This window comes from Apodemus sylvaticus, chromosome 8, assembly GCF_947179515.1.
Source record: "Apodemus sylvaticus chromosome 8, mApoSyl1.1, whole genome shotgun sequence".
NCBI lineage: Eukaryota > Metazoa > Chordata > Mammalia > Rodentia > Muridae > Apodemus > Apodemus sylvaticus.
Genome location: NC_067479.1, coordinates 28,829,451 through 28,973,629, shown reverse-complemented (window position 1 = coordinate 28,973,629; position 144,179 = coordinate 28,829,451).

Below are 144,179 nucleotides of genomic sequence, written 5' to 3'. Positions count from 1 at the left end.
ATGGGGATGCAAACCCCTTCACATCCTTCAGTCTTTCCCCTAACTCTTCCACTGAGGTCCCCCTGCTACTCCAGAGAACCAAATAACCCTATTAAAAATGGAGTACAGAGTTAAATTGTTTTAACTGAAAACAGATTGTTTTCATATAAAATATATTCTGATTATAGTTACCTCCCACACCTTCTGAGTCCCTTCTCATCTTCTTTTCAAATCTACTATATGTGATTCATGTTAGAAGAGAACAGACTTTTAAAAGATAACCAAAGAAGATCAAATAAAATAAAATAGCCCTTGACCAAAAACCCAATTGAATGCAACCCAGGCCCTCTACTAGAATCCTTGCCTATAATAAGAGATAGCTAATTGAAACTGTTTCCTGCATTACTAAAAGTCCTCATAAGAATCACCTTCATAGACTCCAGTAAGTTTCCACTGCAGTAATTTCCCTCACTCCCATATGCCCCTCAATTCTAGCTGTTCCTCCTGACTTCTCCCATCCTATATAACCCCCATTATAAACTTATCCTTCCTGCTCCAATTCTTCCTGATCTCAAATGCATCTTAAAATATTTTTTTATTTCCCAATCTCAGGGAGATCTATAGGTCTCACTTGTACATCTCTTCTTTATCTAACATCTCTGGATCTATAGATTGTAGCTTGGTTATCATTTACTTAATGGCTAATATCTACTTATAAGTGAATACATACCCTATTTGTCTTCTGGGTATGTGGACTTTCACTCAGGATGATTGTATTCTATTTCCATTCTTTTACTTGAAAATATCTTAATGTCTTTGTTCTTTTGCTTGTTTTAGTTTTTTATTTTGATTGTTTGAGACAGAGTTTCCCTCTGTAAGAGAGCCTTGTCTGTCTGGCTGTTCTGGAATTCTCTTTGTACACCAGGCTGGACTCAAAATCAAAGAGATTATGCTGGATATACCTCCCAAGTGCTGTAATTAATTTTTTGCCACCATGCCCAGCTGTTTTTTTAGACAGTTGAGTAAAAAACTCCATTGTGTAAATGTAAAACAACTGCTTTATCCATTCTTTTGTTGAGAGACATCTAGGTTATGGCTAGTTTTGGGCTATTATGAATAAACTTTCAGTTCACATGGTTGAGCATGTTCCCTTGTGTTAGAAAGGAACATCCTTAGGGTATATGCTCAAAAGTGGACAAGGTGGGATTATTTAATATTTTTGAGGCAAGGCTCTCCAATGATATCTCTTTATTGGAGAACTTCTATTGAAAGTAGGTACTAAGAGAGCAAACCTTTCCCTATCACACACTCACAAATGAATTTTGAAAAAGCAAGCTTTTAAATCAATCATAATGACAGGCCATGCCTTAGATAACAATGAAAGCAATGGGACTTCAGCTGTAAAGAGCCTATTGGTTGAAATATTAAGTAATCCCACCTTCTCCTAATATTTTATATAACAGCCATTAAAAATAATTTATAAGCAGTTTTCTCAATTCATAATTTATCATTATATAAATGATATCTTATGGGCTGATTCAAATATAAATAACTTTAAAATTGTTTGATGAAATAAAGATAATTTTGCCTCTTTGGGGTTTGCAAATAATTCCTGGAAAACACAAAGAGGAAATTTTATTAATGATCTAGGATATAAAATAGGTAACAAAGATTTGATCACAGTAGGTCCACATCAGGAGTGATCTCTTAATGAATTTCAAAAGCTGTTAATTGGCTAAGGCCCATAATTAGATTAACCATTCAAGAAATAAATAATTTATTCCAAAGTTGTAAGATGATAAACATTTTACTAGTCCAAGAGAATTATTAGCTAAGGTAGAAAAAGCATTGACTGTGGTAGTGCACATATAGATCATTAGGATCCAAATATAGCTTGTATTTTAGTTATTTTGCCTTCTGCCGATTTCCCCAAAGGAATTCATATGCAGAGAAAAGATAATATATTAGAATTTATATTTTTATCATACAAGCAGAGTGAAAGAAATAAAAGTCTATATAGAAAAAGTTTCTAAATTCATTCTGAAAGGAAAAGTGCGACTTCATTCAGTTATTAGGAATAGATCCGTCAGAAATGATGGTACCTTTTACTAATACAAAATGTGACTTATTATGGGCAGAAAATTAACCTTCATAAAGGACTTATGATAGTTTTGGAGGAAGTTAAGAAGAAATGCCCCCAAAAGAAGTGACTTCAGTTTATAAGCATAATAAATTGGATTCTACCATACAGAACGAGGGACACTGATTTCTGGAGCTCCTGAAAATTAGTGCATTCTGTAGTAATGAAAATAAGTCAATAAAGGAATGTTGTAAGTCAATAAATGTACTGGCTAGTTTTGTGTGTCAACTTGACACAGGCTGAAGTTATCACAGAAAAAGGAGCTTCAGTTGGGGAAGTGCCTCCATGAGATCCAGCTGTGGGGCATTTTCTCAATTAGTGATCAAGTGGTGAGGGCCCCTTGTGGGTGGTTCCACCTTTGGGCTGGTGCTCTTGGGTTCTATAAGAGAGCAGGCTGAGCAAGCCAGGGGAAGCAAGCCAGTAAGAAACATCCCTCCATGGCCTCTGCATCAGCTCCTGCTTCCTGACCTGCTTGAGTTCCAGTCCTGACTTCCTTTAGTGATGAACTGCAACATGGAAGTGTAAGCTCAATAAACCCTTTCCTCCCCAACTTGCTTCTTGGTCATGATGTTTGTGCAGGAATAGAAACCCTGACTAAGACACAATAAATAAATAAATAAATAAATAAATAAATAAATAAATAAATAAATAAATAAATAAAATGTCCCAAAGCCCTTTTAATTAAATTTTAAAAAATCAGGACTATATGCCATTCTTATGGTTTTATTAGATTTTAAAGATTTTTGTAATAGAGTTACTGACTCTCAATGTGCAAAAAGAGTTGTTTTGTAAATCAAAACTGCTGAACCCATTCTGAATGGTTCAGAATTACTTTTACTGTTTATTCAATAACAGCTAGAACTCATCTAATGTATATAACAGATCAGATGCCACAGGGGTGGAACAGATTCTGCAACACAAAGTAATGATGAAATTGATAGGAAATGTTCTTAGATCTTCAGTATTTCATAAGAAAAACTGTTAATTGCAAAGCCTTAAAAAGGGATTTTTCTAATATTTTACAATAAGCCAAAGAAATAAGAAGATACTGTCCTACTTGTTTTTCATATAACCAGTCTCCATTACCTGAAGGGAATAACTGAAAAGGCACCCAAAGATATGAAATTTCTTTAATGTATGTATTTTATTTTGCAAAGTTTGGAAAATTTAAATATACCATACCATACATACTACTCAGTATTTTAATGAAACATTGCTTTAAGTTCTGAAAATGTTGTTTCTTTAATTACAGATTTATAAGAAATTATGGCAATACAAATAAAAAAAAGAAATTACGGCTATTAGGGGAATACCTACACAAATAAATTCTTTAGTAAAATTAAACAATTTTTGCATATTATAATATAAAGCATATTGCAGGGGCACAATACAATTTTACAAAACAAGCAATTTTAGAGAGCTGTAATTGCACTTTAAAGAAGATGCTTAACAAAGAAACTGGGGTAACAAAAAAATGCAAGAGATAGATTATACAGTGTTTCATTAACTTTAAGCTTTTGAATGCCAATGAACAAAAAAATATCTGCAGAGAGACAATGGTTTATGGAAAAAAATGCTGAACAAAATTAGGCTATTTATGTTTCTGATGTGATGACTTCAAAATTGAGAGAGAGAAATGTGTTATGCTGGTGGAGGTGTAAGCCTCTGACCCTTGGTCAGTGATACTTACTTTGAGATGCTCCTGAGTGAGACACTGAGATGCAGAGCAGATCGATGCAAAAGCAAGACGTTTATTTTCCAGTGCATTCGATCGACCTTCAATTAGTACCACAATGTGAGTAACGAAGAAGCCAACCGTGGATGGCTATTACAAACAGTTTTTATACATTTTAGGGGCACAAGTTGCATCATTAATCTTACAGTTCAAAATTATTGGTCCACTCCATATACAGTTACAAAACCCAGACACTATTATCAATGGCCACAAGTGCTTGCTGACTGTAGCCAGATATAACTGTCACCTGGGAAGCTCTGCTGGTGCCTGACAAATACAGAGGGGTACACTCTCAGCCAGTCATTGAACTGAGCACAGGAGCTAGAGAAATGACCAAAGGAGCTGAAGGGGTTTGCAGCGCCATAAAAGGAACATCAATATGAGCTACCCAGTATTCCCAGAACTCCCAGTATCAAAACCATCAACCAGAGAGTACACATGGAGTTACACATGGCTCTAGACACAAAGGTAGCAGAGGATGGCCTTGTCGGGCATCAAAGGGAGGAGAGGCCCTTGGTCCTAGAAAGGCTCAATGCTGCAGTATAGGGGAATACCAGGACAGGGAAGCAGGAGAGGGTTGCTTGGGGATCATGGGGATGAGAGATGGCTTATGTGATTTTTGTTCGGGGGGGGGGGCAGGAAATGGGACAATTATTGCAAATGTAAATAAAGAATATATCTAATTAAAAAAACATACTAACCTTTAAATCTTTTGGCTAGCAAGCATGACACACATTAGAACTTTACCTGAACTTTCCAAAGAATCAGGTAACCTTCAGTCTGTACATTCTGAGAATTTTTTATTCAAGAATGTTCCTGTGGGTAGAGAATTAAACTTGGCCTGGCCTTGACTCCAGGTAGGAGAGGGAATCTGTAAGGAGGGTGTGGGACTGGAAAACCCTTTAGGATCCCTCAGAGAGATTTTGTATTTGTTTCTACAGGAAAATAAAAGTTGTAGATTCCTTTCACACTGACAAAAATCAATTTTGACATGGGGAGAACCCCTGACGATCTTGACTGCAAACAGAAAGAAATCACAAAAATCAACAAAAGAGCTAACTTGTATAGTTAGCTAACCCTAGTACCTAGTACCTGAGACATGAAAATGACTCCAGAGATAACTTCACTTATGCATAACCAATAAGTCTGGCTGGCTACAGAATTCTGGAGATTTATCATACCATCCTTTCAACTGGAATACAAAGAAATTTATATTATGGTTTCATTATATAATCCAGAATAATTTATAAGGAAATCCAGATACCTTACCCACTTGAGCAGAGAGCAGATAATCATCTTTAACTGAACTGTACACAATGTACATTCTGTATATATGTTATTACAGAAATGGGTATTATCTGTGAGTTTATGTGTTTATAGATACCAATGAAGTCAATCAGTGAAATCCTGAAAAGATTCACCCTGGAGAATGCTGAGACATATTTATGTCAGCATCCTGCTTGATCATACCTCAGATGGCCTCAATGCTATTTCTGCAAAAATCTGCATCTGGGAGCTGGAGAGAAGGCTCAGCAGTTAAGAGCACTGACTGCTCTTCTGAAGATCCTGAGTTCAAATTTCAGCACCCACATGGTAGCTCACAACCATCTGCAGTGAGATATGGTACCTCTTCTGGGGTCTAAAAATAGCTACAGTGTACTCACATATAATAAATAAATAAATCTTTTTTTTTTAAAAAAAAAGCTGCATCTGGGACAATTTCAAAACACCTAGTCCAGCATCACAGCTATTCCAGCGAGGGCTTTAGTTAAGCCGTGCATTTTTCAACATGTGGAAACTGGACAGCAAATGCTATAGCTACCATTTCTTCTTTCTTTCTTTCTTTCTTTCTTTCTTTCTTTCTTTCTTTCTTTCTTTCTTTCTTTCTTTCTTTCTTTCTTTCTTTCTTTCTTTCTTTTTCTTTCTCTCTTTCTTTCTTGATATTTTCTTTATTTAAATTTCAAATGCTATCTTCTTTCCTGGTTCCCCCCACCCTGAAACCCCTATGACATCACCTCTCCTACTGCTTCTCTGAGGGTATTCCCACTCCCACATCCCTGCTCTTGCATTCCCCTACACTGGGGTATGAAGCCTTCACAGAACCAAGGGCCTCTTCTCCCATTGATGCCCAACAAGGCCATCCTCTGCTACATGTGTTGCTGGAGTCATAGTTCCCCACATGAGTACTCTTTGGTTGGTGGCTTAGTCTCTGGGAGGTCTGGGGTTCTGTTTGGCTGATAATGTTCTTCTACAGGGTTGCAAACCCTTAGCTCCTTCAGATCCTTCTCTAACTCCTCCATTCGAGACTCTGTGATCATTCTAGTTGTTGGCTGCAAGCATCTACCTCTATATTTGTCAGGTTCTGGCAGAGCCAATCAGGAGACAGTTATACCTGGCGCCTGTCAGCATGTACTTTTCAGCATTCACCATAGTGCCTGAATATGGGATGAATCCCCAGTGGGTCAGTCTCTGGATGGCCTTTCCTTCATTCTCTGCTCCACGCTTTCTCCATAATTTCTTTCTTGAGTATGTAGCCCTTCTAAGAAGGACTGAAACATCCACACTTTGGTCTTCCTTCTTTGTGAGCTTCCAGTAGTCTGTGAATTGCATCTTGGATGTTGTGAGTTTTGGGACTAATATCCACTTATCAGTGAGTACATATCATTTGTGTTCTTTTGTGACTGGGTTATATCACTCAGGATGGTATTTTCTAGTTCTACCCATTTGCTTAAGAATTTCTTGAATTCATTGTTTTTAATTGAGTAGTACTCTCCATTGTATAAATGTATCACATTTTCTGTATCCTCCATTCCTTTTTTTCTCTCTTTCCCTTTTTTAATTTCCTCACTCCAGCACATCTCACTCCTACACAAAGATTTATTTGTTTATTTATTTATTTATTTATTTATATTTACTTCTGTCATTTTTTTATTTTATATTTTTATTTTTATTCAATATATTCTTTATTTACATTTCAAATGACTTCCCATTGTAAGTACATTGTAGCTGTCTTCAGACACTCCAGAAGGAGGGCACCAGATCTCATTACATATGGTTGAGAACCACCAAGCTGGTTGCTGGGATTTGAAATCAGGATCTCCTGAAGAACAGTCAGGCTCTTAACTGCTGAGCCATCTCTCCAGCCCCTCCAATCCTCTTTCTTTAGAATGACCAATACCACAATATTTTGGAATGTGTGTGAAAAAATTGACACCCCAAATCATCTGAAAGCATCTTTAAGAGAGCAGTTCCTCCATTCTCCAAAGGCAAAATGGATGGTTTGGGGGTGGCTGGATATGTTTGTGGTCATTAACAGGTATTGTTTGTAAGTTTTTCATGGTCTTGATTAGGGAAGAAACAAAATGTAAGAGGTTAGTCTCAGGGATTTCTCTTTCTTTTTCTTTCTTCTATTTTTATTTCTTATGCTAAGGAGAAAAGGGGATATAGGAATAATATAAGAAAATAGGAATAAAGGGTAGATTATTTAATCTACTACTAAACTGTATAAGCTACTACTAGCCAAAAACCTAGTATTGGTATAATCTTTGTGTATTGATGCAAAGTTGAGGTTATATTTAGTTACATTAGTATGAATTTTTATATATTGATACAAAATTAAGGTTGCATTTGGCTACAACATACTATATATCAACAATTTTTTAGGTATTTTACCAATGTAAGTCTTAAAAATGTCAACTTAACTTCCAGTTGTTTTTAAAGCAGCTATTGAAAACTGCTAAGGATAATTAGAAATACATGTTAGAATCTCCAGGTCTTGCAAGAGGCAAGAGGGGCTTCCTGGTGGCCAGCGGGGAGAAGTCGGTGTGCTCCTGTGAATCCTGCTCCGGTGAATCCAGCAGGCCCCAGCAGGAGCCTTCAGGTGCCTGCTTTGGGATCTGAACAGCCTGGGCCACAGCACTCAGTCTCCAGGAAGTGCGGGAGACCTGGTATGTACCCAGAGGCAGTCTGGGAGCTCACAGCACAGCTTGCTCCTGTGGCACAGAGCTTAGGCTCCAGTCCGGAGGCCTCTGGCAGTAGCCATCATACCTCTTCGCTTCTGGATCCAGATCAGCCTGGGCAGCAACACGACATCTCCAGGTCCTGCAAGAGGCAAGAGGGGCTTCCAGGCGGCCAGCTGGGAGAAGTCAGTATGCTCCGGTGAATCCAGCGGACCCCAGCAGGAGCCTTCAGGTGCCTGCTTTGGGATCTGAACAGCCTGGGCCACAGCATCCTGTCTCCAGGCAGTGCAGGAGGTAAGCTGTGCCCCAGAGGTAACCTGGGAAGGGGCAGCTTGCACTGGTGAGTCCAGCATTGACAAAACCAACTAACACCAGTGAGAACTAGATGGCAAAAGGCAAACGCAGCAACGTCACTAACAGAAATCAAGGCAATATGGCAACATCTGAACCCAATTCTCCTTTACCAGCATGTCCTGGATACCCCATCACACCAGTAAAACAAGATTTGGATTTAAAATCACTGGTCATGATGCTGGTACAGGAAAACATGAAGGACATACTTAAAGAAATTCAGGAGAAAATGGATCAAAAGTTAGAAGCCCTTTCAAAGGAAACACAAAAATCATTGAAAGAAATCCAGGAGAATACAAAAGCCAATAATGAGGAAACGCAAAAAACACTTAAAGAAATACAGGAGAACTTTGGTCAACAGGCTGAGGTCATGAAAGAGGAAACACAAAAAATCTCTTAAAGAATTACAGGAAAGCACAAACAAGCAAGTGAAGGAGCTAAGCAAAACCATCCAGGATCTAAAATCAGAAGTAGAAACAACTAAGAAAACTCAAAGGGAGATAACTTTGGAGATAGAAAGCCTTGGGAAGAAATCAGGGGACATAGATGCAAATATCAACAACAGAATACAAGAGATAGAAGAAAGAATCTCAGATGCTGAAGATACCATAGAAACCATGGACTCAACAGTTAAAGAAAATGTAAAATGAAAAAAGCTTGTAACCCAAAATATCCAGGAAATCCAGGACACAATGAGAAGACCAAACCTAAGGTTTATAGGCATAGATGAGAGTGAAGATTTACAACTTAAAGGGGCAGCAAATATCTTCAATAAAATTATGGAAGAAAACTTCCCTAACCTAAAGAGAGAGATGCCCATGAATATACAAGAAGCCTACAGAACTCCAAACAGACTGAACCAGAACAGAAATACTTCCCGTCACATAATAATCAAAACACCAAATGTACTAAACAAAGAAAGAATATTAAAGGCAGTAAGAGAAAAAGGCCAAGTAACATATAAAGGAAGACCTATCAGAATCACAGCAGACTTTTCACCTGAGACTATGAAGGCTAGAAGATCCTGGGCAGATCTCATGCAGACTCTAAGAGAACACAATCACCGTAGAAGGAGAAACTAAGATATTCCATGACAAAACCAAGTTTACCCAATATCTATCCACAAACCCAGCCCTACAAAGGATAATAGGAGGAAAACACCAATACAAGGAGGGAAACTTCACCCTGGAAAAAGCAAGATAGTAACCTTTCATCAAACCCAAAAGAAGTTAACCAATCAAATCTAAAAAATAACGTCAAAAATGACAGGAAGTAACAATCACTATTCCTTAATATCTCTTAACATCAATGGACTCAATGCCCCAATAAAAAGACATAGACTAACTAACTGGATATGTAAACAGGACCCTACATTTTGCTGCTTACAGGAAACACACCTAAGGGTCAAAGACAAACAGTACCTTAGAGAAAAAGGCTGGAAGACAATTTTACAAGCAAATGGTCTCAGGAAACAAGCTGGAGTAGCCATTTTAATATCAGATAAAATTTACTTTCAACCCAAAGTCATCAAAAGAGACTCTGAGGGACACTTCTTGCTGGTCAAAGGATTAATACAACAAGAAGAACTCTCAATCCTGAACATCTCTGCTCCAAATGCAAGGGCACCCTCTTTCGTAAAAGAAACTTTATTAAAGCTCAAAGCACACATTGCACCTAACACAATAATGGTGGGGGATTTCAACACTGCACTTTCCTCAATGGACCGATCAGGAAAACAGAAACTAAACAACAGGGACACAATGAAACTAATTGAAGCTTTGGACCAATTAGATTTAACATATATATATATATATATATATATATATATATATATATATATATATATATATATATATATATAACAATCTCTCCTAAAGCAAAAGAATATACCTTTTTCTCAGCACCTCTTGGTACCTTCTCCAAAATCGACCATATAATTGGTCACAAGACAGACCTCAACAAATATAAGAAGATCGAACTAATCCCATGCCTCCTATCAGATCACTATGGAGTAAAAGTGGTCTTCAATAGCAACAAAAACAACAGAAAACCCACATACACATGAAAACTGAACAATATTCTACTCAATGATACATTGGTCAAGGAAGAAATAAAGAAAGAAATTAAAGACTTTTTAGAACACAATGAAAATGAAGATACAACATACCCAAATCTATGAGACACTATGAAAGCAGTGCTAAGAGGAAAAATTATAGCCCTGAGTGCCTCCAAAAAGAAAATGGAGAGAGCATGCATTACCAGCTTAATGACACACCTGAAAGCCCTGGAACAAAAAAGCTATTTCACCCAGGAGGAGTAGAAGGCAGGAAATCATCAAACTCAGGGACGAAATCAATCAAGTAGAAACAAAGAGAACCATACAAAGAATCCACAAAACCAGGAGCTGGTTCTTTGAGAAAATCAACAAGATAGATAAACCCTTAGCCAGACTGACCAAAGGGCACAGAGAAAGTATCCAAATTAACAAACTTAGAAATGAAAAGGGAGATATAACCACGGAAACTGAGGAAATCCAAAGAATCATCAGAGCCTACTACAAGAGCCTGTACTCAACACAACTGGAGAATCTGGAGGAAATGGACAATTTCCTTGACAGATACCAAATACCAAATTTAAATCAGGACCAAATAGATCATCTAAGCAGTCCCATAATGCCTAAAGAAATAGAAGGAGTCATAGAAAGTCTTCCAACCAAAAAAAGCACAGGACCAGATGGCTTCAGTGCAGAATTCTATCAGACCTTCAAAGAAGAGTTAACACCAATACTCTTCAGACTATTCCACAAAATAGAAACAGAAGGAACACTACCCAATTCCTTCTACGAAGCCACAATTACACTTATGTGAAAACCACTCAATGATCCAACAAAGAAAGAGAACTTCAGACCAATTTCCCTTATGAACATCGATGCAAAAATACTCAATAAAATTCTTGCCAACCGAATCCAAGAACACATCAAAACGATCATCCACCATGTTCAAATAGGCTTTATCCCGGGAATGCAGGGTTGGTTCAATATACGGAAATCCATCAATGCAATCCACTACATAAACAAACTCAAAGATAGAAACCACATGGTCATTTCATTGGATGCTGAAAAAGCATTTGACAAAATTCAGCATCCTTTCATGCTTAAAGTCTTGGAAAGAACAGGAATTCAAGGCCCATACCTAAACATAGTAAAAGCAATATATAGCAAACCAGTAGCCAGCATCAAACTAAATGGAGAGAAACTTGAAGCAATCCCACTAAAATCAGGGATTAGACAGGGCTGCCCCCTTTCTCCTTATCTTTTCAATATTGTACTTGAGATACTAGCTCAGGCAATTCGACAACATAAGGAGGTCAAAGGGATACAAATTGGAAAGGAAGAAGTCAAACTATCATTATTTGCAGATGACATGATAGTCTATCTAAGTGACCCAAAAAACTCCACTAGAGAACTCCTACAGCTGATAAACAACTTCAGCAAAGTGGCAGATTATAAAATCAACTCAAGCAAATCAGTGGCCTTCCTATACTCAAAGGATAAGCAGGCTGAGAAAGAAATTAGGGAAATGACCCCCTTCACAATAGCCGCAAACAGTATGAAGTATCTTGGGGTGACTCTTACCAAACAGTGTAAGATCTGTATGACAAGAACTTCAAGACTCTGAAGAAGGAAATGGAAGAAGACCGCAAAAAATGGGAAAACCTCCCATGCTCATGGATTGGTAGAATTGACATAGTTAAATGGCCATTTTGCCAAAAGCAATATACAGATTCAATGCAATACCCATCAAAATCCCAACTCAATTCTTCACAGAGTTAGAAAGAGCAATTATCAAATTCATCTGGAATAACAAAAAACCCAGGATAGCTAAAATTATTCTCAGCAACAAAAGAAAATCTGGGGGAATCAGTATCCCTGACCTCAAGCAATACTACAGAGCAATAGTGTTAAAAACTGCATGGTATTGGTACAGTGACAGGCAGGAGGATCAATGGAACAGGATTGAAGATCCAGAAATGAACCCACACACCTTTGGCCACTTGATCCTCGACAAAGAGGCTGAAAACATCCAATGGAAAAAAGATAGCCTTTTCAACAAATGGTGCTGGTTCAACTGGAGGTCAGCAAGCAGAAGAATGCGAATTGATCCATCCTTGTCTCCTTGTACTAAGCTCAAATCCAAATGGATCAAGGACCTCCACATAAAGCCAGACACTCTGAAGCTAATAGAAAAGAAACTGGGGAAGACCCTTGAGGACATCGGTACAGGGAGAAAATTTCTGAACAGAACACCAATAGCGTATGCTCTAAGAGCAAGAATTGACAAATGGGACCTCATAAAATTACAAAGTTTCTGTAAGGCAAAGGATACCATCAAGAGGACAAATCGGCAACCAACAAATTGGGAAAAGATCTTCACCAATCCTACATCAGATAGAGGGCTAATATCCAATATATATAAAGAACTCAAGAAGTTAGACTCCAGAAAACCAAACAACCCTATTAAAAAATGGGGTACAGGGCAGCAGCAGCAACAGCAGCAGCAGCGGCTGGTCCAGAGGAAGGGCCATCAGCAGTAGAACCAAGCGGACATGGTCCAGGCAGACCCAGCGCCCACGACCACTGGCCATCGCTGGCTAGCCAGGCTGTAAGCAGCGGCGGATTTACGGTGCCTTTCACCACATAGAAGCCACATCAGAACTCTGCCTCCCGCCAGTCAGTTACCAGGGCTCCATATTGGTTCTCGGTCGCCAGAGAAATCAGACTGAGGTACGCAAATATAACCCGAGACCATCGCGGGGGTCTAAGCCTGACGGGCGTTGGCCTGCACCCAGGCCCTGGGCTGATCGGGGGTCCACCTGGGTGCAAACCCCGCCAGGAGGTTTTTTTCCTCCAGGGCCAGCACGCGCACCACCACCATTTTGCCTAAGGGAAGCCAGGGAGACCTAGCAGGCAAAACCAAACTGGCTAACAGGCATAGCCCTAGGCAGACATAGCAGGGGTCTCAGACGGTCAGGCCCTGGACTGCCCCCAGGTCCTGGGCTGCTCGGTGGGCCATCTGTGTGCCGACCCAGCCAGGAACTTGTTTGCCTGGGCCGGTGCGCACCGCCACCATTTTGCCTACGGGAAGCCAGAGAGACCTAGCAGGCAAAACCAAACCAGCTAACAGGCATAGCCCAAGGCGGACATAGCGGGGGTCTCAGACGGTCAGGCCCTGGACTGCCCCCAGGCCCAGGACTACTCGGTGGGCCATCTGTGTGCCGACCCGGCCAGGAAGTTGTTTATCAGGGCCGTTTGCGCACCACAGCCATTTTGCCTAAGGGAAGCCAGAAAGACCTAGCAGGCAAAACCAAACCGGCTAACAGGCATAGCCCGAGGCGGACATAGCAGGGGTCTCAGACGGTCAGGCCCTGGACTGCCCCCAGGTCCTGGGCTGCTCGGTGGGCCATCTGTGTGCCGACCCAGCCAGGAGCTTGTTTGCCCTGGCCTGCGCACACCGCCGCCATTTTGCCTACGGGAAGCCAGAGAGACTGGCAGACAAAACCAAACCAGCTATCAGGCATAGCCCAAGGCGGACAAAGCAGGGGTCTCAGACGGTCAGGCCCTGGACTGCCCCCAGGCCCTGGGCTGCTCGGTGGGCCATCTGTGTGCCGACCCAGCCAGGAGGTTGTTTATCCAGGCCAGTTTGCGCACCACCGCCATTTTGCCTACGGGAAGCCAGAGAGACCTAGCAGGCAAAACCAAACCAGCTAAAAGGCATAGCCCGAGGCGGACATAGCAGGGGTCTCAGACGGTCAGGCCCTGGACTGCCCCCAGGCCCTGGGCTACTCCTTGGGCCATCTGTGTGCTGACCCAGCCAGGAGGTTGTTAGCCCAGCAGACTCTCCCAGCACTCTCAGGGAACTCGCGCACGCCACCATCCTAGCCACCTGACACACCCAATTAACACCCACAGCTGAGGGGAACTTTGCACCGACATTGGCCTGCCAGGCTTTTGCCTAGACTCAGGGCCTGAGCAGCTAGGCTAGCCTTGTGTGCACCAACCCGGTTGGGAGTTCTGCTGCCCAGATCAGCCTGGGCGGCAGCACCACATCTCCAAGTCCTGCAAGTGGCTAGCTGGGTTTCCGGGCAGCCAGCTGGGAGAAGTCAGTGTGCTCCAGTGAATCCAGCGGGCCCCAGCGGGAGCCTTTGGGTGCCTGCTTTGGGATCTGAATAGCCTGGGCAGCAGCACCCTGTCTACAAGCAGTGCAGGAGGTAAGAAGTGCACCAGAGGCCAACTGGGAAGGGGCAGCTTGCACTGGTGAGTCCAGCACTGACAAGACAAACTAACACCAGTGAGAACTAGATGGCAAAAGGCAAACGCAGGAACGTCACTAACAGAAATCAAGGCAATATGGCAACATCTGAACCCAATTCTCCTCTACCAACATGTCCTGGATACCCCATCACACCAGTAAAACAAGATTTGGATTTAAAATCACTGGTCATGATGCTGGTACAGGAACACATGAAGGACATACTTAAAGAAATTCAGGAGAAAATGGATCAAAAGTTAGAAGCCCTTGCAAGGGAAACACAAAAATCATTGAAAGAAATCCAGGAGAATACAAAAGTCAACAAGGAGGAAATGCAAAAAACACTTAAAGAAATACAGGAGAACTTTGGTCAACAGGCTGAGATCATGAAAGAGGAAACACAAAAATCTCTTAAAGAAATACAGGAGAACTTTGGTCAACAGGCTGAGCTCATGAAAGAGGAAACACAAAAATCTCTTAAAAAATTACAGGAAAACACAAACATGCAAGTGAAGGAGCTAAGCAAAACCATCCAGGATCTAAAATCAGAAGTAGAAACAACTAAGAAAACTCAAAGGGAGACAACTTTAGAGATAGAAAGCCTTGGGAAGAAATCATGGGACAGAGATGCAAATATCAACAACAGAATACAAGAGATAGAAGAAAGAATCTCAGATGCTGAAGATTCCATAGAAACCATGGACTCAACAGTTAAAGAAAATGCAAAATGCAAAAAGCTTGTAACCCAAAATATCCAGGAAATCCAGGACACAATGAGAAGACCAAACCTAAGGATTATAGGCATAGATGAGAGTGAAGATCTACAACTTAAAGGGCCAGCAAATATCTTCAATAAAATTATGGAAGAAAACTTCCCTAACCTAAAGAGAGAGATGCACATGAATATACAAGAAGCCTACAGAACTCCAAAAAGACTGGACCAGAACAGAAATACTTCCCGTCACATAATAATCAAAACACCAAATGTTCTAAACAAAGAAAGAATACTAAAGGCAGTAAGAGAAAAAGGCCAAGTAACATATAAAGGAAGACCTATCAGAATTACAGCAGACTTTTCACCGGAGACTATGAAGGCTAGAAGGTCCTGGGCAGATCTCATGCAGACTCTATGAGAACACAAATGCCAACCAAAACTACTATATCCAGCAAAACTCTCAATCACCATAGATGGAGAAACTAAGATATTTCATGACAAAACCAAGTTTACCCAATATCTATCCACAAACCCGGCCCTAAAAAGGATAATAGGAGGACAACACCAATACAAGGAGGGAAACTTCACCCTGGAAAAAGCAAGATAGTAACCTTTCCTCAAACCCAAAAGAAGTTAAGCAATCAAATTTAAAAAACAACGTCAAAAATGATAGGAAGTAACAATCACTATTCCTTAATATCTCTTAACATCAATGGACTTAATGCCCCAATAAAAAGACACAGACTAACTGAATGGATACGTAAACAGGACCCTACATTTTTCTGCTTACAGGAAACACACCTCAGGGTCAAAGACAAACACTACCTTAGAGTAAAAGGCTGGAAGACAATTTTACAAGCAAATGGTCTCAGGAAACAAGCTGGAGTAGCCATTTTAATATCAGATAAAATTGACTTTCAACCCAAAGTCATCAAAAGAGACCCTGAGGGACACTTCTTGCTGGTCAAAGGAAAAATACAAAAAGAAGAACTGTCAATCCTGAACATCTATGCCCCAAATGCAAGGGCACCCTCTTTCGTAAAAGAAACTTTATTAAAACTAAAAGCACACATTGCACCTAACACAATAATTGTGGGTGATTTCAACACTGCACTTTCCTCAATGGACCGATCAGGAAAACAGAAACTAAACAGGGACACAATGAAACTAATTGAAGCTTTGGACCAATTAGATTTAACAGACATATATAGAACATTCTATCCTAAAACAAAAGAATATACCTTTTTCTCAGCACCTCATGGTACCTTCTCCAAAATCGACCATATAATTGGTCACAAGACAGACCTCAACAAATATAAGAAGATGGAACTAATCCCATGCTTCCTATCTGATCACTATGGAGTAAAAGTGGTCTTCAATAGCAATAGAAACAACAGAAAACCCACATACACGTGGAAACTGAACAATACTCTACTCAATGATACCTTGGTCAAGGAAGAAATAAAGAAAGAAATTAAAGACTTTTTAGAACACAATGAAAATGAAAACACAACATACCCAAATCTATGGGACACAATGAAAGCAGTGCTAAGAGGAAAACTCATAGCCCTGAGTGCCTCCAAAAAGAAAATGGAGAGAGCATACATTACCAGCTTAATGACACACCTGAAAGCCCTAGAACAAAAAGAAGCTATTTCGCCCAGGAGGAGTAGAAGGCAGGAAATCTTCAAACTCAGGGCCGAAATCAATCAAGTAGAAACAAAGAGAACCATACAAAAAATCAACAAAACCAGGAGCTGGTTCTTTGAGAAAATCAACAAGATAGATAAACCCTTAGCCAGACTGACCAAAGGGCACAGAGAAAGTATCCAAATTAACAAACTTAGAAATGAAAGGGGAGATATAACAACGGAAACTGAGGAAATCCAAAAAATCATCAGATCCTACTACAAGAGCCTGTACTCAACACAACTGGAGAATCTGGGGGAAATGGACAATTTCCTTGACAGATACCAAATACCAAAATTAAATCAGGACCAACTAGACCATCTAAACAGTCCCATAATGCCTAAAGAAATAGAAGGAGTCATAGAAAGTCTTCCAACCAAAAAAAGCACAGGGCCAGATGGCTTCAGTGCAGAATTCTACCAGACCTTCAAAGAAGAGTTAACACCAATACTCTTCAAACTATTCCACAAAATAGAAACAGAAGGAACACTACCCAATTCCTTCTACGAAGCCACAATTACGCTGACACCAAAGCCACAAAAAGATCCAACAAAGAAAGAGAACTTCAGACCAATTTCCCTTATGAACATCGATGCAAAAATACTCAATAAAATTCTTGCCAACCGAATCCAAGAACACATCAAAACGATCATCCACCATGATCAAGTAGGCTTTATCCCCAGAATGCAGGGTTGGTTCAATATACGGAAATCCATCAATACAATCCACTACATAAACAAACTCAAAGAACAAAACCACATGGTCATTTCATTGGATGCTGAAAAAGCATTTGACAAAATTCAGCATCCCTTCATGCTTAAAGTCTTGGAGAGAACAGGAATTCAAGTCCCATACCTAAACATAGTAAAAGCAATATATAGCAAACCAGTAGCCAGCATCAAACTAAATGGAGAGAAACTTGAAGCAATCCCAGTGAAATCAGGGACCAGGCAAGGCTGCCCCCTTTCTCCTTATCTTTTCAATATTGTACTTGAGGTACTAGCTCGGGCAATTCGACAACATAAGGAGGTCAAAGGAATACAAATTGGAAAGGAAGAAGTCAAACTATCATTATTTGCAGACGACATGATCGTCTACCTAAGTGACCCAAAGAACTCCACTAGAGAGCTCCTACAGCTGATAAACAACTTCAGCAAAGTGGCAGGTTATAAAATCAACTCAAGCAAATCAGTGGCCTTCCTATACTCAAAAGATAAGCAGGCTGAGAAAGAAATTAGGGAAATGACCCCCTTCACAATAGCCTCAAACAGTATAAAGTATCTTGGGGTGACTCTTACCAAACATGTGAAAGATCTGTATGACAAGAACTTCAAGACTCTGAAGAAGGAAATGGAAGAAGACCTCAAAAAATGGGAAAACCTCCCATGCTCATGGATCGGTAGAATCAATATAGTTAAAATGGCCATTCTGCCTAAAGTACTATACAGATTCAATGCAATACCCATCAAAATCCCAACTCAATTCTTCACAGAGTTAGAAAGAGCAATTATCAAATTCATCTGGAACAACAAAAAACCCAGGATAGCTAAAACTATTCTCAGCAACAAAAGGAAATCTGGGGGAATCAGTATCCCTGACCTCAAGCAATACTACAGAGCAATAGTGTTAAAAACTGCATGGTATTGGTACAGTGACAGACAGGAGGATCAATGGAACAGGATTGAAGATCCAGAAATGAACCCACACACCTATGGCCACTTGATCCTCGACAAAGAGGCTGAAAACATCCAATGGAAAAAAGATAGCCTTTTCAACAAATGGTGCTGGTTCAACTGGAGGTCAGTATGCAGAAGAATGCGAATTGATCCATCCTTGTCTCCTTGTACTAAGCTCAAATCCAAATGGATCAAGGACCTCCACATAAAGCCAGACACTCTGAAGCTAATAGAAAAGAAACTGGGGAAGACCCTTGAGGACATCGGTGCAGGGAGAAAATTTCTGAACAGAACACCAATAGCGTATGCTCTAAGAGCAAGAATTGACAAATGGGACCTCATAAAATTACAAAGTTTCTGTAAGGCAAAAGACACCATCAAGAGGACAAATAGGCAACCAACAAATTGGGAAAAGATCTTCACCAATCCTACATCAGATAGAGGGCTAATATCCAATATATATAAAGAACTCAAGAAGTTAGACTCCAGAAAACCAAACAACCCTATTAAAAAATGGGGTACAGAGTTAAACAAAGAATTCTCACCTGAAGAACTTCGGATGGCTGAGAAGCATCTTAAAAAATGCTCAACTTCATTAGTCATTAGGGAAATGCAAATCAAAACAACCCTAAGATTTCATCTTACACCAGTCAGAATGGCTAAGATTAAAAATTCAGGAGACAACAGGTGTTGGAGAGGGTGTGGAGAAAGAGGAACACTCCTCCACTGCTGGTGGGCTTGCAAATTGGTACAACCACTCTGGAAATCAGTCTGGCGGTTCCTCCTTAAACTGGGCACCTCACTTCCAGAAGATCCTGCTATACCACTCCTGGGCATATACCCAGAAGACTCCCCACCATGTAATAAGGATACATGTTCTACTATGTTCATAGCAGCCCTATTTATAATTGCCAGATGCTGGAAAGAACCCAGGTATCCCTCAACAGAAGAGTGGATGCAAAAAATGTGGTATATCTACACAATGGAGTACTATTCAGCCATTAGAAACAATGAATTCATGAAATTCTTAGGCAAATGGATGGAGCTAGAGAATATCATACTAAGTGAGGTAACCCAGACTCAAAAGGTGAATCATGGTATGCACTCACTAATAAGTGGATATTAACCTAGAAAACTGGAATACCCAAAACATAATCCACACATCAAATGAGGTACAAGAAGATAGGAGGAGTGGCCCCTGGTTCTGGAAAGACTCAGTGAAACAGTATTCAGCAAAACCAGAACGGGGAAGTGGGAAGGGGTGGATAGGAGGACAGGGGAAGAGAAGGGGGCTTACGGGACTTTCGGGGAGTGGGGGGGGCTAGAAAAGGGGAAATCATTTGAAATGTAAATAAATTATATCGAATAAAAAAAATACACTAAAAAATAATGGGGTACAGAGTTAAACAAAGAATTCTCACCTGAAGAACTTCAAATGGTGGAGAAGCATCTTAAAAAATGCTCAACTTCATTAGTCATTAGGGAAATGCAAATCTAAACAACCCTGAGATTTCACCTTACACCAGTCAGAATGGCTAAGATTAAAAATTCAGGAGACAGCAGTTGTTGGAGAGGGTGTGGAGAAAGAGGAACACTCCTCCCCTGCTGGTGGGGTTGCAAATTGGTACAACCACTCTGGAAATCAGTCTGGCGGTTCCTCCGAAAACTGGGCACCTCACTTCCAGAAGATCCTGCTATACCACTCCTGGGCATATACCCAGAGGATTCCCCACCATGTAATAAGGATACATGCTCTACTATGTTCATAGCAGCCCTATTTATAATTGCCAGATGCTGGAAAGAACCCAGGTATCCCTCAACAGAAGAGTGGATGCAAAAAATGTGGTATATCTACACAATGTTGTACTATTTAGCCATTAGAAACAATGAATTCATGAAATTCTTAGGCAAATGGATGGAGCTAGAGAACATCATACTAAGTAAGGTAACCCTGACTCAAAAGGTGAATCATGGTATGCACTCACTAATAGTGGATATTAACCTGGAAAACTGGAATAGCCAAAACATAATCCACACATCAAATGAGGTACAAGAAGAAAGGAAGAGTGGCCCCCTGTTGTGGAAAGTGAAGCAGTATTTGGCAAAACCAGAACGGGGAAGTGGGAAGGTGGGTGGGAGGACAGAGGAAGAGATGGGGGCTTGCAGGACTTTTGGGGAGTGGGGGGCTAGAAAAGGGGTAATCATTAGAAATGTAAATAAAAAATATATTGAATAAAAAAATTAAAAAAAAAAGAAATACATGTTGGTACTTAATCCAGCATATGGTGATGTTATATACTAGTCTAGTTATGTTTCCAAGATGGAACAGATAATAAATAGCTATATTTGCTTGTTCAGCTATACTATAGATAGAAAGATAGTCTTCAAAAACTTCAGAGATCTACAGAATATGACATTTAATGATAGTTTATTATGAAAGACCTTTTTAAAGAAAACCAGACTATCAATTGGTGTGTCTGCCCAAAGTCAGCTGTTGTGTCCCCAGGAGACCCAAGTAAGATGGCAGGTTCTACTCCTACCAGCAAAGGAACATTTCTTGACTCATCCGGCCTGCAGCAACAGCTTTGCCTTTCTTTCTTTTTACAGATAACCCTGTGGAATTGTCACAACATGGGTGCAGAACCCTGGCAGGTGTGTCTATACAGGGAGTTATTAGTTTTTCTTTACATCAGAAGAGATAATGCACAAGTTAAGTCAGTAACAGTTTAATTAACAGTACATCTGTGGTCCCTTAGTATTAGCCTAGGGAAAAGGCAAGGTGGTAGAGGAAGAGGAATTTCCGATATATTTTTTATTTACATTTCAAATGATTTCCCCTTTCCTGCCTCTCCATTCCACAAAAGTCCCATAAGTCCTCTTCCCTCCCCCTGTTTCCCCATCCGCCCTTCCCACTTCCCTGTTCTGGTATTGCCCTATACTGCTATACTGAGCCTTTCTAGAACCAGGGGCCACTCCTCCGTTCTTCTTGGACATCATTTGATATGTGGATTATGACTTGGATAATCCAAGTTTCTAGGCTAATATCTGCTTATCAGTGATTGCATACCATGACTGATCTTTTGAGACTGGGTTACCTCACTTAGTAAGATGTTCTCCAGCTCCATCCATTTGTCTAAGAATTTCATGAATTCATTGTTTCTGATGGCTGAATGGTACTCCATTGTGTATATAAAATACATTTTTTGTATCGATCCAGCTTCTGGTTATTATAAATAGGGCTGCTAGGAACATAGTGGAGCATGTATCCTTATTATATGCTGGGGAATCCTCTGGGTATATGCCCAGGAGTGGTATAGCAGAGTCCTCCGGAAGAGACATGCCCAGTTTTCTGAGGAACCGCCAGACTGATTTCCAGAGTGGTTGTACCAATTTGCATCCCCACCAGCAGTGGAGGAGTGTTCCTCTTTCTGCACATCTTCGCCAACACCTGTTTTCTCCTGAGTTTTTGATCTTGGCCATTCTGACTGGTGTGAGGTGAAATATCAGGGTTATTTTGATTTGCATTTTCGTAATGACTAATGACTTTGAACATTTTTTAAGATGCTTCTCAGCCATCCAAGGTTTTTCAAGTGAAAATTCTTTGTTTAGCTCTGTTCCCCATTTTTAATAGGGCTATTTGGTTTTTTGGGGTCTAACTTCTTGAGTTCTTTGCATATATTGGATATTAGCCCTCTATCAGATGTAGGTTTGGTGAAGATCTTTTCCCAATTTGTTGGTTGCTGATTTGTCCTTTTGATGCTGTCCTTTGCCTTACAGAAACTTTGTAATTTTATGAGGTCCCAATTGTCAATTCTTGATCTTAGAGCATAAGCTGTTGGTGTTCTGTTCAGGAACTTTTCCCCTGTGCCCATGTCCTCAAGGGTCTTTCCCAGTTTCTTCTCTATTAGTTTCAGTGTGTCTAGTTTTATGTGGAGGTCCTTGATCTACTTGGAGTTGAACTTAGTACAAGGAGATAAAGATGGATCAATTCGCATTCTTCTGCATGCTGACCTCCAGTTGACCAGTACCGTTTGTTGAAAAGGCTATCATTTTTCCACTGGATGTTTTCAGCTTCTTTGTCAAAGATCAAGTGACTATAATGTGTGTGGGTTCATTTCTGGATCTTCAATCCTATTCCATTGATCTGCCTGCCTGTCACTGTACCAATACCATGCAGTTTTTAACACTAAAATGGATACAAATTGGAAAGGAAGAAGTCAAACTATCACTATTTGCAGATGATATGATAGTCTACTTAAGTGACCCAAAACTCCACCAGAGAACTCCTACATCTGATAAACAACTTCAGCAAAGTGGCAGGTTATAAAATCAACTCAAGCAAATCAGTAGCCTTCCTATACTCAAAGGATAAGCATGCTCAGAAAGAAATTAGGGAAATGACATCCTTCACAATAGCCACAAACAATATAAAGTACCTTGGTGTGACTCTGACCAAACAAGTGAAAGATATGTATGACAAGAGCTTCAAGTCTCTGAAGAAAGAAATTGAAGAAGACCTCAGAAAATGGAAAAATCTGCCATGCTCATGGATTGGCAGGATTAATATAGTTAAAGTGGCCATCTTGCCAAAAGCAATTCAACACAATTGATTGTGCAATACCCATTGATTGTGCAATATTGATTCAACGCAATACCCATCAAAATCCCAACTCAATTCTTCATAGAGTTAGGAAGAGCAATTCTCAAATTTATCTGGAATAACAAAAAACCCAGGATAGCTAAAGCTATTATCAGCAACAAAAGAAATTCTGGGGGAATAAGTATCCAGGAAGAGGAATCCTAATCCTGTTCTGGCACCCTTTAAATGGGAAGTCACCTGTGATACAATAAGCAAAGTGAAATTCCAGATCATGGGTTCAGACTCCATCTTAGAAAACCTGACCTAAGGTTTTACTCAAGTAAACCTAAGGTTGAACTCAAGTTAAGCAACAAGCTGGGACCTATCACCAGTTAGTTTCCAGGTAACAACCTAACAAACCTGCACCTAGCACGAGTTACCATGTTAGAAGCCTGCCCCTGCCACTTCACTTCCTAACAACCACGGATCAGGAGGAATGCAAAATTTAAGTTTATCGTTTGGCTCCCAACTCCAACCAAGTTATTTTAAAGGGCAACAGCGTTCTATAGTAGCCTAAAAGTCAGATGTGTGCCAGGCTAGAATTCCCCCTTGGTCATTTGCTTACCTCTACAAATGCTTATGTGAAACTGGCCTAGGGGCTTCACTTTTCAATCCTGCTATGACAGGGTTTGTGGTGAGCCCATGTTAAAGCTTGAATAAAGAGATCCTAGAGTGATTTCACTGGAGTTAGCTCCTTGGTGATCTTTTGGGCTCTCGAACAGACATGACAAAAGCAAAAAGAAAGGCTAGGTATTATTTATCTAATCTCTGTAAGGTAGCTGAGAAAGGAAATTCCATGTCAATTATACATCTGGAATGGGCAGTAACAGCTTGTCTGTGAAAAATAAACTGGATTAAGTAGATACTCTTATTTTTACAAAATCAAAGATTAAATAATAGTTGTTGATATAGTCCATTTGAGCTGTGATGGGTGGATCAAAGATGATTCTCTGAAGCATAAAATAATTTTAATTACAATAATTATAATAATATACATTTTTATTAAAATAATTTTTAGTAGAGGTTTAGGGAATGGTTGTGTGTTAAAAGGATAAACATTCTCCGAGTTATTGTTGCTATTAGGGAAAAACAACATTTAAACAAAATTTAGATAAAGAAAGAACAGGTTTCTAAGTTTTTAGTGTGCTGCATCCCCACGAAACTCCACCCATCATTTAGGTCTTTTTTGGTCAGCATGTGCATTCTGCTCTTCAACTTGAAGGTGTGTATTTGGTGTGTCTAGTTCTTTTTTGATTAGACACCTGACTTGGGGGGTTCATTTTCACTGCAACCAGCAATCTACTCCAGATATCCACAGGTCTGTGTCTACAGGGCAGGTCCTTCCTCCATGTCCAGTGAATTGCTTCCTAGCCATGCACAGCCATAGTGTGCCTGGTGACAGCAAGAGGGATCAAGCTCTCTGTCTGTTTAATCCCTAGAATGTAAAAGGTGAGAGGGAGACAGGTACAGATACCAGGTGGGGTGAGGATGACCTGTGTGTGAGGCAGAGGGTGAAGTAACTGTCCCTCAAGTCTGAATCTTGAGAGGAGTGATCAGCTGTACAATCTTGCAATCTGGACAGTAGATTAATTGGCATTTTCTCCAGTTTGGGTTATGGGAAAGGAGCTAATAGATTACTAGCTATCGCTCCTAATCTGAGGGTTTTTTTTTTTTTTTTTTTTTGTGGTGAGACAGACATTTGCCACAATGACAAGGAAAGAAAACTGTAGAAACAGAGAGCAAAGTAGAGAAAGATTAAGAGTGCCCACTCTCAGGGTGTCTAGGCTTGGAACTTTTGTCTGGCTCTGGCGGGTGCAGGCTCTGTACTGGGGCTACTCACAGGTTTTTTGTTGTTGCAGTTTGTTTTTTTGTTTTTTGTTTTCCCTAAACCAGATGAAATGTTGGCTCCTAGTGAGTGTCAACTGTGTTATGCATGTTGGGTCCAGATGTGGTTTTGTGTCCTCTGTTTTCTCCTTCTCTGGGTGTCCAGATGTTGCTACACATCAGGCTGGAAAGATGAAGGAAGTCAAAAACCGGTGAGATCTTTGGAGAAGGGGTGGGGGCTCCTCCAAAGAGTTTAGTGCTACAGCTCTTTCAGATGAAGGCCTTCACCAATGATCCTTCAAAACCTCGATGAGATTATCTTAGCTTGTGCACATTCCTTTATTCGGTGCAGGCTTTAGGCATATACATTTTCGAGTTGTACTAGTTATATACATATGATGCTTGGTGAATCATTTTGAGAAGGGGTGTACATCCTCTTAAGGTGTAATTTCATTGACTGAGGCTTAAGGTATTGCAGATACCTCATTTGCATGGAGAGGCATTCCAGGAAGCTGAATCTGTGATTTCACAAGGAAATAGCTGACATTTCTCAGGTAGAGTGTGGGTTGGGCTCCCTAGAGCAAGCTAAGAGGAGAAGCCCCGCTGAAATAAAGAAGTCCTCCATTTTATGCTGAGTTCTGGAAAATTGTACAGACATGGTAGACTTCAACCTTACTGTATAAACGAAGACAGGACAAAAATGAGGTAAAAAAAATAACTTTCAGGAAAATATGACAAAAAGACTGAAGATCGGAATTAACATATATAGATATAGATAGTCACATTTTATGCTTTTGCTTGTAGCTTCCCGAATGACATTTACAATAAAGAACTTAACACATTATAAACTTTAAACCAACGATGGACCAAGACTCAGTCTGTAAGTAACTTGGCTTTCAGAAAACACAGAGTCCTGTTTGTTCAATAGATTCAGTTCAGCTACTGTACACCGGAACTTTCAACAAAATGGTATGGTGCCCATCATCAGCTAAATTTGACAGATGGAAAACTGCAAATGTACCCAGCATTCAAAATGCAACCCAAATTATCTAGTTGGCAGCAGAGAGCCCTAAAATGCAAATACAGGAAAATTATGCCAACTCTTAATTAATTTTACTCTACAAGTTATTTCCACAATATTCTATCCACCTGTGGATGGGCTTAAAGAAGCCTCAAGGCTATAATGCCATTATACATTTGTTTACATTCAGTTTATAATAAAATAGGGGATTAGTTCCTAGCAGGACTAAATTATTAGAACATGATAATCAAAGACTGCAATGGAAAACTCAATTATTGTATGTCAGATTGTTTAAAATATTTTGATACTATACACTTATTTGAGAAGTTTTATAAAACTGCTCAACAAACTACAAAACAAACTGCAAAAAAATTTTATTTTCAATTGAATTTCCAATTGTTCATTAATGAATTGCTTCTGTTTCCTTATAACATTGAATAATAAGAAAATCTTTTAGCTCAATATTCAAACACTTTAGTTAAATTGACAACTTGAGGCTGCAAGATTATTGCTGATCAGGTTAATAATTTGTGAACTAAGAAGGATTAATAGGATTTAATGCTCTTTTGAGAAACATGGATCACACGCTATTCTAATTATATTTTCATTAACCTTTGAAGCTAGATCATGTTCCAACAATTTAGTCCTGTTAGAGACTAATCCTTTATTTTATTGTAAACTGAATATAAACAAAAAATAATGCTAAATTATGTAATCATGTACTAGAAAACAAAACTGTTACCATGATTATAACAATTTACTTCTAAGTAATGAATAAATTGTATTTAAATTTAATATATAGACTATCAAAAAATAAAACAAAACTATCTCTTATGCTCTCTGACAGTTATGAATATACATATACACATCATAGGCAGAGATGTGATGACTGTAGATTCTGATTTAAACAAGCAACATATTTCCATTTTTTCATAAATCTATGATAATATGGATGCAATAAAGACCTTGATGTATATATTTTAGCCTAACTCTGAATTTGGTACAGCAATGTTACATATATACTTTACCCAATGCCATTAAAGCTATTAGGACTAAGCTAAGCAGATAGATTAAATACCTTTGCAAATTGCATGACTTATTTAAGCATCTAACAATATATCCAGCATTGCTTGTAAGCTAAGTTAATATAGATTAACTTAGTTAATATAGATATTTATTTTGGTCTTTTTCTAACTACCTCATTTTTAATCCATTTATAACACTTATTCCTGGAGTATTACAATTTTGGTGTAAGTCTAACATATGTATTCTTTGTCACTATAAGAATGATGAAAGATAACAGGCAGTGGTGGTGTACACCTTTATTCCCAGCACTTGGGAGGCAGAGGCAGGCAGATTTCTGAGTTCGAGGCCAGCCTGGTCTAGAGAAAGAGTTCTAGGACTACCAGGGCTACATAGAGAAACCCTGACTCGAAAAACAGACAAAAAAAAAAAAAAAAAAAAAAGAATGAAGGAGTTATACAGTTGTCATCATCACTGTTGTGGTTTGAATGTAAAGTGTCCCCCATATGATCATGTGGTTGAATACTTGGTTCCCAGCTGGCAGTAATGTTCAGGGATGTTGTGGAGCAAGTGGTAGGTAGGCCCTCACTGGGGCGTGCCTGTGAATGGTAAGAGCAAATGAGGTTTCATAGCTCCAAACAATTTTTTTTGTTCAGTGTTTCTCGCCTATGGAGTCAATATAACCAACCAATCAATATCTTGCTGTTGACATTTCGTCTCTTCTATCATAATGGCCTTCCTCATCATGATGGAATTAGATCCTCAATCTAACCTCCAGAAGAAACTCTTCTTCCCTTAAGTTTTTTTTTTTTTTCTGATCTGATAGTTGATCATTAAAGAAAGTGACCAGAAAAACACCATAAAAATTTTTACTGAAATGATGGATGAAATTCTGTTTGAATTTGGTTCATTCACTCACTGCATCAAATATTTTATTTCTCCAAATGTTTTAACTTATTATTTTTATTAAATTTTTGGAGAATTTTGCTTATAAATACTATATTTTTATTATTTCTACCTCTATGCTCCAAATTTTCATGTGCCCCCCTCTCAAATTCATAGTATCTCAAATTTATATATGGTCTGTGGTATTACTCATATGTATATGTACTTAGACCTTAGAAATTAGGATTAGACTACCTATCAGGGCACTAGTGAATGGAAAAATTATCAGTTTCTTTGCATCTAGGATTAGGACATAATGAAATTGCCTATATCCATGTTGGCATGTAAAGATATGAGTGCAGTCTTTAAATTCTGTATAAATGAGATTTTACCTTCCTGGTATACATGGCTGAAACTATTTCACAGTAGAATCTTCTCATAACCTCTTCTCATTCTTTTATCTTCTATTTCTTGGCCCTTAGGAGTAATGGTTGTTTGTAGATGAATCAGGCTACCTACCTTACAATCTGTATTTACTCAAGTTAATCAACAATGGAATCCTGTCATTATCTTTTGCAAAAGGAAGTTTCTTTGATGAGTATTGAGAACTGTGATTTATTTGTGCCTAAATGTACTTCTAATAGAGTTAGGAAAAATTTAGGTAAATGGCAGTAGATTCTCTTCTAGGGTCTGTGACCTCAAGAGACATGTGTAGTAGCCCAGTGTGATAGCTATTTTTTGTTGTCATCTTAACTACATCTGGAATAGGCTGTTAAAATGGTGGGACACACCTGGGAGGGATTCTTGCTTAATTTGAAATGGGAAGATACACTTATAACCTAAATTTTGAGGTGGAAAGACATTCCATTAATTGAGATCTTATGATATAGGAAGACCCACTTCTATTCTGAGCCACAATTTCTGATGGAAGCCTATGTAAAGAAACGGAAGAAAGAGGCAAAACCCTTTGCTTGGTTTCTCTCACTGCCTTAGCAAGTCCATTTCTTCATTGGCATTAGAGCCTATGTCTTTAGAATTTCTGTATAAACTGAAGACCATCAGAGACAGCCAGCCTTGTTGACTGAACTAGTACTTGATTATTGACCCAGTAGTCAGCCATTGTTGAATTATCTAAATGAGTCTGTTAGAAATTTAATAAATCCATATGTATATATGTATGTATGTATGCATGTGCACATATATAAAGAGAGATTTATTATGCAAGTTTTGGTACTCTAGAGAACTCTGATTAATACTGCTACCTTTATGAATGAAACATGAATTCTCTTATATAAGATGTACTTAAGTTGAATTTTGGTTTCTCCAAAGATATAAGTATCACTATTGCACCCTTAGTGGATACTTGCCATTTTAGTAATTGGTGTGGTTCACATATCTTGCTAAGACTATTGATTGCCTTTTTCCTTTGGCACCTGGCTTAGCAAGATCAGATACTATACAACATAGTACTTAATACATTATGTCCAAAATATACTTTCTTATAGATTTTCTAATCTCTGTTAATGTGCATCAAGCTACATTTGCATAACATATACCTGCAATTTTTTAGGATTCACTTATCTTACTAAATATATTATTTGTGTTTTGTCTTCATACAAGATGGTTCTCAGTGTGAGAGTCATCTCACAGAATTCTGAAGAAGGCAATGGATTCCCTGAAACTGTAGTTACAGACAGTTTTGGGGTACAATAAGTCTCCTTGGAATGGAACTTGTGTCCTCTGACATAGCTAATGCTCTTAACCAGTGATTCATCTCTCAAGCTCCAAGTGGTGTGGCTTTTACTCGTATAAATTTCCACTGGCAAGTGTCTCATTTCCTATTCATCTCTGGTACAGAGTTATTCCTCAAATGCACTAGTACCAGATATGTAATTGTCTCATCTCTTACACTTTAATTGCTAGCCTTCACTGCCTACTAGTTCAGCTAGAACGCAGTGTACTTCTGGTAAATTCTAAAATCCAATATTTCACACTGTACAGGACTATTGTTCTAGACCTTTGATATAAGTGGATATTGAGACAGTTGATAATGTAGATTTTCAGAATTAAATTTTAAGACCTATATATTAAGAGTAGACTACTGGCCTTTGACTAGAGTTATATAACATGTGTAATCTAAATGTTAAAATAGAGCAGGAGAGCAGAAAGAATGACTAAGTTATTCTGACAAAGTATAAATCAAACAACAGCTTAAATTCCATTCTCACTCTTTTAAACTTGGAGAAATAGTGTTTAATAGTCACTCTTTGCTAATATCAAGTTAATATAAGTAGATATTCAGTGAAATCTATATTTGAGACTCTTAATACCTATATTTTAGTATATGTTTATCCCAAATATTATGTGGATTATTACTAAAACACTGCTTGGTGTTAAAGTGAAATGTGAATGTAATTGTATGCTACATTTTTTCTTATTTGTTAAATTTGAACATTATGTGTCACTATTCTTAAATTTTGCAAAGAAACAAAGAGAACAAAAAACAAATTTTAGAGGTTTTCTCACCTACAAAGCCAGTCAGCACATGTGGTATCATTGCAATGATCATAAGATTTACAAACCAATTTTAAGTCAATTGGAGATAATACAATACATGTGAAATTATTTTAATATGAATGTTTATATAGTTACTATATAGAAAGGAAAGAAAGCAAATGATTATATTTATCATTTTGCTGCCAATTTTATAAATTCAAATAAAATACACATATATTGAAAAAGCTTCTTGTATATTTTAAAAAGGATATGTCGAATTATGTGAGGTTTATATAGTACAATTTATATAAAATATGAGTATAGGACTCAAACTCTGTAGAGAAAAGAGGTTTTGTGAAAATCTTCCTTAATCCATATAGTTCAAGAAATCAAACAGTTGCAAAATTATCCTATTTTTCTGCCTCAAGTAACTTCCCATTTTAAGAAAAAAAATCAATAAACACAAAGCCTACTTTAACCAATGACTTCACTGCCAATTTTAAAAGGTATCAGAAACCATGTATCTTATTTTTTAACGTATTGTTAACTTCTTGTGTAAAACATTAAAGAATTTACTCATAGAATAGCATATACTGCCTTCCAAAATATTGCCATTTACATAAGAGTTTTAAGAACAATTAATGTTCATGGCTATTATATGTCGATCTTTGAAAAATATAGTTAAATATATATTCAGTCAAATTTCCTGTATACACACAAATAATGTCTCCAAAAAATGCATTACCTTTGACATTTTCTCTATTTGTACCAGAATAAAAACCTGAGGAAGAAAACACATTTATTCTCTTCAGTTGACACTCTGAAGCTTTAGATAATGTCTTTGTTACTCAGTACTGTATATTCTAATCAAGTCTAAAGAAGAAAGTGAGCACTATCAAAGGACCCATAAAAAGAGTTTATGATGTTTCAGAATCAGACAACATAAAACAGGACATATTCAAATTAGAAACACTATTATAAAGTGTGATTCTATAAGGAATCTCCATAACACTCTTAATAATGTGATTAAGGAGACAAAGTAATAGCAATATACACAAGTACTAATTAGAGCATCGAAACTATTACGCCTCATGTGGGAGACAAGTCATAAAATTCAAAGAATATTTGTAAGAAGCTCTATCAGACTAGCTTTTAAGTTTTTCAGTGCCTCGGGCCGATTTAGTGAACTTGTGGTATGAGTTGGAAATGTTTAACAGAGTTCAATTGCCCTAATAATGTAAACTAGCCTCTGATTGTATAATAATATAAAAGAATAATTTAGAGAAAAATACTTTTCTTCTCCTTGGCTCAATTGTCTAGTTTATATGAAATCAGAAACCAAACCAATTTATACAGTTTTCTAGTATTATTGTTCATTTCAAAGTGATAAGAAATGGTCCTATTGTATAATTAAAATAAGATTAGTAACCTAATATTAATTATCAAGGCATTTTATATAAAATGAATTTGAGTACTTAAAAAGAAAATATGAGTTAAATATTTTTAGTGAGCATGTATATGAAATTTATTGTTTTGTTTTGTTTTTGCTTATTATTTTTAGTTTCTTGCATTGGCTTTTGTTGTATTAATAGAGAGAAGTGACATCAACTTGGATAGGTAAAGAGGCATGGAGGAAGTGGGAAAATTGGAAAAGGGGAAAGAACATTATCAGTATATGCTGTGTGGAATAAAAATTAATAAAATATCATTTAATATAATAACTTCACATGAATAGAACAATAAAAATAGGAAGGTAAAATTGCCATGCAGATTTTGCACATTGGCACATGATCATAACACTCCTTCTCCATTTTAGACATTAGTCTAAAGAAAATATGGATAGTGAAATCAGTTTTGTAAATACTGCTTATGCACTAGAAAAGACATATTTGACCAGGTAAAGATTTGTTTAAATTGTTTTTTACTCTTTACCAATTAAAATTCTACATGGGGAAAAACATGGGGAAGGGTTATATATCCTGTATTAAGTTTGCTTCTTGGATGAGCCAATATGCTTATTAGTGAAACAAATATATTTTTCTCTGGTTAATTTTATTTTTTATTGTTTTATTTATTTACATTCCAAATGTTGACCCCTTTCCTGGATCCCCCATACAAGAGGTCTTCACCCCACCCCAACCCTTTCCATTGCCTCTGAGAGGTTGTTCCCCTAACCCCTATACTCTTCTCCCTGAGCAAGGAAATATACCAGCTTAATTGTATACTTATCAGCTAGTCTAGGCGATTCCTTACATACTTGAAAAGATGCATAGAATAAAGTTCATCTGGGGACAGTGGAATAAACTTTAAAAGTTAAAATTAAAAATATTCTCATGTTATGACAGACTATGGGCATTCATGCTGCACTTACTCCATTATCTGTGCTGGTTTCTTTTTCTGTGGACTAGAAATATTAATCTTACCAACTACATGGCTTTACAGCCAGTGCTGGTAGACTAATGGATATTAGAAGGAAACCTAAAACCACTACTTTTTTTTAACACAGCTTGCTCACAAACAATAACCTTAACATTTGTTTTTATATCCACAAATAAGTATTATCTGCTCTCCTCATCAAGGAGACTTGTTTTTAGAAGTGGTCCACTACAGAAAACTAGAAGAAAAAACATGCAGCATTGTAGATCCCATTTATATTGGATACATCTACAAACCAGTTCAGCATTTAAGGCTCAGGGAACCCTGAAAATTTGGGGTTGAAATGATTGTAGGAGACAGACAATCTGTGAGTTTGTTGTAAGATTGTTTCTCTTAGCATCATTATTATCTATACCCTTAGATTATCAACAACATGACAAACATGAACTGAATAAGGGTAAGTTTAATAGTTATGTTAACGTGGACATGGGAAGGGGTCAGGAAGAGAGACCAAGTGGTCTCAACACTACACAAAAAATTCAAGGCAACTAAGGTACTCGGAGAGCAGAATGAATAGTCTTCCTCAGGATTGAGCACACCAATTGCTTATCTAGTGCCAAAAACTCAACCCTGAAAACATACATACAAGTATCACTAGAAAGACTGACCCAGATATAGTTAGGAAATCATATGTATCCATTTACAAGTATGCATTTAATGACAAATAATGAAAGAAGAGGCTATACATTTTGAACAGAGCAAAGACATTTATGGGCATGATTAGAAGGAGGCTGTAATGACACCAAGGACAATAAAGATAAAATAACCTAGAACATGTGTGTGAATTCAACAGAAATAATTTCACATATGAGAAAATAAATTATGTGTAGACATTTGTGAGAATGTGGCGTGTGGCATGGAGTTCCATACGGCCTGTACAGGCAAAACTTAGCTAAATTGACTATTGAGCTCCTTGGCAGGAACTTGTTAAGTCCAGTAGTTTTCCTGAAGCAATCATTACATAATTTCTCATCTACTTTGAGGAGACTCACTCTTTTCCATGGTAGCAATACCACGGGTGATTACTCACTCACATTACTGTGCTAGTGAAGCGTACTTTCAGGAGGGAGTGGGGGAAACCATCTCCAAGATAAACTTAGCATCATGCTGTAGTCTACAGCATTATTCAATTAACATTCCAACTCACTACTTGCAACACAAAACAAGTTCCTCTAGATGGAATATCTTGCTGTTACAGCAGAGGGTTTGTTAATGCTGCTGGAATAAGTAATAAACACCTGCAAAACTTTGAGCATGTTGTTTTCCTAACAACTATGTATATATAAAATTATGTCAACCCACAAAGCAACTGCATTACTCATAGCTTATTTCTACAACCAAGTTTCCCATCTCAGTTTAGAGATATCTAATACAAATAAGTTCCTGGTATTCTAAACAGTAAGGAAACACAGAGTGTGTATGCTGAGGTGTTATATATTCAAAAGATATTTGAAATTAATAGAATACTAGTATCCCTAGACGGGAAATGGAAAGATGTATTTAAAGAACATTTCTGATGGAAAGGGGGAATAAGCTCAAAATATAAACATGTTCACTACAGTTAGTGACAGTGCATTACATGCTTGAAAATAACCAGGAGAAATAAGCATAACACAGAAATATATAAAAAAAACAAATACATATTAATTGGTTGACAACTGTATTATTAAACTATTTCAAAATAACATATTATAAATGATAAATATACATAAAATCATTGTTAGAAAACTTTATCCACATAAATACTTTAAATCATACTGAAAATAACTGATATTGTAAAATGTATTAAATAATGACTAAGATAATAATAATTAATGAAGTAGAAAATTCATACTGCTAAGTTCTAAGTATGTATTATTTTATTAACCACAATATATTGTAAGGAGACATTATAAAATAACATTGAACAAAAACCAGGGTCAAATAATTCATGACTGAATGTTACAAGGTATCTGATATTACTCTCCACAGAACTAAACAATATATCTAATCATTCTTTGACAGTCACTAATAGAGAAATTTTATTAGAAATTATATTTGTTGAAAACTTTGCTGAAGTAAGAAAATTATGATCCACTGAAAGAGTTAAAAGCTAAAATATGTGTGTTGGTATCATATTAATTAAAATATTTAAGTGAAAATATTAAATGATCTTCACTAAATACAGACAGATATGTACCATATGTCATCATTTATAATTCATTATAGCATATACTCTAATCTACCATTTAAAAAAGCATATGCCATAGCTAACTAGAAAGGACTAAGCCAAGCTTTTCAGTCTTTACTTAAATTATAACATTGGTGTACTGCCAAAGGACCATCTGCCTACTGTACTAATTAGACCAGGTCCATAAAATATACAACTTAAAGACATAATTTTCAATGTGGATTTATAGTTTGAAATTTGATCATTACATTGCTTTTCTAAATTTGAGTAATTTCATTTTTATTCTAATACTTAGTTTAAATATTATTATAAAAGCATAGTAAATCTATTGTTTAATATAATAAAATACTAGAAGAAAATTAGTTTTATTTTTAATTTTTAAGTTTTATTTAAAAGAAAGTATTTAGAACACATTCATCTGAGAGTCAGGTTTCTATGTAGGAAAATAATCTACTGTTATTCCATGTTCAATTAAATCCCATTTTTTTTAAGCCCACAATGACTTCGTTTTAAGCCTTGACTATTACAGAATTTGATGAGTTATTACAATCTAACCATAAGTCTAATTCTACTAATGACTTTTTCTTGATTAGAGTTTGGTATTTTCACAATGTTTTTATTAATTCTTTGAAAATTTCATATGAAGTGTTTTATCTTATCAACTCCACCCATTTGCCTAGCTACTTCCAGATCTCTACTCCCCACCTCTCGACCCATACAACTTCATGTTTGTTTTTAAAACCTGAGTCCAGTACAAGTTGGCTGACAAAACTTGGGCATCACCTTCCCTCGGGGTATGGTCAATATACCAGATGCAATATTGACAAAAATATCATAGGAGTGATCAAGTATTTTATGACTGAATTGAAAGCCCACTCCATCAGATGTAACCCATACTGACAATATCAATTTGGTCAAGAATCTGTGGCTAGTTAAATAATGGGCCCTAGGGAAAAACACACTATTTTATTTAGCTAAATTAACATAGCAATATAAAAACTATTAATAACTTTTGCTATACCCATAGATCAGCACATTCCTCAGCTTTCATTACAGAAGCTTTTGGGTTATTTTTTTAAATTATTCGGTATATTCTTTATTTACATTTCAAGTGATTTTCACTTTCCTGGATCCCCCCTCCCCTAAAGTCCCATAAGCCCACTTCCCTCCCCCTGTTCCCCAATCCACCCCTTCCTACTTCCTTGTTCTGGTATTCCCTTACACTGCTACACTGAGCTTTTCCATGAACAGGGGCCACTCCTTCCTTCTTCTTGGGCATCATTTGATATGTGCATTGTGTCTTAGGTATTCCAAGCTTCTAGGCTAATATACATTTATCAGTGAGTGCATACCGTGAGTGTTCTTTTGAGACTGGGTTACCTCACTTAGGATGATATTCTCCAGTTCCATCCATTTGTCTAAGAATTTCATGAATTCATTGTTTCTAATGACTGAATAATACTCCATTGTGTGTGTGTGTGTGTGTGTGTGTGTGTGTGTATCACATTTTCTGTATCCATTCCTCCATTGAAGGACATCTGGGTTCTTTCCAGCTTCTGGCTATTATAAATAGGGCTGCTATGAACATAGTGGAGCTTGTATCCTTATTACATGTTGGGGAATCCTCTGGGTATATGCCCAGGAGTGGTATTGCGGGTTCCTCTGGAAGTATCATTCCCAGTTTTCTGAGGAACCTCCAGACTGATTTCCAGAGTGGTAGTACCAGCTTGCACACCCACCAGCAGTGGAGGAGTGTTCCTCTTTCTCCACATCCTTGCCAGCACCTGTTTGCTCCTGAGTTTTTGATCTTAGCCATTCTGACTGGTGTGAGGTGAAATCTCAAGGTTGTTTTGATTTTCATTTCCCTGATGATAAAGGATGCTGAACATTTATTTAGGTGCTTCTCAGTTATTCGATATTCCTCAGGTGAAAATTTTTGCTTAGCTCTGTACGCCATTTTTTAAGGGGGATATTTGGCTCTCTGGAGTCTACCTTTTGAGTTCTTTGTATATCTTGGATATAAGCCCTCTGTAGGATGTAGTTTTGGTAAAGATCTTTTCCCAATTTGTTGATTGCCATTTTGTCCTTTTGACAATGTCCTTTGCGTTACAGAAATTTTGTAGCTTTATGAGGTTCCATTTGTCAATTCTTGATTTTAGAGCATAGGCTATTGGTGTTCTGTTGAGGAAATTTTCACCTGTGTCCATGTCCTAAAGGGTCTTTCCCAGTTTCTTTTCTATTATTTTCAGTGTGTCTGGTGTTATGTGGAGATCCACTTGGACTTGAGCTTAGTGCAAGGAGATAAGAATGGATCAATTTGCATTGTTTTGTATGCTGATCTCCAGATCTTTCACTTGTTTGGTGAGAGTCACACCCAAGATACTTTATATTGTTTGTGGCTATTGTGAAGGGTGTCATTTCCCTAATTTCTCTCTCAGCCTGTTTATCCTTTGAGTATAGGAAGGCTACTGATTTGCTTGAGTTAATTTTTTGTCCAGCCACTTTGCTGAAGTAGTTTATCAGCTGTAGGAGTTCTCTGGTGGAGTTTTTTGGGTCGATTAAGTATATCATATCTGCAAATATTGATAGTTTGACTTCTTCCTTTCCAATTTGTATCCCTTTGACCTCCTTTTGTTGTCTAATTGCTCTGGCTAGAACTTCAAGTACTATACTGAATAAATATGGAGAGAAAGGGCAGCCTTGTCTAGTCCCTGATTTTAGTGGGATTGCTTCAAGTTTCTCTCCATTTAGTTTGATGTTGGCTACTGGTTTGCTGTATATTGCTTTTATTATGTTTAGGTATGGGCCTTGAATTCCTGTTCTTTCCAAGACCTTTAACATAAAAGGATGCTGAATTTTGTCAAATGCTTTTTCGGCATCTAATGAAATGACCATGTGTTTTTTTTCTTTGAGTTTCATTATGTAGTGGATTACATTGATGGATTTCCATATATTGACCCACCCCTGCATCCCTGGGATGAAGCCTACTTGATCATAGTGAATGATTGTTTTGATGTGTTCTTGGATTCGGTTGGCAAGAACTTTATTGAGTATTTTTGCATCGATATTCATAAGGGAAATTGGTCTAAGGTTCTCTTTTTTTGTTGGATCTTTGTGTGGTTTTGGTATCAGTGAAATTGTAGCTTCATAGAACGAGTTAGGTAATGTTTCTTCTGCTTCTATTTTGTGGAATAATTTGAAGAGTATTGGCATTAGGTCTCCTTTGAATGTCTGATAGAATTCTGCACTAAAGCCATCTGGTCCTGTGCATTTTTGGTTGGGAGACTGTCAATGACAACTTCTACTTCTTTAGGTGGTATGGTACCATTTAGATGGTCTATCTGATCCTGATTAAATGTTGGTAGTTGGTATCTGTCTAGGAAATTGTCTATTTCATCCAAATTTTCCAGTTTTGTTGAGTATAGACTTTTGTAGTAGGACATGATAAGTTTTTGGATTTCCTCAGAATCTGTTGTTATTTCATCCTTTTCATTTCCGATTTTGTTAATTTGGGTACTGTCTTTGTACCCTCTGGTTAGTTTGGCTAAAGGTTTATCTATCTTGTTGATTTTCTCAAAGAACCAGCTTCTACTTTTGCTGATTCTTTGTGTAGGTTTTGTTTCAACTTGGTTGATTTCAGCCCTGAGTTTCATGATTTCCTGCCTTCTACTCCTCTTGGGTGTATTAGCTTCTTTTTGTTCTAAAGCTTTCAGGTGTTCTGTTAAACTGCTAATGTATGCTCTCTCTAGCTTCTTTTTGTAGGCACAAAGAGCTATGAGTTTTCCTCTTAGCACTGCTTTCATTGTGTCCCATAAATTTAGGTATGTTGTGCCTTCATTTTCATTAAATTCTAAAAAGTCTTTGATTTCTTTCCTTATTTCTTCCTTGACCACGGTATCATTGAGTATAGAATTGTTCAGCTTCCATGTGTTTGTGGACTGTTTGTTGGTTTTTGTTGCTATTGAAGACCACCTTTATTTCATAGTGATCTGATAGGAGGCATGGAATTTGTTCAATTGCCTTATATTTGTTGAGGTCTGTTTTGTAACCAATTATATGGTCAATTTTGGAGAAGATACCATGAGGTGCTAAGAAGAAGGTATATTCTTTTGATTTAGGATTAAATGTTCTATAGATATCTATTAAGTCCATTTGATCTAAAACTTCTGTTAGTTTCACTGTGACTCCATTTAGTTTATGTTTCCCTGATCTGTCCATTGAAGACTGTGGGGTGTTTAAGTACCCCACAATTATTGGGTGGAGTGTGATGTGTTCTTTAAGATATATGCTGACACAAAAACCACACAGAAATCCAACAAAGAAGGAGAACTACAGGACAATATCCCTTATGAATATTGACACAAAAATACTCAATAAATTTCTTGCCAATCGAATCCAAGAACACATCAAAATGCTCATTCACCATGATCCAGTAGGCTTCATCCCAGGGATGCAAGGATGCTTCAATATATGGAAATACATCAATGTAATCCACTATATAAAGAAACTCAAAGAAAAAAAACCCACATGGTCATTTCATTAGATGCTGAAAAAGCATTTGACAAAATTCAACATCCTTTCATGCTAAAAGATTTGGAAAGAAGAGTAATTCAAGGCCCATACCTAAACATAGTAAAAGCGATATAGAGCAAACCGGTAGCCAACATCAGACTAAATGGAGTGAAACTTGAAGCAATCCCACTAAAATCAGGGACTAGACAAGGCTGCCCCCTTTCCATATCTTTTCAATATAGTACTTGAGGTACTAGCTAGAGCAATTAGCAAACATAAGGACATCAAGGGGATACAAGTTGGAAAGGAAGAAGTCAAACTATCACTATTTGCAGATGATATGATAGTATACTTAAATGACCCAAAAAACTCCACCAGAGAACTTCTACAGCTGATAAAGAACTTCAGCAAAGTGGCTGGTTATAAAATTAACTCAAGCAAATCAGTAGCCTTCCTATACGCAAAAGATAAGCAGGCTGAGAAAGAAATTAGGGAAATTACACCATTCTCAATAGTCACAAACAATGTAAAGTATCTTGCGTGTGACTCTAATCAAACAAATGGAAGATCTGTATGAGAAAAACTTCAGGTCTCTGAAGAAGAAAATCAAAGAAGACCTCAGAAAATGGAAAAATCTTCCATGCTCATGGATTGGCAGGATTAATATAGTTAAAATGGCCATCTTGCCAAAAGCAATCTACAGATTCAATGCAATCCCCATCAAAATCCCAACTCAGTTATTCATAGAGTTAGAAAGAGCAATTCTCAATTCATCTGGAATAACAAAAAACCCAGGCTAGCTAAAACTATTCTCAACAATAAAAGAAGTTCCGGGGGAATCAGTATCCCGGATGTCAAGTAGTACTACAGAGCAATAGTGTTAAAAATGGCATGGTATTGGTACAGTGATAGGCAGGTAGATCAATGGAAAAGGACTGAATACCCAGAAATGAGCCCACACACCTATGGTCACTTGATAGTTGACAAGAGCTTCAAGCATCCAGTGGAAAAAAGATAGTCTTTTCAACATATGGTACTGGCTCAACTGGAAGTCAGCATGCAGAAGAATTTGAATTGATCCATTCTTATCTCCTTGTACTAAGGTCAACTCCAAGTGGATCGAGAACCTCCACATAAAATCAGACACACTGAAACTCATAGAAAAGAAACTAGGGAAGACCTTTGAGGACATGGGTCTCATGTCCCATGACATGACATGTCCCCAGGACAGGAGAAAAGTTCCTGAACAGAACACCAATAGCTTATGCTCTAAGATCAAGAATTGACAAATGGGACCTCATAAAATTACAAAGCTTTTGTAAGGCAAAGGACACTGTCAAGTGGACAATATGGCAACCAACAAATTGGGAAAGGATCTTCACCAACCCTACATCCAAGAGAGGAATAATATCCAATATATACAAAGAACTCAAGAAGTTAGACTCTAGAGAGCCATATAACCCTGTTAAAATGGGGTAGAGAGCTAAACAAAGAATTTCACCTGAAGAACTTTGAAAGGCTGAATAGCACCTTAAAAATGTTCAGCATCACTAGTCATTAGGGAAGTGCAAATCAAAACAACCCTGAGATTTCATCTTACGCGAGTCAGAATGGCTAAGATTAAAAACTCAGGAGACAGCAGGTGTTGGCAAAGATGTAGAGAAAGAGGAACACTCCTCCACTGCTGGTGCAACTGCAGGTTGGTACAACCACTCTGAAAATCAGTCTGGTAGTTCTTCAGAAAACTGGGCATAACACTTCCGGAGGACCCTGCAATACGACTCCTGGGCATATAGCCAGAGGATTCCCTGGCATGCAATAAGGACACATGCTCCATTATGTTCATAGCAGACCTATTTATAATAGCCAGAAGCTGGAAAGAACCCAGATGTCCCTCAATAGAGGAATGAATACAGAAAATGTAGTATATTTACACATTAAAAGCAATGAATTCATGAAATTCTTTTTTTTTTACTGTCTTCTTTTTTTCTGATGTATTTTTATTTTATTCGATATATTTTTTATTTACATTTCAAATGATTTCCCCTTTTCTGATCCCTCACTCCCCGAAAGTCACATAAGCCCCCTTCCCTCCCCCTGTTCTCCCACCCACCTCTTCCCACTTCCCTGTTCTGGTTTTGCCTTATAATGCTACATTGAGTCTTTTTAGAACCAGGGGCCACTCCTCCGTTCTTCTTGTACCTCATTTGATGTGTGGATTATGTTTTGGGTATTCCAGTTTTCCAGGCTAATATCCACTTATTAGTGAGTGCATACCATGATTGATCTTTTGAGACTGGGTTACCTCAATTAGTATGATGTTCTCTTAGGCAAATTGTTGGATCTGGAAATTATCATCCTAAGTGAGGTAACCCAATCACAAAAGAACACACAGGGAATGCAGTCACTGATAAGTGGATATTAGCTCAGAAGCTCTGAGTAATCAAGACAAAATTCACATATCAAATAACTCACAAGAAGAAGGAAGGAGAGTTCCCTGGTCCTGGAAAGGTTTGATTCATTATTGTAGGGGATTACCAGGACAGAGAAGTAGGAGGGGGTTGATGGGAGAATAGGGAGAGGGAAGAGGTCTTATGGGACTTTTGGGGAGGGGGGAATTGGGAAAGGGAAAAATCATTTGGAATATAAACAAAGAATATAGAAATTAAAAGAAAAAGCTTTTGTAAGGTTTTCTTAACAAATGCAGGCACCCTTGTATTTGGGGCATAGATGTTCAAAATTGAGAGTTCTTCCTCGTAAATTTTTACTTTGATGACTATCAAGTGGCCTTCTATATCTTTTTTGATGACTTTTGGTTGAAAGTCTATCTTACCTTATATTAGAATGGCTACTCCAGCTTGTTTCCTGGGACCATTTGCTTGGAGAACTGTTTTCCAGCCTTTTACTCTTAGGTATTGTTTGCCTTTGACATTGAGATGCATTTTCTGTATGCAGCAAAATGTTGGGTCTTGTTTACAAATCCAGTCTGTTAGTCTATGTCTTTTTATTGGGGAATTAAGTCAATTGAGGTTAAGAGATATTAAGGAAGAGTGATTGCTGCTTCCTGCTGTTTTTGATGTAATTTTGTTTGTGTGTGTGGTTATCTACTTTTGGGTTTGTTGAAAGATTACTTTCTTGCTTTTTCTTGTGTGTAGTTTCCCTTCCTTTGTTGGTGTTTTCCATTCATTATCCTTGAAGGGCTGCATTTGTGGAAAGATACTGGGTAAACTTGTTTTTGTCATGAAAAACCTTGGTTTCTCTATTTATGGTAACTGAGAGATTTGCGGGAGATAGCAATTTGGCATAGCATTCCCTTAGGGTCAGCATGACGTCTGCCCAGGCTCTTCTGTCTTTCATAGTCTCTGGTGAGAAATCCGGTGTAATTCTGCTAGGTCTACATTTATACGTTACTTGACCTTTTTCCCTTCCTGCTTTTAATATTCTTTCTTTGTTTAGTACATTTGGTGTTTTAATTATTATGTGGTGGGGTGAATTTCTTTTCTGGTCAAATCTATTTGGAGTTCTGTAAGCTTCTTGTATGTTCATGGTTATCTCTTTCTTTAGGTTAGGAAATTTTTCTTCTATGATTTTGTTGAAGACATTTCCTGACCCTTTAAGTTGGAAATCTTCACTCTCTTCTATGTCTATAATCCTTAGGTTTGATCTTCTCATTTTATCCTGGATTTCCTGGATATTTTGGGTCAGGAGCTTTTTGTTTTTTTCATTTTCTTTGACTATTGTATCAATGCTTTCTATGGTATCTCCTGTATCTGAGATTGTCTTTTCTATCTCTTGTATTCTGTTGTTGATGCTTGGACCCATGACTCCTGACTTCTTTCCTAGGTTTTCTATGTCCTGAGTTGTCTCCCTTTGTGATTTCATTTTTGTTTCTACCTCCTTCTTTAGATCCTGGATGGCGTTGTTTAATTCCTTCACCTGTTTTCCCCTAGTTTTTCAAGGGCTTCTCACTGTTTACTTATGTTCTCTTGTATTTCTTTTAGGAAATTATTTATGTCCTTCTTAAATCCCTCCATGATGCACTCCATCAGCATCATGACCTGTGATTTTAAAACCAAATCTTGCTTTCCTGTTGTGTTGGGGTAGCCAGGACTTGCTCTTGTGGGAGAATTGGGTTCAGATGGTACCATATTGCCTTGATTTCTGTTAGCAACATTCACTTTTGCCATCTGGCTATCTCTGATGTTAGTTGGGCCTGCTGTCACTGTCTGGAGCTTGCCCCTCCTGTGTGTGTGCCTGTAGGCCTATCTTAGCAACCTTGAGTGAGCTGCTTTCTCCTGGCACAAATTGATGTGGTGCTGCAGAGTTCCTGGTTGCAGGTGGAATCCTGGTGCAGTGTGTCCCAAGTGATCCTCTACTCTGGTGAAACCTGCCTACCAATCTGTTGCACAGTCACAGAAGCAAAGATGACAGATGAGACTCACTCTCTTGTAGTTGTATTTGGGTATGTACCTCTGTGGCCCTGATCAGCTCTGGATGCAGGCTATGCTGGCTGTCTCCTCCTCACTGGCTGTTGGGTAAATAGTTGCCTTCCTGCACTGCTTGGAGATGGTGCACTGTGGCCAAGGGTGTTCCTGATGCAGAGATGGAAACCGGAAGGCTCTTGCCAGAAGCCTTCTGACTGGATCCTCTGCTCTGCAGGGCAAGACTCACTTGTGCAGGCTGCCTCTTCCTCCCGGGCTGTTGGGTGTATCAGAAGCTTCTTGTAGTAGGCGTCAATTAACATGGAGACCTACAATTGGTTAACATGTAGAGACTAAGTTAATTCAGAGCACTCAGCCTTCAATGGGATGTCTACATCATACCATTTACCTCCAAGCTCAGGGATCTATGCAGATGAGTGGGATATTATTTGAGTTGTAAACAAATGGAATGATTAATAATAAAAGAAAAAAAATGAAATAGTGTTTCCGAGACTCAACAGGGCAATTACATAACTGAAATAACAGCAACTGTAACAGCATGTACAAGTCTTTTAGAAACACAGCCAAATAAAATCCCAGTAATAAGTAAGGGAACCAGGCATGAAGTCCACCTCTATCTAGTTGAGGATCTAGCTGGGAACAGTTAGCATTTGCTTACTGCTGCAAGACGGTAACAAGTTTTCTTGAAGTTTCGTGGTTTAATGTATTTAAACACTTAAGGTGATTTTCCCATGCAGTGCTATAAAAGCAAATAAACAAAATAATTCTTCTATATTTGTGATGGATTGAATGAAAAAGGCCCCCAAGTCCATGTTTGACAGCTTGATCCCTAATTGACAGAACTTTGGGAGAAGGATTGGCAGTTTGGCATTGTGGGAATAAATATGTCACTGGGAATGATGGACATCCAGGATACAAAATCCTCAACCAGGATAACTCTCTGGCCTATTTGTGAATGAGCTGTAAACTCTGTGCTAATGCCCCAGTACTGTGCCTTCCTACCTGCTGCCAAGATTCCTGCCATAATTGTTATGGATTGCTCTTTGGATACTTTAAGCAAGCCCTCAATAAAATCTTTCTTCTGTAAGTTGACTTGTCATACTGCTTCTTCAGAGTACCAGAAAAGTAAAGAGGACAATATTCTGTAATAATTTTAATCATAACACTGAAATATATAACTCTTTGTCATACTAATAATTCTGTTCAAACTCTATATTTTTAATGATTAAACCATCTATGAAGAATATGAGCATGAATAACACAATGTCAGAATCCACAGTGGGATAAATATCCTACAACAATGAAAGACTGTTTCAAGGAATATCTTTATATTTCATGTATAACATATGATCATTTGTCACTGTCATGGTAGAAATTTTCCTCTTTATTTTAATTATCTTGCTTTTTTATAATTTGAGCAATTATGTTTGTTAAATGTAGTACAGATTGATATTCTCTTGATGAATTGATTTGTTAATTTTTACATATTGTATTTTTACTTTGGATAATATATCTTAATTACTATCTACCTTGGAATACTCTATTGAAGACACTCACTTGAGTTATTTGGACAGATTAATATTCTTTAAATTAATAAAAATATTTGTAATTTGTATTTTAAATAAACAGAAGTTACTGTGCATTTCCATGCATATACACATATTCAAATACCATGTATATATATATATATATATATATTTATATATATGTGTGTGTGTGTGTGTGTAAATACACATATATATATTTATTAAAAACAGAGTATTTTCTGCAAATCCTTTTCATTGTAATTTTTAATATTTAAATTATAATATATAATCTTAGACTTTGTTTTCTTTTTCTCTACCTTTCATTATTGTTTATCTATGCTAATCAATCAACTTTTATTTATTTATTTATTTATTTATTTATTTATTTATTTATTTATATTTTACACTCCAGATTCTATCCCCCCTCAGCCACCCTCTAACTTTTCCACATCTCATACTTTCTCCCCACCTCCCTGTCTCCACTAGGATGTCCACATCCCCCAACATCCACCCCACCTGACCTCTAAACTCCTTGGGGCCTCCAGTCTCTTGAGAGTTAGGTACATCATCTCTGATTGCACACAGACCCAGAAGTCCTCTGCTATATATGTTTTGGAGGACTCATATCAACTGGTATATGCTGCCTGTGTGATGGCTCAGTGTTTGAGAGATCACAGGGGTTCCAGATTAATTGAGACAGCTGGTCCTCCTATAGTGTTGCCACACTTCTCAGCTTCTTTCAGCCTTTCTCTAATTCAACCACAGAGATCAACCATTCTGTCCATTGGTTGGGTGAAAATATCTGCATCTGACTCTTTCAGCTGCTTGTTGGATCTTCCAGAGTGTGGACATACTAGATCCCTTTTTGTGAGTGCTCCATAGCCTCTGTAATGGTGTCAGGCTTGGGACCTCCCCTTGAGCTGGGTCCCACTTTGGGCCTGTCACTGGACCTTCTTTTCTTCAGGCTCCTCTACATTTCCATCGCTGTAGTTCTTTCAGACAGGAATAATTATGTGTCAGAGTTGTGACTATGGGATGGCAACACCCTCCCTCATTTGATGTCCTGTCTTCCTGCTAGGGGTGGGCTCTATAACCTTACTCTTGCTACTGTTTGGCATTTCATCTAAGGTCCCTCCCATTCAGTCCTGAGAGTCTTTCATTTCCCAGGTCTCTGGTGCATTCTGGAGAGTTCCCCCTAATCTCCTACCATCTTATGTTGCCTGTTTCTATTCTTTCTGCTGGTGCTCATGGCTTCAGTCCTTTTCCCCATACCCAATACCAGATCAGGTTCCTCTCTCACACATACCACCCTATGTACACATTCCCTCTCAGGTCCATCCCTCCCTCATGACTTTTGATTGCTTTCTTCTCCCTCCCAAGAGGGACTGAGGCATCCTCACTTGGGCCCTTCAACTTGTTGACCATTTGATTGTACCTTGATTTTTCTGTACTTTTTTGGCTAATATTCACTTATTAGTGAGTATATACTGTATTAGTCTGGGTTCTCTAGAGTCACAGAATATATGGGCTGTCTCGGGAATTTGTTGAATACTTACAGTCTGTACTTCAACTCCCCAGCAATGGTCAGCAGCAGCTGTGCATGGAAGTCCAAGGATCTAGCAGTTGCTCAGTTCCACGATGCAAGCAGGCAAGGAATAATGAGTCTGTCTTTCTTTTTCCAATGTCCTTATATAGGTCTCCAGCAGAGGGTGTGGCCCAGATTAAAGGCTGTGGGTCTCCAGCAGAGGGTGTGGCCCAGATTAAAGGCTGTAGAACTCCAGTAGAAGGTGTGGCCCAGATTAAAGGCATGTGACCACACCTTGTTCTTGTCTTAATCTTAATCTTCTGGAATTCATAGCCACTATGCTTCAAGGTCTCCATGCCAAGATCCAGCTCAGAAACTTATATCTCAGATTAGGATCTTAGGTGATCCTTCCAATTCAGGGTTATAGTTCATTCCAGATATAGTCAAGTTGACAACCAAGAATAGCCACTACACATACCATGCATGTCCTTTGGGGTCTGAGTTACCTAACTCAGGATGATATTTCCTAGTTCCATTCATTTGCCAGCAAAACTCAGGATGTCCTCATTCTTAATAGTTAAGTAGTATTCCATTATGTCTGTATCCATTTTTCTGTTGTGGAACTTCTGAGTTGTTTTCGTTTCTTGCTATCACAAATAAGACTGCAATGAACATAGTGGAACACATGCTCATGTGGCATGGTGGGGCATCTTTTGGGTATATTCCCAAGAGTGGTATTGCTCGGTCTCCAGGTAGAACTATTTCCAATTTTCTGAGGAATCTCCAGATTGCTTTCCAGAGTGGTTGTACCAGAGTGGCTCATTCCAGTTTGCAATCCCGCCAGCAGTGGAGGTGTGTTCCTCTTTCTCCACATCCTTGACAACATCTGTTGTCACCTGAGGTTGTTATCTTAACCATTCTGACTGGTGTACCATGGAACCTCAGGGCCATTTTGTTTTGCATTTCTCTGAACACTAAGGACTTTGAACATTTCTTTAGTCTTCTCTCAGCCATTTGAGATTCCTCTGTTGTGAATTCTTATTTAAATGGAGACAAACTTGAACCAATCCCTCTAAAACCAGGGATAAGACAAGGATGCCCACTCTCCCCATATTTATTCAATATAGCAAAATAATAAGACAACAAAAAGACATCAAGGGGATACAAAATGGCATATAAGAAATAAAGGTATCACTATTTGCAGATGATATGATAGTATACATAAGTAACCCCCAAAATCTCTACTCTGTCTAGCTGATAAACAATTTCAGCAAAGTGGCCAGATATAAAATTAACTCAAATAAATCAGTAGACTTCCTTTATACAAATGATAAATAGGCTGAGAAAGAGATTAAGGAAACAACTCCCTTCACAATAGTAACAAATAATATAAAATATCTTGGGGTAATTTTAACCAAACAAGTGAAATACCTGCATGACAATAAGTTCAAGTCTCTCAAGAAAGAAATCAAAGAAGGTATTAGAAGATGGAGCGATCACCCATGTTCATGGATTGGAAGAGTTAATATAGGAAAGATGGCTACCCTGCCAAAGGTAATCTACAAATTCAATGCAATCCCAATCAAAATCCAAACACAATTCTTCAAAGACCTGGAGAGAGCAATTCCCAAATGCATCTGGAAAGGCAAAAAATCTAGAATAAAGAAAACAGTTCTTAACCATAAAAGAACTGCTAGGGAATCACCATCCCTGACCTCAAGCTTTACTACAGAGCAAGACAGATATGTTCATCAATGGAATAGAATTGAAGACCCAGAAATAAAGCCAAACACTTACAAACACCTGATCTTTGGCAAAGAAGCCAAAAATATACAAAGGAAAAAAATGAAGCATCTTCAATAAAGGATATTGGTTTAACTGGCGGTCTGTATGTAGATAAATGAAAATAGACCCATATTTGTCACCTTGCACAAAGCTCAAGTCCAAGTGGATTAAGGACCGCAACCTAAAACTAGATACACTGAATCTAATAGAAGAGAAAGTGGGAAAGGGCCTTGAACTCATTGGCACAGGGGCAAATTTCCTAAATAGAACTCCAATGGCTCATGCTCTAAGATCAAGAATTAATAAATAGGACCTCATGTAACTGGAAAGCTTCTGTAAGGCAAAGGACATAGTCAATAAGACAAATTGGCAACCTACAGGTAGGGAAAACAATCTTCACTAACCCCACATGCGATATAGAGCTAATATTCAAAATATATAAAGAACTCAAAAAGCTAATCACCAAAAATCCAAACAACCCAATCAAAATATGGGGTATAGAACTAAAACTGAGAATTCACAACACAGTAATCAATTGACTTTGTATATTATATTAAAAATAATATTTGTGAGTATTCACCATTTTGTGTTATAACATGCTATATGGTTTTCATTGCTTTTTACACATCCTATCATTTCATTACGGCAAAAGCATTAATTTTCTGACTAAATAGAATCTTAATCAATTTTGACATTCACATTTCTTTGAATTTCTGTCTACTCTTTACTTCTATGTATGCTATAAATATCGCAGTTCACCTATTATTCTTTGGTAGAATTTTTTATTGTTGTAGGTTACTTATCACACTGTGAACTCTGACATTGTGTTATTCATATTCATATTCTTCACAGATGGTTTAAGCAACCATTTTCTCTTACAAAGAATATATTCAAAACTTTCTTATAGAATGGGTGTTCTAATATTTAAAATTCTATCAACTCTTATTTGATTAAGAAGTGTTCATTTCACCTTAATTTTTACAGTCTACTGATTGTGTAACTTTTTCCATTTTCTCTCTTTGTTTCTAATTGAGGCCTGCATTTTTCTAAAGGGAAATGAAGGACAGGTAGATCTGTCTGATAGAAAAGGGCATGAGAGGGCAGGGAGAAATGCATGTATGGAACCTGTAGTCAATATGAGAGGAAAATCTATTTTCAATTCAAAAAAGAATATGCTTGGATACATGTATAGCTTTGAATGAGATATTGATTGTAGTTATTTTTTCTTATTTTACTGTGAATTAAATATAATTATTCTGTTTATTTTTTCATGTTTCAGTCATTAGTTGTCATAAGCTTGTTGTGTATTTGGATTTTTTAAATTTACTTTTCATTATAATACATTCTTGGCTGGAGTTATTGCTCACTGGGCAAAGGCACTGATGGATAAAGTTGCTTTAAACTCAGAATTCCACAGTGGATGGAAACTTGCCTCCAGAATGCTGTGCTCTAACTTAAACATACACTATGAAACCCATACAGAAATGCACAATACATTAACAAGTAAAAATAATAATACATTTTAATCAGAGGTTTGCATTTTTATCTCTAATTTTATAATTTTGAGCAATAATGGTTTGTTTCTTCATTGTTGTTTTCAACATTTTTATCTTTGCCACAAAGCATGTTTAGGCATTAGTTGTACTTTTTATGAAGTATGAAATATTACTCAGAGGTAACTGATGTTTTTTTTTTTATTTTTTGCTTCTACTTCCTTCCATTTACATAGTTGTAGTATGATGTCTGTAACTTGACTTTTTTTAATGATGAGTATGTCACTTTTAAATATTCACCAAACATGATAATTATTTATTACTATTAAGTCATCTGTAGGATCCCAGGCTTGAGCTGAACCAGATGTGTGGTTCTGACTCAGACTTTTGTATATTTTAGCAATCACACAGCAGCTGGGTTGTAGGTCACTTTAAAATCCTTCCCATTTCTATTACATTGGTGTTTCTGGAAATCATCTGCGATCTCAGCAGAGTTCATAAAACAAACCTTATGCTCTGGCTGTCTGTGAGTAAGCTAAATGCTGATGATCCCAAGACTGCTAGGCGCAAGATACATAGGATTATCTGTCTTACCCTTAGAAATCACACATTAACTCTCCATTACTACTCATTTATTAACAGAATATGTTTCTGAATAAACACAACATTTCCTAAAGGAAATGTTATCATCATTAACATCATTAATGGTTATCATGATATAAGTATAAGCTTAAAGATTATTTATTTAAGAGGTATTTTCTCTCTATTGAACTTAATGTTCTCATTTCCTAAACGATGGAAGATATTCCTTAGGAACACAAAAGTAACAGTATTAAATATTATAAATACATATTGGGTTCTTATATTTAAGTGTGTTATTTTACAATTCTTTCTTATTGTGTATCAAATTATTGATACTATTCCTGCAAAGTACTCAACCTGATATTTCAATTTGAGCAAGATAAAGCAAGTGTTTATTTAGATCACATCTTGTTTACCAATAGAAGTAATAATCTTGTTGAATAACTTAGTCAGAAAATAAAAGGCACATCATCCATGACATCAGTCTTCTATGAATTACTGTCAGAAACAAACAATAATAAAATACATCTCATTTGGAGAAAAGCTACAAGAACTTATGTGACTAAATGTTTGAGTTTGTTTGTTTGTTTGTTTTTTCTTTATTTATTCACTTTCCATCCCTCCTCCATTCAGTCCCACCCTCCCAACACTCTTTCCAAATTCCCGCTTCCCTTTTCCTCAGTGAGAAGGGGAGCACCCCTCTTTCAGGGTACCAACTTGCCCTGTCAACATCAAGTGGCATCAGAACTAAGCACATCCTCTCCTACTAAGGACAGTCAAGGCAGCCCAGCTAGGGAAAAAGGATCCAAGGTCAGGAAATAGAGTCCCATTCAGGAACCGCTCCTGCTTCAATTCTTAGGGGACCCATATCAAGATCAACTGCATATATGTAGGGGATGTGGTCCAGTCCATGCATGATCTTTGGTAATATCAATACTTCTCAAACTAGTCAAAAATAGAAACCAAAGAAACTTCATTCTATGAGGCCTCAGTCATGTTGATACATTGCTAAACCACACAACTACTCAGTGACGGAAGGGAATTTCAGACCAATTTCTCTTATAATCATTGATGCAGAAATACTCAATAATCAATACTTGCAAACTGAATTCAAGAAGACATAGAAGAAAATATCCACCATGGTCAAGTAGGCTTCATTCCAGTCTTGCAGTGTTGGATTAACATATGAAAATTCATCAATGCAATCCATCATATAAACAAACTGAAATAACAAATAAACACATGATCATCTCATTAAATGCTGAAAAAGCCACTGACAAATTCAAATATCCCTTGAGGGTAAAAGTTTTGGAGAGAGCAAGACACACACATAACCACAGTAAAGGCAATACCCAGAAAGCCAATAGCCAACATTAAAAGAAATGGGGAGAAACTCAGTTATTCCTCTAAAATCAGGGGCAGTACAAGACTGTCCACTCTCGGAACCTATTCAATATAGGACTTGAATTTCTAGCTAGAGCAATAAGACAACTAAAACGGATTAAGGAGATACAAATTGGAGAGGAAAAAGTCAAAGTATCTCTATTCACAGATGATATGACAGCATACAGAAATCATCTCCAAAATTTTGCCAGAGAACTCCTACAGAATGACTTAAATTATGAGAAGAGTTTCCTTAAGAAAATGGCATCTCTGGTAAAATCTCACAGATGTGGAAAGTCTATCAGTCAAAGCAGAGAAAAGTGACTTAGGTTCCTGCGTTGTGTAAGGCAGGTGGAGACAGCTTGAGTTATGAGTCCAAAGGACAAGGGGACCAGTAAAACAGCATCAGTAGGAGTAAAGACACAAAGTCAAGAGAACTGAAAACAAAAGTTTTACGTCTATCTTTTCTTTTATTTTTTTAATTCTTTTGTTTTTTGAGAACATAATTTAACACTTTTTTTGTTTTCTTTATCCCTTCAGCCTCTGAGTCTTCTTTTCTCCATTGGAAATCCATGGCCTCCCTTTTCATTATTTGTTGTCACCTGTTTGTCTTCATGTGCCTTACTAAATATATAACTACAACCTACTCAATCTGTATAATGTTACTTGAATATAAAATTTCAGAAGTTTTATTTTGTAACAGTTCATAACTTTAAGAAAAGCAACCGAGGGCAGCAGCGGTGGTGGCAGTGCAGCAGTGGCTGGTCCAGCCGAAGGGCCATCAGCAGTGGAACCAAGGCGACACAGGGTCCAGTTAGGCCCTGCGCCCATGACCACTGACCTTCCCTGGCCAGCCGGGCTGAAAGCACTTGTGGATTTACGGTGTCTTTCACCACACAGAAGCCACATCAGAACTCTGCCTCTCACCAGTCACAAGAGACTCGCCTCCATCTTGGTTTCGGACTCCAGAGAGATCAGACAGACTGAGGTACACAAACATAACCCGAGGCCAACATTGCGGGGGGTCTAAGCCCGAGGGGCGTGGGCCTGCACCCCAGGCCCTGGGCTGTTCGGGAGGCCATCGGGGTGCCAACCCAGACAGGAGATTTTTTTGCCCGCGCCAGCGAGCGCACCACCATTTTGCCTACAGGATGCCAGAGAGCTCTAGCAGGCAAATCTGGTAACAGGCATAGCCTGAGGCTAACAAGCTGGGGTCTAGGGCCCAACAGGCCCTGGACTGACCCCAAGAACTGGGCGGCTTGGTGTACCATCTGTGTGTCAACCTGCCCAGGAGGTTGTTATCCCAACAGACTCTCCCGGCACTTTCAGGGAGCACAGGGAGCATGAGCGCACACGCTGCCATCCTGGTCACCTCACAGACCCAATTAACAGTCTTAGCCCGAGGGGAACTTTTCTCAGACCTTGGCCTCCCAGGCTTTTACCTGGTCCCAGAGCCTGAGCAGCCAGGCTAGCCTTGTGTGCACCAACCCGGTTGGGAGATCGGCTGCCCCGCAGAGTGTTCAGCAGGCTGAAAAGGTCCCAGCAGCATACATCATCAGCACTCCCTGAAGGTGCAAACGGGGCTCCATCTGGTTCACAGACACAATCTGGGGGAAAGCACACTAGAGCTGCAAGGGCACCCAAGAGAAAGACAGCACATCAGCAATCAGCTACAGGGGTAACCCAGCCATATAGTGTTGCAGTAATAGCCCCAGAGCCCCTCAGGAGGCCCAAACACCAGCCAGGGACAAGACCAACTAACTCCAGAGAACAAGATGGCAAAGGGCAAAGGCAGGAATGCTACTAACAGAAATCTAGGCAGCATCTGAACCAAACTCTCCAACATCAGCAAGTCCTGGTTATGCCAACACACCAGAGAAACAAGATTTGGATTTAAAATCACAGATCATGATGCTGCTAGAAGAACCCAAAAAGGACATAAATGAATCTCTTAAAGAAATACAGGGGAACATGAATAAGCTAGAAACCCGTATAATGGAAACAGAAAAATCACTTAAAGAAATGCAGGAGAATAAGGCTCAAGAGATAGAAGCCAATAAAGAAGAAACGCAAAAAAAAAAAAAAAAAAAAAAAAAAAAACTTAAAGAAACGCAGGAGAACTAGAGTCAAGAGGCAGAAGTCATGAAAGAGGAAACACAAAAATCTCTTAAAGAATTACAGGAAAACACCAACAAACAAATGAGGGAACTGAGCAAAACCATCCTGGATCTAAAAACGGAAGTAGAAACAACTAAGAAATGACAAAGGGAGACAACTTTGGAGATAGAAAACCTTGAGAAGAAATCACGGGCCATAGACGTAAATATAAACAACAGAATACAAGAGATGGAAGAAAGAATTTCAGATGCGGAAGATACCATAGAAACCATTGACTCAACAGTCAAAGAAAATGCAAAATGCAAAAAGCTTGTATCCCAGAACATCCAGGAAATCCAGGATACAATGAGAAGACCAAACCTAAGGATTATAGGTATAGATGAGAGTGAAGATTTACAACTGAAAGGGCCAGCAAATATCTTTAACAAAATTATGGAAGAAAACTTTCCCAACTTAAAGAGAGAGAGATACCTATGAATATACAAGAAGCCTACAGAACTCCAAACAGACTGGATTTGAGCAGAAATACCTCTTGCCACATAATAATTAAAACCCCAAATGTACTAAACAGAGAAAGAATATTAAAGGCAGTAAGAGAAAAAGGCCAAGTAACATATAAAGGAAGACATCAGAATCACACCAGACTTCTCACCAGAGACCATGAAAGCTAGAAGATCCTGGGCAGATCTCATGCAGACTCTAAGAGAACACAAATGTCAGCCAAGACTACTATACCCAGCAAAACTCTAAATCACAATGGATGGAGAAACCAATACATTCCATGACAAAACCAAATTTACACAATATCTTTCCACAAACCCATCTCTACAAAGAATAATAGGAGGAAAACTCCAATACAAAGAGGGAAACTACACCCTGGAAAAAGTAAGATAGTAACCTTCCTTCATAAAACCCAAAAGAAGATAATCACTCAAATATAAAAATAACATCAAAAATGACAGGAAGTAATAATCTCTATTCCTTAATATCTCTTAATATCAATGGACTCAATTCCCCAATAAAAAGACATAGACTAACAGACTGGATAAGGAAACAGGACCCTACATTTTGCTGCATACAGGAAACACACCTAAATGTCAAAGACAGAAACTACCTTAGAGTAAAAGGCTGGAAGACAATTTTACAAGCCAATGGTCTCAGGAAATGAGCCGGAGTAGCCATTCTAATATCAGATAAAACTGACTTTCAACCTAAAGTCATCAAAAGAGACACTGAGGGACACTTCTTGCTGGTCAAAGGAAAAATCCATCAAGAAGAACTTTCAATTCTGAACATCTATGCTCCAAATGCAAGGGCACCCTCATTCGTAAAAGAAACTTTACTAAAGCTCAAAGCACACATTGCACCTAACACAATAATTGTGGGGGACTTCAACACTCCACTCTCCTCAATGGACTGATCAGGAAAACAGAAACTCAACAGGAACACAGTAAAACTAATTGAAGCTTTGGACCAATTGGATTTGACAGATCTTTATAGAACATTTCACCCTAAAGCAAAAGAATATACCTTTTTCTCAGCACCTTATGGTACCTTCTCCAAAATCGACCATATAATTGGTCACAAGAAAGACCTCAACAAATACAAGAAGATCGAACTAATCCCATGCCTCCTATCAGATCACTATGGTGTAAGAGTGGTTTTCAATAGCAACAAAAACAACATAAAGCCCACATACACATGGAGGCTGAACAATACTCTACTCAATGACACCTTGGCCAAAGACGAAATAAAGAAAGAAATCGGAGACTTTTTAGAATTTAATGAAAATTAAGGCACAACATAACCAAATCTTTGGGACACAATGAAAGCAGTGCTAAGAGGAAAACTCATAACCCTGAGTGCCTCCAAAAAGAAAATGGAGAGAGTATATACTAGCAGCTTAATGACACACATGAAAGCCCTGGAACAAAAAGAAGCTATTTCACCCAGGAGGATAGAAGACAGGAAATCATCAAACTCGGGGCTGAAATCAATCAAGTGGAAACAAACAGAACCATACAAAGAATCAACGAGTCCAAGAGCTGGTTCTTTGAGAAAATCAACAAGATAGATAAACCCTTAGCCAGACTGACCAAAGGGCACAGAGAAAGTATCCAAATTAACAAACTTAGAAATGAAAAGGGAGATATTACAACAAAAACTGAGGAAATCCAAAAAATCATCAGATCCTACTACAAAAGCCGATAGTCAACACAACTGGAGAATCTGGAGGATATGGACAATTTCCTAGACAGATACCAAATACCAAAATTAAATAAGGACCAAATAGATCATCTAAACAGTCCCTTAATCCCTAAAGAAATAGAGGGGGTCATAGAAAGTCTTCCAACCAAAAAAAGCACAGGACCAGATGGTTTCAGTGCAGAATTCTATCAGACCTTCAAAGAAGACCTAACACCAATACTCTTCAAACTATTCCACAAACTAGAAACAGAAGGAACCCTACCCAATTCCTTCTACGAAGCCACAATTACGCTGACACCAAAACCACACAAAGATCCAACAAAGAAAGAAAACTTCAGACCAATCTCCCTTATGAACATCGATGCAAAAATACTCAATAAAATTCTTGCCAACCAAATCCAAGAACACATCAAAACGATCATCCACCATGATCAAGTAGGCTTTATCCCAGGGATGGAGGGTTGGTTCAATATACGGAAATCCATCAATACAATCCACTACATAAACAAACTCAAAGAAAAAAAACCACATGGTCATTTCATTGGATGCTGAAAAAGCATTTGACAAAATTCAGTATCCTTTCACGCTTAAAGTCTTGGAGAGAACAGGAATTCAAGGCCCATACCTAAACATCGTTAAAGCAATATACAGCAAACCGGTAGCCAGCATCAAACTAAATGGAGAGAAACTTGAAGCAATCCCACTAAAATCAGGGACTAGACAGGGCTGCCCCCTTTCTCCTTATCTTTTCAATATTGTACTTGAGGTACTAGCTCGGGCAATTCGACAACATAAGGAGGTCAAAGGGATACAAATTGGAAAGGAAGAAGTCAAACTATCATTATTTGCAGATGACATGATAGTCTACCTAAGTGACCCAAAAAACTCCACTAGAGAACTCCTACAGCTGATAAACAATTTCAGCAAAGTGGCAGGTTATAAAATCAACTCAAGCAAATCAGTGGCCTTCCTATACTCAAAGGATAAGCAGGCTGAGAAAGAAATTAGGGAAATTACCCCCTTCACAATAGCCATAAACAGTATAAAGTATCTTGGGGTGACTCTTACCAAACATGTGAAAGATCTGTATGACAAGAACTTCAAGACCCTGAAGAAGGCAATGGAAGAAGACCTCAACAAATGGGAAAACCTCCCATGCTCATGGATAGGCAGGATCAATATAGTTAAAATGGCCATTTTGCCAAAAGCAATATACAGATTCAATGCAATACCCATAAAAATCCCAACTCAATTCTTCACAGAGTTAGAAAGACCAATTCTCAAATTCATCTGGAATAACAAAAAACCCAGTATAGCTAAAACTATTCTCAGCAATAAAAGAAATTCTGGGGGAATCAGTATCCCTGACCTCAAGCAATACTACAGAGCAATAGTGTTAAAAACTGCATGGTACTGGTACAGTGACAGGCAGGCAGATCAATGGAACAGGTTTGAAGATCCAGAAATGAACCCACACACCTATGGCCACTTGATCCTCAACAAAGGGGCTGAAAACATTCAATGGATAAAAGATAGCCTTTTCAACAAATGGTGCTGGTTCAACTGGAAGTCAGCATGCAGAAGAATTCGAATTGATCCATCCTTGTCTCCTTGTACTAAGCTCAAATTCAAATGGATCAAGGACCTCCACATAAAGCCAGACACCCTGAAGCTAATAGAAAAGAAACTGGGGAAGACCCTTGAGGACATCGGTACAGGGAGAAAGTTTCTGAACAGAACACCAATAGCATATACTCTAAGATCAAGAAAGGACAAATGGGACCTCATAAAATTACAAAGTTTCTGTAAGGCAAAGGACACCATCAAAAGGACAAATCGGCAACCAACAAATTGGGAAAAGATCTTCACCAATCCTACATCAGATAGAGGGCTAATATCCAATATATATAAAGGACTCAAGAAGTTAGACTCCAGAAAACCAAACAACCCTATTAAAAAATGGGGTACAGAGTTAAACAAAGATTTCTCACCTGACGAATTTCGGATGGCAGAGAAACATCTTAAAAAATGCTCAACTTCATTAGTCATTAAAGAAATGCAAATCAAAACAACCCTGAGATTTCACCTTATACCAGTCAGAATGGCTGAGATTAAAAATTCAGGAGACAGCAGGTGTTGGCAAGGATGTGGAGAAAGAGAAACACTCCTCCACTGCTGGTGGGGTTGCAACTTGGTACAACTACTCTGGAAATCAGTCTGGCGGTTTCTCCGAAAACTGGGCACCTCACTTCCAGAAGATCCTGCTATACCACTCCTGGGCATATACCCAAAAGATTCCCCAGCATGTAATAAGGATACATGTTCTACTATGTTCATAGCAGCCCTATTTATAATTGCCAGAAGTTGGAAAGAACCCAGGTATTCCTCAACAGAAGAGTGGATGCAAAAAATGTGGTATATATACACAATGGAGTACTGTTCAGCCATTAGAAACAATGAATTCATGAAATTCTTAGGCAAATGGATGGAGCTGGAGAACATCATACTAAGTGAGGTAACCCAGACTCAAAAGGTGAATCATGGTATGCACTCACTAATAAGTGGTTATTAACCTAGAAAACTGGAATACCCAAAACATAATCCACACATCAAATGAGGTACAAGAAGAACGGAGGAGTGGCTCCTTGTTCGGGAAAGACCCAGTGAAGCAGTGTAGAACAAAATCAGAACAGGGAAGTGGGAAGGGTTAGATGGGAAAACAGGGGGAGGGAAGGGGACTGATGGGACTTTTGGGGAGTGGGGGTCCAGAAAAGGGGAAATCATTTGAAATGTAAATAAATATATCAATAAATTAAAAAAAAACAAAAACAGCAGTAGAATTTTGAGGAGAAGCTAGAGTCCTGGATGGAGAAATTTGATAAAGACACAGAAGCAAAGCAGATCGGGTTAAATGTTCTCAGGGCTGCCAAGGCCAGTGACCTAGCACAAGGCAGAGATGACCCCGGAGCATGAGCAGGTCATTACTGAGGCCCCGAGAGGAAAGGAAAAGACCAGGGAGAAGTTGGTGGAAAAAAAAAAAAAACCCAAAAACAACCTATGTCAATTTGGATCAAAATACTTGAACTATAATGCCCAGGAGATAGAAAAAGATGAGATTTTTCTTTGCTTAAAATCACGTTTATATAGCACTTGGTGCTACAATAACATATAATAATAAATTCATTATGTCTTATAAAATATTACATTACATACATATTATTTATTCAACGATTATCACATTACTTAATACATTTGGGTCATAAGGTAGTGATGGTTTATGATAATTTGGATGTATTTTTATCTTTAGTTACTTTGTAGTCATATTAAAAATAATTATTTTTAAAATAAATTCAACTAAAGAACCAGAATACTTTTTAATGCTCACACATCTTTTCAAGCTTCACATGAAAGGTATTTGACACAGAAAGACTTAGGCACTATGCCTAAGTCAGGAAAAGGGATGTTCTATAGTGTCTATGAAGGTGCCAGTTCATTATATAAATTGCCAAGATATCAATTTTTCTAATGAGAAAGTCTTTTTTTATAAAAACCATAGTATATCCTTTGGGTTCTGAGGTTCATATAATTGACCATGTAAAATAAAATAAATGCATTTCTTCATGAAGTAAAAGTTATATGTATTTTCACATGTATGTAATTTATTATATTCAATTATCATTTAAAGACCTTATGAATTGTGTAGTTAAAAATTTGTAAGGATGACAGTTGAAAGGAATAAAGAACACTCATAAAACTTTCAAAGTCAGCTAGCACTCAACTTATATTTTCAGAGAAAATTAGATTGTACTTCTGGCTTCACACTAGTGAATTCCCTCAGCATTCCTCCGTTAAAGAAATGCTATGCACATAGTTCAGGAGACAAAATAATTTTTACTATTTAAAGAAGAAACAAAGGGTGAACTTTAATCTCAGAAAATTAAATAATTTTCATCCAATCAGCAAACATTCACCAACTCCATTGTAAGAGTATGTTTGGACAATTCAGTCCTATCACTTCCTTTTATCAGTTCCTCTGCATACTTTCCCTACATCCCTTAAGTCATGTTTCTCTTTTATTCCTTCTAATTTATGTTTTAAATTTACAGTGGATACTCATGAATACATTCATTGAACAAATTGCTATGGCATACTCTTTATATTTTAGATTCTCTTGATAAGAATCAGTGTCAATACACAGAGAATATAGTACTTGACCACATTTTTAGAAAGTCATCTCGTGTGGGCACTCAGCATTATCATATCAGTGCCTTTGGTGTTCTATAGCTGTGTCATGACACTATTTGTTGCTTCAGATGTTTTGTGGAAAAATGAGAATTTTAATCTGTAAGTCACACAGACACAATTTTAAGCTCCTGAATTTTATTTCTGATATGATAGGTTTTACAATAATGTTTTGTTATATTTTCTTCATCTAAAGTCTCTGGATAAAATTATATCCTTCTTGTATTTGTGGGTTTTTAAAATGAACAAAACTAACATGCAACTTGTGGCCTTGTTTGGCTATAAGTTACTGATCATTAATCTAATTACTAGATAATTATTAAGTTACTAATAATTAAACCACTGTTTTAAAATATGTTTTGTAAAATATGGTTCAATGGTATTGTTTGTTTTAAAACTTCAAGAGAACTATCTGTTTATTAAAACTTTTTATAGATTCTTTGTGAATTTCACATCATCCACCCCAGTCCCCTTTATCTCTCTGTCCTTCCATATCTACTCTCAGCTCTTGTAAATTCCCCAGAGTTAGCAAAAAAAAAAAAAAAAAAAAAAAAAAATCTTAAAAACCCAAAACAACAACAAACATCAAAAACAACAAAATCTCACCGTGTAAATTGCAATATGTCACTATGTTTCACTCAGTACACCCTATTGCTTAAACAGCTTTTTCTCCTTGCAAATGTTCATTGGAATGCATCATTGATGTGGTTCAAGTGCTCTAGCTTCTGCTACATTATCAATACTGGATCACTGAGACTCCTGTGAAGGCAACTGTACTGTGTCTTGGAGGTCTTGCAGCATAGGATCTTTAATTTAGGTACTTTAGAAGAACCAGCCTCACTCCTTGCCTGAGCAGCTTGGGATAGCTATCCCTAAGGGCATGAGAGCACAAGAGCTGGACCTGCCTCTCACTGGTCAGGTAAAGTCCTGGCCTTGGAGGAGAAATGCTCCCTCTGTGCCATTATATTTAACTTTTTTTTTTTATTATTCGATATAATTTATTTACATTTCAAATGATTTCCCCTTTTCTAGCCCCCCCCACTCCCCGAAAGTCCCGCAAGCCCCCTTCTCTTCCCCTGTCCTCCCACCCACCCCTTCCCACTTCCCCGTTCTGGTTTTGCTGAATACTGTTTCACTGAGTCTTTCCAGAACCAGGGGCCACTCCTCCTTTCTTCTTGTACCTCATTTGATGTGTGGATTATGTTTTGGGTATTCCAGTTTTCTAGGTTAATATCCACTTATTAGTGAGTGCATACCATGATTTATCTTTTGAGTCTGGGTTACCTCACTTAGTATGATATTCTCTAGCTCCATCCATTTGCCTAAGAATTTCATGAATTCATTGTTTCTAATGGCTGAATAGTACTCCATTGTGTAGATATACCACATTTTTTGCATCCACTCTTCTGTTGAGGGATACCTGGGTTCTTTCCAGCATCTGGCAATTACAAATAGGGCTGCTATGAACATAGTAGAACATGTATCCTTATTACATGGTGGGGAGTCTTCTGGGTATATGCCCAGGAGTGGTATAGCAGGATCTTCTGGAAGTAAGGTGCCCAGTTTTCGGAGGAACCGCCAGACTGATTTCCAGAGTGGTTGTACCAATTTGCAACCCCACCAGCAGTGGAGGAGTGTTCCTCTTTCTCCACACCCTCTCCAACACCTGCTGTCTCCTGAATTTTTAATCTTAGCCATTCTGACTGGTGTAAGATGAAATCTTAGGGTTGTTTTGATTTGCATTTCCCTAATGACTAATGAAGTTGAGTTACTGAATTGTTTTGGGGCAATTTTGTGAACGAATAAAATAGTTTTCCTGAATTCTTGAATTATCCAGTCTAGTTAGTCTCCCTCCCATTTTTAGCAAGGCCAACTCTTCACGCCCTTTGAATATTCATTTTCACTTTCGCATATTCTTTCTTTTTTTATTTTTTTTTAATTTTTTAATTTATTTTCTGTATTCTTTGTTTACATTCTAAAAGCCTTCCCCTTTCCTAGTCTCCCCCACATATGTCCCATAAGTCCTCTTCTCTCCTTCCATTCTCCTATCTTTCCTCCTCCCTTTTCTTTGTCCTGGTACTCCCCTACAATGCTGGATCAAGCCTTTCCAGGATTAGGGCCCTCTTCTTCCTTCTTCATGGGAATCATTTGATATGCTAATCAAAAGATACTGATTGTATCTTCAGAGTTCCGAACTTCAGGGCTAATTGATATCCACTTATCAATGATTGCATTCCATGTGTATTCTTTTGTGATTGTGTTACCTCGCTTAGGATGATATTTTCCAGTTCCATCCATTTGCCTAAAAAATTCATGAATTCATTGTTTTTAATTGCTGAATAGTACTCCATTGTGTATATATACCACATTTTCTGTATCCATTCCTCCACTGAGGGATATCCGGGTTCTTTCCAGCTTCTGGCTGTTATAAATAAGGCTGCTACAAACATAGTGGAGCATGTGTCCTTATTGCATGCTGGGGAATCCTCTGGGTATATGCCCAGGAGAGGTATAGAAGGGTCCTCCGGAAGTGTCATGCCAGGTTTTCTTAGGAACCGCCAGACTGATTTCCATAGTGGTTGTACCACCTTACAATCCCACCAGCAGTGAAGGAGTGTTTCTCTTTCTCCACATCCTCTGCTATCTCCTGAGTTTTTATCCTTAGCCATTCTGACTGGTGTGAGGTGAAATCTCAGGGTTGTTTTGATTTGCATTTCCCTAATGCCTAATGATGTTGAGCATTTCTTAAGGTGCTTCTCTGCATATTCTTTCTTAGACCCATTTAGTTTAACTAGAATTATGTGTGTGACAAGGTGTTTGAAAGTATCCATTGGAATCTTTTTGAGAACTATTATTGCTTTTCTTCCAGAACAATTAGTTGCCAATAGGGAGAAGTTCTCTCCCTTTTCTGTGAGTGACTCCTATGCATACAGACAGAAGCTATTCTGAAATAGTTGAGTCCTCAGCACTAAACAGGAAATTTATTCCACTCACTTTTAGGATCAGAGAGTATCAAAGAAGAAATACAGTGAACGTGGAAGATGATATAGAGTGGGCTGCAAAATGCTATGTTAAGAGTATGCAACAGAGAAGTAGTCATGACTTAACTCCTGTGGGTAGGTATAGGCTTAATTTTTCATAGATTGTAATATGCAGATATCCTTATGGTATTTTCAAATATGGTGTGTTTTAGTAACTTCTTCCTCCTCCTTCTTACAATGCATTCTCCTGTGTCCCTCCTTGTACATTTAGCTCTAGTGTCTTCTTCTTTGATAGCACATACAACAAACTTCCCTTCCCCTGTGCCATGTGCTCCATTTTCTGAATACCCACAAGTATATATATATTAGACACATTGAAATACATCTCTGAATACATTTTGGATTTCGATCCACATATGAAAGTAGATATATGTGTGCGAGTATGTGTGAATGCATATGTGTGTGTGTGTGTGTTCCTTAATTTGCTTGACTGAAGTGCTAATGCTGAGCTCTCTCTATCAGCTAATTTAATTCCTGAATTTGCATAGCCACTCATTTATAAGGTAAGAAATTATGAGAATTTAAGTGCAAGTTCTTGTGTTCACTTGTGTTATAATTTCTGTTGAGCAATTTCTAAACATCAAAACTTGAAATAACTAGGTAATATTTAGATGTATGATTTGAATTAAAAACAAAACTTGTAAAATGTTTCGGAAGGAGTTGTAGCATTTAGTTTTACATCCTTTCCAAGCATGGATGATTTCAACTTTTTATACTTGACAAAATTGCATATAATTAAGTATAACATGCTATTTTAAAACATATACATGCATCCTGATAATTAACATTCTCATCATTTTAGCCAGACTTTATTTTGCCATTGAATCCAGGACCCTTTGCATTCCTGGCAAAGGCTCTCCACTGAGTTATAGCTTTCTTGTGTAATTATTATATTTAAAATTATTTCATTTTTGACAAGATCTCAGTGATTTTATTTTATATTAATGGGAGAAGACTTCAAGAAAAAAGAAAAGTGTTGCAAATTCTTTGTTGTTCCTCTGAATCCAGCAATGTAGCATTGGCACTTTGCAAAGTTTATCTTGACAGTTGCTCCCAATTTAGGGAGGGAGACAAATTTCTCTAATTATACCTCTTGTCTTTTTACAGTACTTCCCCTAAGTCTTACCTTCTGCCTGCTACAAGATTTGCATTCCCTGTTTGTCTCCAGGTATGTTATGTGAATACCAAGTGTCTGTAGTTATGTATAATCAAATTCCGTTCTTTATGTGCAAAGTTCATCAAAGGCACTTCTCTCTTCACTTGAGTAATATACAGAGCCTTTCCCCTCCATCTAGGGAACCATGATGGAGATACACACGTTAGAATCAATAATGAATTTGATGAGAAATAATAAAGTGGTAACAATGATGAGTTTGTTTTTGCCATCTGTTACAGACATGCTTGAGTTCATTTTCTGTTATTCCAGTCAATTTATAGTGTTATTTTTCTTCTTAATTGCTAAAACTTACATGAAAAATTAAATGAGAGAACTCTATAGTAGCAGGCTGTATTTATTATTTAGATTGTTTAATCACATTAAGATAAATATAAGCAAGCCTCTCATGAAGTAGTCCATCATATTTAAAATCCATGAATATAATTTTTCCATTCAATTTTAGAGATTTCTTTTTAATGAGATGATTGGTCAACAATTAGTAGAGCCTTGCCCTTTGTTAAGCTCTCTTCTGCACCCCAGGGCTTGGTAGTAGCACAACAAAGCATTTATAACAATTACAAGAATGGACACAGAAACCCTGCAAATATTAAATCATATATCTACTGGATTACCGATCGCTTTATAGAATTATGAGCTTATTTTGGGATTGTCTTCTAATTTGGAGGAATTAAATGCCAATAATTCAGTGAGCACTGGCATTAATCCATGCAGAGGCTGCCTTGAAAATGGCTAATAAGGTCAGGGTGGATATGGGCCTGAGTTTGATCAGATAGGTACTCCACTTTACAACCATAGGAAGCAAAAGTCAAGAATTTTACATTTACACATGACTCAATTTTAACTGAATAAACTGTATCCCTCCTCCTTCAGAAATCCAATCATTCAATATTGCTTTATCCAACTTGGTTTTATCCTCTTTATTTCCCTTATTTATCTTAACTGAATCCCAATCTTACTTTTGCCATTAAAAATCCTAAGCATATACCTTGAAGATGCTCCTGCATATAATAAGGGCACATGTTCCACTATGTTCATAGCAGCCATATTTATAATAGCCAGAAGTTGGACAGAACCCAGATATCCCTAAAAAGAGGAACAGATACAGAAAATGCAGTACATTTACACAAGGGAGTACTACTCAGTATTAAAAACAATGACTTCACAAAATTCACAGGCCAAAAAAAAAATGGATCTAGAAAATATCATCCTGAGTGAAGTAACTCAATCACAAAAGAAGACACACGATGTGTATTCACTGATAAGAGGATATTAGGTAAAGAGCATGGAATACCCATGGTACAATTCATGCAACACATGAAGCTCAAGAGGAAGGAAGACAAAAGAGTATATGCTTCAGTATTTCTTAGAAGGGGAACAATACAATCAATGAAAGTAGAGGGTTGGAGGGACTTGGAAGGAATAGAGAAGGGGGAGGGGAAAAAGAGGGCAGAATCAAGTATGGAAGGAGATGAAGGAGACGTACAGAGGGTCAGGAGATTGAACAGAGCGTAACAATGAGGGAAGGGGAACTTGGGATAGCAATCAGAAAGTCCCAGATGCCAGGAAAGCAAGAACCTCCCAGGACACCATAGGGATGACATTAGCTGAAATACCCCACAAAGGGAGGGAAAACCTGTTGAGACCATATCCAGAGGTTAGGTATGGCTCCCTGGTTGAGGGATGGGGCCATCCACCCATCCACAAAATTTTAACTCAGAATTGCTTTTGTCTAAAGGAAATACAGGGACAAAGAGTAGAACAGAGACTGAAGTAAAGGCCATACAGAGTCTGCCCCACTTGGGAATCCATCCCACATGCAGACACCAAACCCAGACACTATTTCTGATGCCAAGAAGTACTTGCTGACAGGAGCCTGATGCAGCTTTCTTCTAAGAGGCTCTGCCAGATCCTGACCAAAATAGAAGCAGGGATCCTTGCAGCCAAACATAGGACTGAGCACAGAGACCCCAATGGAGGCGTTAGGGGAAGGACTGAAGGAGGTGCAGGGGCTTTATCTGGCATCAGTGGATGGGGAATCCCTTGGACCTGTGAAGGCTTGTTGCTCCAGTGTAGGAGAATGCTAGGGCAGTAAGGAGTGGGTGGGTGTAAGGAGTGGGTGAGTATAAGGAGTAGGTTGGGTGGGGAAGGAGGGATAAGATATGGTGTTTTCAGAGAGGAAACTGGGAAAGGGGATAACACTTGAAATGCAAACAAATAAAATAGCCAATTAAATAATAAAAATAAAAATTCGTTTTATAAAAACTAGTTTTAGCATATCGTTAACTAGTGATGAATTCAAATGTATACACAGCTATAGAAATTAATATACACTAAAGACCTTTATTCCCAATAAATTAAGATTTTAAGATACTTTCATAATTTTACACATTATTCCAATATAAATGCTGTCTTTCTCAGTATATTTTTCAGTGAATTTCCAAAAAGACAGTCCTCTACATCTCTTCTAGATCAGGGTTCTTAGAGCTTGTATTCTATAAAATGGAGACAACTAATCGAATCTAAGTAACTTTTCTTGAGTAGGGTATAACAATTAAAAATAGAATATCTCTCTTTTGGAGATAGAAAAATATTCTGAGAAGTGACCAGGTAACAAGTGTACTTATACGTCAGCAAACAGAAGTAAAATAAAGCATCTATGACTTGTAGCTTGTCTTTTTCATTATTTCTCTAAAGACGTTTCTCACTTTGATTTGACCTGGCAGTGATAAATGCATAGACATAATAGCTTTAGCATTCAGACCTCAGTCACGGGGGACTAGATGTGAATATCATAGAGATTGTGGAAATAATATAATACGGAGAAAGCCCCATACACAGAGCCCTTTGCACACACACACACACACACACACAAAACAGATTTAAGACAAAATAAAATCTGATAACAAATTGAGCAAATTCAAGTGTACTGATACTATGTGTCTATCAGCTAACAGGAAGTGTCAGTCACAAGGCACAAGGGATGAACATGTGATGGGGCAATCAAAGATACTAGTCATAGCTTTATCTCTTGAGCTTTCCTCTAAAATCAGTGATCCTCAGTGTAGTTTAGGTCACAAAGGGTGGACTTTTGAGGATTTTAGAAATGATCCCAAATCACATACAAGCAGTGTCATCCTTGTATTCATTCCTGAAAATTCACATGGTGTAAAGTTTATTTTCAATGAAGGAACTTGAAAGGGAGAAAAATGGAAAGTGATTGGGTCATAGCATTGAACTCACAAATAGATGATTGAACTCTGGAAAGGGCTGTTAACAATAGGATATATGTTATCTATTTTTCAGGCATGGGAAGGCGTGTTTGTCTTTCTTGTATTCCTGCAGTCCACTACAATAAGAGGTAGCAGGAAATTTTTTAGCGCCAGGACTTTGATCTTTAACTTTGGACAAATTAGAAGAAGAACAACATAGGAAACCCAACAGTAAAAGGCACATCTTTAAGAAGAACCTCAGATACTCTCAACTTGTTAAGAGAACTATGCTCTAATAACTTCTAGACACCAAAATTTTTCTACTGTAAAACTGTAACTTTAACTGTATTTCTATAAATTTATGCAAGTGTACATTACTGCAATCCAATTGTAGATCGATTTTTCAACATATAGAAGATATTTTCCCTATATTAGAGCAATTGCCCTGTTAAATCCCAGTACTGGGTAAATAATGTCATGTCATTTTCCAGAAATGCATATTCTCTAGAGTTTTATGAGTAAAATTAATTTATCCATGATGTGTTCAGGAATTTAAAATGAAATCTTTGATATGAACCATGTTTTACCATCTTATAATAACATAGCTCACTTTGATTAGGTTTTTACCAATTTATTGACATTCATGATGTTGCCATACGTTAGTTATCATGAATAATGATGTGACAATATGCATTAATTTACAGTAAATTGTTGGGCAAATGTTTTTCTCTCATGAATAGTAGCATGTGAAAGGGGATCTCAGATTGCTTGTGACTACACACTGTTTAACTCATTTAGAAAAATCCATATTCTTTATCCATCACACTTACATGCTTAGCTGTACGTCCGCATTATACTGAACACCTGATGGTACCATTTGTTTTCCTGATGACCATCGCTTTGTTATATGTGGAAAGTTATTTCACTGAATATAACTTTCTTTTCCAGGGAAAAAAAAACATATGATTTGGGTTTTTTTTAAGTTTTGGTTAACTACTTATGCATCTACTTATTAAATGTTTATATATTTTCACAAAATAATGTTAAAATCAAGCAAAATTTTATTTTAAATTGCATTAAAAATACCTGGAAACCTGGAAACAATCTTCAAAAAGAAGTTTATTATGTACCTTGAAGATAAAACATGGCTGAGAAATGATCTTGAACATATAAAGACTGGGAGGACTATATCTCTGTCTTGGGCTGCAAAGTTTTGCATTAGAATGATGACAATTATTTCTCAAGTTATAAATATTCTCCAAATTAGAAACAAAGAGAATATAAAACAAAGAGTCAAAAAAAAACCAAGAGTGAATCTTTGACAAAGTAAATAACCTACACAAACAGTCAAACTAACTAAAAAGTACAGAGACTGCATCTAAAATAACAAAATCTGAAAGGAAAAGGGAGACAATAACAGAAACTGAGGAAGTTCAAAAACACATTGGGTCTTACTTCAGAAGCCTGCACTCCCTAAAATTAGAAAATATAATCAGGATAGATAATTTTTTTGGTAGATTCCATTTGATAGAGGTAAATCAAGATCATGTAAACTATTTTTTTATTCGATATGTTCTTTTTTACATCTCAAATGATATCCCCTTTTCTGGATTCCCCCTCCCCAAAAGTCCCATAAGCCCTCTTCACTCCCCCTGTTACCCAATCAATCCCATAACCACTAAGGAAATAGAAACAGTCAATAAAAGTCTCCCAACGAAATAAATAAATAAATAAATAAATAAATAAATAAATAAATAAATAAATAAAAGACAAGGCTATATGGTTTTTAGTGCAAGAAGATTCCACCACACATTCAAAGAAGATGTAAGACCAATACTACTCAAAGTGTTCCACAAAATAGAAACAGAACACTGTCAGATTCATTCTATGAGGCCACAATTACCCTAATACTTAAACTATATATAGATTCAACAAAGAAAATTTTAGACCAGTTTCACTTATGAACATCTATGCAAAAATTACTCAATAAAATTCTTTGTTATCTTACCTCTCATCCACCTGGAGAATTTTTCCTTGGATAGTTATATGTTCTCACAATGTTATACTTAGCCTGGACAATCAGTATCTAATGATAGATAATATATTTTATTCATAAAGACAAAGAGGCTTCCTCATTCCCAAGACAGATCAAATCTGATGGGTGCTAATAACAGTCTCAAATTCCAGGTAGAAGAAGTTAGAGAAGAGAGTAAAAATCTGAGCTATGCAAAGTAAATGTGAGTTTTGAGAGACAATCTCCAGTATCCCCAAAGCAACAATTCTCAAAGTATGGTGTTTTACATTGACGTACCAACAAGATTTTTCAGAAGATTGATAATGCTAAAATTAATTTCAAAAATTATCAAACAGTATTTTGTCTTAATCCTTGGGTTACATTAGAATTGATAGATAATGCAGAGACATTAGTGAGTAACACTTCTGCTAATGTACTAAACCCCAAAGGAATGGCAAGAATTTCAGCAGCAGATACTATTCTTTGTTGCTATACAAACTGGAAATGGTTTGCTAAGGATGCTTTTCCATCCATTTCCAATCTTTCCAAATCAGCAGTTTTATTAAATTTTCAGCCCTCTTTATACATCATTTTATATATTCTGTGTAGGACCTAAACAATGGAGGTTTATAGAAAGCATTTTTGGGACATGCTACATTGTACTAGATGTTCTCAAGAGGAGAACCTGGGTGATCTCTTCTGCTCTCCAAATCATAAAATACCAACTTTATTTGAAAAATAATATTGAAGAACAGTGGTTATTAAAAGGTGGTTATTTTCTAGCTATTTCTCATAAATTGAAGTATTACAGCTATTATATCAAATGTGGCAACAATATTTGTTAGTAACAAGGAAACAAACAATATAAAGGAAAATCTGAATTCCAGAAAATATATCTATTACTCTGGTAAGTATTTTATTTACTAAAGGAGTTTTTCCATTAAACTACATTTGAAATTATAATTTTCTTAAAACTTACTTAATTCTGTTCTTTTTTAAAAGACTAATTTATTTTATTTATATGAGTACAAACATAGCTATCTTCAGCTACCAGAAGAGAGCATTGGATTCCATTAGAGATGGTTGTGAGCCACCACGTTGTTCCTGGAAATAGAACTGAGGACCTCTGCTAGAGCAGTCAATTCTCTTAACCACTGACCACTCTCTCAGGACCTACATTTATTCTTTAATCCTTTTTTAAAGTCTAGACTTCACCCCCCTCGAGCTCTGCAACATCAACTGCTTCCTACTCCCCCCCACTTCCAACCCTATCTCCAAGAGGATGTCACCACCCTCCCACTCACTCCACCAGTCCTCCCCACTCCCTAGGACCTCAAGTCTCTCAAGGGTTAGATGCATCGTCTCTCACTGAGGCAAGACCAGGGAGTCCACTGTATATATGTTAGGAGCCTTATATCAGTTGGTGTATGCTGCATGGTTGGAGGCTCAGTGTCTGAGAGATCTCAGGGGTCCAGGTTAATTGAGAGTACTGGTCTTCCTACAGGGTGGCCCTCATCCTCAGCTTCTTCCAGCTTTTCCCTAATTCAGCCACAGGGCTCACTAGCTTCTGCCCATTGGTTAGTGCTAGTATCTGCCTCTGATTCTTTCAGCTACTTGTTGGACCTCTCAGAGGGCAGCCATACTAGGTTCCTTTCTGCAAGCACACCACAGCATCAGTAACAGTGTCAGAGCCCTGGTCCCTTGATGCTAATCCCCTTGAGCTGGATCCCAATTTGGGCCTGTCCCTAGACCTCCTTTCTCTCATGCCCTTCTCCATGTTTGTCCCTGCAGTTCCTTGAAATGAATATTTCTGAGTCAGAGCTTTTGACTGTGGGATAGCAACCCCATCTCTTCATTGGATGACCTGTCCCTCCACTGGAGGTAGACTCTACACGTTACCCCTCCCCACTGTAGAGCACTTCATCTAAGGTCTTCCCTATGAATCCCGCTACCTCCTAACTCCTGAAGTTGCCTATTTCCATTCTTTCTGCTGCCCCTAATGGCTTCAGTCCTGCCCCCCACCCAATACTGATCATGTTCTCCTTCCTCTCCCTGTCCCCTCTCCTACCCAGGTCCTTCCCTCTCTCTGCCCCACCCCCATGGCTGCTTTCTTCTCCCTTCCAAGTGGGATTGAGACATCCTCACTTGGGTCCTTCAGTTTGTTAACCTTAAATCCTGTGGATTGAGTTCAGGCTATTCTGTACTTTTTTGGCTAATGCCCACTTACTAGTGAATACATAACATGTATGTCCTTTGGAATCTGAGTTACCTCAATTAGGATGATATTTTCTAGTTCCATCCATTTGCCTGCAAAACTAATGATGTCATTGTTCTTAATAGGTGAGTAGTATTCGACTGTGGAAATGTACCACATTTTCCTCATTCATTTTTACATTGTGGGACATCTGGGTTATTTCCAGTTTCTGGCTATCACAGATAAGGCTGTTATGAACAGAGTGGAACACATGTCCCTGTTGCATGGTGGGACAACTTTTGGGTATATGCCCAAAATTGGTGTAACTGGGTCTTCAAGTAGATATATTTTATTTTTTCTGAAGTACCTCTTGATTGATTTCCAGAGTGGTTATAATCTAGTTTGCAATCCTACCAGTAATGCAGAAGTGTTCCTCTTTCTCCACATCCTCACTATCATGTGAGGTCACCTGAGTTTTTGATCTTAGTCATTCTGATTTTTTGGTTATTGTGTGTATTTGTTTGCTGCAATCACTGTAAAAAATATGGTGGTCTCAATGACAGAAATGTTTTCCTCTCATTTCTGGAAATAAGAAGTATATAATCAATGTGAGGGCAAGATTGAAAATTTTATGTATATGCGGATATGGAGCAAGGCGTATGTGGTAATCTCCTCGTGTTCAAACTAAACATCCATATTATTTCATTCTAACTCCTGTTTATACCATGCTCATGCAGCAGTCTGGTCAACCCTATGATTATAATTCAATTCCTTTTCGATGATGTCTTCAAATTCTGAGTACTTGATAAATGCTTCTTCTATAGTCCAAATGTTTGGGCTCTTTTTTTTTTTTTCCATCATAGGTTTAATAGGTGACAGTTTGAGATGCAATCATTAAAAAATCCTTTTAGGCCAGGAGGAAACTTTACCTGATATGAAATCTTTGGTTTGTAGAACAAAGGAGTATCAACAGTGTTACTTTTTAAAAGAATAGCCTGTTTCCATATTTGATACTAGTGACCTGAGTTTGTGAAGCAGTCTCCACTAAGACCTTCTCTTTTCTCTTGTACACTCACTTAACTGCAGTGTTTCTAGTTCTACAATTTGTCCTGCAATTCATATTAGAATAGATGTGAATAAATCCATTTCTATAGCATAGCAGATTAAGTTACAAGAAGAAAATTTAAGAGACTGCTAACTATATATTCTCAGAAGTTAACTGTAGGATTAACTGAAGCATAAGTATATTAGCGACATTACCATTTACATAGGCAACTGACATTATTTTGTTATTTATGTTTATAATATGCAATATTTTATTAAATTATCACTATAAACAGCAGTAATATAATTAAAGATAGTTTCTAAAATATGCTGCATATTCTTGTCATCTGAAAAGGAGTTTTATATTATATTTATAGCAATGTAGAAAATAAAAAATGTGTATATCAGAAAAGAAACTTAATAAAGCACACATTTACTCAAGGTTCATTCTCAAGTTGTTTTGAATTCATGAAAGTGTACTTCTTAATAAAAGGAAAATATCATTAAATTGACTTCAATAGGATATTTATAATGAAAATCATAAAAGGGAGTTTATTTTGTTAAGGTTTATCTCAATATATAGATTACCAAACCTATCTTTATGAAGGTCTAATTACAACGCAAATTAAAATATTTAAATATGAATTAAATCTGTATTTTATTTTTATTATTTATTTTTTTCACAAATTGCTAACTTAGAACTAATTTTCATTTGGATTCTGGCCGAATTGGCAAGAAAGTTCATTAAAAATAAAAGCTTTACTGTTCATAATACCATATCAAGAAGATTGATTTGCACAACATTTATTATAGGGTAAACAAATGTTAAAAGTGCATAGTCCAAACAACCGCCTCAGGTGAAACTCTGCAAGAATCATTCATCCAAGAAACAATGAAACCAGCCAGCATGTGCAAGAAAACAAAATTTTTATTGTTAATTCCCAGAGATTCTACAGCTAAGCCTGATGTAAAATAATTCTAATACATAAAAAAATCTTTTGAATATAAAATCTATGCAATTTTAATAAAGTGTGTTAAAAAACAAGCTAAAGTAGCATATACACAATCTTTATTTTATTAAAATAGTCAGAATACTGAATTGATCAATTCTACATTTCATGGTATACATTCTAAATCAAATATATACATATTGTATATACATCACTTTTGTCTTTAGAACATCTTCATCACCTAAAATGAACTGCAGTCACTGAATGATACTGTGCCACATTCCATCGCTATGTATTAGACTGCTTAAAGACCTGATATATGAGGAATTATTATATTTTTAATTTTAAATCTGTATTTTACTCATTTAGGTTTCCTCCAAAAAATAATATCATCTGTATATCTGTTTTATTGTAACTTCTGACTGTTACATATCACACTCTTATGATCATTCTTTTATGAGTAGGTGTTGAGATCTCTGTTTTCAATCAACATATGTATGTTAGTTATTTTTTTGATACTGTGATAACATACACAACAGAAGAAACTTAAGGAGTGAGGCTCCTGTATAACCTAGTGAGGGAGAGATTACAACTGTGGTTACCCTGAACACAGCAGAATCAGTGGAACATGAGAGGAGGTAACTGACACAAGGCAGGGCCAGAGTCTTAGCAGAGGCAAGTATAAACATCAAAACTTGACTCAAGTGCACTGTAATTACCAGCCAGGCCCATCATCTGAAAGTTTCTACAAACTACCAAAACATTAACTTTAGCTAGACACGAAATTTTCAAAAACACGAACTTGTAGAGCGCATTTCAGATTCAAACTTTAATACCCCTGAATTGCAATTGCTAGATCATATGAAGTACTGCTTGAACTTTTTGAATAATCCTATATATATTTTTATGAATACATCATTTAGCTATAAATTATACCTAGGAGGTGTTCTTATATTGTATTTTCATTTAATTCAATTTCATGATGTTCTTCATTTATACTTTATTTCATCTTTGACCCATTCATCATTTGGATGAGTTGTTTTATGTCCATGAGTCTATGTATTTACTAGGGAGTTTGTTTTGTGAGTTAATTTTTGAGATTTTTAAAATAAATTATGAAGTTATTTTAACCTGATGATCAAGATATGCAACTATTAAACTAGTAGATGGAATATACCAGTACAAATAATTGCAATATTAAATTATGTCTACGGTTTATACAAACAATTAAATAATTAAATCTTTAAACAGATTTTCTCTCTTTTTAAAAAAAAATGTATTCTTGTCTTATAAAATATACTCCAATTATATCCTCCCCTTCCTTCATTCCTACCAATCCCTCCAACACCTTCCCTCTTCTCAATATCCCTCCCTTTCTCTTTGAGAACATGTCTCTCGGGCATAAACTTGAACAGGCATAAAGAGATTTACTAGGAATAGGGACAACACTTCATACCAGGGTTGTACAAGGCAATCGAGTAAAAGGAAAAGTGTTCCAAGAGCAGGCAAAAGAGTCAGTGATGACCCACACCCATCCTCCACTGTTAGAAGTCCAACAAAATCCCCAAGCTAAGCAACCACAACATCCACTCAGAGGACCTATCACAGATCCATGCTGGCTTCAGTCACTTGGATTGCCACTTCAGTCTCTGAGCCAATATGAGCCCTGTGGACTTTGTTCGTGTGGTGTCCTTAACACCTCTGTACCTAAAATTCACTTTTCTTCTCTAATGTGGGGTTCCCTGACATCACCTAATGTTAGGCTGTGGTCTCTGCTCCCATTAGTTGCTGGATCAAGCCTCTGTAATGACAGTTGTTCTAGGCATGGATCAGAATATCAGAATATCATTAGGAACTTTTCAGTTAATTTTTGCTGTTGTTGATTTTGTTTGTTTGTTTGATTTTTACCATTTGTGTTTGGTTCTACCCTAGGTTTCTGTTATTGCATGGCCATCTCAATTCTAATATATGAAAGAAAGCATTCATTCTTCAATAAATCTTTTTGAGTAAACAATGAAGTTGTTTTTCACAAAAATTCACAATTTTCCAGATTTCATTCACATGATTTCTGTTGAATCATAAATTTTTACATAAATATAAAGTAGAATACTATTATATATAATTTCTACCTATCTTTCCATGTTTGTATGTTATTATTCATTTTGAAGACTTAGCATTATTTAGAGAAAAATTGCTCAAGTTACTTTCCAGATATTATTATTACAAATAATTCTATTAAGATATTATCAATTTGAATTTGTCAATTTCTGCAATTACATTTTGCAATGATAAATTAGATGATTTAAATGTTCTAGTTACATAAAAATTTTGTTGATGGCACATGACTTTTCTATAGAGCAGTATTATATGAAAACCCTTCAGCAAAATAATTTTATGAAATTACTCTCTAATATTTCTCACAATATTTTCAAATATAAAATACTGTAACTATAATTTAAATTTTATAGTTCAAATACTTAAACTTAGTTTATATTTTCAAATAAAATTAATAATTTAATTTGTAATACAGCAGAATTAAAATTCTTCCAAGCTTCAATTGACCTGTATACATGTAGTAAAATATAATGTATTCATGTAAGTTTCAATGCCTACTTTGGATAATAGTTAAGTCTGTGATCAGTTATTAATTAATGAATAGGAAATAACAAATTGAATGTAATTTTACATAAATTAAGCTTAATAATTATTTATTAGCTTAGAATTTTTGATATAGATTCAAAAATGTTTTACTGTAGAATTATATAATTCATAAAATGCTTGTGGAGATTCTAAATTCAACTTGTTATTAACATTTACTTTTACAGATTGAAGATGTATTTTTACTTCTGAAATCTTTGAATATGTCAGTATATTTATTTCAATTTTCAGCATCTTAAATGAAAGAAAAACAGTCTAAAATATATATTTATGACTAATAATTAATAACAATATGTTTGGTATAACAATATAAGGAAAATATAGCCCAATCAAATGAAGTCTGTCTGATCTTTCTGATGTAAGATCTTATATCTTAATAATATCTTATATCTTTAATAATCTTATTAAAGAAGTACTACTGGATTTTCCTATTGTTCTTTTATCTATAGTTTAGCATATCTCTGGTCCATAAGGCCTGTGCATATATTTTCCATTTTTTCATTTAATAAGTACTCTTTGAGGTGACATCACAGGTGTCATTTGCAGGGCTATAAAGTGGATATTAATGAATGTGCTAATTCTAAGCTAAGGATCTTTAAAAACCTTTCTATGTGCATATAACTTACTAATAATTAAGGAACATCTGTTATATTTACATAAAGTAAGATAGCACTTAGTGAAATAGTTACAATGTGAATATGAGAGGAGAGAAATTACTTAAAAATGTTCTCCATTTGAACTTTCCTAAAGCTGTGTAGTAATTTCTGAATCTCGGGATCTGCTTTGCTGGACATTATTCTTCACCTTGATGTGAAATTGTATTTCTTGGATGATTTACTACTTTTAAAATGAAGGTACATTTGCAGGATTGCAAGCTTTCATATGCACAAATAAAACCAAGCCTCGGATATCCATTAACTTGAAGAAATTTCCTCTTCTCATTGTCCTGTCACTTTTTTACTGTTAAAAAATAATGATGATATAATGGAGTTCATCGTCAGCCTGAATCAACTTATGGACAAAGTTAATGACAGAAAATAATGTATCACGGAGCTCTCTGTGTTATATTACCTTAATGCAAAAAATAAATTGCATTGGATGTTTCAGTTTCAATGGCATTTGTTATGAATTCTGCAAGCAAGCATAACTTTGTTTAGTAACCCAGGTTCATCACAGATGCCAGACAATTGCTCTCAACCTATGACAGCCACTGAATCTTTCTATTTGCTACTAATATCCTAGCCATCCTTAAGTTGATTCTTACATCTCAGCTTTCAGAAAATGAGTGATTACGTCTCTATACCCTTTTCCTTTGGCTTTATAAAATGGACTGAATTACTTAATAGGCCTTGTTCTGCCCTTTGAATTCCAGGTCTGAAGTCTCTGCTGAACTATCTTACAGATTTAAGAATAAATTCTCAATGAAGTCATAGCCTGCATTTCTCTTTGAACTTTTAAACAAATGTCACAATGTCCTATTATATAAAGTTAATTCAAAATGTAATGTTACATAGACTCTTACCCTTTAGTTAACTTTCAACTTCAGTGATTCCTCATTGCCACTGTTACAAATATCAGACATAGAGGCAAGTGGATATAATGGAATTAACTAATAGAAAAACAATATTGAACTTCATTTAGTCTGAATCATGGGCAATGTACCACTTATGGGAAAGAGAATAGGTTATGATTATGTTTTTATCCCTCCAATGGTAGTATTTCAAAAATAATTAGTCCAGCATCATGATAGAAAGCATATAATCAAGAAATAAAGCAAAATCTAGCACCAAGTAATGGAGTTCTTGAAATAAAATGGGGTAAGATGAAATCCATAATTTTTAACTGCATTACCAAATTATATGTGCCAAGCCATGTTTGTATTTCCTAACTGCTAGTTATATATCTTTGAAATTATGTGGACAAAATATTATCCAAAAGACCTGAAGGAAATGAAGATTAAAAAGAGTTTGTATTATACTGGCCAAAGAAAAACAGGTTTTTTTTTAATCTTAAATATCAATGTGAATCCATAAATAATACAAGTCAATAGCATGAATTTTAAAAAGTCATGGAAAAATATACTCAGCAAAAGAAACAAAATTGCATCAGACAAGCGCATAGCATGGCTGTTCTCTGAGAGACCCTACCAGCAACCTACTGAGATAGGTACAGATACTTATGCCCAACCATTGTACTAAAGTCAGGGACCCCTGTGCTTGAATTAGGGGATGGATTGGACAAGCTGAATTGAAGGGTGACCCCATAGGAAGAAGACCAGTCTCATCTAACTCAGACCCAAGACAGCTCTCTGAGACTGAGCTGAGAACCAGGCAGCAAACACAGGCTGATCCGAGATCCCCTGCACATATATAGCAGAGGACGGCCTGGTCTGGCCTTTGTGGAAGAAGATGTGACTAATCCTCAAGGACTTGAAAATGTGGGGAAGGGGGAAGCCTGGTAGAGAGTGGGAGGCACCCTCTTGGAGGTAAGGGAGAGGAAGAGAGGGATGAGAAACTGTGGGAGGGGAGACCATGATGGGGGGAAAAGCTGAAATGTAAACAAATAAAAGAATTTTAAAAATATGTGCGTGTTAAAGAAGGAATGTTCTTTACCATGTAAGAAAGATACTTTAATATCTTATAAAAGAAAAGTTTATTTAATTTTGTTTTATCAGTGTCCTTATCCAGTAATTATCCTTATGTCATATATTCATTCTGTTTAGCTATAACTTAAAGATATTTAGCATAGTTATACTATGCCAATCACACTATTCTCTTTAGATTGATAGCTGATTTCCTTGTGTTTTATATATATATATATATATATATATATATATATATATATATATATATATATTCTATAATGTTGTTACCAGTAGAGTCAAATGTAGTTTGGACAGCAGTTATTACAAAAAATGTTGCATATTTAAAACTAAAATTTATAGAAAAGAGAAGTGAAAGATTAAAATTTAAAAATGAAAAAAATTACAAATTCTTTAATCATAATATTAACAATGCAGAGCATTTAAGTTGATATGAATGAGATAATTACTATTCTGATTAATTTTTTCTTCTTTTTATTTTTTATTCTTGAGATAATTGCAACATTTCCCTCTTTTTTTCCTTCCTGCAAAGCTCTTATACTACCCACCCACTCCTTCAAATTCATGGCCTCTTTTTCTCTTATTGTTATTCTATGCACATATGTATAAGTATATATTACTAAACATGGCCTGGTTAGTCCATACAATGTTACTTGAAATTTTATTTTTACATGCAGAAAACTTAAGAGCCAATATCCACCTGTTGGATTATCATTTAAAACATCATTTACATCAATGGTCTCCTCAACTATGATACCATGGATTTTTTTCTACAGTCTGCAACTTCTCTACACATTCTGAGCCACCTGCATGTTCTCTTCTCAGTGGAGATATCAACATCATTTCACTTGTATTTTTTTTGCAAGAACTAATTTTGGTCCCTGTATATTTTTATATAAATCAGGGTCTTGAACAGTCTCTGATGTAAAACAGATTAAGCAACAACAAACCTGCAAGGTCTTAGTTTTAAGAGAATTATCTTGACTTCAACAACACTGTTGAGTCTGTGGACTATTTCTGAGTATCATTTGTAAAGTATTTCAGGTTACTGAACTAAAATATGTCCATTTCTTACCTATTTACTATGTATATACTATTGTTTTAGACACTGACAGTAGTTAGTCAAGGAGATATGCCAAAGAAAACTCTATAATAACTCTCATCTGTGGTCCTTGTTCTAAAAAACAGCATACTGAAAGGTCATATAAATGGAGATGTGCCGCATTTGGGCCATGAGTCCCATTTTTCCAGTATTCCCTCATTCATGTGGGTGCAGGTGAATTAACAAGAGCAAGGAGAGTACAAGAAACTCAAGGGAGCCAAAGGAGAAAAGAAACGTCGAATATATAATAATGACATGCCCACTTTCTTATCAGAATATATGTCATATAACACTGCAGTGTTTAACTGAATAATTAAATAGTCAGTGTCTCTGGGGCCCTAAAGTAAACAATGTGTCAAGATCCAGTTTTGTAGATCCTATCTCCCTCTGCGCTTTACTCACTCACACTGCAGTCCAGTAACAGACTGTTAAACGGTTGTCCTTGCTGATGCCTGTGCTACAGCAAATAATGAGTCCTATTTTAAAAATGCTTTTCAAACTCTCAGTAGAAGTCATCGTTACAGCTTTCAAGAAAAACTGATATATGAAAAGTTAACTGTTTATACAATTTTTTGGAGAAAGTCATAATTTGAAAATGGGTATCCTTGATAAATTAGAGAATGATAGTTAGTCAATTTGAGTGAGGGAAAAATAACCCCCTGGTCCCTTTGTGGAATTTCTCTTTTTGTATTGCATACAATATGGGAGTCAAGGTTCAATAGTTTGAAGTCAGTTCCTGTCTCTGCCAATGCCTTCATGTGTCTGAACGTCTACTGTGAAGCCTGGAAGCATTATCGTTCTATGATCACCAAGAAGAGAGACATTGAAAGCTTATTGACTATTGCCAAAAGAGAATGTAGGCTTCTTAGAATATTGCTTTCTGTTGATGTTGTTATTGTTTGTATATTTGTTTGTTTGTTTAGATTTGCTTTCATCCAAAATGAAAACACTTAGGTCATTGCCCAAGACAATCATATTTAATCCATATACATTAACCATAATCAGAAGAAGTATAACAAAAATATTTTAGCATTTCATGGCAGGGTATCTGAAAAGGATAGCATAACTTTCTGATATAATTTTCCACTGATAGTTTCTAACAAAGTTCATTAAAGTTTTTTTTTTTTCTATTTCCAATCCTTAGGCTTCTACAAATTTGGCTGGTAACCATGTGCTTACCTTTGCTTTTACGTTTTGTTGCTGCTTCTCTTTTATATTTATTGATACAAAAAGTTGGCTAAGTTTAAATCAAGTCTAGACTTATTGATCGCAACTCGCCATTTAATTGTATATTCTGTTATATACAGGAAAGCATTCTGAAATGTTTGCATGAAGGGTGTCATGCATAGCAAATGGAAGTGATGGATGGATTATACACTAGGTTTTTAAAAGTCTTAGCAAATCTACTTACTAAGCCACTTAAAAATATTTTTAAAAAATCTTGGGATCTGAGTAGACAAGGAAGAGTCGAGGATAAATGCTATATTGATTGTTTTTAAAAGTTAAAAAGAGTGATCTCAAATGACTTAATATATGACATCAATACTTAATAAAACAATGGAATAAACATTCAGAGATGAAATGTTAAGTCCAGAGGCAATAAAATCAAGAACAATATGAAAGATGATTTTAGTGTAGAAATTATGACAGGTTATCAGTATTCATTCCCAATAGGATGTAAAAATAGAGCCAGAAAGCAGAAGAAAAACTGTGTGTTTGTATGTTTCTCAGTTAATAAATGAACTCTTAGAAGACGTGATTCCATTAAGTATTCTCAAAGTCATCTTCAAGTACAACTACCCACAAACCCAACATTTTGTTTATATTTCTGTCTTAATTCTTATCTGCCCCTGAATACTTAAATATAACAAGCAAGTCAAGGAGTTTATGTGATGTTACTTTCATGAGGAATTTGGAGAAAAATTTCTCAACTATTTTTTCAGAGGATGTGGAATATATATCATTAGCACGTTTGTTGTATACATTTGAAGTTTGGTGAACTTGGTTAAACTCTGTTTCGTTAAAAATCTAGATGTATAAATTTATGATCCTAAATTCAGTAAACTATTCCATTTAAGATGCTATTACATTCTCTCCAGTCCATATGATCATTCTAAACAGGACATAAAATGTATTATAGTTCATAAAAATTATCAGTTTTAAAATGTAGCAATTATTTTAGTGAGCTATAGACATCCACACATGGTACTATACGCGTGCATGTGCAAGTGGGTTTGTGAAAATGATTGGAGTGCTCACTGAACTCAGAAGACAATATTGTATCATCTGGAACTGGAGATAGAAGTGTTGGTTGGCCCAGTGATGTGGCCAAATCTGTATCCTCCATAAGAACAGTACTCAAACACTGAACTACCTCTCCAGCCTCCTGGATCATTTTGCATGTTAATTTGACAAAACCTAGAGTCACCTGAGAAGATGGAGCCTCTCTTGAATCATTTCCTTCATCAGATTGGCCTGTGTCCATGTCTGTGCAAGGTTACCTTGATTGATAATTGGTGGCACAACCCCTAGGCAGTTAGGTCTCAATTTTAGAAAAAGCAAACTGAGCATAAGCCAGAGAGCTAAACATTAAGCATAGTTTCTCCATGGTTCAGGTCTTATTTTATCATTTTACCTCTCTATTCCTGGTTGCATTATCAGTAGAAAATATAGAAAAATATAAAGAACAAAACAAAAGAAACAAAGCACTAATAATGAACCTAGTTAATTACATATGTTCTGATGAGCAGTAAGAAACAGGCTAGTTTCATTTAACCTTGTTCTATTTGAGAGAGTTAAAGAAAGAGGGAGAGAGTGGGAGATGAAGAGGAAGTTGCTAGTTTGGGTATACTTGTACATGGGTACATTTATAGTAGGGTAGAGACATTGGAACATCATCTTCTTAATTTCTACATCATATTGTTAATAATGAAATTTATTCTCTAACAATTCCATATATGTTACCACCACTGACCCCTTTCTTACTCCCTACAAGCCCTTTCACATGTTCATGCCTTTTTGTTTTGTTTTGATATTCTTGGAGTTTAATCAAGTTTGCCCATTCATCACAGGTGTAGAGCTATCTGTCGATGAACAGTGTGCCCATCGGAGGGCATTCAGCTGAAGACAATGACTCTTCATTCACCAATATCCATCCTTAAGATTTTTCCTGGAAAGGGCAAGACCTCCAAATGCCTTCTCTGTCAGTGACCCACTATTTACAGACACTGCCTTATGAAGTCCCAGAGAAAGCAATCCCAGTTTCTGGAAGTTTGTGATTGTGATGGTTGCATCAATACCAGAAGACACCATTTCTCTTTTTTTCTCTCTATTATCTGGGTTTTACATTTTTCCAGCTTCTCTTGCAGGAGATACTCTGAGCCTTTGGAAAAGTCCTGTTTATGGATGAGCACTTAATAGTTGTCTTCCATACTGTTATCAGTTATGAGTTTCAAAATTCAAGAATGGAAAATGATGCTTCATTGATTGAAGATTAGGGCAATATTTTTCCATGGGGATGAGAACAAATATTTAGAAGGTCTTTTGATTCAATGTCAAATTAACGAAAGAACAGTAGAAAGTTCTCCTTTAAAGTCTAGTGCTGTCAGGCCATGGGGTTTGATAATCATTTCAGTTCCAAGAATAAGTACTATTATATATAAGGCCTCAATTCTAATCAAAGAACTGCTATTTATTCATAACACTCATTGTTTATTGTACACTCATTGGCACAATTTCTTGTAGGTAAGTACTGCATACAGTACTCACAGTGAAGAGACTTACATACAGATGAGTAAGAATGGTGGTGCAGGAAAAATGGATACAGTTGTTTTAATATAAAAGATTGTTAAAGTACAGTAAATATGTATAGATTACTTTTAAAAATGGAGGGCCTAGATATTTCATCTCATATAAGATATAATCAGTTATGATAAAGTGAATGCTATCATTAGTATTTATAGGTGAGGAAACAGTTCTTGGTGGTAAAACGTATTCATCTAATTCAACTATAGTCATGCATTGGCAATTCAAGTACGTAATGCTAAGACCGAGCTGATTCATAAAGATGTAGAACACAGGAGTGAATAAGATAAGATAGAAGTTCTGCTTAGTCATTATGACTCCATCATATTAAACTTACTGTATGTATAAATCCATGAAGCAGCACTGTGTACTGAATCACAAAGATTTGAGGGAAAATTAAAAACATCTAGTTAACTATATGTGAGGAACTAGAAAAGTGGAAGATAATCAGAAAACAAGCAACTGTAATGGCACAGCTATTAATGTTACAGAAATGACAATCAAATGAATATTTAATATTGTGTCTAAAGTACAAAAAGGATCAAAATATATAAATTTATTAGAGTTTGGTGGAAAACTTGCTAAAAAGAGTTTCTTGGTTATTATAAGAACAATGAGGAAGTTATGAAAATTTGTCTAGTATACAAGTAAATATAGAAATAACAGAATGAAAACAATGATTAATAAATGAACCCAGTATATTAAGTGCTATGCATGATATACAGACAATAGATGGTCAAGAATATTTCAAACTTATTATGAAAACTTTTTACTGAAGTTAAAACAACATTGTAAAACCAACATTTCAATAGCTATAAAATGAATATTAACGTATATAGGTTAGAGAGAATGTTTATGCAACAAAAACCTTATGCTTTAATAGCTTATTTTTTTGACTAGAAAATTTAATATATATTAAACATTTATTATTAACAATTAATATTTATTACAGGTAAAAATAAATGAAAGAGTAAGTGATCTTTAATAAACAGGTGAGCAGAAAGAGATTTGAAAATCAATAAGATAAAATTGCCTTCCTCTTAAAATGAATTAAGTTAAAATCAATTTATTGCCAAACCACGAACTATAATTTATTTAACCATTACTTTCAGGATGCACGGGACTTGGCCATTAAGACTGACTGATTGCAAAATATGGAAACATGGCAGGTGTCACGAGGGATGCTGATGGACTTACTGATATGGAGGACATAAAATCAGGATGGTCTTAGACATCCTCTCCAACACAGATGTAATTCAGAGGCTGTATTAATAGCATCTCAAATATATGTGGAAGTATAGGTTTTGCTTTTTAAAAAGAAAACTATTTTTAAATATAATTCTCTATAAGAAGTTATAATATAAATTTAAAACGTGAAATGCATGGCCTTGTAAAACTATATGGAAATGAAAATAATCAGCATATCAATAATTCCCCAAGTTAAACTTTCTCTGTGCATTTTTAAGTAGTATACTCCTCTGTCTATTCTTACACCACTATCCACATTCCATCGTTTCCATCGATTTTCCTTCCTGGAATTAAAATATTTTAGAGGCCAGTGCCCTGAGCAGATTTTGGGTGCAAACTCCACAGCCAGTCCCACAACAGCCAGAGGAAGCTCCACTCCCAGGTGCTCTAACACGCCCAGGATCACAGGATCAGAGAGAAGAGATACATCTGTCCTAATACTAGGAGTAACTGGGACCAACAGGATCCAGGCCCACAGGTACTCCACGAGACAAGTGGCATGGGTTCCTTCTGCTCTGTCTGGGCCAGTGCCCTGAGCAGACCTTGGGCATAAACCCACAACACCCAGAGGAAGCTCCATTCCCAGGTGCATTGTGTGACCCACCCACAGTATCCCAGGATCCCAGGAGTTTGGTCACACCAGGATCTCAGGGTCCCAGAGGCAGCTTGACTCCCAGGAGAGTGAACACACCCAGGATCTTGGGATTACAGAATCCCAGAATCACAGGATAACAGAGACAGCCTGATTCTGAGTTCTGACACAACCAGGATCACAGGAAGGACAGGCTCCAGTCAAATATACTGAGGGCAGGTAGTACTAGAGATAACCAGATGGTGGGAGGCAAGCGTAAGAACATAAGCAACAGAAACCAAGGTTACTTGTCATCTTCAGAACCCAATTCTTCCACCAGCAAGTCCTGGATACACCATCACACCGGAAAGGCAAGATTCCTCTCTAAAATCACTTCTCATGATGATGAGAAAGGAATTTAAGAAGGACACAAATAACTCCCTTAAAGAAATACAGGAGAACACAGGTAAACAGCTAGAAGCCATTAAAGAGGAAACACTAAAAGCCCTTTAAGAACTACAGGAAAACACAATCCAACAGGCAAAGAAAATGGATCTAAAAATAGAAATAGAAACAATAAAAAAAATCACAAAGTGAGACAACCCTGGAGCTAGAAAACCTAGGAAAGAGATCAGGAGTCATAGGTGCAAGAATCACCAACAGAATACAAGAGTTAGAAGAGAGAATCTCAGATGCAGATGATACCATAGAAAAAGAAAACACATAAAGCAAAAAGCTCCTAACACAAAACATCCAGGAAGTCCAGAACACAATGGAAGAAGACCAAACCTAAGGATAATAGATATAGAAGAGAGTGAAGATTCCCAATTTAAAGGGCCAGGAAATATCTTCAACAAAATTATAGAAGAATACTTCCCTAACCCAAAGAAAGAGATACAGATCTTAAGGGAATACAAATGCCAGCCCAGACTACTGCCCAGCAAAACTCTCAATTACCATAGACATTGAAAACAAGATATTCCATGACAAAACCAAATTTACACAATATCTTTCCTCAAATCCAGCCCTACAAAGGTTAATAGATGGAAAACACCAACACAAGGAAGAAAACTACACCCTAGAAAAAAGCAAGAACATAATCTTTCAACAAACCCACACAAACAACAAAAATAACAGGAAGTAACAACCACTTTTCCTTTATATCTTTAGTATGAAAATTAATATTACCAACATATCCTAATGGATTAAAAATCAAAAATATGACGAATTAGAAATTTGTTGGCTGTCACCCAGTGGTCTCTCTAATTTGATAATTGGAGAGATGTGTCCAATATTGTACAATCCATATACACTTTCTGCTTATTTATATGTGACAGTGTCTTGCTGTGTACCACATAATGGTCTTAAAATCATGTTTCTCCTATGTTAGTAGGATTGTTTATTTGACATTTTTACTCTACACTATGGTTTTCAGAACAGCTTACATATTTCAAAATTACTTATAAAGCCAAAAGAAACATAGGCAGTTAATTTGGGAGGTGGCTTATTAGAGAACAAAAGGGACTGAATATTTTGTTTGATATTTATAATTATTGTATCAATTTTGAAGAAAATGACCTTATGTTACTCTTTTCCTGAGGTAAATGCTTTTCAAAATCATCACAGCCAATGAACCAGAAACTTACCCTCACCTAATGCCTGTGCCACCCTCTAAGCAGAACCATTGCTCATGGAAACAGTTGATTAATGACTTCATGGATAGGCCATCTTAATACACACACCATTTCTTAAATGAATATAACCTGTTCCCTGTAGGCTGAGAATGATGACAATCACTCAAGTCAAATAGCTTTGACCATAGCAGGAAATCTGTATCCAAATAACAGTGCCTACATTTCTTTCCTTAGTGCAGCAGAACTGTCAGCTCTTAGCTTTGCTACTATGGAGGTAAAATTCTTTGGTGATGTGAGGGACATTGAAGTACAGCTCTATTACAATGAACTCCGATGTCTAAAAATTATTCTTATTTTGCATTTGTACCACAGAAAGAGTCAAGATTTTAAGCTCTACTAAAGACAAAACAAACAAACAAAATAACTTTATCATTTTATGTTCATTTAGTAACATGCCCATCATTTTTATGATTGGTGTCAAAAATATATATTGTGTTGAGTATAATAAAAAATAAAAATAAAAATTAAGAATATATCAAAGTTTAACAAAAAGTACGGTCATACAGAACACACTATTTTTATTTAGCTTGTATGGAATTAGCATAGTTATTCAACACTTAGTTCAACCCGTTCTGACATACAGACATAGAGAACAATGAAAGAAGCAGTAGCTTGCATTTACTTATATGAGTATTTAGTTACATGAATATGTACCTAAACTAGTTTTAAAAAGGGGGGGTATGTATTTGGGAGAAAGGTCATACATGTGAGGAGAAAAGGAAAAAAGAAAGGAGACATTAATCATTTTTAAATTTAATTTAAAGAGACTGAATGTTTTGTTTGATATTTATAATTATTGAAGGATATTATATTTAAGAAGGATAAAATATTTATTGGACTATCCTATATTCACAAGCTGGTACAACCACTCTGGAAATCAGTTTTCTCAGAAAACTGGACAAAGTATTACTTGAGGACCCAGCTATACCACTCCTGGGCATATACCCAAAAGATTCTCCAAGATATAACAAGGAGACATGGTTCCCTATGTTAATAGCAGCCTTATTTATAATAGCCAGAAGCTAGAAAGAACCCAGAGGTGCTTCAACAGAGGAAGAGATACAGAAAATGTGGTACATTTACACAATGGTGTACTACTAATCTATTAAAAACAGTGAATTCATGAAATTCTTAGGCAAATGAAAGGAATTAGAAAATATCATCCTAAGTGAGGTAACCCAACTACAAAAGAACACACATGGTATGCACTCACTGATAAGTTGATATTAGCCAAAACCTCAGAATACCCAAGATACAATTCACAGACCACATGAAGCTCAAGATGAAGTCTGGTGTGGTGGAAGTTGGGGATGGGAACATGATCATGGAGACAGAGTCATGAAGGAGGCATGTGAGGTGGATCAGTTGGAGTGTGCCTCGAGAGATGAATAAAATCTGGAGATTTATATGCGTACATACATGCATACATACATACATACATGCATACATACATACATACATGCATACATATATACATACATACATACATACATACATACATACATACATACATACATAAAGAAAACTCTAAGGGGGCTTCCAGGACCTCCCTGGGCAGTATCTCTAGCACTCACAATAGTGCTTGATCTCTTTTAGGCATTGCTGGTGGAATGAATTAATGACTCAATCACCTCCCTAGGAAAGAGATTTAGATTGTCAGCAGTGACTACCACACTTAGAAAACATTTGGAAAAATAAGATTGTTAGTGAAGCTAGGCTAAGATGTTTTTGCTACTGGCTTGGATATGGAAAATCTTAGGGAATAATATGAAGGTCAGAAGGCACACTCTTATTGGTTAAATCCAGGGACCCTTTATAGCCAGGAGACAAGAACAAGGGCAACCCTGGCTGGGGCTGGACCTGTAATGATTCATTTCTTACATCCATTTTTGCCCTCAGCTTCCTGATATGATTTAAACAGAATTTCTCATGAGTAGATGTGCATTCAGAAGATTTGAAGTAGATATGACTGATTTTTATATAAAACTTTAGATTTATGATGCTTTTAAGATTCATTAACATTATTTTTAAAAATAGACAATAAAATAATAAATCGTTCATTTGGAACTGCAAAGTGCGCCTATCTACTTAAAGAGACTGGTTGAGAAAACTACTTTGCTTGCTAACAATTTCGTTAATCTCTAACAAGTTGCTTAGTTACAAATGTTCATGGGTTCGTGAGAATAATTTTTTTCTGTGCCTGTGCTAGGTAATGCTGTTTCTAGCAAAAGTATTGGGGAATATATTGTTTTTCCATAGTTATTCGCTATAAGAAAACTGAAATGTAATCACATTATAATTTTCTACTGTTTGAAAATTTTTTCTGGGATACACAATCTATGGAAGGAAAAATAAAATGTGGGTTGGAACAGTTCCTTCCATCCATCAACTATGTGTATGTATGCATATATGTAAAGTTTGTGTGAGAGTATGCTTGGACTTTGCTCCTTCCATTCTCCAAGTAGGTGCCTATATGTGAATACATGTTGATGCTCATATGTGTATGTATGAAATGCTTGAAGCCTTTACTCTATCCATTCTATGTGTTAATGTAAATGTGTATGTCTGTATGTATGTTTGTTTGCATGAAGTTGCTGATTATTCCTTTTGTTTCATCCTCTCTCTCTCTCTCTCTCTCTCTCTCTCTCTCTCTCTCTCTCTCTCTCTGTGTGTGTGTGTGTGTGTGTGTGTGTGTGCAAATTTTCTCTTTCCTTCTCTTTCTTGCCTTCCCCAAGGTATTAAAAGAGCTCAGAGTTTTTCACCGGTCACAGGGATTGCTAGCCTGATTGAAATTTCCCTCAGAGAAAAGTCTGCTAATTTCTCTAATCACTGGCTTCTATTGGCAGCAGCCCTTGTCAGTATCTGGATTCCATTAGTGGCTCTAAACACTGATCCCCATCAACTGTCTGCCTCAGTTTACCTACTCCACACTTGCTAAAGCTAGCTTTTGGCACAGATGTTATTTTTTATCTTTTATTTATTTATAGTTTTAATTTCCAGATTTTATCCCTACCATCCCCACCATCAACCCTCTGACTACGACAACCCATACCTCCTCCCCACACTCCTGTCTCTAAGAGAATGTCCTCAACCCCCACCCTCAGACCTCAAAACTCCCTGGGGCATCCAGTCTCTTGAGGGCTGGGGGCATCATCTCTGACTGAACCCACACACAGCAGTCCTCTGTTGTATATGTGTTGGGGGCCTCATATCAGCTGGTGTATGCTGCCTGGTTGTTGGTCCAAGTGTTTGAGAGATCTCAGAGATCCAGGGTAATTGAGGCTGGTCCACCTCTTACAGGGTCATCTACCTCCTCAGTTCTTCAAGCTTTTTCCTAATTTAACCACAAGAGTCAGCAGCTTCTGTCAATTGGTTGGGTGCAAATATCTGCATCTGACTCTTTCAGCTGCTTGTTGGGTCTTCCAGAGTGCTGTCATGCTAGGTCCCTTTTTGTGAGTGCTCCATAGCCTCAGTAACAGTGTCAGGCCTTGGGACCTCCCGTTGAGCTGGATCCTACTTTGTGCCTGTCACTGAAACTTCTTTTCCTCAGGCTCCTCTTCATTTCCATCCCTGTAGTTCTTTCAGACAGCAACAAGTAGGGGTCAGAGTTTTGACTGTGGGATGGCAACTCCATCCCTCACTTGATACCTTGTCTTTCTGCTGGAGATGGGCTTTATAAGTTCCTTCTCCCTACTTATGTAGTTCATTTCATCTGAGGTCCATCCCCTTGAGTCCTGAGAGTCTCTTACCTCTCAGGTCTCTGGTGCATTCTGGAGCGTCCTGTCCAACCTCCTACATCTCAAGGTTGCCTGTTTCCATTCTTTCTACTGGCCCTCAGGGCTTCAGTCCCTTTCCCTCACACAATACCAGATCAGATTCCCCTCATCCCTCCACCCCAGTCCACTTTAGCTCCCAGGTACTGACCTCCTTCCCCACTTGTGATTGCTTTCTTCTCCCTCCCAAGTAGGAATGAGGCATCCTCAGTTGGACTTTTCAAGTTGTTGAACTTTTTGAGTTCTGTGGACTGTCTCTTAGGTATTCTATACATTATTTGTTTTTTGGCTAATACTCACTTATTAGTAAGTATATACCAGGTGTACTATTTTGAGTCTGAGTTACATTGCTCAGGATGATATTTCCTAATCCAATCCATTTGCCTGTGAAACTCAGGATGTTCTTGTTCTTAATAGCTAAATAGCTCTTCCCTAATGACTAATGAAGTTGAGCATTTTTTAAGATGCTTCTCCGCCATCCAAAGTTCTTCAGGTAAGAATTCTTTGTTTAACTCTGTACCCCATTTTTTAATAGGGTTGTTTGGTTTTCTGGAGTCTAACTCCTTGAGTTTTTATATATATTGGATATTAGCCCTCTTTCTGATGTAGGATTGGTGAAGATCTTTTCCCAATTTGTTGGTTGCCGATTTGTCCTCTTGATGGTGTCCTTTGCCTTACAGAAACTTTGTAATTTTATGAGGTCCCATTTGTCAATTCTTGCTCTTAGAGCATACGCTATTGGTGTTCTGTTCAGAAACTTTCTCCCTGTACCTATATCCTCAAGGGTCTTCCCCAGTTTCTTTTCTATTAGCTTCAGAGTGTCTGGCTTTATGTGGAGGTCCTTGATCCATTTGGATTTGAGCTTAGTACAAGGAGACAAGGATGAATCAATTCGCATTGTTCTGCATGCTGACCTCCAGTTGAACCAGCACCATTTGTTGAAAAGGCTATCTTTTTTTCCATTGGATGTTTTCAGCCCCTTTGTCGAGGATCAAGTGGCCATAGGTGTGTGGGTTCATTTCTGGATCTTCAATCCTGTTCCATTGATCTGCCTGCCTGTCACTGTACCAATACCATGCAATTTTTAACACTATTGCTCTGTAGTATTGCTTGAGGTCAGGGATACTGATTCCCCCAGACTTTCTTTTGTTGCTGAGAATAGTTTTAGCTATCCTGGGTTTTTTGTTATTCCAGATGAATTTGAGAATTGCTCTTTCTAACTCTGTGAAGAATTGAGTTGGGATTTTGATGGGTATTGCATTGAATCTGTATATTGCTTTTGGCAAAATGGCCATTTTAACTATATTGATTCTACCGATCCATGAGCATGGGAGGTTTTCCCATTTTTTGAGGTCTTCTTCCATTTCCTTCTTCAGAGTCTTGAAGTTCTTGTCATACAGATCTTTCACATGTTTGATAAGAGTCACCCCAAGATACTTTATACTGTTTGTGGCTATTGTGAAGGGGGTCATTTCCCTAATTTCTTTCTCAGCCTGCTTATCCTTTGAGTATAGGAAGGCAAGTGATTTGCTTGAGTTGATTTTATAACCTGCCACTTTGCTGAAGTTGTTTATCAGCTGTAGGAGTTCTCTAGTGGAGTTTTTTGGGTCACTTAGGTAGACTATCATGTCATCTGCAAATAATGATAGTTTGACTCTTCCTTTCCAATTTGTATCCCTTTGACCTCCTTATGTTGTCGAATTGCTCGAGCTAGTACGTCAAGTACAATATTGAAAAGGTAAGGAGAAAGTGGGCAGCCCTGTCTAGTCCCTGATTTTAGTGGGATTGCTTCAAGTTTCTCTCCATTTAGTTTGATGCTGGCTACCGGTTTGCTGTATATTGCTTTTACTATGTTTAGGTATGGGCCTTGAATTCCTGTTCTTTCCCAGACTTTAAGCATGAAAGGATGCTGAATTTTGTCAAATGCTTTTTCAGCATCGATGAAATGACCAAAACAACCCTGAGATTTCACCTTACAACAGTCAGAATGGCTAAGATTAAAAATTCAGGAGACAGCAGGTGTTGGAGAGGGTGTGGAGAAAGAGGAACACTCCTCCACTGCTGTTGGGGTTGCAAATTGGTACAACCACTCTGGAAATCAATCTGGTGGTTCCTCTGAAAACTGCGCACCTCACTTCCAGAAGATCCTGCTATACCACTCCTGGGCATATACCCAGAGGATTCCCCACCATGTAATAAGGATACATGCTCTACTATGTTCATAGCAGCCCTATTTATAATTTCCAGATGCTGGAAAGAACCTAGGTATCCCTCAACAGAAGAGTGGATGCAAAAAATGTGGTATATCTACACAATGGAGTACTATTCAGCCATTAGAAACAATGAATTCATGAAATTCTTAGGCAAATGGATGGAGCTAGAGAACATCATACTAAGTGAGGTAACCCAGACACAAAAGGTGGATCATGGTATGCACTCACTAAGAAGTGGTTATTAACCTAGAAAACTGGAATACCCAAAACATAATCCACACATCAAATGAGGTATAAGAAGAAAGGAAGAGTGGATCCTTGTTCTGGAAAGACTCAGTGAAGCAGTATTAGGCAAAACCAGAACGGGGAAGTGGGAAGGTGTGGGTGGGAGGACAGGGGGAGAGAAGGGGGCTTACGGGACTTTCGGGGAGTGGGGGGCTAGAAAAGGGGAAATCATTTGAAATGTAAATAAAAAATATATCGAATAAATAAATAAATAAAAGATTGCAGAATATAAAAAAAAATAGCTAAATAGCTCAATCCAGTGTAAATGACGCACATTTTCTCTATCTATTCTTCTGTCATGGGGCATCTGGGTTGTTTCCACCTTCTGACCATCACAAATAAGGCTGCTATGAACATAGGGGATTATGTGCCCCTGTGGCATGATGGGATAGCCTTTGGGTATATTCCAAAGAGTGGTATTGCTGGGTCTTCATGTAGATCTATTTCCAATTTTCTGGGGAACCAGCAGATTGATTTCCAGAGTGGTTGTACCAATTTGCAATCCCACCAGCAGTAGAGGAATGTTCATCTTCCTCCACATTCTTTCCAACATGTGTTGTCACCTGAGGTTTTGATCTTAGCCAATCTGATTGATGTAAGGCACAGGTGTTTTAATGTGTGATTTATTTTAGGTAGCATTTTACTCATCCTGAATTTTGTGATAGCCATCTGTTCATTCACATTGTATTTCTTATGTTATCATTAATATTTTATTTTCCTGGAAAATCAAACTTGTGTTAGATTTCAATCCCAACTAATTCTGAAGGTCATATGTCTTTTTTTTTTTTTTTTTGGACATTATCATTCTCTATATTTGTGATTACTCCTCTGCTATTTTGACCACATTGTTGAATTTTGGGTTTATTATGTAAAGACTGCCCCTGAAGCAATAACCATGCAGGTATGTTTAACAAGTGTGTGGAATTTTCTCTGTTCAAAATATTACTTAGTTTTAAACTACTCTATTTTGCAAATTTTATTTGGAGATGACAATTGAAATTTTCTTCAACATTCTCAGTTAGAACACTTAGAATACAAACACAGAAGAATCATGCCATCAATGCTTTGATAACACAGCTTTGGAAAGCTGATGAGAATTGTTGTACTTTGAACTAAGACAATGCCAAAAGCAGAAAAATTCACACATTTGTCTACAAATCTTCAAACCATTATCTCTGATTCCTGAAAATATATATTGTCTAAATTAACTCCTATATGCTATTGATGATGTCTCTAATAACATGAAACCTCAGTTCTGAGCCGATAACATAGCTCTTTTCCTTGTATTATAGTTACTGATGCTGCAGGAAAAGCCTGTCTCTGAAAAGTACCATTTGCTCAAGACAGTTGTAAAATTAATCGTTCTTAACCTTCTCTTGGATTATAATGTACTCAAAGCTACCAGTTCTCTCAACACCTGGTCAAAATAGCTAGTTTATTTTAGAATCAAACAACTTTATTGTATAATATGTAACATTTTTATAGAGTGAAGCAAGTGTTGTGCATTATTTATAGTTTATTATTTCAATCAGTTTAAAATAAAAGTATTATTATTTTGATGAAAGAGGTATCATATTTAATTCAATATCAGGAGGGATTAAATTTAATTTACTGTATAATAATAATGCTTTAAGTAAATATGGGACATATTGAAATATGTATACTCTATCCAGGCTTGTAGCACTAAGTAAATATATTCTTGATAAAAAATGCTTGATAGTAAATAATATTCTTAGTAAATAATAGTTTTATCAGGTACACTACCATGGAAAAGAAACAAGACAGATTTAGGAAAATAAAATATCAAATTTATATTTCTTTTCCAACCTTAAATTACCAATTTCATAACACATAAGGAATTACTTAAAAACAAACTTCATGTCTACTTAGCTCATTATAACTTGAACAGTTATAGAGAATTTGTGAACTCTTTCAGACTATAAGGGAACTGTCCCCATATATAAAACAATTTGTGTCCAAAATATATTTTTGTAATGAGGAGTGAATTTGCTTCTTTAAAACATTTGTAAATTATTTCTAAAATTTTTTTCACTGAATTTGGAAAGTCAAGTCAAATGGAGAACTTTCATTTCTAAGAGTTAGTATACCTTGAGCTTTCAGTGTTATCCAGATTACCTATGGGTATAATTCTGTGCAGGCAATTATGCAACATTTGGTCATGCAAGAAACGAGAGTCCCATAAAATAACCAGAGCTGCCAGTGACAAACTGATGAGCTGCCACAGTGCTGGCTTCACTCACTGATGTTATTCTAATAATTTTGTCCTTGTGTTTAAGATGGTTAACCTGACACTTATTATGATAACAGCACACGTGAATAAAAGAATAAATTATGAAGTGCATGATTCCCATTGATGTAAGCATTTGTTCTCTATCAGAAGTGTGCCTGGAAACAACCGTCAGACAATGCTCTGCACCTTCCACACTGCACAATGCACACTGCCTGGCTTTAGATATAATTACTTCACATAATTGTTTCTGTCAAGAATAAATGAAGCCTTAAAAGAACAATGTGATCATTACAAGTGGAGCATCTTAAGATACACATTACATTGGGCCCTTTATTGGTGGTGTTTTCCAAGCTGGTATTAATGACTCTGATTCACAGACTGCATCGTCAAACACCAAAATCTGGTCTGAGACCAGAAATTACATAGGTAATCGTATGTATATTATAGTTGTTCAGAAAATAAAGCTAAGTAAAACTAATATTATTTTTCTACTTATTTGGTTCAGTCCTGTGAAAATATACATAATATGCATCAGCAGAGCAAAATATACTCAAATATCTTTACTTTTAATGCCAGTAATGAGAAAGAAATCTTTATATTTTAGACTTTTGTGATCCATCTTATCTTATTATTTATTTATTTATTTATTTATTTATTTATTTATTTATTTATTTATTGGTTTTTCAAGACAGGGTTTATGGGTGTAGCCTTGGTTGTCCTGGAACTCACTCTGTAGACCAGGCTGGCCTCTCACTTAGAAACACACCTGCCTCTGCCTTCCAAGTATTGTGCATCTGTGTACATATAGATACTCGTGCATATACACATAGTTTGTATATGTGTGTGTGTGTGTGTATAACAAATATATATATAAAACCAAAGGAGTACTTTCTGAAAATCATTTTCTTCGTAATTTCAAATAGTTAAGTTACAATATATCATCTTAGACTTTGTTTTCTTTTTCTATACCTTTCATTATTCTTTACCTATGCTATGCATTGACTTTTTTATTATTATTTATTTTATACTCCAGATTTTATCTCCCCCTGTCCACCACCTAACTCTTCCACATCCCTTACCCACTCCTCACCTTCCTGTCTCCACTAGGATGTCCCACCATACCAACACCCACCCCACCTGACCTCTAAACTCCTTGGGGCATCCAGTCTCTTGAGGGTTATGTGCTACATCTCTGAACATGGACCCAGAAGTCCTCTTCTGTATATGTGTTGGAGAACTCATATCAACTGGTATATGCTGCCTGGTTGGTGGTCCAACGTTTGAGAGATCTCAGGAGGTCCAGATTAATTGAGACTGCTGGTCCTCCTACAGGGTCACCCTCCTCCTCAGTTTCTTTCATCCTTTCCCTAATTCAACCACGGGGATCAGCAGTTTCTGTCCATTGATTGGGTAGAAATATCTGCATCTGACTCTTTCAGCTGCCTGTTGGATCTTCCGGAGTGGGGTCATGCTAGATTCCTTTTTTTGTGATTGCTCCATAGCCTCAGTAACAGTGTTAGGCCTTGGGATCTCCCCTAGAGCTGGATCTATATTTTGGGCCTGTCAATTGACCTTCTTTTCCTCAGACTACTCTTCATTTCCATACCTGTAGTTCTTTCAGACAGCAATAATTATGGGTAAGAGTTGTAACTGTGGGATGCCCCCCCTCACTTGATGCCCTGTCTCTGTACTGAAGGTCGGCTCTACAAGTTCCAGCTTCCTACTGTAGGGCATTTTGTCTAGGGTACCTCCCTTAGAGTTCTGAGAGTCTCTCACATCCCAGTTCTCTGGTACATTCTGGAGGGACTCCCGACCTCCTACCCCCCAAGTTTGCTTGTTTCAATTCTTTCTGCTGGCCCTCAAGACTTCAATCCTTGCCACCCACCCAATACCAGCTCATGCTCCCTCTCCCTCACCTCCTGTCCCTTTCCCTCTAAGGCACCTCCCTCTCCTTGAGGTTGCTTTCTTCTCCTTCCCAAAGGGGACTAAGGGATCCTCATTTGGGCCATTCAACTTGTTGCCCATTTGATGTTCTGTAGACTGTATCTGAGGAATTCTTTAGTTTTTTGGCTAATATCCACTTATTAGTGAGTACATTTTATGCAAATACTTTTGGGTATGAGTTAGCTCAATCAGGATGATATTTTCTAGTCCAATCCATTTGCCTGCAAAACTCAGGATGTCCTTGTTCTTAATAACTGAATAACTTAATCCAGTGTAAATGAACCACATTTTCTGTATCCATTCTTCTGTCATGGGACATCTGGGTTGTTTCCACCTTCTGGCCATCACAAATAAGGCTGCTATGAATATAGTGGAACATGTACCCCTGTGGCATGGTGGAACATATTTTGGGTATATTTCCGAGTAGTATTGCTGGCTCTTTAGGTTGATCTATTTCCAATTTTCTGTGGAACCTGCAGATTGATTTCCAGAGTGGTTGTACCAGTTTGTAATCCCACCAGCAATAAAGAGTATTCCTATTTCTCCATATCCTTACCCACATGGGCTGTCACCTGAAGTTTTGATCTTAGCCATTCTGATTGGGGTAAGGTGGAATCTCAGGGTCAGTTTGATTTTCACTTCTCTGATCAATAAGAACTATGAATATTTCTTTAGGTACTTCTCAGCCATTTGAAGTTCCTCGGTTGTGATTTCTAGGTTTAGTTCTATACCCCAATTTTGACTGGGTTGTTTGGGTTTCTGGTGTTTAGCTTCTTGAGTTCTTTATATATTTTGAATATTAGCCCTTTATGGGATGTGGAGTTAGTAAATATTTTTCCCAATTTATAGTTTGCTGTTTTGTCTAATTGAGTATGTCCTTTGCCTAACAGAAGCTTTCCAGGTTCATGAGGTCCCATTTATCAATTCTTTTTTTTATTAGATATATTCTTTGTTTATATTTCAAATTATTTCCCCTTTCCTGGTTTCTCCCCTCTGAAATGCCCAAAAGCCATCTCCTCTCTCCCTGCTCCTCAATCACCCCCCTCCTCTTCACTGTCCTTGTGTTCCCCTACACTGCTGTATTGAGTCTTCTTGATCTTAGAGAGTGAGCCATTGGATTTCTGTTAGGAATTTTCTCCCTGTGCCAACGAGTTCAAGGCTCTTTCCACTTTCTCTTCTTTAGATTCCGTTAACCTGAGTTTGTGTTGAAGTCCTTGATCTCCTTAGACTTGAGCTTTGTGCAAGGTAACAAATATGGGTCTGTTTTAATTTTTCTACTTATCATTTATTGGTGATGCTTTCTTTTTTCCATTGAATATTTTTGGCTTCTTTGTGATCAAGTGAGTATAAGTGTCTGGTTTTATTTCTATATTTTCAATTCTATTCCATTGATCAACCTGTCTGTCTCTGTACTATCACCATGCAGTTTTCATCACTATTTCTCTCTAGTAGAGCTTGAAGTCAGAAATCTTGATTCCTTTAGTTATTCTTTTATTGTTAAGAATTATTTTCAATATTCTGACTTTTTTTTTGCCTTTCCAGATGAATTTGAGAATTGCTTTTTCCATGTCTTTGAAGAATTGTGTTAGGATTTTTATGGGAATTACATTGAATTTGTAGATTGGCTTTAGTAGGATGGCCATTCTGGAGATATATTACATTAGCAACTTAATAGCACACCTGAGATTTCTAAAACAAAAAGAATCAAACTCAGCTAAGGGGACTTTAAGGCAGGAATCAAACTCAGGGCCAAAATCAACTAAAAAAATAGAGTTCAATATAAAGAATCAACAAATAAAAGCTGGTTATTTGAGAGAAACAACAAGACTGGCTAGGGGTTTATCCAGTCTAACTGGGCTCAGAGGCAGTATGCAAATTATCAAAATCAGAAAGGAAAAGGGAGACAGAAACAGAGGAAAACTTTAAAAGATAATCAGATACTACTACAAAAGCCTATACTCAACAAAATTGGAAAATATAGATAAAATGGATAGTTTTCTAGAGAGATACCACATATCAAAATCAAATCGAGAGTAGGTAAACTATATAAACAAGACCATATCCCACAAGAAAATAGAAGAAATCATTAAACTCGCAACCAAAAAGTGCCCAGGTCTAGATGGATTTAGTGAAGAATTCTACCAGACCTTTGAAGAAGACCTCATAGCAGTATTCCTCAACCTATTCCATAAAATAGAAACAGAAGGAACACTACCTAATTCATTCTATAAAGCCACAATTACTCTGATACCTAAACCTCACAAGGACTCAACCACAAATGAGAACTTCAGAACAATAAGGCTTATGAATATCAATCCAAAAATATTGGTTAATATCCAATATATACAAAGAACTCAAGAAGGTAGACTCTACAGAGTCATATAACCTTATTAAAAAGTGGGGTACAGAGCTAAACAAAGAATTTTCACCTTAATAATTTCGAATGGCTGAGAAGCACCTTAAGGAATGCTCAGCATCATTAATCATTAGGTAAATGCAAATCAAAACAACCCTGAGAATTCACCTCAAACCAGTCAGAATGGCTAAGATTAAAAACTCAGGAGAAAACGGGTGTTGGCCGGATGTGGATAAAGTGGAACACTCCTCCACTTCTGGTGGGATTGCAAGTTAGTACAACCACTCTGGAAATCAGTCTGGCGGTTTGATGGGCATGACACTTCTGGAGGACCCTGCTATACCACTCCTGAGCATATATCCAGAGGATTCCCTGGCATGCAATAAGGACTATGTTCATAGCAGCCCTATTTATAAAAGCCAGAAGCTGTAAAGAACCCAGATGCCCCTCAATAGAGGAATTGATACAGAAAATGTGGTATATTTACACAATGGAATACTACTCAGCAATTAAAAACAATGAATTCATGAAATTTTTAGGCAAATGGTTGGAACTGGAAAATATCATCCTAAGTGAGGTAACCTAATCACAAAAGAATACACATGGAATGCAATCACTTATAAGTGGATATTAATGAGCCCAGAAGCTCTGAATAGTCAAGACACAATTAACATATTAAATGATTCCCAAGAAAGGTCCCTGGTCCTGGAAGGCTTGATACAGCATTGTAGGAGAGTACCAGGACAGAGAAATGTGAGGGGGGTGATTGGGGAATGGGTGGAGGGAAGAGGGCTTATGGGACTTATGGGGAGGGGGAACCAGGAAAGGGGAAAGCATTTGGAATATAAACAAAGAATATAGAAAATTTAAAAAAATAAAGAATATAATATAAAAAAAAATATTCCTTGCAAACTGAATCCAAGAACACATCAAAACCATCATGCACAATGAACAAATAGGCTTCATCCCAGCGATGGTCCTTGGTTAGTTCAGTATATGAAAATCCATTAACATAATTTACTATATAAAGGAGCTCAAAGAAAAAAATCACATGATGCATAAAAAGCATTTGACAGAAGACAATACCCTTTCATGTTAAAAGTATTGGAGAGATCAATTCAAGGCCCATACCTGAACATAATAAAAGCAATTTACTGCAAAGCAACAGCCAAGATCAAATTGAATAGAGAGATACTTGAAACAATTCCACCAAAATTAGGGACAAGACAAGGATGCCCATTCTTCCCATATCTACACTTGAAGAGCTGGCTAGAATAATAAGACAACAAAAAGAGATCAAGGGGACACAAAATGACAAAGAAGAAGTAAAGGTATCACTATTATTTCTCCAGCTGATAAAAACTTCAGCAAAATGGTTAGATATAAAATTAACTCTAATAAATCAGTAGCCTTCCTTTATACAAATGATAAATAGGCTGAGAAAGAAATTAGGGAAACAACTCCCTTCACAATAGTCACAAATAATATAAAATATCTTGGGGTAACTTTAATGAAGCAAGTGAAACATCTGTATGATAATAACAGCAAGTCTCATAAGAAGGAAATCGAAGAAGATCTCAGAAAATGGAGAGATCTTCCATGCTCATGGATTGGCAGAATTAGCATAGTAAAAATAGCCATCCTACCAAAGGGATTCATCTTATTGTTAACAGTTTTATCTAGAAATTTTGGTTTGTGGATGCTATTTTTGTGTTCTCTTCTCAGTTTTAAATACATTAGATGGGGGAACTGAAAATATAGTATATTATCATGAGGTAGTTATAACTTTATATCCCAGAAATATGCATGATTTTTTCTTGTACTTATGAAATATACAGGTCAGTAAATCTGTCATGCTGTGTGGTATTTGGTATCAAGCACATAACGCAAATTATTTCTGGATTATACATTCTGTATAGGTATTTGTCCCTTGATGTTTGCAAGATTTTGTCCAATACTTTTATAAAGAGTATAAACTGTGGATTCTTTAGCCCCATTGATATAAAATTTGCATGTGAGCTACATAGATCTCTCTACACATATATTAATTATAAGCATTAAGGTAGAGGCTTAGATTAGGGTCTGACATTTCTACCTACTCAACAATAAGATTCAAGCTACACAATAATATTATTTACTATTCTATTTTTATTAATTATCAAATTTCCATTTGAAGTAAAAAGATAGCTTAAAGTATGCCTAATACACAACAAAAAAGAATCTTAGATCCAAATCTGCAGAGAGAATGTTAAAGTCATATTAAAAGAAGTATTTGTTAACAAACTAGAATAGAATTGGCCCTAGCAAGTTATCCTAGACCCAAAAGACAAATAGTATGTATTCATTTATATGTGGATGATAGGTGTTAAGTCACCAGCAAACAGGCTGCAATCCTCACAATACAGAGGTATAGAATAAAGTACTCGTCAGGTGGATGGCTCTCCCTAGTAGTGTTATAGAATAGCAACTTAAGTGTTTAAAGGGGGCTAGTTGTCACTGGATTGGAGGGTCATAAGGGGAGGGGAAGAGAGAGGTTGAGTGAAGGAGGGAATACCTAAGGGACAGATAAAACTAAAGGAATTTGGAGAGGTCTATCAAAATCAACTATAGTAGAAGCTTATTAAAATACATAGATATTTAAAGGAGATGTATTCTTCTCTTGATTGTCCTAAATTTGTTTTTGCCTTATTTTATCTTATTTCATTTTATTAGTATTTTTGGATGCATAATCGTTCTCTAACAAGAGAATAATGATTGTGGGTTTGAATGGAAAGAAAGGTGGTGAGTATCTGGGAGGAGCTGAGGGGAGGGAAACTGTAATCAGAATATATTGTATGAAAAAGATCTCTTTTCAATAAAATAATAATGAAAAAAGAAAGATAACCTAAAGATACATAAAAAAGAAAAAAGAAATCCTAAAGGTTAGTAGAACAAAGAGACCTGAGACATTTTAAAATATAAGCAATGCTCCACTGTGGTTTCCATCTAGCTACAGGAGGTGGCCTCTTCAGGTTTAATATACCCAATGTTGTGAGTCCTAGGTAAGGTCACCCCCTGACTCCACTGATTCTTAGGAACCTGCCTTATCCTAGGACTCTGTCTTATCCTGGAGGGGCCCATGACATCCCCTATGAACTCTGCAACTTTTATTTGCAGATTTCCATTCATTTTTTATGGCCATCTAGACATCTCTCCTGTCCCTCCCCACAGCTGATCCTAAAATCCCATTGCTCTCCCCTTCTCCTTGCTGTTGTAGTTCACTCCCTCCATCTGCCTCTTCTATGTGAGAGTCAAGGTTCCTTGCTTGGGGCTTCTTTCTTGTTTAGCTTCTTTGGATCTGTGGAGTATAAAATGGTACCTGCATTTTGTAGCTAATATCCACTTCTATTGGATATAAATGAGTGTTCTTTTGGGACTGGGTTACCTTACTCAGGATGATTTTCTCAAGTTCAATCCATTTGCTTGCAAAATTCATGATATCTTGTTTTACAAATAGCTGAATAGTATTCCATTGTGTAGGACATTGTGGTAACATATTCTTTATCCATTCCTCAATTGTGGGATATCTAGCTTGTTTCCAGTTTCTGTGTATTATGAATAAAGCTGTGATGAACATAGTTGACCAAGTGTCTTTGTGAGATGTTGCAGCATCATTTGTGTATATGTCAGAAGTGGTATAGCTGGATCTTGAGGTAGAACTATTACCAATTTTCTGATTTGCAAAGTGGTTGTACAATTTTTACTACCACTGGTAATGGAGTATCACCCTTGCTCCACATCCTTGCCAGCATGTGTTATCATGAGGTTTTTTTTGTTTGTTTGTTTGTTTTTCAATCTCCTGGTTGTAAGATGGGGGAGGGAGCAGAGACTGAAGAAGTGACCAACCAATAACCCACACAACTTGAGAGTCTTCTCACGGGCAAGCACTAATCCCTAAAACTATTAATGATACTCTGTTATGCTCATAGACAGGATTATGATGTCCTCTGAGAGGCTCCACCCAGAAGCTGACTCAAACAGACACAGATACCCACAACCAAACAGTGAATGGAGCTTTGGGCCTCTTATGTAAAAATCGAAAGGATTGAGAGTTCTCAAGAAGATAGGAACTCCACAGGAAGACCAACAAAGTCAACTAACCTGGGCTCTTGGGGCTACTAGAATCAGAACCATCATCCAAAGAAGATACAGGGGCTGGACCTAGGCCTCCCTGCTCAAATGAAGCAGATGTGCAGCTTGACCTTCATGTGCGTCCTAAAAAACTGGAATAGTGACTATCTCAAACGCTGTTGCCTGTACTTGGGATATGTTCTAATAGCTGGGCTGGCTTGTCTGACGTCAATGAGAGAGGAAATGCCTATTCTCACAGAGACTTTGGCCAGGGTGGGGAAGGGAACCATGAGAACCCAGTAGCACAACTGAGAAAGGAAAAGGATAGAAGAAAGAGAGGAGATGACTGGAATAGGGGCAGTAAGCAAGATGTAAAGTCAAAAAAGTAAAAAATAAATAAATTTCAAAAAGCCATGCAAATTTACATCATTCAAAAGACAAATGTACCTTTACTTCGTTCCTTTTATTAAGAATAGATTTTTGAGCTGGGTGGTGGTGGCACACGCCTATAATCCCAACACTCTGGGAGGCAGAAGTAGGCAGATTTCTGAGTTCGAGGCCAGCCTGGTCACAGAGTGAGTTGCAGGACAGCCAGGGCTACACAGAGAAACCCTGTCTTGAAAAACCAAAAAAAAGTTTCTTTTACGAAAGAGGGTGCCCTTGCATTTGGGGCATAGATGTTCAGGATTGACAGTTTTTCTTTTTGTATTTTTCCTTTGACCAGCAAGAAGTGTCCCTCAGGGTCTCTTTTGATGACTTTGGGTTGAAAGTCAATTTTATCTGATATTAAAATGGCTACTCCAGCTTGTTTCCTGAGACCATTTGCTTGTAAAATTGTCTTCCAGCCTTTTACTCTAAGGTAGTGTTTGTCTTTGACCCTGAGATGTGTTTCCTGTAAGCAGCAAAATGTAGGGTCCTCTTTACGTATCCATTCAGTTAGTCTGTGTCTTTTTATTGGGGCATTAAGTCCATTGATGTTAAAAGATATTAAGGAATAGTGATTGTTACTTCCTATCATTTTTGACGTTATTTTTTAAATTTGATTGCTTAACTTCTTTTGGGTTTGATGAAAGGTTACTATCTTGCTTTTTCCAGGGTGAAGTTTCCCTCCTTGTATTGGTGTTGTCCTCCTATTATCCTTTTTAGGGCTGGGTTTGTGGATAGATATTGGGTAAACTTGGTTTTGTCATGAAATATCTTAGTTTCTCCATCTATGGTGATTGAGAGTTTTGCTGGATATAGTAGTTTTGGTTGGCATTTGTGTTCTCTTAGAGTCTGCATGAGATCTGCCCAGGACCTTCTAGCCTTCATAGTCTCAGGTGAAAAGTCTGCTGTCATTCTGATAGGTCTTCCTTTATATGTTACTTGGCCTTTTTCTCTTACTGCCTTTAGTATTCTTTCTTTGTTTAGAACATTTGGTGTTTTGATTATTATGTGACGGGAAGTATTTCTGTTCTGGTCCAGTCTGTTTGGAGTTCTGTAGGCTTCTTGTATATTCATGAGCATCTCTCTCTTTAGGTTAGGGAAGTTTTCTTCCATAATTTTATTGAAGATATTTGCTGGCCCTTTAAGTTGTAAATCTTCACTCTCATCTATGCCTATAATCCTTAGGTTTGGTCTTCTCATTGTGTCCTGGATTTCCTGGACCATGTAATAAGGATACATGTTCTACTATGTTCATAGCAGCCCTATTTACAATTGCTAGATGCTGGAAAGAACCCAGGTATCCCTCAACAGAAGAGTGGATGCAAAAAATGTGGTATATCTACACAATGGAGTACTATTCAGCCATTAGAAACAATGAATTCATGAAATTCTTAGGCAAATGGATGGAGCTAGAGAATATCATACTAAGTGAGGTAACCCAGACTCAAAAGGTGAATCATGGTATGCACTCACTAATACGTGGATATTAACCTAGAAAACTGGAATACCCAAAACATATTCCACACATCAAATGAGGTACAAGAAGAAAGGAGGAGTGGCCCCTGGTTCTGGAAAGACTCAGTGAAACAGTATTCGGCAAAACCAGAACAGGGAAGTGGGAAGGGGTGGGTGGGAGGACAGGGGAAGAGAAAGGGGCTTATGAGACTTTCAGGGAGTGGGGGGGCTAGAAAAGGGAAATCATTTGAAATGTAAATAAATTATATTGAATAAAAAAATTAAAGAAAAAAAAAAGAAAAACCAAAAAAAAAAAATTGTCACATAATACATCCTGATTTAGGTTTCTCCTCTGTACTACTCCAAGCTAATCCCTGTCTCTACACATTCAGATGCACTCCCTTTCTGTTTCTTATTTGAAACAAACAGGCCTAAGAAAAGCCACAAGAATCATTCAAACACTCAGGAATCCCATAAACAGCAGGCTGGAAGCCATGGTATGTATGCAGAGGACCAGGTGCTGAACCAAGTAGGCCCTATGCATGCTGCCTCAGTCTCATGACTCTTACGTGCTTTGATTATGCTGATTAAGGGAACCTTCTTTTCTTTGTTTATCTACCCCTTCTGGTTCTTGTACTCTTTTTGCCTCTTCTTCAGCAGGTATTTCTATGCCATAAAGGAATGGATTTTATCTTAGGCTCCACCAATAGTCTCTCATAGGCTCTCTTCACCATGTGAAGCCTCAACTCCTTTGCATGACCCCTTCAGTCCTGGGCCATCAATTGCAACTGAGGCTGCACCTTCAACTTCAATGACCTTCAATGGCCTCTCACGGTGCCAAGCCTCAATTGTTCTTTTTTTTTTAATTATTTTTATTTGATATATTATTATTTACATTTCAAATGATTTCCCCTTTTCAGGCCCCCCACTCCCTGAAAATCACATAAGCCCCCTTACCTCCCCCTGTTCTCCCATCCACCCCTTCTCACTTCCCTGTTCTGGTTTTGCCCTATACTACCACAATGAGTCTTTCCAGAACCAGGGGCCACTCCTCCGTTCTTCTTGTACCTCATTTGATGTGTGGATTATGTTTTGGGTATTCCAATTCTCTAGGCTAATATCCACTTATTAGTGAGTGCATACCATGATTGATCTTTTGAGACTGGCTTACCTCACTTAGTATGATGTTCTCCAACTCCATCCATTTGTCTAAGAATTTCATCAATTCATTGTTTTTGATGGCTGAATAGTACTCCATTGTGTAAATATACCACATTTTTTTATCCATTCCACCGTTGAGGGATACCTGGGTTCTTTCCAGGTTCTGGCTATTATAAATAGGGCTGCTATGAACATAGTGGGGCACGTATCCTTATTGCATGCTGGGGAATCCTCTGGGTATATGCCCAGGAGTTGTATAGCAGGATCTTTTTGGAGTGACGTGCCCAGTTTTCTGAGGAACCGCCAGACTGATTTCCAGAGTGGTTGTACCAATTTGCAACCCCACCAGCAGTGGAAGAGTGTTCCTCTTTCTCCACATCCTCACCAACACCTGCTGTCTCCTGAATTTTTAATCTTAGCCATTCTGACTGATGTAAGGTGAAATCTCAGGGTTGTTTTGATTTGCATTTCCCTAATGACTAATGAAGTTGAGCATTTTTTAAGATGCTTCTCAGTCATCAGAAATTCTTCAGGTGAAAATTCTTTGTTTGGCTCTGTACCCCATTTTTAATAGGGTTATTTGGTTTTCTGGAGTCTAACTTCTTGAGTTCTTTGTATATATTGGATATTAGCCCTCTATCTGATGTAGTGTTGGTGAAGATCTTTTCCCAATTTGGAAACACAAAAATCACTTAAAGAAATTCAGGAGAATAAGGCTCAAGAGAAAGAAGCCAATAAAGAAGAAACGCAGAAAAGACTTAAAGAAATGCAGGAGAAAGTGAGTCAAATGGCAGAAATCATGAAAGAGGAAACACAAAAATCTCTTAAAGAATTACAGGAAAACACAAACAAGCAAATGGAAGAACTGAGCAAAACCATTCTGGATCTAAAAACAGAAGTAGAAACAACTAAGAAATCACAAAGGGAGACAACTTTGGTGATAGAAAACCTTGGGAAGAAATCAAGGGCCATAGATGCAAATATCAACAACAGAATACAAGAGATGGAAGAAAGAATCTCAGATGCCGAAGATACCATAGAAACTATTGACTCAACAGTCAAAGAAAATGCAAAATGCAAAAAACTTGTATCCCAGAACATCCAGGAAATCTAGGACACAATGAGAAGATGAAACCTAAGGATTATAGGTATAGATGAGAGTGAAGAATTACAACAGAAAGGGCCAGCAAATATCTTCAACAAAATTATGGAAGAAAACTTCCCTAACTTAAAGAGAAAGATACCCATGAATATACAAGAAGACTACAGAACTCCAAACAGACTGGACCTGAGCAGAAATACCTCCCGTCACATAATAATCAAAATCCCAAATGTATTCCACAAAGAAAGAATATTAAAGGCAGTAGAGAAAAAGGGAAAGTAACATATAAAGGAAGACCTATCAGAATCACACCAGACTTCTCACCAGAGACCATGAAAGCTAGGAGATCCTTGGCAGATCTCATGCAGACTCTAAGAGAACACAAATGTCAGCCAAGACTACTATACCCAGCAATTGTTCTTTATGACCCCTTCATGCCTTCAAAACCAGGACCACCTGGGTTACTCTTATATAATACCAAGCCCAGTTGCAGCGTGAGTACAACCTTAGCCACTTTGTGTTCTCAGGAAACACTTCCCAGAAGATTTCACCTCAATGATGCTGGTTTATTCTTAATCACCACTAAATTATTAGTTTCAGATAATCATCAATAGTCCCAGTAATGCAAAAGTTTGGCTGTGTATAGTCGTGGTATCTTGCTAACCACAGGTGATTCTTCATCTAACCAAAACTACAGAATCTTTCCAATCAAAAGAGCAATGGCTCTGAGTTATTAATCTTCCCTCTGAAATTTCACATGCCAAGCCTCCATCATTTGCACTGTTCTCAACATTATCTTCTAAGCTCCTATAAAACATCCCACATAGTTCTTTTTTTAAAGAATTTTTTTAAAAAGATTTATTCTTTTATTATTTAATGCATGTGAGTACACCATAGATATCTTCAGACATACCAGAAAAGGGCATCAGATCTCATTACAGACAGTTGTGAACCACTATGTGATTGCTGGGAATTGAACTCAGGACCTCTAGAAGAGCAGTCAAGTGTTCTTAATCATTGATCCATCTCTCCAGCCTCCTCTGACCCCTCACATAGTTCTTAACACCCAATGGCTCTTCTAACCAAAGTTCCAAAGTCCTTCCACAGTCCTCCCAAAAACATGATCAGGTTATTACAGGACTCCACCCCCACCCCACCCCATGATGGTACCAATTAGTCTTAGTCAGCATTCTGATCCCTACATAAAATATCATGACCAAGAAGCAAGTTGTGGAGGAAAGGGTTTGTTCAGCTTACATTTCCACATTGTTGTTCACCAAAGAAGTCAGGACTGGAACTCAAGCAGGTCAGGAAGCAGGAGCTAAGGCAGAGGGCATGGAGGGATGTTATTTAGTGACTAGATCAGCTTTCTTTCTTTCTTTCTTTCTTTCTTTCTTTCTTTCTTTCTTTCTTTCTTTCTTTCTTTCTTTCTTTCTTTAAAATATTTTGTTTACATTTCAAATATTGAAGACACAGAAATGAACCTACATACCTATGGTCACTTGATCTTCTGCAAAAGGCCTAAAACCATCCAGTAGAAAAAAGACAGCATTTTCAACAAATGGTGCTGCATGCTGGCAGTTAGCATGCAGAAGAATGCAAATAGATCCATTATTATCCCCTTGGACAAAGCTCAAGTCCAAGTGGGTCAAGGACCTCCACATAAAACCAGATACACTGAATCTAATAGAAGAGAAGTTGGGGAAGAACCTGGCACACATGGACACAGGGGATAATTTCCTGAACACAACACCAATAGCTTGTGCTCTAAGATCGTGAATGGTAAAATGGGACCTCATAAAATTGCAAAGCTTCTATAAGGCAAAATGCACTGTCAAGAGGACAAAATGACAAACAACAGATTGGGAAAAGATCTTTACCAATCTGATAGAGGGCTAATATCCAATATATACAAAGAACTCAAGACGCTAGATTCCAGAGAACCAAATAACCCTATTAAAATGGGTTACAGAGCTAAACAAAAAATTCTCAACTGAGGAATACTGAATGGCTGAGAAGCACCTAAAGAAATACTCAATATCCTTAATCATCAGGGAAATGCAAATCAAAACAACCATGAGATTCCACCTTACACCAGTCAGAATGGCTAAGATCAAAAACTCAGGTGAGAGCAGATGCTGTTAAGGATGTGGAGAAAGGAAAACACTCCTTCACTGCTGGTGGGATTGCAAACTGGTAAAACCACTCTGGAAATCAGTTTGGTGGTTCCTCAGAAAATTGGACATAGTACTGTCTGAGGACCCAGCTATACCGCTCTTGGGCATACTCAGTTTGCTTTCTTATAGAACCCAAGACAATCAGCCCAGGGAAGGCACCACATACAATGGGCCCTCCCACACTTGATCACTAATTGAGAAAAATATCTTACAGCTGGATATCATGATGGCATTTCCTCAAGGAATGTCTGTCATAATTCCAGCTTGTGTTAAGTTGACACACAAACCCAGCCAGTACTGGTTTAATAGGGAAATTTCCTTTAAGGCTAAAAGTTCCAAAGTTTCTCATTCCTTTCCACGATCCTTGGATGTCTTGTAGGCAAACAAACTAACAACAACAGAACCCCTGTATATCTTGTAGTCAAAACACGATTGTTAATCAAATGGTTTGTAGTTAGGTGAGTGTTTCCATTTCATTTTCCATAGCATGCAGACTATCTCACTGTACCAAAGATTTTAGAGCACATAAATGACAGCTCTATGTAGTCATCTGTTTGACTTTTCAGTAGTCAATGAGTTGCATAGGTGTTGTCTTCAGCAATGGGGCCTCAATATCTCTTTATGAAGAACAATCTATATTCTTCTTTTATTATTGGATATTTTACATATTTACATTCAAATGTTATCCCCTTTCCCATTTTACCTTCTGCAAACTCTCTATCCCCTGCTTTTATGAAGGTGCTCGCCTACCTACCCACCCACTCCCACCTCACCAACCTGGCATTCCTCTATGCTGGGGCATCAAGCTTCATAGGACCAAGGACATCTCCTCTCATTGATGCCAGATAAGGCCACCATCTGCTACATATACAGCTGGAGTCATGGGTACACTTTGGTTGGTGGTTTTGTCCCTAGGAGTTCTGGTGGGATCTGGTTGGTTGATATTGTTGTTCTTCCTATGGGGCTGCAAACCCCCTTCAGCTCCTTCAGTTCATTATCTAACTCCTCCACTGGGGTCCCCAAGCTCAGTCCAGTGCTTGATTGTGAGCATACACCTCTGTATTTGTGAGACTCTGGCAGAGCCTCTCAGGAGACAGTATAACAGGCCCCTGTCAGCAAGCATTTCTTGGGATCAGTAATAGTTACTGGGTTTGACATCTCAATATGGGATGGATCCCCAGGTGTGATAGTCTCTTGATGGTCTTTCCTTCAGTTTCTGCTTCACATGTTGTCCCCTAGTTTTCCTTAGACAGTAGCAATTCTGGGTTAAAAATTTGGAGATGAATAGGTGGTCCAATCCCCCAACTGAGTGCTTTGCTTAACCCCTGGATATTATCACTACAGGTTCTCTCTCCTCTTTGTTGGGTATTTCAGCTAATGTCATTCCTTTGTTGGGTCCTGGCAGCCTCTTGCTTTCCCAGCATCTTGTGTTTGCTGGTGGCTACGCCCAACTCCTCATCCCCCATTGCAACTCACCCCTGTTTAATTTCCTTACCCACCTCCCATACTTGATCCTGCCCACCTTTTTCACCTCCCCCTCCTTTTTTCTTCCCAGGTACCTTCAACTCTATACCTCCTGTGAGAATTTGTCCCCCTTTCGAAAAAGGACTGAAGTATCCAGACTTTGGTCATCCTTCTTGAGCGTAATATGGTCTGTGAGTTGTACTGTTTGTATTCGAAGCTTTTTGCCTAATATCCACTTATCAGTGAGTATATACCATGTGTCTTTTCTTGTGACTGGGTTACTTCACTAAGGATGATATTATCTAGTTCCATTCATTTGTCTGAAAATTTCATGATATCATTGTTTTTAATAGTTGAATAGTACTCCATTGTGTAAAGGTATTTCTATTCTTGACAACAGCTGATTTTATTTGAATATTGCGATGGGAATCCTTTGGCCAACAACTCAATTCTATGTAGCCCTATCCCAGGACTGGAAGTTTCATCTGAACAAAAGATGACCAGTGGGAATTCGTTTCACCAATTATTCAACAATTCAATATGCTGAATATCACCTTCATATATGTGTATATTTTAGGAATTTTCTACAGTATTGGGTTTCCATAAACCACTCAAATGCTCCTTGATTGTAGCTATATCTCCCAATATTCCCTGTCTTAACTATCCATCTCCATTTGAATCACCTACTCTAGATTTCCCATTCATACATAATCATTATTCTTTTCCCCTTCCATAAGAAAATCTATCTGTAGTCTATAATCACTTACTTTGTACCTAATTGCTGTGGTTAATAGTGGTTGTCATAAACTTGACTATTTAGGTATCAGAAAAACATACCCGATTTCACTCGATGGACCTGGGATAACTAATTCAAATGATTCTTGTTCAAGTTCAAGTTCATGTATTTTCTGGATTTTTTTTTGTCAGAGTAATACTTAATTTATTCATTTGTCTGTGGATGGACATCTACATTGTTTCCAATTTCTGAAAATTATGAATAGAGCAGCAATAATTTGAGCAAATATCTCTGTAGCAGAATGAAGCATCCTTTGGGTATATGATCAAAAGGCATGCAGCTTAAAGGATACAGTGTGCTTAAATATTTATAATAACTATTGAAACATTGATATTATATTTACTAGACATATATGACTTATATGACCTATACATAGTATATATTAAATATATTTTAGGGTAAGTTTCAAAATGTCTTTTGTTCTACTTTTAGTTAAAACTTTTACATGTTAAATGTCTACATGTTGTACATACACCTATCCTGAAACCTTCTTTTCTTTCTTTCTTTTTTCTTTACTTTTATCTTTTTTTGAACAAGTAAGATAATCCTTCACTAATCATCAGATAATTAGTTTTTATCTCAAAGACGTGGTGAGATACAAATGAAGCAGTGCACCAAGTGAGCTTTGTGCTCAACAAGCATTAGCTCTTATGGTAATGAATCTTCACTCAGAAAAGCTGAGATTTTATATGAAGCCAGGTTATACCAGTAGGGAGAAATATTTGCCAAATATTGGTTTCTTGAGTTTAAATTAAAAGTTTAAAAAAAAAGAACAAGCTGATTTCAATGCTTTAATGGAAATTTTCATAAATATGTCTATTTGGGAATAATTTCAAACCAAATTTATATGGGTGAGCATATAAATGAGGTTTTGTTTCACCTTTGGAATAAATCCAGATGCCCATGAAAAAGATGAAAATACACTATTATGTATAGTTTATACTTATAATTGATTTATATGGGACACTCACACTATTGATTAGTGTGGAAATATTTCTTTTTAAACACAAGTACAAGTCTGATAAAGTTTTTTTCTCTTTTACTGGATATTTTCTTTATTTACCAGGTCTCCCCTCCGAAAACCTATCCCATCTCCCACGTCCTGCCTCTATGAGAGTGCTCCCACATGCACCCACCCACCCACCCACCGGCTCCCCCTGCCCCCCCTGCCCTTCCACTGGGGCATCGAATGACCTTAGGTCCAAGGGCTGCTCCTCCCACTGATGTCCAACAAGGCCACATATGTGGCTGGAACTCTGGGTCTCTCCATGTGTATTCTTTGGTTGGTGGTCCAATTCCTGGGATCTCCGTGGGGGAGGGGGCTCTGGCTGGTTGACACCGTTGCTCCCCCCATGGGACTGTAAACCCCCTCAGCTCCTGTGGTCCCTTCTCCAACTCCTCCGCTGAGAACCCCATATTCAGTCCAGTGTTTAGCTGGTAGCATCCACCTTTGTATTTGCAGACTCTGGCAGAGCCTCTCAGGAGACCAACATAAAGTAAGATAAAGTATTGAGAAAGACACCCGACATTGATCTCTGCCTTCCACAGATATCTGAATATCCATTCATACAAATCACTTTAAGGTAAGAGTTACCGGATACTTTTTCTTTCTGGTTTTTAGTAGGTCAATGTCTAATATGGTTGGATTTTCCATAGGGTAAATACAATCAGATACAATTTGATCTACACATAAAAATATAGTGACCTGACTTTTAACAAATGACATTCCTATTATGAAATTTGCAGAATTAACAAAACTCCCTACTAGATAAAAGATGAGGTGTCTTTTAAAAGAGTTGAGCTGGTAAATGTGTGTTAATAAGATAACATTAATGCTGATTTTGGAGCATTTAAAGAGGAAAGAGTTAGCAATCACCTTTTCATTTTAAAAACAACAATAGTGCTTCTTGGTCTTGGAATATGATTATTTTTGAATGCCACGCAATGAGTCCTTCATAATTTTACATTTTAATCATTTCAAGGTGATTTGCTTTTACTGTAAGAAACCCTGTGTTGGCACTTTCTGTACATTTTCTGAGCATAATCATGTATTAGTTGCAATTTTCTCTGCAACATAAGACTTAATTATGCTAAAGGACAAAAGCTTCTTCTTCAATAAAAAGTATAAAATACCACAGATACCCACTTTGACTAATACTGAGATTGAAAAGTCATTACCACTAAAAATGTCAGTTCTGATGAAGCATTAAAAAAATTCAAAGTATCAAATTCCAAATGTCTTTACTAAGCTATTTTACGGTACCATTGGAAATGTGATGAGTCTTCATGTAAAAATGCTGATTTGAATTAGATTTAGAATGTATGTCATCCTCAATTAGCCTTCCTTTCATCAAAATGATCTCACAAACACAGAGAATGAATCTTTATTTCCTCCTTTGCACATGGGAGGTCATTTGTCAGATTTAATATACTTCTACCTATGTCTTCCTACATGATCGGAGTTCAAGATGGATGACCATGGACTCACAGGAAAAGTTTTAGTTTAAAACTTAAATTTAATCTTAGGATAATAACAAAATCCTTCATAGTGGTTCTTACAGTAAGATTTATGAAAACAACTGATTTATCTCAATCTAAGGATGGAAAAGACACAATTTAAAATTTCATTTTTGTCACTTCTGACTTCTAGTTCATGTATGAATAACTATTTTAGTATCTGTATTGTAGAGAATAGATATTTAGACAGTTGTTCTTGAATCATTTCAGTCTTATGATTCAGAACTAAGTTAATAGTAGTGGATTTGATATCATATAAATCATTTATTTTATCAACATTTGTTTAAATATTCCTATGAAATTATAAATATGTATACAACAATTCAATAATTCTGGTACCCTTCTATAAATAATAAAGTCCATTAAAACCATAATCTGATTATATTGGTAATATAAAATATCTACCCCTGGCATCTCCAATACCAGGAGATGGCTTTCTTTTAAAGAAAATTTTATCTATTTATAAAAAAATACTATGGGTAAACTAGCTTTCATAAATCCCAGAGGAGTTTTTATTTGTGAGAACATTTGTTTCTTGTAACTATAATGAAGAACTTGAATGCAGCTGGAGAACATTAATATCTTGGCAAATGTTTCAGTATTGAAAGGAAAAGAATCATGTTGAAAGGTTTTGTTTATGACTTGAATTATTCAGCACAATAGTATCCTCAAGGTGAGAGCACAAAGCAGGTATTAACAAAATATTTTTTATTTGGCAATAAAAATGATGTCTGCAAAATTTTGTTTTGTATAGCAGCTGATAGTAGCCATTCTTATAACTAGATAAAAAACAATGTTTCAAACTGTGACTCTCTAAAGCATTATACAATATCAATATAAAGTCATAATAGTTTTTTGCCATGCTACCGCACAACAGTTATGAAGAGTCTATGAGGATTCAAAGGAAAAATAAATAAATAAATTTTCTGGAAAACAGCCAAGTGAATATTATGCATATTATTTTGTATTATTCTTTAAAAACTGCTTTACTAAAACAATGATAGGATCAATTATCTGTCAATACAAATCAGTGTTTCTTTCATATTTTACATATAATAAAAATATTCTAAAGTCCCACTTTATAATACAAACTATTAAATGACTGTAAAAAGCAACTAAATTTCAAGTTTCTACTTGAGATTAAAACAAATTTGAACACTGAACTATAGCTTGTATTAGTTTGTATATTCCATCTTACATAATGTAAAATTAACTGGGGATAAATTGTATTCATGTGATTAATGCAAAGAAATAATGGTCTTCATGTTTCTCGTTTACATATGTTCCTTTTACTATTGTAATAGTAGTAGTTATAGTATTTTGGTCACGTGCATTATTTTTATTGAGAAAAATATGCATTTACACAGAATCTGTCTTATCTTATACATAAGTAATAGTCCTATAAAATTTTCCTTCATTTTTAAGACTACCATATAATTACACATTTTCTCCTGTCACATTCCTTCTCCCAAATCACATTCATTTATTATTTTATATTTTATACTGTTCAATATACTGTTCAATCTATAATTTGTTAACTCTATAAATTCTTTCAGATCTGACCATTTTGTTTGATAAAAAGTGTTGTGCTCATCTCTGGGATAAAGTATTTCTCTTCTTAGCATTTCTTAATAGCCTATACTTCTATGTGTAGGGATAAAGCTTGGTGGCTTTTTCCCCAACCACTTTGGCAAGTGTATTGCTGTCCTGATTGAGTTTGTGTTGAGGTAGTCATGTTGGTGAGGTTTTATGGGTATAGCTTCTAACATTACTACAGACAGTTTCACAGTCTACTCCCGTAGACCATTATTTCTTTGCATTAATCACATGAATACAATTTATCCCCAGTTAATTTTACATTATGTAAGACGGAATATACTGTGAAACTGTCTGGCTCTTACATTCTTTCATCTTCCTCTTCCATATTCTCTCTGAGCCGTAAGTATATGAGTTGTTTTATAGATATAACTGTTAGGACTAGGTTCCAAACTCTACCTTTTGATTATCAACATCTTCTGTAGTGGTGTTTATCACTATTACATAAGATATTTCTTGCAATGCATTAATCATACTTTGATAAATAGGTCATATGCCCTCCCTGTGTTAAATGATCAGTACAGAATTAAAGGGAAAGTACAAAACAAAGTAGTAGTCAGCTAAAAAAAATCACACATTATTTTAATTGAATGGTGGGGCTGTAAGATGGTACAACCACTTTGGAAATCAGTCTGGCGGTTCCTCAGAAAACTGGACATGACACTTCCGGAGGACCCTGCTATACCACTCCTGGGCATATACCCAAAGGATTCCACAGCATGCAATAAAGACACATGCTCCATTATGTTCATAGCAGCCTTATTTATAATAGCCAGAAGCTAGAAAGAACCCAGATGCCCCTCAAAGGAGAAATGGATACAAAAAATGTGGTATATTTACACAATGGAATACTACTCAGCAATTAGAAACAATGAATTCACAAAATTTTTAGGCAAATTGTTTGATCTGGAAAATATCATCCTAAGTGAGGTAACCCAGTCACAAAAGAATACACATGAAATGCAATCTCTGATAAGTGGATATTAATTAGCCCAGAAGCCCAGAATACCCAAGGCACAAATCGCATAACAAATGACTCCCATGAAGAAGTATGGAGAGGGTCCTGATCCTGGAAAGGATTGATCTAGCATTGGAGGGGAATATAAGGACAGAGAAAAAAAGGAGGGAGGTGATTGGAGAATGAATGGAGAGAAGAAGATTTATGGGACATATGGGGAGGGGGGATCCAGGAAAGGGGAAATCACTTGGAATGTAAACAAAGAATATAGAAAATAAAAATATTAAAAAAATAAAATAAAAAAATAAAAAATTAAAAATAAAAAATATTAATAATTTATTTTAAAATGTGTCACAAAATAAACGAATATCTAATAATAATATAGCAAACAAATAATTCATGAAAATAAATTATGTCCTTAGAAATTCTATCAAAAACTGAGTTCTAAAATTTGAAAATAATTTATGTATTATTCTTTCCAAGCAAACATGAGATAAGCTGGTAACTCTCTTCATTTCATACAATTCATCAAGAGAAAACAATATTACCTCTGGAAGTTATGAATACTTAGAATTCCATAAAACTATTTGCATGGTACTTTGAAAGATGAAAAGAGTGAAAATAATGAACTATGTGAATAGATGATAAGTTTTTATTGACTATGAAAGCTATAAAATCTTGCCCAATTATCTTATGTTTTCTGAAGTTATGAACATATCTTAGTGTTGAGGTCACCAAGTGGGTGAACCAATGAGTATTATTTTGGATTACATAAGGAATGTGGATGATGAGCTACAGGACTGACAATGAGTGAAACCGAGGGTGTCCTGCATTGCTCAGACGTAGCTCAAAGGTTGGACATTTTCCTCACCAGGTGGTTGAACTGATCTTAGTCTCTTCCACACACCCTGACTGTGCTTTGTTTTCTTCTATGCATTTGGCAATTATCTGCTTTTTCTAGGGTGCTTGACTCATAGGAGGAATATTCTGCAGTTTTTAAGCTTTACATTTTCTTGGGCAGTAAAAACTCTAGTGAATCTGATCCATCAGTTTTAGGAACTTCCTGAAGCTATTTTGAGTTATTTCCTGTGATAAGGTACTGCCCGGAAGGATGGGGTGTTTTGTCTCCTTGTAGACATCCTGTCTTACAATGCTATTCTTTTTTACTACCTTTTTATACTTTATGTTTTGACAAGTTTCCTTTGAAAGGAACTGTTGTTTAACCCATGGTGATCAGAGAATATTGACAAATAACTATGAAATAATCTAGTCATTAACTTTCAGAAGTTTGGGTTCTTGGTGTAAAAAGCTAAACTGTAATGCAAGATAGAGGATTGAAAGCCAAGGTTAAGACACTATGACTGTGATGCAGTTACCATAGCCTGACATACGAATATTTTCCAAGTGGAAGCCATATATAAATAAACATAAAGAACTGAGAGGAAAATATCTGAGGAAGTAAACTTGTAATGAAATTTGCAGTGTAAAAAGCAATATGTGCCAAGGAAGTCTAAAGAAGTATACAGGGAAAGATAAGCTAATCATGAAATGATAGTGGCAGTTACAAGGACAGCACTCTGAATATTGGGTATTGAATGCTGCATACTGACTCTTTTATTCAGTGCACACATTTTGTTGAACCTTGGTACTAAGCTTGGATGTAATGATCTTCAATAAGCCATGTATTGAAATAAGGAAAACAAAAGAAATTATTTTTTTTTATTTTTTGTTTTGTTTTATTTTTTATTTTTATTGAGTATCTTCTTCATTTACATTGCCAATGGTAAAACCTTTCCCAATTTTCTACTTCCCAAATGAAATTATTTTATAGTAAAATAATTTTTCCCATTTGGTTCTATGGAGACAAGCATATTGTTGCTGATGTGAGTGGCAACGAAAATTAAGATTCAGTATCACAATTAGTATTCAAATAGCTACATTGTCTCCAAGGCATTTGAATCTTAGGAAGGAAGGTTCAAAGAAAATGTATTGATCTGGGAAATGGCATCAGATTATACTTATTGTATATGATAAAGATTATTGATTTAAAAATGTCACTTTAAGCAGGAAATTTCTGAGCATATGAAGGTGGACAGTACTTTCTAAACTTTTCAATATCATTTTTAAAAATTATTTTGCCTATATATATATGTTGGTGTACTATATGCATGCCCTGTACAGATGGAGATCAGAAGAGGATGTCAAATCCACTGTTTCTGGAATTAGGGATGTTAGTCAGCTGCCATATTGGCACTAGGAACAGAATTTGCACAACTTCAACAATGCACTTAAAAACTAAGGCATTTCTTCAGACTTACAAAACCATTATAGTGATGCAAAAAAGTTTAATTTGTTGAGGAATATTTTTAGCAAAGAATAAGAGTTCACTGCCAGAGCCTGACAAATATAGAGGCGGATGCTCACAGCCAGTCAATGGACGGAACACAGGGTCCCCAGTGGAAGGACTAGAGAAAGGATGAAAGGAGCTGAAGCATTGCCATAGGAGGAACAACAGTACCCCCAGAGCTCCCAGGGACTAAACCTCCAACCAAAGAGTACAAATGAAGGGACCCATGGCTCCATCCACATATGTAGCAGAGGATGGACTTAAAGGATATCAATGAGAGAAGAGGTCCTTGGTTCTGAGAAGGCTTGATGCCCCAGTGTAGGACAATGCCAGGACAGGGAAGTAGAAGGGATATGGGTAAGCAGATTAAGGGGGCGTGGGATAGGGGATTTTCAAAGGGGAAATGAGGAAAGGGGATAACATTTGAAATGTAAATAAAGAAAATATCTAACCGAAACAAAACAAAAAATGAGTTTACTACCATAATGAAGGTTTTTCTTTAATAATCTGTATTGAAATTGCAGCCTATAGAATGAATTTAAAAGAGTAAGTTAATTATGCTCTATGATTTTGATACTGAAAAATATTTTTTTCAGTTTATGCAATGGAACTAAGGTGGAAAGACACCCCTTTGTACAAACTATGAATGTATTCTGATTTAATGAGTATAGCAAACAAAAAGTTGGAACATAGTATTTAATTTGTACTTACTTTAAAAGATACTATACTATGTCAGGAAATCATTTGTTGATTTCTGATTCAAGAGTATTAAAGGAGGTGATTAAATTCGTTGCTACATTTATGTGACATAGCAATTAGAAATATTACAAATTACTAAAACTCAAATATTCTCAGTGATCTATTAGAAAATAAATATATTTCTTTGATTTTTGTGTTTTATTTTTAAATAAACAACTATGATATAAACTTTGGATAAAGAATTTTAAATTCCAATTTGTTTAACCCTTGGATATATAGATAATTCTCAGACTGATCTCAAATTCTATTAAGAGGTAGATACAATTTTTTTTTAAAAACATTGAGGTTAAGTATCATATAGCTAGGACCTACTCCAAATAGAAGTGAAATATGAGTCGGGTGGTGGTGGCACATGCCTGTAATCCCAGCACTCTGGGAGGCAGAGGCAGGCAGATTTCTGAGTTCGAGGCCAGTCTGGTCTACAGAGTGAGTTCCAGGACAGCCAGGGCTACACAGAGAAACCCTGCCTCGAAAAAACCAAAAAAAAAAAAAAAAAAAAAAAAAAAAAAAAAAAAAGAAGTGAAATATGAGAAATAAGATGTTTTGATCTGAGACCTGGGCCACCAATAACTTTCCTGTGTGCTTGCTCATGATCTCTACAGGTGAGAAAGTTTAAAAAGGAAAGAAAATGCATCTGCTTTCCTTAACCCTTAATTGACAGCATAATATAAAATAATGATGTCCTTTAATGATTTTTGTATCTTAAAACTATTATATATGTAAGAAACATGACCCCCCCCCATTTCAGCTATTATTTATATTCCCACTAATGTTTGTGAGGATAGATTATTTTGTTGAATAGACAATATTCTATAAGATATCACTATTAAGACACACCTAGAATATGGATGCATGATGATTTATGTTTTGAATTCCTGGTGACAGAAAGCAAGAAATGCTATTCTCCTCTACCACCATTGATCTAGCTGTCATTACCAGTCTTGCTGTCCTATCAGAACTTTAGAAACATGATCTTCAGGCTAGGTGTCTTTTTGACAATTGAGTTCTATTAGTCTATTTGTAAGACAGAGAAACTAAAACCTTCCATTTAAACCATGGAAGAAAATGGAGAACTCGTACAACATTGAATTCTCAAGTTTAGAAATGTAATAGTTTAGATAAATATTGTAAAAAAGTATATTATAAATATAAATAAAAAGTGCTGATGAAATGATTACTCAGCAATATTCTTGTTGGAAAATGGTGAAAACTGCAGTTTAGATATTCATCAACAATGTTAGAAAGAAAAGAAAAGGAAAGTGAAGGAAGGAAGGAAAAAAGAAGGAAAGAAGGAAGTAAAGAAGGCAAAAATGATGCTGGAGAATAAGAGACAGAGACTGGGTGACTGTCCTGGAACCCCTGCCATACTTCAGGTTTAATAAGAAACATTTTCTCAAAAATAATTAAGTTATAGAAAAAGACAAATTATGCTATCCTCTGGTTTGACATACATGCACACATCTGTGCAATTACAAACACACATCTGCATATGTATATACACATATCTATATGTGAGTTAATATTACATAAATACATAATATGTAATTTATCATATATAACAGTTATATCCAAATAAAAACACTGAGAAGAGTGTAAATAAAACAGGAGAGCTTATATTATGAGCCATATTAGAAGACTAGTAAATAACTCTTGGGAAAAATAAGAGTTATTAGGAAGGAAATGCTACCTTTGTAATAACACTTCATGCTACCCATGATTTAATAAAGGAAATGAATCAGGAATATAAAGAGTTAGAATCAGGAACAAGTGAAAGTTGTTGGTACTTGAATTGTTTATAAAAAAAAATAGATGAGTGAATTCCAATAATAGAAGCTTATTTCATGGTTCTATCCTGAGAAACCGGGTAATACACTCTATAGTGTGCTATAAAGGGAACAGACCACGGAGTTGTGAAAGGGGAACTCTTAAGGAGAACATGACCTCGGAAGCTAGAACAGTTGTGATCATCCAAAAGTGAAAAAGAGATAGAGCCTCATGGAACTAAACCAAGACAAACGTTAAGTCTAGATGGAAACATTTTGACTGGACACAAAACTGGAAAGATTTCTGTGAAAAGGCTAAAGTATAACGAACACTGCCTACCTGGATCCTTTAAGGTTAGGCATCTCCTCTTTATTTTTAAAATTTAAATATGTAGCTACAGTGGACATGTTGTTTTGAATGCTTCTTGCTTGTGAATTGAAAATTGAGGAAGATGACTGATATTAGGTCTTCAGGTATAAGAAATTCTGGAGATCCTAGACTTGGCAGGACATAGAGTTATGAGGCACTATCATTAGCTATGACCTCACGAAAGCCTATCATGGCTCTGAATTGCCTGCATGACATTAATACATTAGATCGTGGTGTTGAATAATGCTTAGTGAATAAGAGCTGACATTACCTAAGCATGGTGACTGAGTTTTTCTCCCCATTGGTGTTCTAAAATGCCATGTTCACTAGGCTAAGAACCAAGACCCCCTCCCCTTCCTTTCTTTCTGCTCTCCGGTGTGTGTATGTGTATGTGTGTGTGTGTGCGTGTGCATGTGAGTGTGTGTGTGTGTGTGTGTGTGTGTGTGTGTGTTTGGAGGGTACGGGTCCGTTGTTTATAACATATAAATTGTTCAGGTGTATTGCTTATAAATCTATGATTATAAATATATTTACTACCTCATCCATGATATTCTGCCACAGCAGAACAAAACACACTAAGAAGACAGTTAACAACTTTGCCTAACAAATAGACTGCTTTTCTTTGTAGTATGGTTAGTCAGTGACTGCAGGTTACGATTGGTGGTACATGTCCGGCCCAGAGCTCAGGCCACTAGGCAAGGTGGACTGGGCGGTTGTGTGGGGGAGGTGGGGTAGAGTTAGACGCGCATCCCCATGGAACCTCCTGGGGTGGGGAAGGGCAGTCTGTTCCTGCCCCTGGTCGCCTGGGGAATCATCAGGGCCTAGCTCATGGGTCCTCTGGCCTCACAGAGGTCGAGGACAACAGGTTCTCACTTTTGGGCACCACAGACACCTCCAGATGTCACAGAAGAGCTGAGAACCGGGTGGGGGTCTGCAGGGTAGCGAGGGCTGAAGGGGAAAGGGAAAGGAGGAGCTCCTGCTTGCTCCTGAAGGGATGAGAGTGTCCTTAGCTTGGGAGGTGGATGGTTGGGCAGGCAGCTTGGCTTGATGGTGGCCATGGCTGGGAAAGATGAGAGATCCAAGTGGGAGACTAGCAGCGAGGCTCTTTACGGGAAGACCTGTTCCACTGTGCCAGCAGGGCGGGTCCAGATGAGAAGAGGCAGTCCATGGTTTTCTAGAGTTTATTGGAGAGAATGAGAGAGAGAGAGAGAGAGAGAGAGAGAGAGAGAGAGAGAGAGAGAGAGGAGAGAGAGGCGGCAAGCAACCTCTTTTATATTGGGCTGGGCCTACCTGGCTGTTGTCAGGTGACTGTGCGGGTGGAGTCCAGACAGAATACCATGGGCTTGGGATTGCAACATTGCCCTAAGTGACTGATGGCTACAGAATTATGGAACGAAGGGCTTCGTGTCAGAATCTCAGTGTCTGGGAGCATGACCAACAGGATTCTGCTCCTTGCAAAATTGTCTGCAGGATGTCAAGCCTAACTCAACTAGAAAATAGGCTGCCCTTCACAGTCCCACAGGTGACCATTATAGCCTTTGACAGACAAGGAATGTTATCACCAAACCTATATTTGTCTGTTAACTGGACAACAGCTCCACATTAATATACAGCTACACTTGTGGTTATGTAAAGATAAGAGATATTCAGATAAGATTTCTGCCTTAGAGAACAAGAAAGAAAGTAATGTTCTGCTTTTCATGGCTTCTTGCATTCTCTCCCAAAGTCTGTTTTGTGCCAAGTATCTCACTATTAGTGAAAACTGTGAACTGGAAGTCATAATAAGAAATGGCAGTTATGCTCTAAGATCAAGAATCCACAAATGGGACCTCATAAAATTACAAAATTTCTGTAAGGCAAAGGACAACATCAAAAGGACAAATCGGCAACCAACAAATTGGGAAAAGATCTTCACCAACCCTACATCTGACAGAGGGCTAATATCCAATATATACAAAGAAGTTAGACCCCAGAAAACCAAATAACCCTATTAAAATGGGGTACAGAGCTAATCAAAGAATTTTCACCTGAAGAACTTCGGATGGCTGAGAAGCATCTTTAAAAATGTTCAACTTCATTAGTCATTAGGGAGATGCAAATCAAAGCAACCCTGAGATTTCACCTTATACCAGTCAGAATGGCCAAGATCAAAAACTCAGGAGACAGCAGGTGTTGGCGAGGATGTGGAGAAAGAGGAAGACTCTTCCACTGCTGGTGGGATTGCAAATTGGTACAACCACTCTGGAAATCAGTCTGGCGGTTCCTCAGAAAACTGGGCACATCAATTCTGGAGGATCCTGCTATACCACTCCTGGGCATATACCCAGAGGATTCTCCAGCATGTAATAAGGATACGTGCTCCACTATGTTCATAGCAGTCCTATTTATAGTAGCCAGAAGCTGAAACAAACCCAGGTGTCCCTCAATGGAGGAATGGATACAAAAATGTGGTATATATACACAATAGAGTACTATTCAGCCATTAGAAAAAATGAATTCATGAAATCCTTAGACAAATGGATGGAGCTGGAAAACATCATACTAAGTGAGGTAACCCAGTCTCAAAAGATCAATCACGGTATGTACTCACTGATAAGTGGTATTAGCCTAGAAACTTGGATTACCCAAGTCATAATCCACATATCAAATGATGTCCAAGAAGAACAGAGGAGTGGCCCCTAGTTTTGGAAAGACTCAGGGCAGCAGTATAGGGCAATACCAGAACAGGGAATTGAGAAGGGGGGAATGGGGGAACAGGGGGAGGGAAGAGGACTTATGGGACTTTCGGGGAGTGGGGAGCCAGAAAAGGGGAAATCATTTGAAATGTAAATAAAAAATATATCGAATAAAAAAAAAAGAAATGGCAGTGCATCTTGTATCATGTGATTCTGCATAATTTTACAAGGAAGAACCTTTATTCTGACCTCTATATCAGCCCAGAATGTTACATGCATAGGAGGAATGTCTAATGTTTTGAAGCATTAAAAATGTATGGACCAGAATTTTTAAGCACTGAACAGTCTAACACTACTGTGTCTTATTTTTTCCACTTACTGAAAATGGTATTAAAACATCTAAAAGGAAAATATAGAAGGAGTGATAACATAAGTATAAATATAAAATGAGTCATTTACTAAATCATTACAGTTAAGCTATAAATATGAAAAATATTGTAGTAAAAAGATCTGACAAATGTATTGAAATAGTCTAAAAATGACAAACACATCCAATTATATGGTCCTATAATTCAGAATTTGTTTACAAATATCAAATATGAGGCAATATGATTCATGAATAGATTTACATTTTGGTTTCTCTAGGTTTGTCTTTATAAGTTCGATAAACTTTCTTGGTAATTTTTGAATTAAATGTGTATTATATTTAGTTTATTATTCTCAATGTATACTCTAATACCTTCTTAGTTTTTTCTGTGAATTAAACCTATGAATTAATTTGTGGCTTTCATAAAAAGTTAAAAATATTCATTTCTTATTTGCCCTGTTCAAATAACAGAGGTTCATTATTGTGCGATTTGTTGTTTAATTTTTCCGGCACTTACGTAGTAATTTGTAATTTTATAATACTGTGTTCAAGCACACACTGGATGTTCTTTTATGGATTTATTTAGTAATACGAAGTTCTTGGATTGATTCCTTTATATTCATTTCCTTCTATCCTGCATCTTCAAATCTTCACCACATGCTTTAATCAGTTCTTACAAATTGTCTAATATATTTTTTCAGCTATGCTAACTCCTTATCTAGGGTGTTGTAAGGCCTAAACAGTACTGACATAAAATTAAATAACTATAGTTATAATATTATTGAAAATATGCCATAACCTATAATTTCTATAAAAATCAGAACAGTGACACACTCCTTGCTTATATAATTATTTTTAATACTTTTATTTATTTTTTTACAGTTCAGTCATGTCCCCTCCCAGTCCACCCTCTGACAGTTCCTCATCCCATTCCTCCATATGCCTTTCTCCAAGACTATGCTCCACACACACACAGACATCCACCAGACCTCCCCAGTTCCTGGTACCTCAAGTCTCTGAAGGTTTAGGCACATAATCTCTCACTGAGGTCAGACCAGACAGTCCTTCCTCTGCTGTATATGTGTCTCAGCCCTTATATCAGCTGGTGTGTGAACTGCCTGGTTGGTGTCTGAGAGATCTCTGGGGTCCCGGTGAGTTGAGATTGCTAATCTTCCCAAGGGGTTGCCTTCCTCCTCAGCTTCTTCTAGCATTTCCCACAGGGGTTCCTGACTTCAGTCCATTGGATGGGTGTAAGCATCTGCTCTGTCTTAGTCAGCTGCTTGTTGGGCCTCTCAGAAGATAACCACCATGCCTGGCTCCTGTCGCATCAGTGATAGTGTCAAGCCTTGGAACCTCCCCTTGGGATGGATTTCAAGTTGGGCTGGTTAATGATTTTTAAAATTTTATTTCTGTAACTATGCAAGCTTAAACCCTCTTCATTTAAAATTTTTTGGACTTGCCAGTCAGTCTCCTATGAAACAGTCCAGCTTGAAATCCCACTTGGTGAAACATAAAGTATAAAAAAATTATACTTTAATTTACGGATAGTCAAGACCAGTTAAAATTATACAAAGTTATTTGCTCTAATATTTTCTTTTGTTAATTATGAACAAATACAACTTAGCATATTTATTTAAATTTGGGTGCATGAGACCAATATAACTTTATATTAGATATAATAAACACACTTTTGAAAGATTTTCATAGCTTTCAAAAGACAAAGAAAAACCAAACTTTGAGTTCAAAAAATGAACACACAAGTGATATATAGTGCCATATTAAAAATCATTAGCCTCCTTGGAAGAATAATATTGTAAATTGTCTATATTTATATATCTATTACATATGTAGAATATTACAAATATGGTTCATGTTCTAACCCATCTCATGCTTAACATGCCAATGCATACAGAACATGCTATAAAAATTATCTCAATAATATCTCTTTATTAATATCCCAAATCATGTTGGTAAAATTATGAGTAGATATTACATATAATCTTCAAATATTATCTATATGAATATATATATGTATAAATATATTTGTTTTGTGTATGTCAGCATTTAAAAAAAGTAACTTAGCATATATTGTGTAGAGCAATTTTTGGACTAAAGAGGTATCGCTCAATGTGCTTTTGCAACTCAAAACCTGGTGAAGACAGTGGAGAGAGGAGGAGACAAGAGAGGAAACTAGATTATGAGAGGACATTCATCACTTAGGCATTAGTGTTAAAAGATGAAAGACGTTGATCCTGTCCTAGGTACCAAGAGAAACAACATATTGTGCAATTATGTCCTATACTGGATATATGGTTGGCATTCAACCAATTAATAATAACAAGAATGAAAACAACTCTGTCTGTGATAAGAATAAGACTTCCAATATTAGTCACAGTCTGCTTAGCTTTATGTTGGCTTAGATAAATGTAGCAAAGACAAGGAAAACATCCCACTCCACACTTTTTAGCTAATTTAATATCTTTGCTAAGTGCTTAGGTAGTGCAGTGGCAGACACAAAGAAAAATGCAGAGACTGATTGCTCTGACAGATAAATAGAGTCCATTTTAGCACAAAGAAAACCCTTTATAATTAGATGTGAATACCTGGTTTCTTGCCATCCATCACATAAGCAAGTTTAAGAGAGTATTGTTGTAATAAATTAGACATGAATAATATTTCTCAATACTCAAGCTTCATTGTGTACATAAATGTCTCAGTCGATACTGACAATCATGAGAATCCAAAATGGTTCAACACTTCTCAGAGATCTTCCCACATGTATCTGTGCCAAAACCTTTGAACACCTAGGCAATTTTAAACCACTAGAGTCATCTAAATTTCAAAAGCATTTTGTAAAGTTTTCTTCTGTTATACTATTGCAGTTCTTTAAAAGTACTTAGCAAATAGCAATCTAGCAAACATGTAGCCCAAGATATGAGAAAGAATGAACTATACACACAAAGATCGCAGTGTTATTAATTTCATCAATGTTAATTCTGATGAATTTCATCAAAATTCATCAATAGCATTAATTCTGCTATAATTGTAGATTCTATGGGAAGTATACACTTAAGCTAAAACTTAGTAAATTTAATATAAAAATATTTCACAACACATCTAACCCAAATAAGTTTCAAAGCAATTATACAATGTGGCATTTAATTATATGAGAGAGATGAAATATGAGAAGTAACACAATATTAAAGAAAGGGACACTAAGAATGCTCTGAGATACTAGAAAAAATTTTTGCATGCTAAATCCACATGACAAAAATTTGTCAAAGACACCACAAGGATGTGACCTTAAAATACACAGAGCAAGTCAGTAATAAAGCAGGTTCAGAATTATGTCATTACTCTTGAGTAGGGAGGAAGACATTAACTTTGAGTAAAAATGATAATTACTCTGTGCTTTATACAGAAATTCTTAGAAGGACCGAGTTACATTTTATGTGAGACTGGATCTCTCATATCTCAAGTTCATTTGGTTCCTCCATGTACCTGAAGATGATCTTGAGTCAGAGTCTCCTGTATCTGCTTTCCTTCTGGGTTCACAAACACAAGTCAACATGCCTGGTTGATGAACTACACAGGAATTGGACTTGGGGCTTCATAGCAAGCTCTCTACTAAACTGACCTACATCACCAGCTCCACCAGCTTTCTTTTAAGTAACTGTAGCCTCACTGTTTAAGGACGGCTCTGGCAAAATAAAGAAGTAACTGGGCAAGCCAAGGTAACCAGCATTGGTTTCAGCTTCAATGGACTGCTTTGAGTTCCTGCATTGGATTCCTTTACAAATGGACACTAGTATATGAGCTGAAATAAACCTTTCCTTCCTAAGAGATTTTACTTAAAATTCTATTAAAACAGCTAAAAGAGAACTGCTTTAGTCTCTGAACAGTACCCCAAACAACATACTCCTTTTTAAATATTGGTTGGCGGTAATACATTTGAAACAATTTTATTATTATTATCCAATTTTATAAAAATTTGATGATACAAAATGTGTTTTCATTTGTATTTTTGTTTTTAGAACTATTTTGATTTTGATTGGTGGTTCACTCCCTAGGAGCTCTCAGGGGATCTTGTTGGTTGATATTGTAGTTCTTCCTATGGGGATGCGATTACCTTTAGCTCCTTGGCTCCAGCTGGAGCTGTAGCAGAGGATGGCCTTATCTAGCATCACTGGGAGCTTGTTGGTCCTGTGGAGGCTTTATGACCCAGGAGAGGGAATGCTAGAGCTCTAAGGCAGGAGTGGGTGGGTGGGAGAGTACCCTCATAGAAGCAGGGGGGACAGGAGGAGGGAATAGAGGCCTTGTGGAGGGGAAACTGAGAAGTGGTTAATAGTTAAAATGCAAATAAATAAAATAACCAATAAAATAATAAAAAATATTCCATTTTATTTTTTACTTGCATTATAATTGTTTTTCTTGAAACTTTTTTTTATCAAGGGCTGCATTTTATTTGTTGAGTATTTATATAGGAAGTTTAAGGCACAGCCCTGGCAAGAGTAAAATAGAAGATTACCTATGAAGTATGTACTTGATTAGACCCTAAATAAAGAATAAAATTATTTCCTTGATAAAAATGAATAAATAACTATTGAAATGACAAACTCCAACCCCTATGTAAAATTATTAATGCATCAAATACTTCATATCTCTAAGTCTTTGCTATAAATAAACCTGTCTTTGAAAATAAAAATGAATAAAATACATTTAGACAATTACAAGAACATAATGGAAAGCATTCGTGAATGACATTTGACAAAGGCCTATATGGGAATGTGAGCACTACTTGATAAAAAATGAGCATCTATAGATCAGCTGCCCCCTTTGTGATATATCATGGATTATTAAGGAAATTGTACACCCACAGACCACATCAGTTGAAATTAGTTAGCAAACAAAGGAAACACAGACTATATATAATTAATGATGACAGAGAAAGATGTTGATTCAGTGGAGGATGCTTATTGATTATGAATGAGAAACAAACATAAAATGATTTAAAAAATTACTCTATGTATTTGATGAGCATATATACAAAGCAACATGGTAATTACAGAAAGACTACTACCAAAAAGAATAGCATATAATTACTGAACAACAAAGAAAAAAAGATAAGATTCCATAACAAAAAGCAACTATGTGTTTGTAAAAAAAAAAAAAAAAAAAAAAAAAGGATAGTATCACCACTAATTTTCGTTACATTGGAAATGAATTTTAAAAATCTCAAAATTGTCCCTTTCTAGTTCTAAACCCTGGCTATAGTGGTTAAAACGAGCCTCAGCTACCTTTCCAAAGATACCTGTAATAGCAAGCATGAGGTTTGATAAGGAGATAATTCTCAAAAATAAAATCAGATACTTTGAATATCATAAACAATGGTGAATAGAATCCTTTGATAGCTATCACATATTTAACTACTAATTTATTATGCAAGCTTGAGAATCTCTATTCTGCTTACAATGACTGACTACCATAAATTCAGTGGAACTGAAATATATCAAATTAGGTAGAATAATGCAGCTGACTTTGGAATAAGAAGTGTAATGTAGCCTATAAATATTAGTTTTGAAGCTTACTTAAAGCAATTGCAATGAATTTAAGTGCTATATAACATTGTAAAACTTAGATGGGAGAAATTATTACAACTATATAAGAAGTAAACACAGATCAAATGTCAATTTGAATTATTTTCTAATTTAGTATTTTATATGTCTCAAAGAAAACATTTACATTGACTTTAGTAGTTATCTTAATCATCTTTCTTGATCCTAAATATTTACAGTACAACAAATAACTTGGCTTTCTTTTAAACGTTTTTGTACATTATGGCCAGCCTTTCTCAATGATGATTTTGCTCCAAATGCAATATAACCTTCTGACCTTAAGATTCTCCTTCCATTTTAAGTAGAAGTCCTAGGAATAATATGGTCAAGTTTTCCTTTGTTGAAAATTTACACAGAGATTTTTAATATGCATAGAAAAATACCTAATTTGTTATGTTTGTAATAACATATTGCATTAATCAAAACTTCATTTAGATAAATTGAAACCAGTTCAATTTCCACTTGTCAACCAGAAGACTAAAAATGTTGTGCAATTGTATAATTGATTCTGAGATTCAAACAAAGGGTTCTTTGCTAGAGATAATTTATCAATCCTGATGAGAGTGGTGAGTGAGGCTTTTCTTTGGAAAATTGGTAATATCCGGATTGAAGTGTGGAACTTATAAGATCCAGGGCTACAATGATCAAAGTTTTTTTATAATTTTTTGAATATTTTCTTTTTTAGATTAGTTAATTCAACTTAATCTTTCAAATCTATCTCAAAGTCTTTTTTCATCTCCCCAAACCTAAAAAATGAAGTTGCAAAGTAAACATCGGCTACATGTGAAAAATAGCAGAAGAAAAGCATTAAGTTTCTCTTTTGGTCTTCTAAAAAGTCAATGCATTGTCCATTCTGGGTGATATTTGAACATTTTATACATAGCTGATGTGAAGTTACTGTAATAGATGTTGTTGACTCTTATTATAGGGTGACATTCTTCATTGTAAGAGCATTAATAAGGAGTATATATATGCATATGTGTGTGTTCATGTATTCTTATTCAATTTTTGTTGCTACATATAGTTTGGTTGTGTCAGTAATAACAATATTTGGACAATAATATGTTTCAAGGCATCAGATATAGTCTCCGGTGATGTCTCTTTCACTCTGACATTCATACTGTCTTCATTTATAACAGACTGAAGGTGATGAACAGGTCCAAGCAAGAGGTCACCTTGTGTCAATGCTGGTATACAATCTGTCAAATACAGGGACTGTAAGCCTGCTAATGAGGAATTAACTAGGCAGAATGTTGCTGTTTGACTCTTTCCATGCATTCCAAACCTGTTAAATAATGCTAATCAGCTGTTTATTAACTGAAACCATTATGGCAAACTTGCTGCAAATCCCACCATATGTCAGAGAGGTTGAAGCATATTATTCATCCATTTTAAAGCCAGATTAATAAGGCATTCACCGAGCTTCACTTTCCTTAGCCTTTGGCTATATCTGAGAATCAAGGTTATACTGTTTCAAGTTTTTCAATTTTTCTTTAAGTGGACACAAATAATGTGGAAAAAACTATTTAATGCTTGATGATGCTTCTAGGTAAATAAACACTCTTCATCTACTTCTGTCATGTTATACATCGATTTTTTATGAGGAGGTTAAAAGAAAATAAATTTGAATTTAAGGAAAATTGATTGAACTAATAATGCATTTGATAAAATCATGCTGTAATGAATGATGGAAAGGATCTAGGGCCTTAGGAATGAACTGAAAAACCTGAGGTCTTGACAGATACTTTAAGGGTAGTATCCTGGAGAGGTGTAGCATTTAGACATCAAAAGCCATTGTTATTTGTACTTTACTTAAGAGAGTCAAAGAAGCATCTGGGGTCTACATATCTCTAAAACAGTTGCTACATCTCTGGGTCAGAGTTATATAAAGGGGTAAGAGATTGTATGTGCTAGAATACTAGGATACTAGAATACCTGTCTAATGTGAGTAATCTGTCAGAAATGAAGCCATTATCAAGATGAAAAAATGACAATAACAACAGATAGAAAGAGAAAATCTTTGTGTGGCTCCACTCTTAGACAAAGAACTCAAGGCAATCTTTGAAGGGAGACAGAGAATTAATCTCTCACAGGGATGAATACCTTTTCCAAATATCATATTCCTAAAAGAAATCAATTCAATGCATCAAAGAAATAAATAAATTACAGAAAATTGTCTATTAAGGATTTGAGATACAAGTTTGAAAACGTACATGACCATCTGAGTATTAATAGTAACCTCCATTCAGTAATGGCTTGTAATGTACGAGATTGTATTTATATACACACTTTAATACATTTTTAAAAGATCAGTCAAGTTTTGTGTGAAAGTTTTTTTCTTGCAGACAAGGACTGTTTTCAGAAAAATACGTGCTCATAAGAGTTCTGCCCCAGATCTGGTCTAAACTAGCCTCAATCTAAATCTGATCATTTTATCTGTGCTCTAATGACTTGTTTCTCTAAAAAACGTGCAAAAAGATGAATTTTGGAATTTGTTTCACAGTAGGTTGTTGTGATTAAATGATTCAACAAAATATAATTAGAATATTACAACACAATTGTTTATATGGTTTTAAAAATGATATAGAATGAGGAACTATTACAGTGATCAATTATAATCACGGGATAGCAGTATGTTAAAATTTCTTGACTCTTCTTTTTTAATAGATATTTGCTCTATTTACATTTCAAATGATATCTCGTTTCTGCATTACCCCTTTGAAAACTCCTATCCCATCCCCCCACTCACCCTCCCCTAATTTCCTGACTTGTATTCCTGTATTCTGAGGAATAGAGCCTTCACAGGACCAATGGACTCTCCTTTAATTGATGTCTGAAATGGTCATCTTTTGCTACCTATGTAGCTGGAACCATGGGTTTCTCCATGTGTACTCTTTGGCTGGTGGTTTAGTCCCTGGGAGCTCTGGGAACACTGGTTAGTAGATATTATTGTTCCTCCCGCAGGGCTGCAGCTCCTTGGGTCCTTTCTGTAACTGTTCTATTGGGAACCCTATGATCATTCTATTGGTTGTCTGTGAGCCATTGGCATTTTGATCCACTTTCCAGTAAGTATTAAAGTATCCACACTTTTGTCTTCCTTATTTTTTATTGAATATAATCTTCATTTACATTTCAAATGCTAAAACCTTTTTTGCTTGGTTTCCCCCCTTTCAGAAAACCCTCAACCCCTCCTCCTGCCCCTTGCCTTCAAGTACCACTCCCATCTCCTCCATCTTCCCTTGGTTCCCTTTGTTGGGGCATCTATTGAGCCTTCACAGGACTAAGGACCTCTCTTCCTATTGATGCCTGACAAGGCATTCCTTTGCCACATTTTTGGTTGGAACCATGTGTACCCCTTGATTGATGGTTTAGTCTCTGGGAGTCCTGGGCATCTGAGTGGCTAACCTTGTTGTTCTTCCCATGGGGCTGTAAACCCCTTCAGCTCTTCCAGCCGGCCCTTTAGCTCCTCCATTGGAGACCCCAAGCCCAGTGAAATGGATGGCTGCTAGCATCTGCCTCTCTATGTGTAAGGCTCTGTCAGGGCCTCTCCAGAGACAACCTTAACAGGTTTCTTTTGGTATACTCTTCTTGTGGTCCATAATAGTGTTGGGGTTTAGAGACTGTTTATAGGATGAATCCCCAGGTAGGGCGGTCTCTGGGTGGCCTTTCCTTCAGTTTCTGCTCCACACTTTGTCTCCATTATTGCTTTTGTTAGTATTTTGTTTCCTTTCTCAGAGGAACCAAAGCACCCCCACTTCAGACCTTCTTCTTGAGCACCATGTAGTCTGTGAGTTGTATTTTAGGCATTCCTAGCTTTAAGATTAATATCCACTATCAGCAAGTATATACCATGTGTGGTCTTTCGTGATTGGGTTACCTCACTCAGGATGATATTTTCTAGTTCCATCCATTTACCTAAGAATTTCATGAATTCATTGTTTTTAATAGCTCTGTTGTATAAATGTACCATATTTTCCATACCCATTCCTCTGTTGAGGGACATCTGGGTTCTTTCCAGCTTCTGGCTATTATAAATAAGTTTTATTTATATTTGCTTTCAATTCCACCAGCAATCAAAGAGTGTTCCTCTTTCTCAACATCCTCTCCAGCATTTACTGGCCCCTGAGTTTTTTTATCTTGGGCATTCTGTCTAGTGTGAGGAGGAATCTTAGGATTGTTTTGTCTGCATTTCCCTGATGATTAAAGATGTAGAACATTTCTTTAGATGTTTCTCAGCCATCCAATATTCCTCAGTTGAGAGTTCTTTGTTTAGCTCTGAAACCCATTTTTAATAGGGTTATTTGGTTCTCTGGAGTCTATTTGGTTCTCAAGTTCTTTGTATATATTGGATATTAGCCTTCTATCAGATGTAGGATTGGTAAAGATCGTTTTCTAATCTGTTGTTTGCCATTTTGTCCTTTTGACAGTGTCCATTTCCTTAGGGAAGCTTTGTAATTTTATCGGGTTCCATTTGTTAATTCTTGATCTTAGAGCATAAGCCATTGGTATTGTATTCAGGAAATTTCCCCTGTATTCATCACCCCAGGTGCTTCCCCACTTTCTCTTCTATTAGATTCAGTGTACCTGGTTTTATGTGGGGGTCCTTGATCCACTTAGACTTGATCTTTATACAGGGAGATAAGAATATATCAGTTTGTATCCTTCTACATGTTGACTGCCAATGGACCCAGCACCATTTGTTGAAAATGCTGTCTTTTCTCAACTGGTTGGTTTTAGCTCATTTGTCAAAGATCAAGAGACCATAGGTGTGAGGGTTCATTTCTGGTTCTTCAATATTATTCCATGTTCTACCTGCCTGTCACTGTACCAATACCATGTAGTTTTTATCACTATTGCTCTGCAATATAGCTTGAGGTCAGGGATGGTGATTCCACCAGAAGTTCTTTTATTGTTAAGAATAGTTTTCACTATTCCCAGACACCTTCTATAGAATCTAATTTATGAGTGGTTCTTATCATTCACAAGTCTCTATAGCTATAATAATTATTAAACAAAATAAATTCCTTAATGTGACTTTTCAGTTTTGAAGGTTATTTTACAAATTTCTAAGGTCCTGGAAACCTTTTTCTTTGAGTTGTTGTACAGTTAATGGTCTGTCTCAGATCTGGCAATGATAAATAATGAGTACTGTCACATACCTTTTACTTTTTTTATTTCTTAGTATATCCTTTAATACTAATCATGATTGTATTTCATTATATTTGGCTTGTTTTAAATGGAATTTTATATCCTAGGTGAATCTAATTTTATACTAAAAACATTATTACTATCTTAGTAAGACTGTTCTTATTCAGTCTCTTTTAGATAACATATGTTAACGTCATCAAAATCATATGTGTGTAGACACTAACACATGTACATATATACACAGATAGGACACATTTAATAAACTGTATCCTCTGAGTAATTCTTAGGGTTTGATACGGTATTTTTTATGCTAAAAGTAATATTTTAATCAAGATTATATGATAGCTATGAGATTTGTGTTGAAAATTTTCAATTAAGATTAATCATTTCCATCATTAATAATACAACTATATTGTTTTCCTTTTTATTAATCTTCTCTCATATGTCTCAAAACAGTTTCCCCTCTGTAAACTCAAACAATTCTTCCCCCACCCCAACCTCTTTCTCATACATATCAACTCCTCCATTTCCCTTAAAAAAAAAAAAGTAGGCCTCACAGGGCTGTCACCCAAGTTATAACAGAATTAGGCACAAATGCACATATCAAGGCTGGATGAGGCAACCGAGGAGGATGAAAAGATTTCCAAGCACACACATCCTGATCCTACACATAAGATCACCAAGCTACAGAACCATAACATATATGCAAAGGAACTAGTTCGAACGCATTCAGGGTTGGTGTTTATCACTTCAGTCTCTGTAAGAACTTGTGAGTCTGGCTTAGTTGGTTCTTTGGGCTGTGTTTTTATGGTTTCTTCAATCAGATCCCCCTGGCTCCTACAATCCTTCCTCATCCTTTTCTGCAGGGTTCCCTTGGCTCAATTTAGTGTCTGACTGTGAGTCTTGGCATCTACTCACATCCGTGGCTGGATGAAATCTCACTGATGACAATCGGACTAGGCACCTGTCTGTAAGCACAGCAGAATATCATTGGGAATCACTTCACGGATATTTTATTTATTTTTTATTTTACTCATTTTAGGCCATTTTTGGTGGGTTTTATCCTGAGTATCTGAGCTGTTCTGCCTCTAGTTCCTGACCATCTAGCCTGTGTCAACTGTGGGATCCCTTTCTTGGTTTGGGAGTCATGTTCAGCAATTCATTCATTACCCATTCCCATAGTTCTGGAGCACCAGTAACTACCCCACAACATATTGCAGGAAGGACAGATTGTAGGTCATTACTACCACATGACATCTTTCAAGAAGGACAGATTGAGTTTCACAGGCAAAGGGATGGAACTAGAAAATATCATCCTGAAGGAAGTAACTCAGACTCCAAAAGACATGCATGGCATGTACTCACTATTAGAAAAAAAAAAGGAAAAGAGAAAAGGAAAAAGAAAAATTAAAAAAATTCGTAATACCCAAGATAGAGTCCACAGAACTCAAAAAGTTCAACAAGCTGAAGTATACAAGTGATGACACCTCAGTCCCACCTGCAGGGGAGGAGAAAGCAATCACAAGTGGGGCGGGAGGGAGAAAGGGACCTGGGAGAGAAAATGGACAGGGTGGCAGTTCACAGGATAGGGGAACCTGATATGATATTGGGTGAGGGAAAATAACTGAAGCCCTGAGGCCCAGCAGAAAGAATGGAAACAGGCAACCTCAGGATATAGGACATTGGGGAGACCTTCCAAAATGAACTAGAGACCTGGGAGGTGAGAGACTCTCAGGACTCAAAGGGAGGCACCTTAGATGAAATGATTGTTAGTAGGGAGAGAGAACTTATAGAGCCCACCTTCTGCAAAAACACAGGGCATCAAATGAGGGAGGGGGGGGGCCATCCAACAGTCACAACTCTAACCTGTAAGTGTTCCTGTCTGAAAGAATTACAGGGGTGGAAATGGAGAGGAGCCCGAGGAAAAGAAAGTCTAGCTATAGGCCCAAAGTGGAATCCAGCTCAAGGAGAGGTCCCAAGACCTGACACTATTACTGAGGCTATGGAGCATTCATATAAAGGAACCTAGCATGACTGCACTTTGAATGGTCCAACAAGCAGCTGAAAGTCAGATGCAGATATTTGCACCCAACCAATAGACAAAAGTGACTGATCCTTGTTGTTGAATTAGGGAAAAGCTGGAAGAATCTGAGGAGGGTGATCTTGTATAGGAGGTCCACCAGTCTCAATCTGGACCCCCTAAGATCTCTCAGGCAGCATACACCAGCTGATAGGAGGCCCCCAACACATATAAAGTAGAGGGTTGCTTGGTCTGTGTTCAGATGATTCACCTGACCCTCAAGAGACTGGAGGTGCCAGGGAGTTTAGAGGTCAGGTGAGGTGGGCGTAGGGTGGGGACATCTATGTGGAGACAGGTGGCTGGCGAGATGGTATGGGATGTGGAACAGTTGGAGGGTAGACTGGGGGGGGGGCATAAAATATGTAAAAAACATAAAGAAAGAAAGAAATTTAAAGAAAAAGAGTTTCTAAGTATATCTGTAGAATGTGGAGATTATCTTATTAAGAAGAATTGTAGTTCAGTACTGAACTAATTTTATTATTTTTAATTCCTTTGTGTGGAAACATCATCATGTATGATAAAACACAGTGATGACTAATTAACATAATTATTTTGTGAGTTTTAGAACTCATTTTTGGTTTCCAAATATTTCACAGGAGTAAGTCTGTTGCTTACAGCATAGACTGTTTGCTACTTATGTTGCATTTATTTCAAAGCAACTATAAACAAGGTATTTTCTTTGAAGCTTTTGAAAAACACTGGCAATGCAGTTCCTTTGTGTATAAATCTGGTGAGGAGAGAGGCTTTTGATTGTTACAAGGGAAAAGATGATAGAAATAGGATCAAAATGGAAAAATATTTGAGCTTTCAGCTAAATAATAAGAAACAGAAAAATCTCTGGTTCACAATACCAGATATATTTTCAGCTTAATTTCTTAATTGTAATTTTAGCATGATGCAGAGTGTCTGTTTCTGCAAAGGTATAAACCCCACTGAAAGGAATAGTCGTTGTATAATGTATTTATTTGCTTGGCATTCAGCAATAACTTTCTGTAGGAATTAAAATTGGTTCAACATGTTCTGATCTTAATGTTTCTGATATAATGTATTCAGTATTCTAGGAAGCAAAACATTGTGTAGAATTTTGGTAGATTAAAAACATTCATATTTCAAAATATCAATATCACAATGTGCAGTGGGAAAATTTTCAGTGTGATATTTGTCTAAACTTTAGAATACCTAATTGAAAAATTCATAATTGACTTTACAGTTCAATATTTACAATTTATAATTTCAATTATTATTTGTACACTGACAATTGACAAGATATAACATATGGTTATAAGTTATATCATCAAGAATAAATATACAATATTTAATTCATTATATATACAATATATGTATTTATTATATGTACATATATGTGTACATATACATATATATAATTTCTATCCACATAAGAAAGTAGTGAAGACTTTCTCAATATGAAAAAATAAAATAGTACTTAAAACACTACATGTTTTGATAACATATATTGCCTTGAACACATGTATATTTTTAGAGAAAAATTTTAGAAATGCAATTACCAGGCAAATAATAAATGCAAAATATAATTGGATGAATGCCAAGTCCATTAAATACTTCCTCCAAAACATTCCTTCCAATAGCCCTTCCCAGATGACAATGCCTTGAACATCTTTAACTCTTCAATCAGAACCATTTAGCATTACTATGCTTCTGTTCAGTTTGAGCATCTCTTCCATTGTCAGAACCGTGCAAACAAATTCATGATGATGTTCCTGGGAATATGGAACTAATGCAGAAGGGATTTCTCTGTAGTTCTTCATTAACATTTTAGTCATTACAACAGGGGAGTTTTAAGAGTTTCCTTTTAAGCAAATTAGGTCACTGGATAAAAGACACACAGCATGGAAACACAGTGTATTACTACATAGAACAAAAGATCTGCTTAATAAATTATGATAATGGGATTAGTTGTCTGCTAGTGTTGAAATGCACATTTTAATATTTTGGAATTTACTTTAAGAGAATATTTGATTCATGCATTTATGTTATCCTTGTTTGTATTTTCATATTTTTTTTACTACTGGCCTCTGAGTGTATGTAGAACTCTTTAGATACCTTAAATCATTTAAGAGGAAAAAAGAAGGCATGATAGGTTTAATTACTTAATTATAAGGAGGCACAGGTTGAAGAAAGCTCTGAAAGTAAATAAACAAAACCTAAAATGCTCTTTCCAAAGAAATTTTCTTTTCTAGAGAAACATTTTAAGAATAGTTAAAAATTATGTTCACCCAAACAAGAAGGCTTGTCCTCTTTATTTCTGGTAATCAAAATGATTCCCTGGTAATAAGTTTGGAGAATACTATGAATTTTAAATTTTGGGTCTAGTAAAGTAAATGATTTTAAAATTAAAAATTGTATTAGGCTAATTTTTAATACAAGGATTTTCTTTCTTAACTCATTTGTTTCTCGTCTATCATTTAGGCAAAAGGATTTTGCCACATTAATACCAGTAGTGACATCAGATTCCCAGAAGTAATTCCTGACTGATTTGTCAGTTCTTAAGCAAGCTGGACAGAGATAAGATAAAAGTTTCTTGTTGTTCTTGTTGTTGTTGTTGTTGTTGTTATATATATTAATTTATGTCATTTATCACTTTCAATTATTTTAGTCTTGGAAAATGTCTGTCTTTGGTAAAGATGGGATAAATTATTTACATAATAAGGTCAACTGACAGAAACAAATGCAGAGTTCTGTGCCACCTGAAGCTGTTTCAGTCAATGATGAACCACACATAAAGGGACAGGCTGGAGCTTACATTGTCTCATGAAATCAATACCATTTTAATATATACCTGTCAATGTTATGTTCACCTAAAAAGATTTTATGTATGTAGGTAAATAACACACACTTGTAATGAATTCCACAATAAACATAATCTTGAATTCACACACACACACACACACAAACACACACACATACACACATTCACACATACACACACATACATGCACACATACACACAGAAAGTCTTAGATGATTAGGACATCTTAATTATTTTTCCTACATATCCTTTATCTTTATCTACATATCTAGAAAATCTTTTAGGTTTTCTAAAGTACTTCTCACTTGAAGGTTGCTACAGTTTTTAAGGAACAAATTACCCTGATACGGAGGTGCACACATTTAATGACAGAAATTAAGAGGCAGAGGAAAGTGGATCCTTATAAGTTTGAGGTATGTTAGTCAACATAGTGAGTTCCAGGCCAACTAAGGCTGCATAGAATATGTCTTTGAAAAACAACAATGCAATAACTCACCTGTTTTAAGTTTAATTTCTATAAGTAAATCATGAGCCATGGATTTGGGAATATATAATTTGTTTAGAATGTGATCTTAGGATAAAAGAGATAGGATGCTGAATAGAGGGACCCAAAGGCTGGACATTGGCACCAGCTTGATCAACAAAGGCTGGGTCATGAACTCCATCTCATTGGCCTCACCTTGAGACAAGGAGCTCATGCATTTCCACGGCAGTGTTCATCAGATGTTGCATAAATATTCTAGCTCCCTAGACAATTAAAGTGTCTTTTTCCATGAATAAAGTTCTAGATCGCACTTATACATATATACAGAGAAAAATTCAGTTGAAGCTTGTCAGGTACTCAGGGCAGGTCGGGGATTCTGGCATACAGTAGATGGGAACTATCAGTACACAGGGGGATCTTAAAGACTACCATCAGTGCCAATGCAAATATTCCTAAAATGTTGGCGAAAACTACCTGGTAACATTTTTATAATGATTTGGTTTTGCTAAAATATATGTGTATGCACTTTTATTTGATATTGATAATAAAATAATGCATAGCATATGTTAGTACCACAGTTACTATTGTAATACAAAAATTCAGCGAAAGTTGTGTGCTTAGACTGTCACAATCATATATCAATACTATTGAATCAACTATTTATAGCTTATTGATAAAGTTCCTTGATAGAAATTCTTGGGATTCCAAGAATGTTTCTAACTTTCCAGTGCTAATAAAAAAAAGCACAAGTTTGCACTGAACTGTTGCTAAAATATTTTATTACATTAATAAAGTGTTAAGCTATTAAATATTTCATTCTTATTCAAATATTGGAGATCATATAACTCTCAGATAATATGTACTTCTGGATTTCAACATAGAAATAAAATATTCAGTAAAATATATTGTATGTCCATTCCAAACATATAAAGATACAGGCAATATAAATGAATGGTATTTATGCTCCCTTGATGAGTCTAGACATCCAAAAACACATAAGAGAGGATTTTTTGTTGAAGGGATTCTGAA